At 37.9% G+C, this 136,265-nt stretch overlaps 1 protein-coding gene across 2 annotated transcripts; it reads right to left on the minus strand.

Annotated features, from left to right (window-relative positions):
* Positions 1 to 14,759: 14,759 nt before the first annotated feature.
* ENPP1 (ectonucleotide pyrophosphatase/phosphodiesterase 1) lies at positions 14,760 to 88,925 on the minus strand. 2 transcript variants are annotated; one of them, XM_074368357.1, is made up of 25 exons: positions 88,671 to 88,925; positions 55,143 to 55,215; positions 52,613 to 52,729; positions 51,722 to 51,847; positions 50,830 to 50,890; positions 48,786 to 48,883; positions 46,783 to 46,862; positions 45,768 to 45,887; positions 44,602 to 44,711; positions 43,172 to 43,237; positions 42,690 to 42,762; positions 40,513 to 40,621; positions 39,443 to 39,574; positions 37,574 to 37,605; positions 36,693 to 36,820; positions 35,386 to 35,455; positions 34,595 to 34,682; positions 32,758 to 32,927; positions 31,896 to 31,947; positions 30,430 to 30,584; positions 28,761 to 28,890; positions 27,640 to 27,720; positions 26,645 to 26,777; positions 25,336 to 25,498; positions 14,760 to 15,143 (listed from the first exon to the last, which is right to left on the minus strand). In XM_074368357.1, the coding sequence occupies exons 1-25, from the start codon at positions 88,908 to 88,910 to the stop codon at positions 15,069 to 15,071; spliced, it is 2,682 nt and encodes an 893-aa protein (XP_074224458.1). In that variant the 5' UTR covers positions 88,911 to 88,925; the 3' UTR covers positions 14,760 to 15,068. The 2 variants fall into 2 exon arrangements, with proteins under 2 accessions (XP_074224458.1, XP_074224457.1); XM_074368356.1 differs by having other exon boundaries at positions 14,760 to 22,447.
* Between the last annotated feature and the right edge of the window lie 47,340 nt (positions 88,926 to 136,265).

Here is a 136,265-nt window from a genome sequence, read left to right on the forward strand (position 1 = left end):
ATGGAGTAGATTTTGAGTATAAGTAAATTACGAAATAGTCACAATTTTGATGAAATTTATTGTTATTATTATTTTGGATTAAGTGAAAAGTGAAAAGAATGGGAGCTTAATATCCCTGAGAGAAATACATGCAGTCTAAACACTTTCAAAATAGGCGGGCAAGAATCTGGGTGAGAATGAGCCGGTTTGCACAGTGGTTGGCTGAGGCGCAAAGGCCCTCAGGATAAGCTACTCTGTCACAGCTTTAGAAACAGTTGCTGAAAATTTGAGAGTGAACTAAAAGAGCAGTAACCTTGCTGTCCAAAGGAGGGTACCAGCAAGGAAAAAATTGTAGCTGTAAACAACCATCCCTGGAACCAGCAGGACTCGTGCTCAACAGCGACACCATGTGGCAGTGACTGACAATAGCTGTGCTGGGGGACAGAGCAGTTCTCTGTCTGGGGCTTGGAGAGGACCAACTCCCTTTGTATTAAATAATCCGTAGGAGTTCTCTTAAATAATTTGCTGGAGAGAGTGAGGCCTCAAAAGAGAGACATTGGACTATGTCAATAAATTCAGTTAGATTTAAAGTGCTTATGCAGAAAAAACAAACATGACCATATTTCTACACTAAAAAATGGTGATTTGTTCATGCCTGAACTATATTATTTGTTTCTGCCATGAGGAGTAGGAGGCAGGACTCAGTCTTCTATCTCCAGACTCTATAGCTGGGACCAGTGTTACAGGTCCCAGTCTGTTGTCATGTGTGTCTATGGATGCTAAGGACTGCTTGAATGATGTTAGGTGTTAAGTATTTGCTGGGTGGATTTCTATTTCTGGGCAGCCGGCAACTTGAACATTCTCTCACTGTGTCTAAATCTCGAAATTCTGGATGAAATATAGCCAACATTCTTTAAAATGCATGGTTGAGCTGTCAAGAAAAAAAGGAATTCCATAGGGCCTTCAAATAATATGAAATTAAAAACTAAAGCTATGAGTGCATAGTAACACTGAGGCTATCCTGGGAGAGAAGAGAGTCTGGGGTCTTAGCACCCACATGGACACAGAATATGAAGCTCTGATGTCTGGAGGTGGAGAAGAAAGTAAGACCACTACCACCCTGCCCCTCCTCCAATAAAGCCACTTCAAAAGGTAGACTAGAGAAAAAAAATCAGCCTACTAGCACAGGAGAAACAGTTCTGTCTGCCTAGATAGGGAAAAAAGTCTCCTCTGACAATAATAGTTGTGAACCTTCCTGTGATTGGTTTAAGGTTTGAAATAGCACTACCTATGTTGTCTGGGAAACTCCAAGCTAGGAGATTAATATAAAGGTTAGTCCCAAGATGCTAATATCTTCCCTGTGCCTGACTAAAGCAAATTAGAAACCTTTTTGGAGAGGCATATTCCCAAACTAGGCTGTGGAGAATTCCCATGGATAAAGATGAGTTCACAGTTCAAAATTATAAAACATTAATAAAAATAATCTCTATGAGAAAGAAAAATATCATAAAATGCCATATAATATCAATCATATATGGAATCTAAAAAAAAAAAAAAAAGAAGGCTCTCATGAACTTATCCACAAAACAGAAACAGACTCACAGACATAGAAAACAAACTTACGGTTAGCAGTGGGGAAGAGGGTGGGAAGGGATAAATTGGGAGTTCAAGATTGGCAAATATTAACTAGTATATACAAAATAGATAAACAGCAAGTTTCTTCTGCATAGAACAGGGAACTATATTCAATATCTTGCAGTAACCTATAATGAAAAAGAATATAAAAATGAGTATATGTATGTACATGCATGACTGAAACATTATGATGTACACCAGAAATTGACACATTGTAAATTGATTATACTTCAGTTTAAAAAAAAAAAAGAAAACAAAAAAAGAAAAAAAATTTCACGAGGGAATGTTAGAGCACAGAAACAGGAATTTTAGACCCCTAAGAATGAACAGAATGGAGAACAGAACATCAGTTCTGGGTTCAGGATGAGAAATAGGTCTCTATCTAGTGCACATGGTAAGGGCTGCAAGTGGCTGTCTGTTGAGAGGATTCTGAGGCCACATCCAGGCTCAGTGGAGAACCCTGATTGTCACGTATAGTGTTCTCTTCCTAGCGGAAGAGTTTATCTCTCTGGATTAGGGATACCAGGACCTATCAAGCATTTAGTGACGAAAAAGCCTGTGACTAAAAGAGAAAGAAGTATCGGTGAAATGTTTTAAGTCCTCTGTAATGCCTTCCCACCTTACTGCCTCCTCTACGTTCCCATTGCACTTTGAACATCTGTTTATTACCATTTATCAGGAACGGTGATTAGAAGTCCACAGATCTGCCTCCGGCACTAGGCAGTCAGCTCCTTGGGAGGGAAAACAGCTGACGTTTCATTCCGATGTGCATGTCTAGGGCCTGTCAAAGTACCTAGCACAGATCATGGGTTTTATAAAAGTGCGCTAAATGGAAGGAGCTGTGAGTGATAGGAGTTAAAAGTCAGAAAGTAGAGTCATTTTTAACGTAAGCAATCACCAATTCTTTTTTTTTATCTTTTTTTTTATTGAGTTATAGTTATTTTACAATGTTGTGTCAAATTCCAGTGTAGAGCACAATTTTTCAGTTATACATGAACATACATATATTCATTGTCACATTTTTTTTTCGCTGTGAGCTACCACAAGATCTTGTATTTATTTCACTGTGCTATACAGTATAATCTCGTTTATCTATTCTACGTATGCCTGTCAGTATCTACAAATTTTGAGATCCCATTCTGTCCCTTCCCACCCCCTCCCCGCCCCCTTGGCAACCACAAGTTTGTATTCTATGTCTATGAGTCTGTTTCTGTTTTGTATTTATGTTCCTTTTTTTTTTTTTTTTTTTTTAGATTCCACATATAAGTGATCTCATATGGTATTTTTCTTTCTCGTTCTGGCTTACTTCACTTAGAATGACATTCTCCAGGAACATCCATGTTGCTGCAAATGGCATCATGTTGTCGGTTTTTATGGCTGAGTAGTATTTCATTGTATAAATATACTATATCTTCTTTATCCAGGCATCTGTTGATGGACATTTAGCCTGTTTCCATGTCTTGGCTATTGTAAATAGTGCTGCTATGAGCATTGGGAGCAGGTGTCTTTTTGAAGTAGGGTTCCTTCTGGATATATGCCCAGGAGCAGGTTTCCTGGGTCATACAGTAAGTCTATTCCTAGTCTTTTGAGGAATCTCCATACTGTTTTCCACAGTGGCTGCACCAAACTGCATTCCCACCAGCAGTGTAGGAGGGTTCCGTTTTCTCCACAGCCTGTCCAGCATTTGTCATTTGTGGACTTTGGAATGATGGCCATTCTGACTGGTGTGAGGTAACACCTCATTGTAGTTTTGATTTGCATTTCTCTGATAATTAGTGATACTGAGCATTTTTTCATGTGCCTATTGATCATTTGTATTTCTTCCTTGGAGAATTGCTTGTTTAGGTCTTCTGTCCATTTTTGGATTGGGCTGTTTGTTTCTTTCTTATTAAGTCGTATGAGCTGCTTATATATTCTAGAGATCAAGCCTTTGTCGGTTTCATTGTTTGCAAAAATTTTCTCCCATTCCATGGGTTGTCGTTTTGTTTTACTTATGGTTTCCTTTGCTGTGCAGAAGCAACCACTAATTCTTTATGTTGTCTTCCCAGAAAAAAAAGGAAACCATTCACTTTTTCTGAAGCACCAAAAAAAAAAAAATTCGAATCACCTATTTATTTTTGTTATCTCCCCTCTCCTAACACCTATCACTGTTCTTGGTGTATAGTAGAAGCTCAGTGAATTCTTGATAAGTGACTGTCAGATCTGTCTTTTCAAAACAAAGCTTCTTTAACTCTTGGCTAAGCTATCTTTCCTCCTGGAATCCTAGAATGCATGGCCAGAGTAGGGACATCAACTGGTTCGAAGCATCAAAGGCAGCAACTGGACCTCAAAGGACAGACCCAGTGGGGCACAGGAAGTCCACTAATGAAAGGGTTAGCAGCAGAACTGCCTCATGCACCACCTAAAAGTTACTATTTTTATTCCTCACAAGATATTTTCCACTTCAAAATTGTTGCCTTTTCCCCCTTTCATATATTTCTCACTTCCCAGTTAAGTTTCAAGCTTTCTTTCTTCCAGTTTCAGACCAAAGTTCCCTCCCCAGAGATAACTCTCTAAACATGGTTTTATTAGGAAGGCTTGCAGACCTGGCTGTAGGGTGTTAAAGGTACCTTTGATATGGATGAGGGCACAAACAGCCCTCTCACCTCCAGGGACAGCTGCCAAACAGGCAGCCGCTTTAAATAGACAGAACCCCAGCCCTGCCGGCCTTGCCCCCATCCCTTCATCATAACCCACATCCGAAATCTCTATCCATCATCCCCGCTCCTGTTTGGTCTGGACAAGGGAGTGACTTTGGCAAGGGTCTCAGAATATTCTTCGTGACCTCTGGCATTCCCCTTTGCGGTCCAGTCAACCACAGTGGATTAGTTCAGTTTCCCCTTTTAACGGAATTTTAGGAGTTAGTAGCCAAACTTGCAGACATGCTGTTGAGAGATCAGATTACTTAGTGTGGCAGAATCGAAAGGATAAGGAGAACAAAACTCCACAGAAAAAACGGATTTGAGCAAGACGTTGAGGGGAATGAGAAGAGGGGACACTCCACTGGGACAGGGCAGAGCACAGGCAAAGATGAAGAAGACAGGGTGGGTGGCTATGGGGTATGCCAAGGTCATGGTGGGAGTGAGATGGAACAACTGTTAACAGGATGAACGAGGGTGAGAAATAAACAGTAATGTTAATAATTTGATAGGGGTCAGAAGGTCAACGTAAAAGAACTGCAGTTATTTTGTGGCAAGAACCAAAACCACAACCATTGAGTATGTGCCAAGTTCTGCCACAGCCACTGAGGTTCCCATGATGTTTCAGACATGAGCCTCAAAGTACCGTCTAGGGACCCAGGGTCTCATATCTACTCACTAGACTCTTGAGAAACACACATTATAAAATAAGAGTATTGTACCCCATGGCCCAAACAAAGCCAGAGGCTTGGGGGAAGGGACAGGGGGTGGAGGAGCAATTTCAGTGTCACTGCAGGAGGAGGTGAATTTGGTTTTTTGTTTGTTTTTATCTTTTAATGATGTTTACCCATTTTCCCAGTCCCTAACTCTGGCAACTACCAATCTGTTCTCTGTTTCTATAAGTTCATTTTTTTTTAATTCCACATATTAGTGAGATTTGCCTTTCTTTCTCTATCTGACTTACGTCACTTAACATAATGCCCTCAACCTCCAACAATGTTGTTGCAAATGGGAAGATTTTGTTCTTTTTCTTGGTCAAATGATATTCCATTGTACATTTACACCACAATTTCTTTATCCATTTACCAATTGAAACACTTAACGTTGTTTCTGTGTTTTGCTATTGTAGACGATGCTACGATGAACACGAGAGTATAGATCTCTCTCCTGAATAGTGACTTCATTTCCTTTGGCTCTACACCCAGAAGTGGGATATCTGGGTGTATCTATTTTTTGTTTTTTGAGGAAGCTCCTTACTGTTTTCCATAGTGGCTGCACCTCACCAACACTTGATATCTCTTGCCTTTTTGATGAGAGCTATTCTCATTGTGTTTTGTTTTGCATTTGATGATTAATGATGTTGAGCACATTTTCATGTACATGTCGGTCATGGGAAAATATCTATTCAGGTCATTTACCCATTTTAAAATCAGATTTTTAGGGACAAGGATATATAGCTCAGTGGTAGAGCGTATGCTTAGCCTGCACGAGGTCCTGGATTCAATCCTCAGTACCTCCATTAAAATAAATAAATGAACAAACAGATAAATAAATAAACCTAACTATTTCCCCCCAAAAAAACAAAAAATGTTTTTTTACTATTATTATCATTATTATCTATTATTATTGCTATTAAGTTATATGTGTTCCTTATATATTTTGAATATTCATGCCTGATCAGATATGTGTTTTGCAAATATTTTCTCCCATTGTGTAGGTTGCCTTTTCATTTCGCTGATCATTTATTTTGCTGTACAGAAGCTTTTTAGTTTTGTATAGTCCCACTTGCTTATTTCTCCTTTTGTGGCTTTGTGCTTTAGATGTCATATCCAAGAAAAATCATTGCCACAACCAATGTCAAGAAGCTATTTCCCTATGTTTTCTTCTAGGAGTATTATGATTTCAGGACTTATATTTAAGTCTTTGATCCATATTGAGTTCATTTTTGTGAGTGCTGTAAGAGAGGGGTCCAGTTTCATTCATCTGCTTGTGAATATCCAGTTTTCCCAGCACCATTTATTGAAGGGACTGTCTTCTCTCCATTGAGTATTCTGGCTCCCTTGTCAAATACTACCATGGAAGGAAGAGAATTTAAACTGGGCTTTGGAGAGTGAGATAATCAGAGGTCTGGGAATTGATAGGACTCGTGAGCAAGAGAAGAGATATTGTTAAGGGACAAAGTAGGTGTGTTTGGATCAGTGGAGTATTGGTAAATGTTTAACAACCAGGTGGAAGGTACATTTGTAACAACAGAAAATTTCTACTGTAAATGTTTCTGATAGCCACTTGCAAGCTACAAATGTAAAGTCAACCTGCTTGCAAAATCTCTGACAAATTGTCAATCAGCTTTTATGAGCCTGTAGAGGCTGGACCCAGCTCACAACTGCCTGGTTTGAACATACTGAATTTGAGATGACTGTCAGATATCTAGATGGAGGTTAGTCACCTAGTCTAATTACAGGCCTGTTGTTCCCATGAGAAGATGAGCCAAAGCAGGGTCTTTGAAATCCCAAAGGTCTGCTCTACTGGGGGAGAGTGACTTCATGACCCAGTTCAACAAAACTAGCTCAGCTGCAGATCTGTTTTATGCTGAAACAGTAGGTGCCACTTTAGAGGCATCAGTTTAGAGGCACCAAATGAAACAGTATTTCAAGTGATATTCAAATTAAAAAGGTAACTTTAGATTCACATGATGTCCAATATGCCCTTAGAATGTCCTTTTCCGAACAGTAAACTCTTAGGTCCTTCACACAGATGCTTATTATGGAATTTTCCATGATCCCTTACTGCCACCTGCTGGGTGAAGAGGTGCAGCACTCAAGGAGCAACTAGCTCAAGAGCCAACTCTAAGTAGCCATGATTTCTGGGCTGTTTGTCCTCTGCTTGTCATTGTTGTTGTTAAAGCAAAAGCCAGTTGAAAAAAGATAGTCCAGACAGTCCAGAGAAACATGCCAATGGCATCTGCAGCCATCGCTGGCCATTCTGAGATCCACATGCCTGGTGATGGTCTCTACTGATTAAGCCAGGCTTCAGTGACAAGGGAAGGCACTTCTCCCATATGATGCTCTAGCAAACAGTTCCTCTCAGTGTTTGGGGCCCTCAGGAGTACTCAAACTGACAGGCCATGGTTCCCAAGGAATTCCCATAGCATTTGTGCATTTAGTTCATGGGCATCATATGCCCCTAATATTTCTTAAACTGAAGATACCCTGTGGTGATATTTCACAAGAGCTAATAATATTTTAAAGGTTTTGTGTTGCCCACTGTATCCTTCAATACAATGAGTGTCACCTCAATTTTTTGGCAGAATGATTGTAGCTTCTCAATTCTGCATAAACATAATTGCAAAGCCCAACTGTAGTTGCTGACTTCGTTTCTTTTCTTCCTTTAATTCATAAGGATGAAGACTTCATTATGAGAAGAAAAAAAAAAATAGCCTATCGAAAATACAAAAGGCATTTTAAGGCAATTGATCAGCTAATTAATGTGTTCACTGCTTTTTGTATAATCACTACAAGGTGAAATTTAAAATTACTTATGAATATGCTAATAGGGTTACTATGAAATTCTACCAGGAGTGTGAGTTTTCTTTGTGTTGAAGGGGTTCAGAATGAGTGTCCCAAAAATGTGTCACTTTGACATGTGGATTGTTTTATACTAAAGGCATATTTCATTTCTGCTATTCTGATTTGTCATCTGTATATCTTCTAGTGAAATATCTCTTCATGTCTTTTGCCAATTTTTTTTAATTGGATGGTTTCTTTTGTTTAATTCTTTTATTATTGTGTCTTGAAAATTCTTTTAAAATTCTAGATATGAATTCTTTATCATATCTGTGGCTTGGAAATATTTTTCTCTTGGTCTGTAGATTGTCTTTTCAATCTCTTAACAGGGTCTTGCAAAGAACTTTTGATGCAGATTCAAGAGAAAATTTGCCTCTCCCTTAACCACCTAGAAGAATTTAAATTGGGAGTCTTTCCCAGAATTAGAGTTATTGCCAGAGATAAATTTTATTTCAGTGGCCCATGTGTGTGGCAGGACAAACTGCTAATTACCCAACATCACTTCTTATCATCCCTGAAAGATCCTCCTGTCCTTGGAGGCCTCAGTCCCTATCCCATTCCTTAGCCCAAGGTGTCATGTCCACCTCATTTTACCCTTCTGTCTTTGAACCTCTCACGTATGTGGAGTTCTCATATGTTCAAAATTAAATTTTTTTTTCTCCTGTTACTCTGTTTCATATCAATTGAATAATTAGATGAGTTAAAAGTAACTTTGAAGAGTAAAGTTCTTTCTCCCCAACAATATTATTTATTATTTTTTACTTGTTTTATTAAAAATCTACTGTTTTTGTACCTAAAATGGTATAAAATATGATGGATGCTCATCATAAACATAGCAACTAACATTCAGATTTAATTTTATTGAGAAAAATTAAGTAAAATGGCATTTCTTGCTCCTTAGAATGCTGGATAAATTGTTACATATTTTTCTACCAAAAGAGAATACCAACATTTGTCAAAAAACCCACAGCTAATGTCATTGTTAAGGGTGAAAAATAATGTTTCCCTGCTAGGATTGGGAACAAGGCAAGGATTTCACTCACCGCTGCTGTTCAACATAGGCACTATAAGTTCCAGCCAGTGAAATAAAGCAAGGGGAAAAAAAAAAAAAAAAAGGAAAGAAAAGAAAAAAAAAAAAAAAAAACGGATTGGAAAGGAAGAAATATAACAGTCCTTATTGGCAAATGGTATAATTATCTACATAAAAGAAATCTCAAGGAATCTATTAAAAAAACAAATAAATACATTCTAGACTAGTGAAAGAGTTCAACAAAATTGCATGATACAAAATCAATATACAAAAACTATTTCTATACACTAGCAATGAACATTTGGAGACCAAAATTTAGAATACAATACTATTTACAATTGCTGAAACAAACAACCCCTCAAAAACCACTTTGGGTATAAATTCAGCAAAAACATGATAAAAACTGTAAAATATAAATGAAAGAAATCAAAGATCTAAATGAATGAAGAGACATACTCTGGTCATGGATTGGAATACTCAACACAGGAAAGATGTCAATTCTCTCCAGATTGATATGTAGGTTTATTGCAATTTCTATCAAGTTTCCAGAAGATATTTTGTTGGTAAGGACAAGAATAAGATTATTCTAAAATTTATACAGAAAGACAAAGGCACTAGAATAGCTAACACAAATTTGAAAAAAGAAATCAAGTGGGAGAACTCACTCTGCCTGGTTTCAAGACTTACTATCTGAGCACAGCAAACAGACTATGCTGTGTCGATGGTGAGACAGACACATAGATCAATGGAGAAGAATAGAGACCCCAGAAATAGACCAACTGGTTTTTGACAAAGGTACAAAAGCAGTGCAGTGGAAGGAGGAGAGCCTTTTCAACACACAGTATTGGAGAAACTGAATTCCCACAGGCAAAAATATAAACAAACCCTAACCTAAACTCACACTTGTTACAAAAATTAATTCAGTTTTGGATCATAAATTTATATGCAAAATGTAAAATGATAATGCTCTTAGAAGAAATCACAGGAGGTCTTCAGGATGTAAGTCCTAGTGAAGGCTTCTTAGACCTGACACCAAAAGCATGATACATTAAAAAAAAAGAAAAAAGGATAAATTAGACTTCATCAAAATTAAAGCATTTTAGTAAATGTAAAAATAAATAAATAAATGAAAGCATCAAAGGTTCTTCACAAGACCCTGTTAATAGGTTGAAAAGACAATCTGCAGACCAAAAGCAAATATTTCCAAGCCACAGATCTGATAAAGAATTCATATCTAGAATTTTAAAAGAATTCTCAAAACATAATAGTAAAAAATTAAACAGACCATCTAATTAAAAAATAGACAAAAGGCAGGAAGAGATATTTCACTAGAGGATACACAGATAGCAAGTAACAACATGAAAACATATTTGACATCACTAGCAAACAAGGAAATGCAAATTAAGATCACTATGAGATATTGCACACCTACCCAAACAGCAAAAATGCAACACTGACAGCCTGGATTGTTGGTAAGGAGGAGGAAAAACTGGATCTTTCATACATCGTGGGTGGCAGCATAAAATAGTATAGCCACTCTGGAAAATGGATTGACAGCTTGTCAAAAAAAACTAAACGTACATTTACCATACAATCCAGAAACTGTCTTGGGCATTTACCTCAGAGAAATGAAGACTCATGTCTACACAAACACTCGCACATGATTGTTCATAGCAGTTTTATACGTAATAGCTAAAAACTGGAAATAACCAAAATGTCCTATAGTAGGTGAATGTTTAAACAGACTGTGTGAACCCATAACAAGAATACTACACAGCAATGAAAAAAAAAGACTAGTGATATATGCAACAAATTGGATGAATCTCTAAGACATTGTACTGTGTGGGGGGAAAAAAAAGCCAGTATCAAAAAGTTATATACAATATGATTCCATTTAAATAACAAAATGACAAAATACCTTAGCATATTTCCTCCATTTGATTTACATGACTTACAAATCTACGTCTCTCTGTTAGATGTTACCCTTGGGGGCCAATGTCACCTTTTACAGATTAACAGCTGTCTAGCGTGAGGGATGGTGGAGGTCAAGGAGGTGGGTGTGAGTCTCTGGGAGGAGCGTTAGTTGGTCCGAGGCGTTGGAACACTGCAGCATTCCGACGGCAGTGGTGCTTACCAAACCTAAACATGTGATCAAGTGACACAGAACCGTGCACACGCTTTACACCACTGTCAACTTCCTGTTTCGAAGATGCAATCCCTGGGAAAGCTGGGTGAGGGGCAGTGGGGTTCATGGTACTACCTTTGCAATTTCCTGTGAATTGGTAATTATTTCAAATCAAAAAGATGTTTTTAAAAAAACCAACTAGAGATAAAAGAGGATGCCCTTTGACAATTAATATATTTGTATGACCAGCTTACGTCTTCTAAGTGAACTTTAAGGGTACGAATCCAATTTACTAATTATAATTCTGCTGAACCTCTTTATGGCCTCCTTTATGCCCCAATTCTTATTCTCCATTCCATGGATGATTTCTATCACACGTATAACTCTTTACTGCATTTTATTTAATGATTTGCATGTATATGTCACTCTATTAGATGTCAAACTCAGGTCCACACCAATGTAGTCTTTGAAAACTGTGTTTAGCACAGCTCCTGGCACCTACTAGGGGTTAAATAAGGGTTGGTGGATGAGTGAGCTATATCAAAATGTTCATTTTAAGAAGTGGAAGAATGAGTGAATAATTTCAGATAATAGCTATGGGACTTTAGTGTCTCCGCAGAAACTTATTTTGGTCAATGAAAGCACCTAATCTTACAGGGAACATGCTCATTCCAGCAGTTCTGGTTATTTCCTAAAACTAAACTAAAACGCTCAGCAGGGGGCGAACTGCTCCTTAGTTTACAGAGTTGGTCACGTACCTTGGCTACAGGAGTTCCCTACGTTCCATTTTATCCAGTTCTTAGGTTTACAGTACTAGCACTGTTTCTAAACTTGAATCCAAAAAATAAAAATAGACTCAAGGAAGATATAAAAAAACAATAGAAGGAGATTTTAAAAGAGGGGATAGCAGACCCAAAGAAATAATAATAGAGAAATGATAAATTACAAATAACAAAGGAGAAAATAAATATTGCCCCCAAATGGAATGAGGACCACGTAAGATGCTTGAGATCATCACAGTGATAGAAAACATAAAAGAAAAAGATTAATGCAATAATCAAGCTAATATACAGGGAACTGTATTCAATGAAAAGTAATGTATGTATGTATATGTATGACTGGACTATTATACTGTACACCAGAAATTGACACATTGTAAACTGACTATACTTAAATAAAAAAATTAAATTAAATTAAAAAAATAATCAAGCTAATAAACTAGACAGGATGTTAGTAGTGGGAGATTGCATTGGATGATTATTATTTTCCTCCTTTTATTTTATGATATACTTTTTCAATTTCCAAAATAAAAATAAAATCTGTCAATTAGGAAATTACTGTTATTTTTTAAAAGAGAAGTTATAAGAAGTGGGGAGGTCTGGGCAGATGGTCTGAAAGCAATTTATTGGAGTTCAAAAAGCGGAGAGGTTTGTGAGGAAATATAGTCAGGAAATAAAAACCAGTCATTTGTTTGTCTTGTCCCACAGTGAAAGGAGACTGTGAGAGAGCCAGAGGGGACAGATGCAATAGGGTACAAACCAGGAAAATGGAAGGGTACGTGCAAAGCCAAAGTAGAAAAGTGGAAGCAGTAGAGAGGTAGGAATCACAGATGTTCATGTGATAAAGAAGGACTAATCATTAAGAAAATAAAACCTTGGAGGAAGTGAGGAGTCAGATCTGAAGAAAACAAAGATCACACTTCCTCCGTGAGGGACTAGGAGAAAGTCCCGGTCAGGTGAGAACACAGACGATGGAAGGGAAGATGGTAAAAGATACACGTCTTGTGCAGTATGGCAGAATTCAAGTCAGAATGGGCCTTTTGGAATTATGTTCCCACCGCCATGCAAATAGCCGTGTAATGAGGCGTTTACACGTTATCAATCTGCACCTACTCAACATCCTTAGGTGCTGGGTACTTTCTGCTGATTGGACACTTACTGCCACCTATATAGGTATGGGTAAAGACACTTCAAATACTTTATGAGTTTTAAAAAGTTTTTTTTTTCCTAAACAAGTTTTACTGTTTTTTTTTCCAGATTTATAAATTCACGCATTATTGAGGAATAAGAAAGTGAAGATAGCCCCAAATCCCACCACTCAGACATAATTATTGTTAATATTTTAGGGCATTAACTTCCAGAGGGAAGAATGAGAGGAGATACACTGAAGAGGAGGGAAACAGAAGAAAAGGAAGAGAAAGAGGAAGGGGAAAGAGATGGAAAAGGGATTTTACTTTTCCTTTCACCAAAATGGATAAACTATCATGTGCTGTTTTAGAAGCTGTCATTTTCAATTCCTATGTTGTGAAGTTTTCGACTGTAGTAAATTTTGATGAGCATCACATTTTAAGAGCGTGCTCTATTATACTAATATACTGTACCATTATTGTTTCTCTAGTAAAAGTCAGCCATTTAGATCGAGCATCACTCTGTATCTTCCTACAATTGGACAATGGCTTCCACAGAGTAAATCTGAAGAACTAAAAGTTCTTCAAACTGAAGACTGACATTACAGTTTACGAATAATTTTTAGACTTTAGTCAAGTTGCCATCAGAGATGTCATAGCATCTTGTGCTGTGCCACCATCCTCAAGGTATGACTGGCTGTTAACTTGAAACACTGAAGATCTGCATCTTTTTAATCTTTTCCCGTATGCTAAGCACAAAAACGTGTCATGTGCATATGTTTGATTTAATTAGTAAGCTAAAACATTTTTATGTGTTTTGTTTGCTCTTTGCATTTCTTTCCTATGAATGTCTTAATCCAGATTTTGCCCATTCTTCAAATGAGAGTTAATGTATTTTGGTTTTGTTTTAAGTGTTTTTTATTGGTGATATTTCATGCTATTAATACATTATTAATAAACTTATTTCAAGAGCTGTTTTAGATTATGGGGGGAGGGTAATAGTTCAGTGGTAGAACACATGTTTGCATGCACAAGGTCCTGGGTTCAATTCCCAGTATCTCTATTTAAAAAAAAAAACTGTTTTAGAGCTCAATTACTGATGGAGTAGAACTTGATGAACTTGAAAATTTTCAGTGTGTTTATTAAGAAGGCAAAATTACATACTGCTTGAACATATGAACTTTGCGAAGACCTAGGTTCAAATCCCTGCCAGGGATAACCCACTAGCCATGGTTAGGAGGAGGATTTTCACATTACAGGATTGTTGAGAGCATATTTGTAAATCATTTAGCACAATGTCTGGAACACAATAAGCACCCAGTAATGGGCAGTTATTATAATTATATTTGATGTAGTTTCAGAGATCTTTGTTATCAGAATAGTATTACTGATTCATTGGTTATTTGAAAATTAAGGTTAATCATCTGTCAACCATCCATCAGAGATGAATGGGATGGTTTCACCCACTTCTAGCATTTCTTAGTTCACTACTATCTTAGCCAATTCTAGATTCCATTGCCCTAAATTTCAAAGATAGGAGGAAGGGGTGGGAAAGAGGAAAATCTCTTCTCTTTGGTGAAGTGAAATTGCCTGAAATCTGTTTGTTCCAGATCCTCCAGTGTGGCTGCCACCACCTACTCATTTCCTTCCAGGCTGATTCGCTTTCCCCACAGCACAAGGTGTTACCTGCAGTTGATGGACATGAGGACTAAGAGATGTTCCTGTTACTGACTTATACTCAAGGCCCCCCTCTTGGGGCCCCAGCTTAACCAAAGCCTCGCTGGCTCGGTCTGCATGTTCTTTCCGCTCAGGTTCTTGTTGCCAATAATGAAACTGAGTCTGGTGCAAGCAACACGTGCTTTTATTCAATGGCCGGAGAATGGAGGAGAGCTTGAGCACCAAAAGCACCTCCTCCCCCAGCAGAGGGGACTAAGGGAATTTTAAGGATCAGGAGGCAGACAGGTCATCGGGCTCCAGGAAAGGGGTGGAGATTTCCAGAGGCAGCCGGGGCACATACTTTCCACCATGATCCTTTGCAAATTATGCCAGCAGGATTCAAATCCCCTCTTTGCGTGGAGATCTTAGCATGGTAATGAAGCAAAGGTAACTGTCAGACACCTCCAGGTCTCATCCTGGCAGGCGTGTTCTGTGGTCAGGTCAGAGCCAGTTCAGGGTGCATATATCTCTCCAAGTACAGCTGCAAAGCATCTCTGTCAAACACCAGGTACTTTTGAAACAAGCACAAAAATGAGTCAGGGCAAGTGTCCTTCAGCTCTCAGGGGTTGGCATGGAAACACAGAGATAAATCAAGGCAAGGAAAGAATTGATCTTTAGACTACTTTGTCGGCCATCTTAGATCTAGCCGGTTCAGTCTGGTTTGCCCCAGGCCTGTGTGGCATCCTGCGGATAAAACACAACTAGCCTGTCTGGTTAAAAAAATGGTATGTGCACCTAGTGCCTGGGCTGCCTAGCATGAGTGACAGTCCCATGCATCTCTTCCCTTTGCCAGTGAATGTTTATGACAGCAGCTTGTTACTGGAAAAACACTGTGTGCTTTGTGGAGAGGTTTTCGTTTGACATGTCAAAATGCTTCAAAGTTCCTTCTTTCACCTTCAATTCACCAAGCATCATACTTTCCACAGGATGCAATGAAACAACTGTGAATGTCCTTGAAAGACACTCTTGATCTTTTATTATTTTTTAAAAATTCTGCCTTGTGGACTAGGAAATCTATAAAAGAACTCTTTTTCAAAAACATCCAAATGAAAATTCCATCTGGCACTTAAAAACTAGGGATAAAGAATAATTAATTTCAGTGAGATTGTCCTCCAGGTGCATTTCTGGAACCCGTGATTCCTTAGTTATCTTCACTGAATGTTTTGCTAGGACCATCTCATTGGTTTTTATTCATCTGGGCATTTTTTAAATTGTGCAACTATGTGCCAGGCACTGTGCTAGAAACAGTGGATATAAAGATTATTTCTGTTCTCAAAGACAGGTGACTGCAGACAAGACAAATAAATATATAAAAAGAATCTATCAATTTAAGAAACATGCTAAATGACAAATAAGAGTTACACCACTGGGGGGAAAATCCACAGTACTGAGTTGTACTCCTGGTGAAACAGCACATTCTTAACACAAATCTTATCAAAGTTATAGTTTTCAGGAATAAGCTCAAAGAATACAGTCTTAGCAAATTTAACAGAAGACCACAGGCTGGGAAAAGCATAGTTAGTACAGCTTCTTGTGACTTCTCAATTTCCTTATGAGGTTTGTGGTAATGTGTTCTCTTTAAGAGACGCTCCTGCCAGGTGCCTCCCTGGAAGCCCCAGGTGGAAGCTAACAATCCTTTTATACCTACAACCACACCACCCTGAAATTATTTTATTTCCTTGTATGGTTGCAGACTGCCTTTAGCAAGCCACGAGTTTGGATCTAGCATGAGGAAGAAGAAGGGCTGGGTACAATTTCTTAGCAGGAACACAACATCTAACAACATTGTGTACAGGTTATGGAATAAATTACTTCACATACAAGCAGTTGACTGCAGCTACATAACAATGTCTAGCCCTGAGGGCACGTCCTATCTGTGATCTCCAAGGTCTGGAAGGTATGATCACATGCCCAGTTCCTTAGGGGTACAGAGAAGAGGACTCAAAAGGACATGTGCCTGGGGCTAGACCTTGAAATAAAAGACATTGATAAGCACCTAGGGGTAGGCATCCCATGTGTCCTGTTCCCCAGTTTCGCCCTAATGCCAAGCTCCTTGACACAGATAAGCACAGCTTTGAAATTCATTGTCAGTCTTGATCTAATTGAATCGAATCTAGTTTCAGTGTCTTAAAGTGTGCTATTGAGTTAAATAGTGCTGTTGTCTTAAAAACAGCAAGTATACAAACAAAAGCCTCACAGATTTAGCAGCATGTTTCTGTTTGGACCTTAATAAAAGTAAATAGCTCTTCAAAACAGTGAAATTGTGTCAAGGTATAGAATGGATTACGATAGAGAATTCAAAATTGTAGGTTTTATCTGAGTTTTTTTTTTTTTTAAGTTGCAAAAATATGAGCAATGAGATCCACTTATTGGATGGAAAAAAATTTTGTTCTCATTTATTTAAAATCCTTTCAAGTTTTTACTAATTTATCAATTTTCACGTCTTAGACTCCTGTTTCATTTTCTGTTACACCCAACACAATGCCATCTAAGTATATGTGTAAAAAAAAATTTTATAGTGAAAAATAACCTGGGGCAAAAATATCAAGAGATGTAAAAATCTCTGCAGGGCCAAGTGACATCCTTCAAAGTGCAACAGCCCCCATTCCTGGGGCTCTCAGATGTCTGCCTGTGATTCCTCAACAGATAAAGTACATTCTTTACTGGGCATGTTTGCCCTAACAGACTAATAACCCTAGGTAATGCCTAATCTCACAATAGCTCAGACTGGCTTGTTGCTAACCACCTTATCAGAGCCATAAACATCACCGCCCTTCACGGACCCTAAACCTCTTACCTCACCTACAACCAATCAGAGCCTTGTGCACAAGCCGATCAGGCACCTTGTGACCCGACCTTATAAAACACCCCAACAACCAGCCCTCGGGGCTCACACAGGCACCTCTGTGTCCCGCTGTTGTCTATGGCAGCGAAACCTAATAAACTCCTTTTCTATTCTCAGCCTTCATCTCTGGTAAATTCTTTTTACCAACCTGTGTAACCACCACCTGTGTCCCACAACAATCTCATTTCCTCAGTATTTATTAAATTGTTCTGTATCTCTATTCTGTGAAAGCTGATGTCTTTTCTAATTTTGAGTTTTGAATTTCTGATATATAATGAAATTGGATATGAGTTTTAAAAGTAATGTCTTAGATATTTTTATTAAAATCCTCAAATTGCCCCTTTTATTGAGGATTTGGGGACAAGTAGGAAGTTAAATTTAAAACAACCGCATGGGGTGAGATGAAAGAAAGGCCTTTTTAAAAATATTGTTTCATTTCGCCATCCCTTGGATATAATATCTATTCCAAAGATTCTTTAATTTTTAGTAAACTATAACATTTTATGCATCTATGGTTTCTGATATGGATACAATTTCTATTAAATATTTTTATTTTTTCTTCGCTGTTTATATATCATGGAGAGGATGAATTCAAAAATTTAATGTTGAGAAAAATCTATGGAAGTTACAATAGTTGGAGACTTTCCCTCTGATTTAAGACCATTTAAAGTAGTGGAAGATTTATACATGTCTGTCCCTTGTTTTTTACATGGAAGTACGACCAAATGTAATTAAAATAACAGAAACAAGAATATAGTCAAAAATGCATATATATAGTCAAAAATGCATATATATAGTCCAAGATCAGAAATGGATGTTTACTCTGTGAACCTGAAATGAACTTTGGATCTTTTTTTGCCTTCTGACAACACAGCTGTGGTTAATTGTCTACAACCTTTGCACTCAGTATCAATCCCTGCAGAAACACCGCCACCCGTCCTTGCCCCCCACCTTCCAAACACACACACACACCTACACAGGAAATCAGCGAAGCTTCTATATATACAACTTTTATTTGTGAAACCACATTTTTTAGCTTAGAGACACATACTCTATAGATTTTTCTTCTACCTTACAATACTTAGACTGACCAAAAATCAGGGAAAATGTCCTTGGACTGTAGCCATGATAAAATTTAACTTTTGAAAGCACCCACACACCAAATTCCTGTGATAGGCTTCAGTGTGAAGCGTAACCACATTTGGTTTCAAAGTTCCAACAACAGCATCTATTATAGATAAGCCCGTACCACAGATTTGGGCAGGACAGTCCTGCTAGTGGCAAAAGACAGCCAAGGGGGTTTAGAGCCTCTCCTGGAGGACTCAGTGGTTCAGCTACACCCTCGTCTGTCCCATCTCCTTCAACAGGACCGAACGGGCCAACTGGCCTTGTTGTCGTCTATGTGTCTACTTACCCTGGGACCTTAACGTTTGCCTTCTTACCCATAAGGTTTGTCTTTTTCCTCTGATTCTTGGAAATATTTTTAAGTTCCACCTGATTCTTTGCCCTGCCACGAATAGCCTGGTAGAACATTTTGTCTGGAAGTTACTTACCTCATTGAAGAAGTACTGACTGGAGGCATGGCAGTAAAATTAGGGATAAAGGTTTTGCTGCACATTTGAAAGCAAAGAACGGACTTTATTGAAATAAGATAAAGACATTTCCATATATGATCATGTGAATTTACTATTCAAATTGGGGACGTGGAGACGAGTCATATGTTTTAAGTTGATGAAAGAGTGAAAGAAAGGGTCTCCATCAAGACAAGAGAAGAAAACAAAAGAACACCGTATAAGAAAAACTGAAAGCAGGAACAGAGGTGGACACCTTTTCCTTCAAAGAATCAACACAGAATTTATAGCCTGACATTTCCTTTCTGAACAGAAGATGAACAAAAGTAAGAAAAATGAAACAGTTGCAAATTGTAAGTTGGTCACAGTGACACCTGTAGAAAATATGAGAAGTAGCAGTAAATGAAAAATTGCCCAAAATATATCCATTCAAGGGAGGCCAGAATGCCCCTTCTTTACCTATTCACCTGAACAGCTGCAATTCATCCTTCAAGTCTTAGCTCAGCCGTCACCACTTCTGGGAAGCCACTGCTGATCCTGTCAAGCAGCACTGTGCCTCCTTCATATGCTCCCCAGCACCCTGCCTGTGGCTCCATGATAACATTGACACTTCTGCTGTCTCCTCTCTCTTGCCAGCACTATAAGGACTGCAATTTGTTTTTCTCTGTATTCCTGGTGTTCAGCAAAGGGGAGAGGCATCTATTCATTTAATTAAGATCTGCTAAAATGCTTTACATAAAGGTAATTATGTCTGCATGTATTTTGACAAATATATAAAAATCAACGAGACGCTTCTACAAAGAAGTAGATATTCTGCTAAGTACAGATAAAAAGCTTGGTTCTTATACATAAAACAGAAAGATTTGGAAAGGAGAAGGCAGACAGGCTAGGGACCTTGGGACCCAAGGAACAACACCATAATGAGTTCCCCTGGGTCTTCTTCTTAGCTCATGTATCCCAGACTTGTTTTCAAAAAAAATCTGCAACCTGGAAACGATAATGAGTACACATGAAAAGAAACCGCAAGAAAGACCTGCTCTCTCTCCAGCCAAAGAACCAGAAAAGGAGTAGCTAGCAAGAGAGAAAACAATAACTGCTCCACCTCAGCCAAACCCCACAGAAAAGACCCTGACCCCACCCATGCCGACAAAGGCTGAGGCTCTGCAGACTGTGAAGAGGGGTGCCAAGTCCTCTGCCAGGGCAGTGTCAGAGAAGACTGAGTAGGAAACTGGTAATTTCATCCCCGCCTGGTGATAATACAGCTTTCCCTGCCACCCCTCTCCACAGTGTCAGTGGAGACCATGTGGGAGCAATAAGAAGGTACCCTGCACATTCTAGCCAGGGAGGCATCAACAGAATGCCCAGTAATAAGGGTTCCCTCTCATCCCAAGGATCAATGGAGGCTGAGACATGAACCTAGACTCTAGTACACCTGGCAAGTAATGAGGCAGTGCTCCCAACTCCCCTGCTAGGGTGATGTTAGAGAAAGTCATCTAAAAGAGAAGGTTTAAATAAGATCCATAGTCTCATACCATAATACCTTAAAATATCCAGGTTTCAACTGGAAATCATTCATTACACCAAGAACTGGGAAAATCTTTTTGCATGAAAAAAGACAATAGATGCCAACACAAAGATAACACACGTCTGAATTATTTACAAGGATTTTACAACAGCCATTGTAAAAGTGCTTCGGTAAGCAATTATGAATATATCTGAAACAAATGCAAAAATAAGAGTCTCAGAAAAGAGTTGAAAATTCTCAGCAAAGAAATAAAAAATACAAAGAACCAAATTAAAATTTTAAAAATAAAAAAGTACAATAACTGAAATATAAAAATCAATGGATGGGCTCAACAGCAGAATATATTAAACAGAGGAAAGAATCCATGAACTTGAAGATAGAATGATAGAAATTACCCAATCTGAAGAACAGAAAAAAAAAAAAAAAACCAGACTGGGGGAAAAGGTTTACAGAACCTCAGGGATCTGTGGAACTAAAATAAAAACCAGTGAAACTTTCTAAATTATTAAATAATTTTCAAATGCAAATTGCATTATCTGAAGGTCTTTGTGGTTTCTATGCTCTCTTTGAAGAATAAGTATCATATGAAGGACAAATACAGACCTTTGGTGTACTAATATAACCCACAAATTAGACCCAAGCAGCCTAAAAGTGAATGTTGCTTTTGAAGGTCCACAGGTTGGAACTAAAGGGTATATAGTCTATGAGGCTGAGAAATAAGTTCATGTACCATGACCACCAAGAAGATATGAAGTGATGGTAACATATTCTCTTCAAATCGATGAAACTTCAAAATGAACAGTTCTGAACAGTATAGCTTTGCTACTGGTAGGGTCATTTTTGTGCACAGAGGAAAACATTCCTACTACCTAAATGGAAAACTGCCACCTTGCATGAGTTGACAAACTCTGCAGTTTCACTAAGATAAGACGCATTTTTAATAGTTTAAAATAACCACTTTTGTAGTTATTTTCAATCTATGTTAATTACCAGTGAGCAGGAAGGGAGTATTTTTCTTTTTCAGTACAAGCGTAGAGTAAAAGTCTATAATAGATACACTCAATATAGATATTCCTTGAAAGTTTACCTTGCAAGAGACATTAAATCTGAAGAAACCCAATCACAATTAAAAAATAACACAGGATTACATATTTTGGCTTTTGAGGAGATATACAGAAAAGACAGACATAAGGCCTCAGAAATATTTTTGCTTCCATTAACTTTTCTAATTAAAATACAAATAATTAAAACTCCAAGTTAAAAAGAATGCAGAATCACTTTTTAATATTTGTGAAGAAACTAACAAAACATGGACTATTCCAATCCTATTCATTATTCTAGTGTTTGCCAGCTCCATGGAAGTTTATTAATGATAGTAAGATTCAAATACCTGGTATTCAGACAATGTTCACAGCTACTTCTGCCCTTAAGAGAAGTAGAAAAGCCGTTTTCGGTATGGTTTTTCTTTATTCCCAAATTTGAACAATTCTTACACATTCAAACATGTGCGAGACTCAATAGGAACTCTTTCCTACTGCTATACTGAGGCCACAAGTTTCCCTGAGATGGTCGTGTATCACAGAGGATTCCCAGTTCTAACTCTGGTTGACAGTTTCCAAACAATGCAATAGTGTGAATAGAGCATATATAAAACAGAAGGTTCTTTCAAAAAGATTTTTGGTATGTTTTTGGAATAAAAAATATCAGTCTTCTTGGTTAAAGGTTGGCAAATGTGTTTTCAACTTTAAAATGTCTGAAATTGGCTCTTTTCTTTCTTGATAGAAGCTGAGTCCAGTGATGTGTTCAACATCTGTGATCCGAGCTCTGTGCAACCTCAACAACTCTTCAACCCATAAGAATTCACGTTTCCTGGGCTATGAGGGTGGGAAAGGAAGAAAAGTCACTGAAGAACAGTCAGCCCACTTGCTCTGCAAGCTCTCCATCTCCCCCATTCTAATCAGCCATGACACTTTGGCTCTTAAATGGCAGATGACACAAGGTTTGTTGGGCACGATCCCTCCTCTTGAGTAGCTCAACATCTAATATATACCATGCGTGTTTGTTTAATTAAATGTTTAATCAAACTTGGGAAAAGTATATGTAAAGCAGCTGTTCATGTATTGCATTGGTGCGAGAAACTTCAACAGTATGGGGTTAAAAAATGTTGGAAAACAGAAGCAATATGTCCTGGTACAAAGAATATGGGAATTCGCAGAAAGAAACTTGGACTCAAGTCCTGCTTCTACCATTCTCCTAATGGGTAAACTAAGGCAAATTATTTAACATCTGAATCCTAATTCTCTTATCTGCACCCTCCTTAAGGGGTTGTTTTGAAGGTCAAATATAATGATGTGGGCAAATGCACTATACAAACACTAGTTCTTATCAGAATCGGTTATCTCCGTGCTTGCAATGAAAAAAGGGTTGGGGCTAGTGGTAAAACACTCCTTTCATTTCTGGTGAGGCAGTGAAGTCTTAGCTGGTGTGAGATCAAAGAAGAATTTAAAAGCTTATGCTCTGGCACATGGAAGCAGAGCTGGTAGCTGAGGCAGGTAACAGAAATGGAAATCATACAACCACAAGCTACTGTAAATTTTCCTGAAAATGGCTACTGGAGAAAGTCAGATGAAGAAAGTATCCACTGGTTGGTGTGCTCTGACTATGCTTTAAAGACATCCTTCCAGAAAGGATCATGTACCCTTAAGACACTATTAGATGGAAATGATAAATACAGACTTTTCACGTAAAAGGGAACAGAACAATAATTTCCATTTCCCCATTAGCCTCCCATCGTCTACTTTCCAACACGACTGTTCCACTCAGTCTCCTCCTCTGCAGCCATCCTCACGCTGGGTCTCAGGGGAATAGCCCTGACTGACGAGACTACTTGGCCAGTAGACATTTGTCATCTGTTCCAACATTTACAGGAATAAATAAAAGGTGCACACAAAGCACTTGTTCTCTCAGGCCAACATCCAGCTAATCCTTAGTCCCTACTTCACAGATGAAACAGAAGAAATCGGTAAGTATGTGTGATATCAAATCACTTTCAAACATCATAAACATTCAAATAAGCCTCTTTCTGGTTCAAGTCCAATACTTACTTATACTGCCATTAGAGAGTTTGATAAAATGCTTGTATTTAAGATATCGGTACAGTAGCTTTTGGAACAGTACAGATGGAAAAGGAACTCAGTACCTAACTCACGGCATTTAACATCATTTTGGTCAATGAGATGTCAGCATAAGCCTATTCTGCCTTCTTTTTGGGCGGAGGACCCAGGACAAGTGACACCTAGAGAAGTAGAAGCCATCTTTAGCCCACATGGGCCACATGCTAAGACTAGTGGTGGAGAAGGACAGGAAAGGTCTGGGTCTCTAACGGTGCTGCTGACCCAACAGACCATCCCAAGACTGCCTCTGGACTTTGTTACATGGGGAATCCCTTAGTTGCTCAAGTCACTATAACTGGCTTCTCTGTTGTTTGCTGCAGAACACAACACTAAGTGATACCTTTAATGACAATTTATCTTTCAAGGAAGAGAAAGCAATGAAGAAGGGAATACTGGATATGTGTCCAACACAGTCCATAGTATTGACCAGTTAGCAGAGTTAGATGCTCAGCAGGCATCCAGATACAGTTAAAATCTTGCTATTCTGTTCTTAATTCTAAAGTTAAGGCAAAAATAACCCAATGAGAAATGTGTTCTACAAAGACTAGTCAATTAATTCCAAAAGTTTATCAGAGAAACAATTAAAGAGAGACATATCTTCATTAATTCTAATGACTGGTCCACAGAAAGAGTACCAGCTCAGGGACGGCAACTGGGGCACTGTATTCCACTCCTGGGCCCACAGCAGAGAGCCCTGTCTGCTCTGTTCACTACTGTTTCCCTAGGACCTGGAGTATCTGGTGACAAATTAAAGGAATGAATGGCTAGATCGAAGAAGGGATAAACAGATGAATGAAGGAATGAATTGATGAGGGATCAAAGCACTCTCTCCTGACAAACTCAGACTGGGTCTCAAGGTTCTTTTGACCACAGGACTCCAGATATCCACCACCTATCTTGAGGCTGCTAGGAAAAGCCAAATTGATTTGAAACTTAGGTCTAGGTTTACTTTGTGTAACTTCATGGATACAAAAAAAACAAAAAACCAACCAGGAAATCTGGCAAGTACTCTGAAAGAAAAACCTTTTGGCTCACTATAAGGAAAAATTTAAAACTTGCTAAAATGTTAATGCAGTCACGATGTTCAAAGACTATAAATTTTTAGTCTGAGCAAATAAAATAACACAAAACAATGATCTCCAAACACTGGAATGACAACAGAATAAGGAAAGATAATTAGGGACAAATGTATGATTTTTATAATAAAGTGACATAATATAGAAAATTAATTTGAAATGTTGTCTAACCACACCTTTAAGACTATAACGGTGCTGCCACTTTTGGATTATACATTCAGTTTTGAAAAAAGAATAAATTCACACATCACATAAACCTAGAAATTTAGTGGCTTAGCCAAACAAAGTCACTACATTTTTACATTTTGATCTGATAGTTAGTGTCTTTAACAGACAAGAGTGATGTTCTCCGAAGATAAGTCATCTTAGAGGATCAAATTTAAAACCATCCCATAATGCCACAGAACACGTCTAGTCAGGCTATGTTTTCTCCCGCAGTAACGCCAGATGTAAGATGCATGCAAATATATTTATATATTCAGTGTTTAAGGTAAATTAACAAAGGCTACTTACCGCACAACTCTCACTGTTATCAGTCCTGTGAGGCAAAATGAAAGCCAAGGTATCTAGATTTTCACACTGTGAGGGAGTCTGGGATGTATTTTTACAACTTGTTAGCACAATGAAGAAGTGAGTTGGAATCAGAATTTCCTGATTACGGATGTTTCTGCTGTTTCTGTAAAATATGGCAATATGTTAAGAAAAAAGTAACTATCTTCCTTGTACTGAATATTTCACTCCAACGTATTTTTAATACAATATATCCCAAAATAAAATTCAGTCAAATAATTAAACATATTGTCAGAAGTTAGTCATCATAATACACTGCAACATTTTCTGCCAGGTGGAGAAAGAGTTAAGAATTAGAAGACAGTGAGATAAACACAATCCAAATAATTTTATTCTCTATAGAAATTTATTAAACTCTAGATTTTTTTTTGTAATTCTACCTTAACAAATTGGAATTGAGACACTAAAGAAAAAATACCAATTTTTAATTGTACAGCTAAGGTTCTAAAATGACAGCCTTTTAAACTCTATGTAGTTATAAGCAAAGTGGATAGAGATACAGTAAAAAAAAAAAAGTTGTAATTTCACAAACTGATATGGTCACAAGAGTTTGTGTAAACAGTCATCCCTAAGTCAATCTGAGACAGTAGTTCTCAGAAGGCTGAATCTCAGCAATTGTTTCAGTCTCCTTTTCTTACAGTTTTAACATAGCAAAATTGGTTCCAAAATCTTGAAATTATTGTTTTCACAAAGATCAACCAGTCTCTAAAATGTTCTTCCCCTCTCCTTTATAAAAACAGCCCCACTAATGGTTTCGCAAGAAGGTCACTCTGTTACTCCCCTCCCGGTAAAAGTTATGACGTTCGGCCAAGGTGACACTGGGGGCAGCGCAGCTGTATAACCCTGCTGCTGCTTTGACACAGGACGCCTCTAGCCACCCTACAGCGTTCTTCGTCTGCTAGCTGGCAGTATGCTCATTAAGACAGTACATTAACAATTAGCCATGCAGAGAGATTTCTAAACACTGATGTTATCTTAACATATGGCAGAGTTCAGTATTTAATCTGAGCTCAAGAATTACGCGTCTGAGCTGAGTCAGGGAGAAACACTACTTCTTTCACCTAAACAGTATTTTATTGAACACGGAGGAAAACATCAAAATTAATCTGATATTTCAAGAGGATTCCAGCGTAATCAGAAATGTCATGTACATAAATATGAATAGCATCAGACACAAAAGGTTCTGCTGACTCAGTTGGATGGTAATCTCACTTGACAGCTGTTTTTAAGAGTAAATGAAATATGGTCTTACTGCTTCAGAGTCTCTAAGGAATCATAACGTCCATCATAATCAGAGTCAAACACAGGACCGCTGACAACATTGATGCCATTTCTTTCTTCAGCATACTTTTGCAGTAGGGTGTCATGAAAGTAGTGCCATATAACTGAAACAAGGAGGATGGGGTAGTTTCAAAGGAGAACAGGGTAGCATGCTGTCACGTGCAATAAAATCAACACCATGATTCAAAATTAGCATTTTTAATAATCAGGGATAAAGTCAAGTTTGGCTTTGGTCTTGGTGTGAGGACAAAAATCCATTGTTCAATTGTTCCATTGTTTGCTCTCTGGAAAGACTAACAGGCAAATGCTGGATTCAATTCTGCCTCAAGCATCCCCGCACATGGGCATCACCATATACTTGTGATCATACATCATCATTAAGCATAAAAAAATCATGAACACAAACAAGGCAGGTTATTCAGATTTCATGTTGATATCTGAATATTCTTTCTGGAATATTCAAAAGTATTCTAGACATAAATCAGAGTAAAAAATTCCTTGTATGCTCTATATTTTAAAATTCTATATGACACTTAAAGTATAAATGCATATTTATTCTTGTAAGAGCCAAATGTGGTAATAATTCATAATGACTGTAAAATCTTTTCATTTTAAAATCAAAAACAATTACCAAGAACTTCCAAATAGTTAAATAGGGAAACAGACTGAAATTAATATGTCAGTAGACTGTATTAGCTAGATAACTCAGGAAATATATTACATACTTTTTCCACCAAAAATGTTTCTGAAAATTTAAATACAAAGCATAATAATATAGGAATACATCATAATTCTAATACTTGTAGAATTTAATGTGTACTGTTATTCTCAAAGTTAAATGAATCTGTAAGAATGTACTTAATACTTAGACATTTAATTATGGTATCAGTCTTATTACATATAAATCATACCTATAATTTATAGAAATTCCTTGAAATTATGAAATATAAGATTAAAATGTTTTACCTTGAAAGCTCTGGTACATGGGCACTATATTAGTAGTAAGCAACGCTTCAGAATATACTTGACTTGAACCTTTATTTAATTCTACAAAGAAAATAAAAAGGACAACTATTTCATTCTTCACAAATAGCACTAGAAATTATGCTTTCTCATGGGGGTGGGGAGCATTTAAAAAAATTATTTGAATATTATCTTAAACTCATAAAACTTTCCCAGGTACTGGGGTCAAAGGAAAATGCAATGTGTTTGGTCAAGTCCCTTAAAAAAAAAAAATTGGATCTTTTCTTCTTCAAGATGAATTTACCAAAGAAGCAAAGACTTTAATATGAAGGGCCCCAAATTAAACATATTCAAATTTCATCTCATTTGCCTTATTTCAGCTAACATGTATTGTGTTGACAATCTTCGTTCTTTAAACTCTTTCACAGTGAAAAGGAAAAAGAGAGTCTCTGGCTTCAGAACAACACCTACTAAGCAGAGAAAACATCGCAGGATGCCTGCCTTAAACGCTGTAAAGGCTTCTTTGTACGGACGTTTGGCTTGGACCTGTCTATCTTTATGATGCATTAGCCGAGTTCTGACTTCAGAAGCTTGCTCTGGGGAATGGACTGGATACTGAGAGTATCTGAGCACCTGAAGCCATCAGTTTTAAAGCTGGCTTCACAATGTCTTCTCATTAACATACAAATCTGCCACTTGTGAAAACAGAACGCTCCAAAAAAAGCCATTCCCTAGGGGCCCTGTAAGCACACTCAGGCTCTCCCTAATCCTCTGACAAAATCACATTCTTCTTTTTAAACAACAAAGTGGTATCTCCTTCCCAAAAACCCCGATGCATCTTTCTGACCTGACGGAGTTTTCTCAAATTCTGTGTAAAAGAAACATAGGAAAGTGAAGAATGTTCTCTCTACAGTGCCTGCGCTAAGTAAATCATCCTCCAGACAAAAGTAAAAAGTTCTCCCAAACTCAAGTTTTAGACACTTAAAAATTTTCCCTAGTAGTCTATTTCCCACACACGGTCTTCACCAATAAATCAACAAGATGTAGAGTGCCCCACAGGAAAGAAAAGGAAACCGAAGAAAGAAAGATTAGGGAAGGGGAAGGTCAGGGAGGAAGAGACTTACGTGGTGGGGAGAGGAACCCATAACTCAGTTTAGCGTTATTTTTATAAAATGAACATTTATGGACAGGACTAACAGGAATTCGGAGATCCTGGTAAAGACAGTTGGAAAAGTCTTCTGCAGAGAAGCTGTCCTGAAGAATAAAATGAACAGAACGATCAGGGATCAGGCACACAGAAGAAAAGGAGAGAGCTTTACAAATAGTTAAAGGTGAATCACATCGTAAAATCTTGGAGTTCTGTTCATGCCCCTCACCGTTTTCCACTTTTCTATTAGCGTATCCAACTAACCAACATGAAAAAACTCTTTATAATATTAAGGATATTAATCACTTATCATATTATCTGCAAATACTCTCCTACTATGTTGTGCTAATTTTGTTTATTATGTTTTGATTCTACTCAGTTTCAAACTTTTATGCAGTGAACATAGCTGATTTTTAGAGCTCAGGCTCTTTCATACTCAACAGAGCCAAAGGATGGGGGTGTGGAGAAAAGCCACTGAACTGCAATTTGATACAAAAACCTCAGGAGGAGTGATGACTGAATTTTTGCAGCTTTCATTATAAAAGAAAACTGAAAATTCAAACAGAGTCCAAGAACAACATAGGTAGGGTGTTGAACAATAATAAATAGGATGGGGACATACAAAACTGCTATATATTGCAAAGTCAAGTAAAAAGTGTTCCAAGGGTTTAAAGATGGTCTTCAAAAATATAAAATCAAGTTTAAGGTAGAAATTTTACGTAAATATGTGAATGTGTATGTGTACTATTTATATATGTGTATATGTGTGTGTGTGTATTTAAACACAAAAATTACATATATATGCAAATTTCCCTATCTTTTTACTTCACAATCTCAATGAGAATTAACAATAGCTCCATTTTAAAATCCAACTGCTGCACTCAACTAAACTCTCTCAAATGCCTTTTCCATCCCTTAAGGGCATCCCATAGCTTGCCAGACACTTTCAGTTTATGAAAATCTGGTCCGTCTAGTTTAAAACTTCTTTTCCAGGTAAGATCTAAATCTCATCTCCTCTCTCCATTCTCTTCCTCAAGGCCTCATTCCTTCATCATTTCTCTTTCTACCACCACACCCAGAGGGCGTGGGGGATGGAGAATGTGGTCTGATTCTAGGATATTTTCCCCAACTCCTTTCAAGGCCAAACCCCTCTGGTGTGGGTGGTGGACAGGATGCCTGGCCTCTCCCTGGTTTGGTCGGGGGAGGGAGGGTCTTCCTTCTGTAGACGGTACATCAGTGAGGTTACTGAGCTGTAACAGCCCTCTCCATCATTGGGACCCCCGAAGATATGAGTAGCTGAGAGAAATTCTTGTACTTACACAGCTGTGTATTTAGAGAGAAATAATTGTGACTGATTGCAAATCTGATTTCATGAAATGCGAAACTAGAACCATCAACTATTAATATTGAAAAAAAAAAAGCAAGGGAGAACTCTTCACTGCACTCTCTCATCTCACAGACAGAGTTTGCTCTGAGTCACAGAGCTAGCTAGCGGCAGAGCTAGAACCCAAACTGATTTTTCTGACTCCCAGTTAAGTGATATGATTAGAGAGCCAAGAATGACAGTGAGAAACGATGCTTTCAATGTTTTGCTTAGTGATAATATAACATAACCACATGTAGCTAAAGAGCTGGCAAATACTTGCATTTCTGTTGACAGTGTAGGATGTCCAAAGGGGCATCAGGATGTCATGGCTGTAACCACTCACAAACTGGTGCTGGTAAAGCAGACAGACAGTGCTGTTCTTCTGAAGAATTCTGGGTCTTCCATAGGGTAAAGTGCCACGCTTAACGATCTTCTCTTGGGTCGCAGGGGGAAGACGAAACCACCATTCAAACATACTTAGTGTGTATTACGGGATAACGTACAAAGATACACTCATCTAATTCTTTCCTCTACTTAACTCTATTGAAAAATTATTTGGAATTGCAAAAACAAAACAAAACAAAATAAAACAAAACCCCAAAAGCCTAATTATAGAAAGCAAAACTATAAGCAATTCTTCAAAAACCAAAGGGATTCATTGCAGTTTTTGCTTATGAAGTGCCTGAAAGATCAAAGTAATATCACAAGGAATTGCTAGAAATTTCAGCAATTAGGACTAAAATTATATTCCTAAAATTCTTTAACATTATTTTAATTACTTATTCTCCAGGACATAGTGAAAGAAGAAAATTTTCTGGATGATGTGTGTACTTGGAAAGCAGAAGTTCAGAACTGAGATTATGAGACTAAACTGAATAAAACAACAATATTATCTATGCCATTTATTGCCCCTTTTCCAAGAGTCAGATGCTCTACAGAGTTCTTTGTACACACTGTCAACTTAATTCTTATAAAGCCCTATGAATTAAGGTTATATACCCATTTTACAGATGAGAAAACAGAAACTTACATGGATTTTCTGTGGACATACAGTTCCTAAGCTCATATCCAAACCCAGATCTACTCAATTCCAGAAGTGTCATCCTCCACTATAAAACTTTGCCACCTTGAGGCTATCAAAGATTCTCTAATCTGAACATTTATGGAGATTTTTATAAAGAGAAGTTCAAGTCAGGATTGTGCAGAATTCACTCTTCTATTTCAGCAAGAAAAAAACTGTTAACCAAGTAAATTTAAGGATCAGAGACAGCATCAAAGTGATGCTAAATATCTAAATTTCATCAGTTGTCTGCATAATCTTGATTTCCATTCAGAACTTACGAAGAAACAACTTCAGATAAATAAATCAGTTTACACTCTTATAATTCACTAAGAACCAGGTGAGACAAAAGGTTAATGGGTATTTTAAATGGAAATCTGAGGATCTATTATAATATAAACCTATAAACATGTTCAAAATCTCAAAACACCTCCACTAAGTTCCTAAAGAATGATTCAGCTTCCACTAATTTTATTACATGCTGCTTGCCACTGTAAATATCCCTTCTTCCCTTATGACTAACAGTTTAGACTGTCAAGCAAAGAAATCTCTGTTTCATTAAGTGGTCCTCCACTACCTCACTTTATCAGTTATCCTCAAACAATAACCCCAAACCAATTCTTTGCTTCACATTATTGAGAAAAAGCCTGCTTTCACATCCCAAGCTTGAAGAAAACCTGCCTTACCTTCTGCCATGCTCAGATTCAATTGTGTCTGAAAATCCACAATTGGCAAAATCTAAAAAGTTAATAATATTATTTTTAAGGATCAAGAAATGTGCTTTAATTTTGTAATAAACAACTTTTACAGCTTAATTATTCCATCATAGAACAAAGATAAAATTAAAACCACCTTGTAATTTTTTTTGTCGAAGAGAAGAACAGGAATAACAGTTGCAAAAAGACAAAATTTTTAGCATAGCAGAACACAAGTTATCAAAAAATAAGAATATAATTGCTGCTTTATAATTCTTATCTCTACTTTTAGTCTTTTTACAAGCCTAAAACAAAATGGAAAGCATGAAATGAACTATTCAAATTTCTATTTTTATGGACACTATCAATTTTGTTCCTAACTTGTCATAATTTTTCTCTTCTTACAACAACTCTATATTAAGACAGGAATGAAAAAGGAAAAGTGCCATGAATCTGTTTCGTACCTAAAAATGATAATTTTCCATCTAAATTTAAAATAGATTGGGATGCATTTTAAAGAAGGAATATTGTGACTGGCTAATAAAAGACCTCACTGCTAGGATAACAGGACAGATTCTGGAATTCAGTATGTGCCATGACTCAGATAGACTTCTCCCAGCCTGCAGCCAAATCAAGTCTCAACACAAGGGGATAAAAACAGAGGCGAAAATGCAAAAACTAGGAGGGAAAAAAAACAATAAAAAGGTCTGCATGTGTCATTAGAATTAAAAATAAATACGTTTATTCCCACTCATAAATTTCAATTTGATCATTACGTATTTCTATAGCATATGCTACGCAGAGGGTGCTATAAAATCATACACTCTGGGCTAAACTTCTTGGGAATACTAACCGAGGGGGCACACGAGCAGTCAAGGTTCTCTCTGGGGGTTCTTGTGAAGGGGCACTGGACCAGGGAGCGGACTTCTTTGGGATGTCTTGGTGTGTAAACGGGATTCTTTAGAAGGTGGTTAAGACTTCCATGAGTTCCATTATTAGGAGCTGGTGTCAAATTCAGTAAATCTGCATGATTCCAAGAATGGTAAATAAAGATTTACTTAGAAATTTCAAAACCAAATAAATAGTAGACTTGCAGTATGAATTTTATTTTTTAAAACCAAATCTCTATGAGAGTCCTTAACTCTTCACCTAAAATAAAACTATAAAACACTCTTGGGTTTTAGAGTATTTATGTCTTGCTACTTTTAATGGAAATACTGATATGTATGCTCTACTTCTTTATAAAAACTTCTAAACTTTAATGTATATAATAACTATAGTTACCACCTGTTGAATGCTTATTACATGCCAATTATTGTGCTAATACAGTGTTCCTACTTAATCCTCAAAACAATTTACTAAGTTACTGTCAAGATTTGGTAGATGAGCACAGGCATAGCTCATTTCATTGTACTTCGTTTTATTGCACTTCAGAGATACTACATTTTCTTTTTACAAATTGAAGGTTTGTGGCAACCCAGCATTGTCAGATAATGGTTAACATGTTTCAGCAATATAGTATTTTTTAATTAAGGTATGTACATTTTTTTTTTAGACATAATGCTATTGTACACTTAACAGACTACAGTATAGTGTAAACATAACTTTTATGTACTGGGAAACCAAAAATTTCATGTGACTTGCTTTATTACAGTATTTGCTTTATTGCAGTGGTCTGGAATGAAACCCACAATTTCTCCAAGGTCTGCCTGTAATCAAGGTGCTTAGCTCAAGGTCTCAAGCTACTAATGTAGTAGACCTAGGATTCAAATCAGCTTTGTCCAAGTCTAAGATTCATGCTCTTAATAATAATGACAGCAAACACTTACATAGTAAAGCATTTATTATATGCCAGGCACTGTTTAAGTGCTTTAGGATATATTAACTCATTAAGTATACAGGCTCCCACTAAAATAATTATACTTAGGATATATTTAGAGTTGTTTTTCTTTAACATTTTTTTATTGAGTTATAGTCATTTTACAATCTTGTGTCAAATTCCAGTGTAGAGCACAATTTTTCAATTATACATGAACATACATATATTCATTGTCACATTTTTTTTCGCTGTGAGCTATCACAAGATCTTGTATATATTTCCCTGTGCTATGCAGTATAATCTTGTTTATCTATTCTGCATATGCCTGTCAATATCTACAAATTTATTTGCAAATACCCAGTATTGTTATCAGAAAAACGAAGTAATATTTAAAACGCAATACCCAATCAAGTACTAAGAAGGTACAAAGTAAATTAACAATATATCTAATGTGTGTGCCTCTATTTCTACAACCTTGACACTGCTATCCACCCAACTATTATTGCTACTGGAGGTTCCGCCTGTTTTGTCTACATTTCACAGCCCCCAGACTCTTTTCTCTGGCTTCCACCCTGATCAGGTTCAACTGCCATCTACCCAGTGCCTGGCAAAATACTAGGAACTTGGAGTGTACAGATCTCCCCACTCTGAGGGTTGTACTGACCGAGGGGAAGGAAGACTTACGTAATCAGATGGTACATTCCGCACATTTTCTCAATGACTCTCGGTCAGGAAGAAGAAAGGCAGAAATGTGAGGGTCTGTCTTGCCTTACCATCATTTCCCCAGAGATGCCCACCATGCGACCTACTTTTGATAATCCTATTCCAGTTCTGTTTTCGAAAGGGAGGAAAGCCGCCTGTTCACACTTACCACACATTAAGTTGTAGACTTCAATATTTTCAAAGGAGTCAACTTCAGTGCCGTGCTTGAATCCAGGTCCGTAGCCAATAAAGAGGGCCTAGGTTGGCCAGAAAAGTATCAGTATCTATTCATTTCAGTTAGGTATGTAGTTAGAGAAAAAAGGTATTTTATATCATCCCCTCAAACATATGTGAACTGGTTATGTTAAGATAACAGGAAAAACACTGTGCCCAATGGACTTCGTAGGACATTGTTTTAACCCTTGTTGTACATTTAGTCTAAGAACAACAACGATATTTTTCTTAACTTTACTGTAATTTCTGCCTTGACAGTGTGAAAAGAATGATGATGAAATCTTTTTTCAATCATGAAATGGGATATAAACCTCACTCTGCCTACCACACACAGTCCCCCATAGGGATCACCTTAGATAATTGCTGTGAGTCTATTTTGAAAATTTTAAAATGTTCATAAATGTAAGGCATTATCTTCACTTAAAATATAAGTATGATATCTTTTCACCTATTAAATTAGTGGCTTTCATTTACTATGGAACAATAATCTTAACGAAGCACAAATACATGCAAAATAATAATTAGAAATTTAATATGAGGTGTAAGCCACATATTCATGAAACATAAATTAAATTTTTAAGAAAATTCTATTAATGTCATGTCCAAAGTAAAACAGCTATATGAAAGTACACACTTCAGTAATTCTCATTCAAGACTTGTAATGACAGTCCATGTTTTTTCTTCAGATATAAACTATAATTTTAAAATTATAACAGGTTTACTCACTTGCATATTCAAAAATGCATTGTCAGAGCCATGAAATCCACCTCCACAGTATTTCCTTTCTGAAGGATTCCTAATTGCCACATAATATAAATTAATAAAGTCCATTCATAAAGCAAAATTAACAATCATGACAATATTTCCATTAATAAAGAATAAGTAACCATTATTTAATATTCTTTACTATTTTAAATATTCTTTTATATTCTTTGATAAAGGATAAGTAACTACTAAGCAAGCAATAAGAAAAAAAAAGTAAGTAAAGCCACTGGTTTTGAAAAGAATTAAGGGGCCAGCCACCTTTATCTTTCATTTTGTAGACAAATAACTTATAAGCAATATGATACAAAGCAGAAAACCACCAGCATGGTTTTGAACACTGATCATACTATTTAGTCAGCAATTACGTTGGCGATTTAATTATCTTCTCGTGGTTTCAATTTTGTCATGCTAGGTTTGTAAAATTTAAAAGGTTCAGCCTAAAGAAATGCTTGGAGTGTAACAGATGTTTGCTAAGTATGAGTTCTCCATTGAGGGTAAGGACCTCCTCTTCTTTCAGTCTTCTAAACACTGAAAGCACAGCTCTCTAATAAAGGAGAGACAGGGCAATTCTGTTGACTGAGTTCCAGTTCACTGCTTAGGTTTTGCTTGACAGTGGTATTTATCATCCCTGGTTTCCTGGCAACCATCAAAAGAGTTAATGACCAAGTTTTGAGATATTAACAATATGAACCATCCAAGTAATTTGCTGAACACACCAATAAACTGAGGTGTATTGATGGATTAGTGTAATAAAAATGAAAAACAACTCTGTCTAATGAAGACAGTAATTGCTCATTATTATAAAGAGCTTTTGCCAATTATTTGCTAGACTCTGAAGGTATTATCAGGCATAACTGTAACATGCAGAAGAGATACTCTGGCAAGCAATTATACAAATCAGAGCATAAGAAGTAATCAATACGGAGGTGAGGGGACAGAACAGTGGTAATTAGCTGAGGGTGACCTCCCTCCTCAGGGGACTTCCAGCAATGCCTGCATTCACTTTTGGTTGTCACAAGTATAGAAAGGGTACTTTTTCACCTAGTGAGTAGAGACCAGGGATGCTTTCAAATATAGCACAACACACAGGCCAGTTCCCCACAACAAAGAATTACCTGATCCAAAAAGTCAGCAGGCCAAGGTTGAGAGACCCTGGGATAAAAAGGATATTTGTCGCTTTCATATAACATCATTGGAAAGGGCCCAAAGGTGACCTTGAATTATTAACAGATCAAGCTGAGTTCAGAAGGGAGGCTGTCAGAACTTACAGTGCAAGTTGCCACTGAGGGTCCAAGTAGAATATCAAGGGCTCAATCCTGTCACTTTTCGCAAAGTGTAAACGCTTGGGTAAGAAATGTTTCAGGTAAGGTTTGAAATGCTGGTTTGGTTCCTGGCACTGAAATTGGAGAAGGCAAAGGAAAACCATTATTTCCATATTTTTGGAATGGTAAACGTCTCTTGAAATTGCTCTCTAGCTCCATATGAATTTCTTCTCACAAGCATTTAACCAGTAGGCCCAAAAGTCACAGATGCAAAAATAAGAGCTCTTACTACTAATATAATGAACAAGCTGAATGTTCCCAGCTATTAAATACTGCTATTTTTATAGGAAATCATAATTCCTGCATAAAAGTCCCGGGTGCTCAGACTGAGTCACCAGTCACCAGTTTACATTTCAGCTACAACTGATGATCCTATTTTTAGTATTATAACAATCATTAAGAATTTTCTATCAACTGGAAAAAAAAACAAAACAACGTAGTATAGATAGAACTCAGTACGAGGACAAAAAGTTATTTAAAAAAATAGGCATTAAAAAGACTGGTAGGAACTGTAACATAATGCTAACAGTATTTATGTTAGTGCAGCTTTAAGGTTTCTCCCTCCTATTGTTTTCAATTATTGCTTGTACTATCACGCACATTTAACAATGTCAATAAATAAATTCTTAAAATTTTTAAAGCCTACATTATTGGAACATGTCCTTAAAGATCTTTAAAGACTGCAGAGCATTTAAATGTTGGCCCAGATACTTGAAAATTAGATTAGATTAGAATCCTATAATCCTGAAGCAAATACTAAGCCTTTTTTCCAAATATATATTATACAAAACTAATAATAACTAGATAATAGGAAAAAAGATACTCACAGAAAGATTTCTGACAATGCCTTCATAATTAACTAAAGGGGGCAAAGATAAGAATTAATAGTGGATGGTATGCTACAATTAGAAAGAAAAATAATACAAAAGTAGAGAATGTCAGGCTCAAACCCTATATTTAAATACTAAAGCAAGTTTTAAGCAGATCATTTAAATTATTATACACTGACCACTGACAAGAATCAGATGGATCTTTAGGAACCATCCCACCCTCTCTACCACTGTGTCTATGAAACGATGTCATATTGAAAAGGCAAGTAACAGAACATCCATCTATCCGTCCATCTGTCATCCATATGTCTGCCCATTCATCCATCTGACAGTTTATCCAACTGCCTGTCCATCTGCCTATCCATCCGTCTGTCTACCTGTCCATGCATCCAAATACCCATCCATTCCTCTATCTAGATCCTGTATAATTTCACTTTTGTTCCACACATGCATAGCAAATATCTGGGAAGACACATCTCAAATCTAACAGGGTTCATCTCGAGAGAGAGAAACTGAGCTGTGAATTAGGGATATTTAGGGTGGATAGCTGTTACTTTTTACTTTATATATTTTAACATTCAAGGATAATTCCCAAATTTCCAGATAAGAGGGACACAGGGGAATCTGGAAGTGAGGGCAGGTAGAACAGTTCTGAAACTGAAGTCCACAGCACACCTGCTTAGTGCACTTTGCGCTACCAGTCGGTATCTGTCGAGCTCTCCGAGATTATTTCAGCTGCACTTCACACAGGGTGAGACAGTTATCCAGATAAAAGATGTACTGTATGTATCTTTTATGCATGAATGTTGATAAAGAGATATGCAGTTTTTGCTTTAATTTGGGAAATTTAGGGGCCTAATGGAGATGAGGATGTGGCTTACACTTGGACATCCGTGGAGTGTGCCACTGCCTCTGTAGTTTTATGACAGGTTTTGTAACAATCACGTATTACTCTAATAAATGTTTAAAAATACTGATTAAAACTCGTCACTGTACAAGTTAGAGTCCGTGCTCTGGGGTTCTATGCTAGTGTATTTGCATAACCATTTTCCTGTAGGGAAATCTATTTCTCCTCATACATATTCAACAAGATCTATGAACACGCATAGCAGGGCAGTACTCAAAACTAATCCAGTGCTAACTGTCAGAAAAGCTCTTTTCTCTTTTCACCTCAAAGTTAACTGTAGTGAAAAAATAAACAAAACTGCCTTTAGCATTCGAGAGTAACCAAGGATGGTAATCAAAAAGAGGCGTGTAACAGAGTTGGTGCAATCAGTTCTGAAACAGCCTTGACTTTCAAAAGGATGAATATTTAAAATTTCTTGGCAGTTTGGGCACGGCATGTAGTCAAGGGAGAATGTGAAATTTCTTCTTCTCTGTCCACAAAACACATTCTCGTTGTTTTTTGGAATAGCTTAAGGAAGTCATTTCTGAGAACAGAAATCAGTTGCTTATAGAATTAATCATCTCTGCCAGCATTCCTCCTCATAATAGAATATTACTCTATAACATCTGTAAGTTGCTTTAATGAAATGTTATTAAAGTTGAATAAATGCAGCTGAACTTTTAAGTTTTTTTCTAGTACAAGTAATATTGAACCCAATATAAGCAAAACCCACATTATAACATAAAATAGTATTAAGCTCATCAAATAATATTCTTAGCCATGAATAACAAATAGATAAGTGGTTAGACTTGTGCCTTCACCTCCAGTCCCATAAAATCCCTTTGGGTACACAGGATCAGCCCTGGAGATTTAATCATGAAAAGAAAATTAACTATCACCTTTAATTTAGAGAAAGAATGATTCAAAGGAATGTATTGTGAATATAATCATATTCAAAATTAGCACAGAGATATACTTACATGAGTAATATTTATCTGGAACATCGGAGGGTCTCAGTCGAGCTGCAGGTCCATATACAACTTTAACATTTTTAATATCCCCCAAATATTTATTCAGATATACATATTTCTTACAACTGCCTTGTTCCATGCCTAGGAGAAAAAAATCCCAAAACATGTTGCAATTTTAATAAAAAAAAAAAATTTAACATTCAATAAGCATGTGGTCAGCACTCATGATAGTTGAACATCTAATAGAAGACACAGAATTTTACCTACATCTACCACTTCACTTAAAAAAAGTCTTTCCCCTTTCCTTCATCCAAAATTCAGTTTAGTATTTCTTCTTATTTCTGTATCACAATATCTTTATGTGAATGAGGAGGAATATCACAGTTTTAGATTGAACATGAAAGCTCAGTTATCTTCTCAGAATCAACTAGCATATTAATTGGGAGCATAAAACTCTCAGTCTCGTTCCTGAACTGGAGCTTCCTTAGGATATAGCTTCTTACGACTGTTTCCGGAAACCGTTTTCAGTATTTCTGAAGCAAACAATAATAACAAGAAAAAACAAACAAAAAGAACCTGTTTCTTATTTTCTTGTGTACACATTGCTTCTATAGCCCCAAGGCTGTACACCAACGTATGTTCTACAGGTCATAGTAAGAGTTAAAATATTGCCAAAATTAATATATGCTGCCTTTAAAAGTCAGGTTTACCATGCTAAAGGAAATAGAAGTATGTAATAATCTGTTCAAAATTATGTTTAAAAATTTTAGACTAGACTTACCAAAATTCAATATTGAAAAAAAAGTTGTAAGTATCCCCCACGTAAGGAATAAAGCATGTAACCTCCCCCAAATCAGGAGATGAGTGCATTGTGGTTGACAGGTTCTTAGGTTTCTGTGAATTCTACATTTCACTTGTAGTTTATATTTCATATAGTATTTTCCTGAAGACTATCCACAAGAAACCATATTTAAAAAAAAAGAATTAACTGTAAAATCCAGAGGAAATAATAAAACAATAATCGATCAAGTAAACTTTAGGGGGCACCATTAAGGATAACTGATGCCAATTTAGATTACCATGATCTGAAATAAGGATGAGGTTCAGGCATCGATGCAAGTTCAGCTCCTTCAGACCATCCATCAGCATGCCAACCATGTCGTCAACTCTCTGCAGAGCTCTGATGACCTAAGAAAGGGAAACCATCTCATGTCATGGAGTTAAAAGTATTCATGAACTGCTTTTTATAGGACACAGAATGGCACATAGTTTTTGGCTAATTGCCTTTGGCATTTCTCTCTTCATTTTTCTTGGCAAAACCACCTGAGGGAAATTCTTGTGCAGCTTCGCCTGTGTTTTCTGTACTGTATCACATCAGTCTAATCTTTATTTATAGTCCGGGTATTTCCCTGTACTATGAAACAAGCTGTTTAGACATGTTCTTTCATTCACTCAAAAAGATATTTGAGCAACATAGATTGGAATCCTTAAGTGTTAAGATAAAGTGAGTTTTAATGAGCCAATAATATTAGAGTTTAACAGAGTTTATAAATTGACGAGTATGACTTGAAAAGCAATGGGCTCAACCTTGAATGAAGACAAATCAGAAAAGCCAGGTACTCTGGAAAATGTTTAGTGAATTAGAAAAAGTAGCACTGGTTTTAAAACTTATAGGATCTGATAATCAATTATAAAAAGATTAATTGCAAAGACTTACTTGTAGCCAAACTGACCTAGACATGGGTCTCAAGTGTCAGTGACGCTAGTGAAAGAATAAAAATTATACTAGCATCTGGCCAATTGTTCAAACCAAGAAAAGAGCTACAAAAAATTTTTCCCTTTGTCTATGACATGGCCACATTGTTAGCCACACATCTCCCACCTCCAAGAAGGAGCATTTCTGCTTAGTTGAAGGACATAATAAAAGCAAGGGCACATGGGGTTGTTAACTACATTAAAGCCACTGCAGATAGATTTTGATGGAAAGAGAACAAGGGTTAACACAGATTAAATGACGGTCAACTTCCCTTTCTCTTCATTCTCCTTTATCCAATGAAATGGCACCAAAGAGAAACCTACTCTTTAAGAGGGGAAAATCATGGGTAGACCTAAGGTAAGGAAAATAGGGGAAGATTGTTTAAGCAGCTGTTTTACATTCAGGAGAGAAAAATGAAGATGGTTTTTCTCTCCTCCTTATTTAGAGTAAGTAGCACCCTCAAAAACAGGGCTCACAACAGACATGTCAGGCCAGGCTTTAGTCTGAACTCTGTACTGGAGAGTCATTGAGCCTCACAGACTATCCAGCCTGGGCTATCTGGGCACAAGAACTGATGAAAATTTGGGGGTGGCTCCACTGAGGAAGAGTGTGTTTTCCTAGCCTTTCATCTCTTGGAACAGCATGGAGCAAAAGGGAACTTTCATCATGACCAGCAATATTCACAGATTCATACTTACTGTTTCCTTTTATATTTTAGGTCACAGAAAAAATATAAATCATCTCTAAGGCAGCTTAGAGGCACGAAGAAAGAAGCTCAACTCATTTTCTGTTTTAATGCCTTTTGTGCTCTAAGATATAAAAATGATACAGCCATACAAAACCTAAAAGTAGTATCTGATGCTTTAAAACACTCCCAATTACAAACATCGCCAGAAGCAGGCTAAGTTCTTGAAAGAATGTCAGGTCAAACAAGAGGTTACATTGAGTGTTAGTTCATGAACTGTTTCTGTATTTCTAGTTTCCTAGTAGCCACTCAATGGAACAACAATTATTTGAACTTCTCTAACTTTTGATAAGGACTCCCATCCTTTAATGTCCAAGCTCTGTTGTAAGCACGGTCTCAGACAACCAGAAATAGATCCTCCTGAGGAGAATTCATAAGAGGCTTCTTCTGCTATTTGACTTATTATCCTACATCACCATAGAAGATTGAAACCTTACTCATTTACAAATTTTCAAAGAGCACTTGGTTTTTATGCCAGTGTAGGGGGATATGGAGTGGACAAAGGCTTTGGAAATTGAAAACAGAATTTAATTTATCATTGATTCAATTTAGCACTATTGACAGCATAAACAAAAAAATGCTCCCAACTCTTTTTGATTAAAATGCATCCTTTGGTTCAGTAAAAATGTGCTTAATACTCACTCTTTCCAGAAATCGTGGATTCTTATAGAATGATCTAGAAACCTACTTCAAAGCAAGATTCAGTTAGATGCTACCAGGTTTAATGAAGTAATCACTGATAAAAATACACTTACTTCACTGCTGACGGGTCCATATGAATGACCTGAAGAATCTGGTTCTTCTAAATACAGAGTGTAAAAGTGTGGTCTAAATCAAACAGTATCAAAATGTAATATTTTACGAACACATTGTAAAACAGAATAGAAAGAATAATCAACAACTGATAGCCAACAGCAGTTATACAACACTGGGGTGACATTTCTAAACTGGCTGAAAGGGGGAGGGTATAGCTCAGCAGTAGAGTACGTGCTTAGCATATACAAGGTCCTGGGTTCAATCCTCCATTTACAAACATTTAAAATAAATAAATAAAACGGCTGAGAAATAATTTACATGTTTAGAATTCTTCAAAATGCGGTATAATGGCTCACTAACCAGTTCATCTGGATATAAAACATCATAGCCAATAGCACAGTTTTCTTGTCATCTATTTAAAATATTGTCAGTTTTATAAAACAAAGGAGTATCTTATAATGAAAATTAATCATCTACATACCTTTCATCTTGAGGAAGCTGCAGCCACTTGAGAACAGCCAAAATTCTTTCTTCAAATGGTACTGAACTAAATTTAAAGATAAACAAAGTGAAACAAGTCTGCGACAACTGTTTGGGTTTAAAATATAAATGTTGTTCTGTCTTACCAAAAATTGTATTCAGAGAAACTAAAACAATTCAAGGCATCAAACGTGTTTGAAGCAATAGAAGAGTTTCATTTGAAAACGTAAATTTTCCCAACAGAGAAACGAACGTTAAATATTACACGTATGAAAGTTGTAATCGGGATTAAAACTTTGCTTCCTATACCCTACTTAAGGACCTTACTCCTGTATCTGAGAATAGCAGTTGCTACCGCATGGATAACCCATGTGCCGATACACTCTTCAAAGGGGACCTCATGAAGAACTCACTCATTGATGACTCAGTAAAACTGGGAAGTGGACATCTGATGGGCAGACAGCTCCCCAGGCAACATTTCCTGGGCAGAATCAATAATGCCTTCCTCTGGGTGTAGGATTTTGCCTACACAGCTCCATCAGAGGGCTTGCCCAACGCCCCGTACACTTAGTTGTGTTCTCTACCAACTCTGAGGCGTCAGAGACCATACATCACTACTCTTTAAGCCCCCAGCCCTCAGACAGTGCCTGGCACACAGACTTTCAATCACCATCCATGGAATGAATTTAACAGCAAATAACAAGGTGCTCATGTGAACCATAAAGAGTGAACAATAGCCTAAGGTCACCAAAGAGAATCATTATGTATTTCCTGTTTGGAATTTATGAACTTTTCCTTTCGTCCCTCAAATACGTTGTTGCAATCATTTTACGACATACATTTCCTAAGTGTAAGATAAAATTATTTTGGTAGTCTCCCTAAAATTGTCCACAGGGAGTCTTCTAGAAAAAAAGTTTTGTTTTTTTTTTCCCTCAATGCCTCATGGATTTTGAATATCACAGGGAGGTTACTCTAATCAGCTTCTCACATTAGATGGAATGTTTATAAAGGTAATTTGGAAATGCAAATCCAGAGATGTCATTAAGATCTTCTTTTAAATGATATTTCCAGACATCAGAGTCATTCCTACCTGTGCCCCATTAATACTTTCATCTCTGTCTCCTAGTTCTCTTTCTTTCTAGAGTAAAAATGTTCACTGGGACTTCATTTCTTATTTCTGCCCAAAGATCCGAACGCAAACTCCAACACGTTACCACTACTTTCTAGAAAAACCTCCAAAAAAAACCACTTGTCTAGTTTTACTGCCTATTTACCATCCATCTAAAACTCTTTAAGATAGACTTCTTATTCTGACAAGTCTCATTTTTCAGACAACATATGACTCAAATGCTAGAACTCAGGCTGTAATTAAGAAAATGATAATAAGCTGTTCTATATTATAGGTCCTAGAAAAAGCACATCCATACACACCCATTATATATTTTATACATGTCTGGGAAAATTCCATTAATTTTCACATCTGATCCCGGCCAAAAAAACGTGCCTGTCTTCAGGCCTTGATATTTAGCTGTGAGCCAGATCTAGGGGAGACAGTAAAGCAGAGTTAGTACCTCATGCAAACATTCATCACTCAGGAAACTATTTGTTTATGCAACACCAAGGCATTCTTCTCAAGTACTAGAATGTTTTGGACGTTAATCAGCTCCAGCAGTTAGACTACAAAATAACCGTGTAATATGACTTTGAACAGCAGCAAAAAGAAATTAAATAATCAGAAATTAAGTTAAAAAGAAGGAACAGAAGTCAGCTGGTAACTCCGGCAACTTTTACAGCCATACTTCTACTTAATAGGTTCCCCTGAAAAGAAGAAAAATACATGAAAGAAAAAAAAAGAAGAAAAATTTATAAATACACACGTCTTTAACTTACTGACATTTCTGCTTCTGTAACTAACATTTATTAAGCACTTATTGCCAATTAAAATTCTAAATAGTAGTCCTATAAGCATCCTAGATTATTAATTTAAATAATCCTCACAATAACTTTATGAGGTAGTTAACAGTATTATCTACAGTATAGACATGAGAAAATTGAGGCACAGAAAGAATAATTTGTCCAAAGTTACACAGCTTTGAATGTTAAGAGCTAAAATTTGAATTTATAACTTGCAAATTAAACATCATGCTCTTTTGCTTCTAAGTGGAATAAGACTATTCAAATAGACCTTATAGAATTATCACAGCATTTTTTTTTAAATAAAAAGGAGAACACTTTTAAGTCACAAACAGAGAGAATCTTCTAAATTAGCAAATGCAAATGACGTCTAAGTTTACTCCTGCAGAGACAATTAGCTTGGTAGAGATCAAAATATTATTCACAGACTACTGCTCTTTGCTACTAGGGCAGAAAGGCAGAATCAAGCAGGGAAGAAAAATGGCTCAGCATAACCCAAAGCCAGCTCTGAAATAAACCACACAAAGATACAAGCTATTTATCTCCATTTGTAAAAGTGTGGCCACAAACATAGTAAATGAGATAGGTTATTAAAAACTCCAGGGAATCTGGTATTCTACTCTGGCTGAAACAGATGAGAATAACAAAAGAAATTATTTTAGTAGCTAAAACAAACAACTCACTGGTTCTCCTTTGTACCACTCAGGATTAAATTTCTCTGTACTTTTAAGTGCAAAGTAAGCGTTCATTTTGGGATCATAAATTTTGTTGTCAATTATGCCGTGGGATTCTGGATAAAGTCCCTAAAAAATATAAAATACAAGTTTTAGACGACTTACGAGTTTTTAATGTTAGTCACAGAAAACCATCAAAGAGAAACAGACAACTAAAACTACAAGGAACTTAACACAGCGTAAGGAGGGAAGAACAAAACAGTGGGTATTGCCAAACACAACCAACCACTCAAGATTTTATGTATGATTTGTGTTTTATTTATAGTATAGGAGAAAGTAAACTAGGAATGCTGTGGATGAAGCTCTTTATAAAGAAGCAGCCTCTCCAATTTTGAAAACAAGTACTGTGTTATCCTTTTCTATTGCTCAGTGAAGCATTTCTGAACAAACTCATCTTTGGCTAGGTCTGAGAATAGCTTATATCAATACAAGATAAAGTATTAATTCTCTGGCTTCAACTCTAAGACTTAATGAATTCTTTTTTTTTTTTTTCTTTCCAGATTCAAATTAAACATGGAAACTGAAACAAAAATAGGGCTGTCATCCTATCTGGAGTCAGGCAAAGTAGTTTGCTTAAACCCATATGTGAAAATGATTGGGAAGATGGTTGAGAACATGCAAGTGTAGACACAGTTTGGGGCTCAAATAAAGTAGGCTACAAAACTAGTAAGAAAAAAAAAACAAGACTCAAGAATTAGAGAACCCTAAAACTCAAAGGAAACCAAGAAATCAGTTTTGGGGGTCTTTAGTCACCTCTTTTCACAGATGGGAACCTGAAGCCCAGAAAGTAAAGTAACTTTCCCAAGGCCACAGCTGGTTAGTGGAAGAGGCAGGACCAGAACCTAGATTTTCTTGCTTAACTACACAATGAAAAAGAAGTTGTTTTTTTCTGATCTAAAATCTAATTGAAAAATGTTACATTTATACTTCTTTGAACATATAAAAGCTGAAATGCAGAGCTTACTGTGACAATGCTGTAGTGATTGGGGAAAGTCTTTGTCGGATATACTGGTCTCATGTTTTTAGTATACGTTCCACAGGTTTCTACAAGGGAAAAAAAATTAAAGATTGTTATTAAATACAACTGACAGTCTGTTTCCCTCATTTCGCTTTGGTACCACAGATATCTAAATAGTATTAAAAAATGAACGCAGAAGGGATATAAAAATTCAGGATGAATTACAAGCAACATTGTGGATGCAAATTCAATGTTAAGATAAGGGTTTTTCTCTTAGAAAAACATTAAACAAAATAATTAAGCCAATGAAATAATTATCCCAATGAAGTAATTATCCCAATGAAATAATTATCCCATATCTATCAATAACATTAAGTTCCAGATGGACTAGTAATAATAATGCCTGCTAAATCTTTGGCTGCTACAACTTTGTGGTGACATACCTAAATTACAAGAGGTAGTTATGAAAAACAAAAAACGAAAACTGCACTAGTACCTAAATCTGCAAAATTAAAACAAGAATGAAGCAGTAGCCGGGGTAACAGTATCCCACCTCAAAAATCCAAACCAGCTAACTCTGGACAAGTTCAATGTTGCTCTAAAGATAAAAGGCATCTTGTGGTTTCAAGGACAAGAAAGGACAGAAGCCAGACTTCCTGATTTAGCCCTACTGTCACATTCCTCTTCTGGTTCTAGCATTGAGGAGGGAACACATAACTAATGATTCTAGCATTTCAATACCTCATTGCCTGAAAATGTTCCTCAGGTTGGCATGTGTATATTCAAACAGTTCAGAATCAAAAGCTACATTCTCCCGTTACCCAGAGCAAGGACTCAGGCTAGCTGTGTACTTATTTCCTTTCATCTTCATGTTTAGGCACTTACTGCTCCTTAACAGTGAGGAGTCACTGAACTCGGGATGTCATATTTGGTGCCATCGAAACAAATTTCCTCCTGATGATATAACAAAGGGCCAGATTCAAACTTCAAAGCCCATGAGCTTGGCTGGAAGAACAGAGCCTTCCTTGCCCATGCAAGCCCTTTGCTAAAGACTTTTTATGTCAAATGATTATGTATAAAAACTATTTTCTTCCAAGTAGAAATTCAGAACTAAAAATTTAAAAAGCTCTCCAAGAATTATTTTAGCTTGTCACAAGAGAAGTACAATAAATGTACATACGTTTTTACTGAGAATGATTTTGACATTTAAACCAATCCCATATACTCAAGTCCAGCAAATAGTGTTTCAGAATCCCAGAAGATCACCAAAATGGTGTATGTACTTAATTTTATTTCAGTCCAATATTATACTGTAGCTACTTAAATACTGATCCCTGATAATGAGCAATGGTCTTCAGTTTTTATACCCATATTTGATTTTCTTCCTTTTTCAGTAACAATGGTGACACAAGTTGATACCCATATTACTGGTGATTAATGTGATTTAAAACTTCGGCATTAATACTATAAAAAGACCATTCTACTCTTGTATCAGTAACTGATAGAATCATCATTCAATTAAGGCTTTAATTGAGATACAGAAATTGGAAGGATGCTACACAATACTATAGGATAACTAGCAAGTAAATATTCTATGCCTACACCATTAGAATCATATCAGAAATACGTTCGATCTCTGAAATTCTATTTTAAGATGTAACATGTATTAGACAAATAAATATATAAATGATTTGTCCACAAAAGGCATCCAAAATCCTAAGGGGAAAAAAAGGTATATCTTATATATCTTATCCTTATATCTGTATCTATCACCAAGGGATAAAAATCATAAGATAACTGCTTTTATCTTAGAATTATTTAAAAAGCAGCTTCAGAATTGTTACAGTATTAAATACTAGTTTCTTATCATTAGGTTTAACTACTTTTCAATAGAGAAGCTCAGTAAAACAGTTAGATTCTGCCAGTATTTTTCCAAAAAAAAAAAGGCTGCCTCCTTAGTCCTTCCCTAAAATTGTGGCACTCCAATAGTAAACTCTGAAGTTACTCACTTAGTTTGCTAATAACAGGAAGAAGTCCACCCCAAGTGTGTAAATACTCTGCCCTGAAACCATCCAAAGAAAATAAGAGGGTAGGAGGTGTTTCAAACCTGGGTAATGAGAAAAAAAGAAAGAAAGAAAAATAAATGTTTAAAGAAAGAGAAAGAAGACACACATCCAGTGAGGATTTTCTCTTTCCTTGGCACAGGTACCAGTGAAGATTTTCCACTGAGGTCTGTATGTAATCTAAAGTAAACTAACAAGCTGAGCAAGCATCCTCATGAAGGATATTTTACAAGCATTGATATTCACATACATGCTTTTATATACCATCTTATGTATCATCAAATAGTATTGATTACGCACTCATACCATTTTGAGCCACTACGCAGACCATCATTCATGATTTCTGCTATTCCAAAAGCTAGACCAAATGCTACCAAGACATAATAATATTCCCAATTTGCAGGAGAATAAATGTTAACAAACAGTATTTTCTAAATTATGTTCTTATTTCTACTAACTTTTTTTTCCAGAAAAACCCTTTTCTGATGTTGTCTCTACTTGCATCCAAAAGAGAGTACTTCTTATCACATAAATGATATTCAATACTTAGCTTTGAAGTTTACCATATTTAAAAGATATCAATATGTCATAGAGAAGATGGAGAGAGATTTACTGCACTTAAATATACAGACAATAGAGAAATGATCCAAAGCTAGGGATGAGCAACTAATGAACGTACAGACACACAGAGTTACATGTGTGGTATGGAAATCTAAAGACAGAGGCAAAAAAACATGTACAGTGATACACTCAGCAAAAGAGAATCACTGTGGACAACCATTCCACAGCTACACCAAAACAAGCATGGTTCAGAAATTCTGCAGCTGCATATCCAGTAGATGGTAGGAAAGTTGTATATCACTGGGTGACCATGAAAAAAACTGAACGTTCACTCTGTAATTTAAAATTTGAGAGCAAAGACTCACTTTGTCTTGCCTTTTTCAACTCTGCCTCCTCCCCAGCTTACTCTTACAGCCAAATACAAATGGAAAAAGGAGAAAATTTGTGCATAATTTCCAGGAACTAATATTTGTATCACAGCTCTCTTGGGAAACTGCAGAATCAGCTGCAGATAGTCTCAATGGTCCATACTTGTGTAAAATTATTTCTATTCAATCAACAGAGAACATAAAAATAGTTTACTGGGCCTCCAGGTAAATGTACTGCTATGAGAATTTCTAGTATAATAGAACATGCTCTAAATTATGATCTTCTTGTAAAGAAAGAAGGGTTTATAGTTTCCACTAAAAGAGTCAATGTTACAATTGAAAAATAATGATCAAGTTTTAGAAAAAAAGAAAGATTTAAAATTCATTAACTCTAAAATTTATAATATACCTTGGACTTAACAGACGGCTTAGGGTACATGAGATGTTCCCTTTGAAAAAAAAGCTCTTCTGTTGGAATTTTTTGCCTTGGGTTTAGTTTTTGCTGTTGCTATGACTGTTGTTTTAAACAAACAAAAAAGTACTCTCCCATCCGAAAGGGGAAAAAAACACACTTTATAAAACAAAAATCTTATTTAAACAAAGGACAAAAAGAACAAGTATAAATTATGGAAATTATGTAAAATTCTCTTACAGATATGTTGCTTATCCCCCAATTTATAAATGAACCAAAATACAAAAAAAATTTTTAAAAAGAAGCTGTAAAGTAGTTTTTGTAAGTTCAACTTGATAAATTCCAAATGAAAGTAAAGAAGAAAAGAACACAGATACTTTCCTTTCCTAAGAAGAAAAACACAGATACTTCTACCCAACACTCATGAATAGGAAAGACTAAACATTCATGACATCCCTTTTCCCAGGAGCTCCCAGAGTGGGTGTGATGCCATAATCATCTCTGTACTACCAGCGCCAAAAGAAGGCCTTACTAAAAATAATATTGACTGAACCAATGAATAATTACTAGTTTTATCGTTTCAACTAGAAAGAGAAAAAAATGGTACTTTTGAAAAAGAAAAAATTAGTAACCGAGAATATAATCTTACCCTGCTGGACACTGTGGCTCATTAATGTTCTCACATGTTTCTTCTACCCAACTTTTCTCACCTAAAATATTTTCAAGAAATAAAGTGAGTTGAACACAATAAAAACAATGATTGTGACCCTTGTGAGACACATTAGGACAGATTCCAAGAATAAAATATGTTAACAAATACATAGATAATATGGGGCATGATTCTAGGCAAATCTAACAAATAAAGGGAGTTATTCTGCTTCAAAATAAGAGTTAATATCAGGAAGGAAAAAAAATGAATGCATCATTGTAAGACTAAAACATACTACTGTATTTGTGAGAACTTCAATGCATCTTTTCCATTTTCAAACTTTTAATATTTTCAGCCAAGATTTACAACCCTTTTTCTAGCCACCCAACAAAATCTTGTGGTATTAAATCCTTGATGTCTTATTTCCTCCATACAGAGACTGGTTCTGTCAGCCAAAGAATTTCAAGGAACCCTGTTAATACCTGGACAGGACATCCTAATAACATCAGTTTACATATAATCTTTTGCATTAACTTCACAATCACCCTCTCAGTGCATGGAAGACACGCATTAAAAATGCAACTAAATATCAAACAACATGAGGGGAGAGCTCTAGCAGGAGAGTGGGTGACTACAGATAAAAGGAGATTGGCCATGCGTAGATAATAATCATTATGCTGGGTGACATGCACTCGCTTCATTAAAACTCTCTCCTCAGGTATATGTGTTTGAAATTTTCTTTAATAAAATGTTCTAAAAATATATTTTCAGTCAATATTGTTGATCAATAACCATGACTTCTAACATAAAAAATAAACCCATGCTACGCCCATCTAAGCCCTAGGAAGACATCAGCCCGCTGGAGAAGCGGGCGAGCGCAGGCGATCCTGACCTCGGCACACAGGGCTGTAGTTGATGCAGCAGTCACCCTTGTCCCTGCAGTCATCCGAGCAGGAGCAGAGGCTTCGGGACAACCTTTTCTCACCACACCTGAATTTGCTGCAAGTCCATATATGTTCTAGAAACAGATATCAACATGACACATTGTAGGACCCAAATTCAACGTGTCCAAAGTGAACACAGAATTGTCTCCTGGAGCCTGATCTACAAGAGACAATGGACTGCTCCCTACCTCTCGGTTACCTGTAGCATCCCCACCACCGTGCTCAGTCTGAACTAACAGCGTGAAAACAGGCAGGCAAGGCAGCAATTCACTAAAACCCCAGAATCCCATTATTTAACAATGTAAACAAATAGTAGTAGTAGCAGTAGTAGTGTTAGTATTAGTATTATTATTATACAATTGGCATGTAGATCTTGGCTTCTTCCAACAGCCATTGTCACAGTTCTTAAAACTTAATCTAAATCTGGCTCACTTCCATTCAAATAATATTTCATGTCATATGTAGAGAGGACCAAATCAAACTGAGACACTTTCCATAGTTTGATAGTTTTATTTTAAAATTGAAGTGGACATCTAAGAACTCTTGCTTTAATACACCCATAATGGAAATAGTCATGTATTTCAAGCAGCCTTTAGAACTTAGTTTAAATGCTATGTAGGCTTTCAGCATATATTAAAGACAGGCACAGTTTTCCAGTTCATAAAATTTTTAACAAAAGCTAAATACGGGAATGTTTTTCTCTAAGGGAATATAAAGGCCAATTTTTTTTTTAAATCTCTAATGAGTTAGGTAAATCACATACCTTAGAGATGCAGAACTTCCCTTCAGTCTTTTACTAAGACCCACGACCCCATCTTTTTTTCCCTGGACACTTTTACCTGGTTCTATACATGTCTCCTGGTAATCTAGACAGCAGTTTCCAAGGTCAACGCAAGCAACATCACAGCGACAGTTCCCAAACGTTCTCTCAAAACAGCGACCTTTGCAACTTTTAACTGAAAATATTGAATGAGTTAGATGTTTCTAATCATTATATAATTACAAAGCAAACAACAACCAATATACTTAAGTTAGGTATAAAGTAGGTTCAAATACTGTTTTAGAAAACACAAATGGGCTGGTCAATAATGTTAATCAAGCCTTTTCACAAACACACATACCAAGTGACTCAAACATGAGGCAATAACCTTTTGTGTAGAGTTTGCAATTTTATCTCTTGCCACAGGAAAAAAGATAACTTTTTTCTTTTATATATTATAAACCCTCCCGTGGCTAATAAAAGTCAGACACTTATGGGATAGTAAAGAAATGAAAAATGAGAAGAGCTTGTTCTGAATATCTTATGCCATGAAAATGTTGGCTTAAACAACCAAGGAGTTCTCTAAAATTTCACAATGTGACAAAAGATTTTAAAAAAGTTATTATCTGTGAATATTTCAGAAAAAGAGAGAATAGCTGACTTACCTCACTCTCAGTCTTGTGTAAAGAAGTAGTAATGTGTTTGTGCGGAACACATTCTGCAGGACTGCCTCTCCCACCATCACCTAAAACACCCACTGCACCTTCAGACCCAGCTTAACACCCTCTTAGAAGCTTTCCCAAACTCCCCAGGCTAGGTCCTTTTTCCATTTTTTAAGCTTTATAAAACCTGTCCTTCCTCTTAGTCTCTTAATTCCATTTGTAACTAGATTATTTGGTTAACATCCCACTCTCACACTAGACCACAAATTTCTTAAGAACAAAGACCACATCTGGATGTTGCCCAGCACACTGTATCCCTGGTACCCAGCAAGATCCTTGACTATGGTTGGTACCACTAAGTTTTTGTTAAATGGATAAACGTCAGCTATGGAAGGAAAATACTTTTCATTAAAAACAATTTTATACTGTAACTTCTTACTAGTTATCTGGAATAAGCTAGATTTTTATTAGATTACTAAAAAAAAAAAAATTGGGATGGCAAGGAAAAAAAATCCCTTATAAAATAATGAAAGTTCAACAGAAAAAAGGAATAATCCTGATTCTTGATTTTAATGGTCTCCTGACCCAAGATCACACTGTTACAGAATTTAACTCCCATTTGACACTGGGAAACTAGGCAATTTTAAGGACATGAAATAATAATAATTTCTAGGGTCAAAAATACTAACTTTCCTGACACAAGGGGAAAAAAATGCTATTATAATAATAGCTATTACTTAGAGCTCGTTAATATGCTCCCAATAATTTTAAAAGTACTATGCATTCTACGTTGAGTTCACATTAAAATTGCTGTTTTCAATCATTCAGTTTTATTTTCATGTATCAAACTAAACTCAAGGTGAACGACTCTGTGGCCACAGGCTACACAGGTGAACACTGAAGTCTGCAGCTTCTTAGTTTTATTAAATTTTGACATACATTTGCTTAATAGTTGGTGACTAAATACATAAAATTATTACATTCCATTCATTTCAACAGTAAATGACAGCTTAACAATCACTAAAACTTTATAAATGACTAATATTACAATTACAGAATAGCTGAAAGGAAGCATTTGTTCAATTTTCAAAACTGAATTCCCCAGGAAGACCATCAATGATTTTAAAGGGGAAAGAGTAAAAACCACCTCAGAGCCAAAATAATGACAGCTACAATGTACTGTGATCAGTTTTATCATTTATAGCAGTCTTGTCAATGCTGGCTAGAGTTCTGCACCCAAGATAAAGAAAAATACATGTCTAGAATCTTAAACATATCACTACTGCTTTGAAATCTTTGCAATTTTAAAAGGCTTACAAGCACGTAAGGATAAGTTTCTGATAAGCCCCAGTAACCTCCAGGGCTGCTTCAGTAACTCCTTAAGGAGAAAAAATGTCTTGGGGGTCCCTGGAGGAAGTCGGGGAGAGGGGCTCTGGGAGCATGGCACCAGAAGCTGTCAGCCAGGTATGCTTTTTGTGTCTTTGTTCTTAATTAATTTTTTCATTGTGTTGAGGTTTTTTCTGCTTGTTTTTTGTTTGTTTGTTTGATTTTGGTCATAGGGTGTCTCTTCGTTGTTTTGGGATAAAGTTTTGCAAATAAATAAAATATTATATGGCTAAAATAACAAAAGAGCTTCAAGTTAGGGAGGGTATAGCTCAGTGGTAGATACATGATTATTAGCATGTACAAGGGCCTGGGTTCAATCTCCAGTACCTCCATTAAAAATTAACAAACAAACAAATCTAATTACCTCCCCTACCAAAAAATAAAACAAAACAAAAAAATAAAAGTTTCGAGAAGAAGGCTCAAACCAGCATCAAATTTGTAATATCTGCAGACTATCTGTGGAATTAGGACATAACACTTATTTCAATCGCATTCTGGAGAAGGCTGTATATTACCCCACCATAAACACAACAACACACATACACTTACTGTACTAATTACCTTCTTTGGCACAGCTGGGTTTCAACCCAAATATACAACCAAGGATTGTTGTTAACACACAGACTGACAATACCTGTGGGGAGAAAAAAGAAAATGATATAGCTTCAAAAAACCTCTTATTTCTTCTAATACTTCTCAACATTTTGGTATAGCTGTGTTTCCTGATCTGGGTGCTGGTCAGACGATGTGTGCACTAGGTAAAAATTAAAACTGCTTCATGTACTTTTCTGTGTGCATGTTATACTTCAGCCAAAAGTTTACTTAAATATTATCTAATGAGGCTTCCGGGAGAAGATGGCGGAGTAGAAGGACGCTCGCAGGTCACCCTCTCCCACAAATACACCAAGACCCACATCTACAGACCCACTCAGCCAACCAGAGCACCTGTGGAACTCCGACAGAACATCGCCCTCTTCAAAAGATAAAGACGCCAAAAATCTGGTAGGAGAAAAGGAAAAAAGAAACAAAAGGCAAAGCAGCGCGGGACGGGTCCCGCGGGGAGGGAGCGGCAAAGGAGGACTGGCGCTCGCTCGCTGGGTCTCCCCTCTCCAACGGAGAGGCCAGCGGGACGGAGGGGGAGCCTCCGAGGCTCGGATCTGTACAGAGCAGCCCTTGACTGACAGAACTAAGTTAAACGGGCACAGAGCGTCCCCCCGACACCCAGCCTGAGACGCGGGCCGGCAGCCACGGGCAGGGCCAGGCTGCACAAGCCGGGCAGAGGACGGAAGTGGCTGCACAGGAGGCAGCCCTGGGGGACTACAAGGGGCTGCGCGCCGTGGCTGTGGGTGCACAGGGCAGAACAACCTGGGCCCTCCATAAAACAGCACGGTTGATGTGCTCTCGGGGGAAGGGTGCACACCCCCATCTCTGAAAACCCGCGGAAAGTTTTCGGGGGAAGAGAGGCAGGGCTCAGGCACAGCCGCCATATCCTCCGCGCTGAGCACTCAGGCGGGGGCGGGGGCGAAACCTGCATCCGCACTGAAGGGCTTAGCAGCCTCAAAGGCCAGACTGAGACTGGCCTGCAGCCCGGGGCAGATAGGAGCCTTCCATCCTGGTCCCTCAGAGAACTTGCTCCACAAAGACAAACAAGGAGCTGGGTTTTGGCTCGGAGCAGGGACAGGGCTGTCCCTCGGTCTTCCCCGAGCCCACCCGGGGCGCGCCGACCAGGACGGCGCGCCGACCAGGGCGGAGCGCGCAGCCGCACAGAGCAGCGGAGCTACCGGCGGCGGCGGTGCAGGTAGAGCGAGAGCGGCCCCCCGCCTTTCCGGCAGGAACACAGCCCCTGACCGAGGTGCTGGGAGGGGGCACGACCCGCCCTCCTACCCGGCCAGTCTGCAACATCTGACTGCGGCATCCGGAGGGGCAGCGACCCGCCCGCCCACAGCAGAGAGCTGCACCTGACCCAGTGTTAGAAGGAGGCGCGATCTGCTTGCCGACAGGTGCTGGGAGCAGCACAGAAGAGGGCGCCAACGGAGGGCCTCTGAAAACAGCAAGCTGAGCTTCCAAAACAGGACGAAGACAGAAAGACTTCACATTAAAAGCACACAGACTCCAGGAGAACACCGAAACCCCCCCCCCTTTTTTTTAAAATCTGTTTTTACCTGTTCTATTTTCTATTACTCTCTTAATCTTTACTTCTTAATTCATTTCTATTTCTCTTGGGTTTTGATGTCCTGCTATTGATTAGACACAGGTTTCAAATACATCATCTCCCCCCCTTTTTTTGTAAAGGTTTTAAAAGGACGTCTCAACCTGATTAATACTCTGCTTCAACTCACTCTTCTATTATTCATTATACACTGTTTTCAAACCCTCTTTCTCCCTTCTTTTAAAATTCTTTCTCTCTCTCTCTTTTTTTTTCTTTTTTTCCTAAGTTCTATTCCTAAATAGGCATCAGATAGATAAAATCCTTAAGGACCAAAATAAACAACTGATACTCCATAAACCACAGTGCCAAAGAGGTATGAGCAAGATGAAGAAGCAGAAAAACCTTTCCCAATTAAAAGAACAAGAGAAATCCCCCGAAAGAAAGATCAACGAAATAGACATCGATAGCCTACTAGATCAAGATTTCAAAAAAGGAGTGATCGAATTGCTGAAGGAATTAAAAGAGATAGTGTTTAGAGATATAAAATATGTCAAAAATGAAATTGAAGCTATAAAGAAGAGCCAAGTAGAATGGGTAAACTCATTGACAGAGATGAGGAATGATCTAATAGCTGTGCAAAGCCAACTAGATAATGCAGAGGAACGAATTAGTGATCTAGAAGACAGGGCAATAGAAAGCACCCATTCAGAAGAACTACAAGAGAAGCAAATAAAAAATAATGAAAATAGCATAAGGGAACTATGGGATAATATAAAGCGTCCCAATCTTCGCATAATAGGGGTCTCAGAAGGAGAAGAAAGATCAAAGGGGATTGAAAAGGTTTTTGAAGAAATCATGACTGAAAACTTCCCAAACTTAAAGAAGGAATCAGATATCCAAGTACAGGAAGCTCAGAGGGTCCCAAACAGGAAGAACCCAAAGAGACCCACACCAAGACATATCATAATCAAGATGGCCAGAGTCAAGGATAAAGAAATGATTCTAAAGGCAGCAAGAGAAAAGCAAAGAGTAAGTTACAAGGGAACCCCCATAAGGCTCTCAGCTGATTTCTCTACACAAACACTACAGGCCAGAAGGGAGTGGCAAGATATATTCAAAGCCCTGAATGAAAAAAAGATGCAGCCTAGGATCCTTTATCCAGCAAGGCTATCCTTGAGGATAGAAGGAGAAATAAAGAGTTTCACAGACAAAAAAAAGCTGCAGGAGTTTAGCAACACTAAACCCATGCTAAAAGAAATATTGAAAGGGCTATTCTAAATAGAAAAGCAGCGGGATGCTACAGAAATGAGAAACACACAACTGGAAAGGTGATAACTCATGAATTACAAATAAAGTAAACATGAAATTATAAAAGAAGACATACAAATCACTGAGAGTGGGAGAGGGAGGCAGGGAAATATAGAATATTTTTTTCTTTCTTTTTTAAATTTTTTTAACAGTAGGATGGGTTTGAGATCATGTTACTATCAGTTTAATAAAAACAGTTACAGTAATGGGTTGATAGATTTACAAAAAAGGGTAACCACAAGCCAAAAATTTACAAAGGAGTCACAATAATTAAATAAAATCCATGATAATACAAAGGAAAATTACCAAACCACAAAAGGAAGAAGAAAGGAACAAAGAGGATATACCAATTCAACTGCAAAGATAAGTTAAAAATGGCAATAAACACACATCTATCATTGATTACTGTAAATGTTAATGGACTAAATGCTCCAGTCAAAAGACACAGAGTGGCAGACTGGATAATAAAGCAAGAACCTTCAATATGCTGCATACAAGAGACCCACTTTAGGGAGAAGGACACATATAGATTGAGAGTGAAAGGATGGAAAAGGATATTCCATGCAAATGGAAAAGCCAAAAAAGCAGGTGTTGCAGTACTGATTTCAGACAAAATAGACTTTAAAATAAAGGCCATAAAGAAAGATAAAGAAGGACATTTTATAATGATTAAAGGAGTGATACAAGATGAGGATATTACACTCGTTAATATATATGCACCCAATATAGGAGCACCTAAGTACATACAAGAATTACTAACAGAGATAAAGGGGGATATTGATGGGAATACAATCATAGTTGGAGATTTTAACACTGCATTAACATCACTAGACAGATCTTCCAGACAGAAAATAAACAAGGCGACAGAGAAATTTAATACTACAACAGAAAAACTAGATTTGGTGGATATTTTCAGAGCATTACACCCCCCAAAAATAGGATATACATTCTTTTCAAGTGCACATGGAACATTTTCCAGGATCGATCATGTACTTGGGCACAAAAGAAACCTCAACAATTTTAAGAAGATAGAAATTATCTCAAGCATCTTTACTGACCACAATGCCATGAAACTGGAAATCAACAACAGAGAAACAAAGGAGAGAAAAAGGAAAGCATGGAGATTAAACAATATGTTATTGAAAAAACAATGGATCAATGAGGAAATCAAAGCTGAAATTAAAAAATACCTTGAGACAAATGATAATGAAAGCACAACCACTCAAAACCTATGGGACACAGCAAAGGCAGTGCTAAGAGGGAAGTTTATAGCAATACAGGCCTTCCTCAAAAAAGAAGAACAATCTCAAATAAACAATTTAACCCACCACCTGAATGAATTAGAAAAAGAAGAACAAAAAGCCCCAAAAAGCAGCAGAAGGAAGGAAATAATAAAGATCAGAGAGGAATTAAATACAATAGAGATTAACAAGACCATAGAAAAAATCAACCAAACCAAAAGCTGGTTTTTTGAAAAAGTAAATAAAATCGACAAACCTCTGGCCAAACTCACAAAGAAGAAAAAAGAGCACAAATTAGCAAAATAAGAAAGGAAAATGGAGAAATTACAACAAACAAAATAGAAATACAGAATATCATACGAGAATATTATGAAAAACTATATGGAACCAAACTGGATAACCTAGAGGAGATGGACAAGTTTCTGGAAACATACTGTCCACCAAAACTGAATCAAGAAGAATCTGAACACTTGAAAAATCCGATCACTAGAAAGGAAATAGAAATAGCAATTAAAAACCTCCCTACAAATAAAAGTCCAGGACCGGACGGCTTCACCGGGGAATTCTACCAAACATACAAAGAAGAACTCATACCAGTCCTTCTCAAACTCTTCCAGACAATTGAAAAGGAGGGAATACTCCCAAACTCATTCTGTGAAGCCACCATCACCCTGATACCAAAACCAGGCAAAGACACTACAAAAAAAGAGAATTATAGGCCAATATCACTGATGAACATAGACGCCAAAATCCTCACCAAAATTTTAGCAAATAGAATCCAACAACACATAAAAAAGATTATACATCATGACCAAGTGGGGTTCATCCCAGGGACACAAGGCTGGTTCAACATACGCAAATCAATCAGTGTAATACATCACATCAAGAAGAGAAAGGACAAAAACCACATGATCATCTCAATCGATGCAGAAAAAGCATTTGATAAAATTCAACACCCATTTATGATAAAAACTCTCGCCAAAGTGGGTATAAAGGGAACATATCTCAACATAATAAAAGCTATATATGACAAACCTACAGCCAGCATAGTACTCAATGGGGAAAAACTCAAAAGCTTCCCACTAAAATCTGGGACAAGACAAGGATGCCCACTATCACCACTCCTATTCAACGTAGTCCTGGAAGTCCTAGCCACAGCAGTCAGGCAAGAGAAAGAAATAAAAGGGATCCAAATTGGAAAAGAAGAGGTAAAAGTGTCATTATATGCTGATGACATGTTACTATATATAGAAAACCCTAAAAGGCCCACACAAAAGCTACTAGAGCTGATTGAAGAATTCAGCAAGGTAGCAGGTTACAAAATTAACGTTCAAAAATCAGTTGCATTTCTTTACACTAACGATAAATCAACAGAAGAAGAAAGTAAAGAAACAATCCCCTTTAAAATAGCACCCAAAGTAATAAAATATCTGGGAATAAATCTAACCAAGGAGGTGAAAGAATTATACACAGAAAACTATAAACCATTGATGAAGGAAATTAAAGAAGACTTTAAAAAATGGAAAGATATTCCATGCTCTTGGATTGGAAGAATCAATATTGTTAAAATGGTCACACTGCCCAAGGCAATCTACAGATTTAATGCAATCCCTATCCAATTACCCAGGACATATTTCACAGAACTAGAACAAATCATAATAAAATTCATATGAAACCATCAAAGACCTAGAATTGCCAAAGCATTACTGAAGAGAAAGAAAGAGGCTGGAGGAATAACTCTCCCAGACTTCAGGCAATACTATAGAGCTACAGTCATCAAGACAGCATGGTATTGGTACCAAAACAGACATATAGACCAATGGAACAGAATAGAGAGCCCAGAAATGAACCCACAAACTTTTGGTCAACTCATCTTTGACAAAGGAGGCAAGAATATACATTGGAATAAAGACAGTCTCTTCAGCAAATGGTGTTGGGAAAACTGGACAGCAGCATGTAAAACAATGAAGCTAGAACACTCCCTTACACCATATACAAAAATCAACTCAAAATGGATTAAAGACTTAAACATAAGACAAGATACAATAAACCTCCTAGAGGAAAACATAGGCAAAACATTATCTGACATACATTTAAAAAATTTTCTCCTAGAAGAAATAAAAGCAAGAATAAACAAATGGGACCTAATGAAACTTACAAGCTTCTGCACAGCAAAGGAAACCAGAAATAAAACAAGAAGAAAACCTATGGAATGGGAGAAAATTTTTGCAAGTGAAACCGACAAAGGCTTGATCTCCAGAATATATAAGCAGCTCATACGACTTAATAAGAAAAAAATAAACAACCCAATCCAAAAATGGTCAGAAGACCTAAACAAGCAATTCTCCAAGGAAGACATACAAATGATCAAAAAACACATGAAAAAATGCTCAATATCACTAATTATCAGAGAAATGCAAATCAAAACTACAATGAGGTATCACCTCACACCAGTCAGAATGGCCGTCATTCAAAAATCCACAAATGACAAATGCTGGAGAGGCTGTGGAGAAAGGGGAACCCTCCTACCCTCCTACACTGCTGGTGGGAATGCAGTTTGGTGCAGCCACTATGGAAAACAGTGTGGAGATTCCTCAAAAGACTAGGAACAGACTTACCATATGACCCAGGAATCCCACTCCTGGGCTTGTATCCAGAAGGAAATCTACTTCAGGATGACACCTGCACCCCAATGTTCATAGCAGCACTATTTACAATAGCCAAAACATGGAAACAGCCTAAATGTCCATCAACAGGTGACTGGTTAAAGAAGAGGTGGTATATTTATACAATGGAATACTACTCAGCCATAAAAACCGACAACATAATGCCATTTGCAGCAACATGGATGCTCCTGGAGAATGTCATTCTAAGTGAAGTAAGCCAGAAAGAGAAAGAAAAATACCATATGAGATCGCTCATATGTGGAATCTAAAAAACAAAAACAAAAACAAACAAACAAACAAAAACAAAGCATAAAAAGGACAGAAATAGACTCACAGACAGAGAATACAGACTTGTGGTTACCAGGGGGGTGGAGGGTGGGAAGGGATAGACTGGGATTTCAAAATTGTAGAATAGACTACACTGTATAGCACAGGGAAATATACACAAAATGTTATGATAACTCACAGAGAAAAAAATGTGACAATGAGTGTGTATATGTCCATGAATAACTAAAAAATTGTGCTGAACACTGGAATTTGACACAACATTGTAAAATGATTATAAATCAATAAAAAATGTTAAAAAAAAAACGTAGACTGAAAAGCACTGCATACGTTAATGGGTGGATTTTCTGGTATGTAAATTTTACATACATAAATAAAGTTTTTCTTTTTCATTGTGAAAAAAAAAATTATCTAATGAATCTATACCATCCAAGATTAATGTTGTCAGAAATTTTCAAGTTGATGTAAGTGAATCCAGTCTAAAAACCTATAATAATTAAGGGATAGAAGAGGAAAATCTAATTAGAGATTCAATTTTCTATTTGTTAATCCACAAAAGTCAAGATAAGAATATCAGATGCTGCTTTGAACAGTTGAATTACACAAACTTAACACTATCCTCATATGCACTGTGACAGCTTTTGAGAATGTGTAATGGACAGGGTCAAGTGACTACATCCTGGACCCAAATGCTACCACAAACTGGTTGTGTAAAGATTTGGGGCAAATCACTTAAACATTCCAGACATCACTTTTATTCACTTACAAAATTAAAAGGCTGGACTACATGGATCTCTAAGAATCTTTCCAGCTCTAACATTTTGCCACTTTCTTATGGCCTTTGACATTTAAAAATAAGTGGTGACACCGTATAACTTCTACGAACAATGACAGAAGTTTTATTTGTGAGTTAGAAGAAAAAGGAGCAGAATAACCTGTAAAATGTCCTCAATATTTTCCAGTGGAATGGAGCTCCCTTGGCAGCTCTGGAACGTTACATTTCAAGGAAATATGCACTGAGCACCAACTCTGTGTGAAGACTATGTTATGCATGGAAGGAAAGAATAAGAGGTACCTCGGGGAGCTTCTGTTTGTGTGGGAAATGGCCAAAACAACAGCATAAATGGCTTGTATTTGGCAGGCTCTAGGAACTGACTGCAGAGTCCTGTACTTGTTTCAAGGGGAGTGGTTGGGGTGGCTGGGAAGAGGGAGATCAGAAAACATTTCAAAGAGAAAAGTCTTGGGGCTGGGCTCTGAAAGGGGGAAATGATGGTGTGATGCTGCCAGGCAGAGCTGAGAGAAGGGAAGGAGGACAGAGCAGAGCCAAATTCCAGGGACAAGCTTGTAGGAAGGATGGCAGATGAACAAAAGGCAACCCATTTTGGTGGGAACCAAGCATATGAAAAGAGGAATGGATGCCATATAGAGGTGGAGAGGTATTTCCCAAAAGCCAAGATGAAGAGATAAGAGAGACAGGGGCAATGGGACAGGGTGGCTGGTGGCTGGAGGCCTTTACGTTCTATGAACTCTTCCTCCCAAATAAAACATCTTAAGCATTGACCATATGCGAGTCCCTAGACAAGGGACTGGATATTCAGTAATAAAGGAGGCGTGACCTCGGTCCTCAGGATGCCTGCTGTCAAGGCAGAGTAGAACTGCAGAGTTAAAGAGGAAGTGGATGGTTGGTAAACTGAGGAAGCAGGTCTAACTCATTTCAAAAGAGAAAGAGGGTAAAGGAAAGATGAGCGAGAGTACAGTGGGTCTAAAATGCAACAGGGTCTAGGTAAGGCTCTTCTCTAGCAGATCAAAAACCTAAATGTACGTATGTCCAGTGAACTAAAGAGCCATCAGAAGGAGAACTTAAAGAAGTAAACAAAGGCAAGGAGAACTTAAAGAAGTAAACAAAGGCAAACAGAATAAGGTATCAGAAGAGAGTACTAGTGGATTTCTCCTAAGCCTTCGATGGTGGTGTAAACAGACCAAAATTATGGAAGGCTAATTTTAAAGTATCTATCAACAATATCAAAAACTCTCTTACTATAAATATATAGGGAAATGAAAAACATAGTAAAACTACTCTGTATTTAGTATCCTGTAATTTAAACTATGGAGAATCAAAGTTTTATTTCTTTGAAATAAACCTATCAAGAATAGTTTGAACAGTGCTTTATTTACGTCTCATGATGTAACTTACAACACAGAGTGAGAATCTTTTAAATGCCTTGGCAAATGGTCACATTCCTTTCTAAGCTTAGATCCATTTCCAGGGTTTTAACTTTTGCACTTTCAGTGTCATGAACTATCTCCAAGAATTCTTTTAATATGAACTTTGTGTCACTGTCACTTCCTCTGGGACATCTTCATCCTTTTCATCACAGCCATGCGTCCCATGTCAATAAATTCGCTGTCACTAAGTTCCCTTGTCTGTGTATCTATAGAGTCTGCTGAACAGTGGCAGTGTTAGCATTCCCACGTCAGCTATTTCTTCCATAACTCCATTTACATTTGATGTGAATTTCACATCCAGCATTATTATTTTTTAACTTGACTTTCATTTTTATAGGCCAATTCTCTCTTTCAATTATTTAAAAAATAAAATCTGCGAGGTAACCATAGAAAGTTGGAAGCAGCTGATGATGGGTCTCTTCAATCTTATTGGGCAGATAAGAAGCATCTGCTGGGAGTGAGGAGGTCGAGGTGGGACTCTGAAGTAATGGGGTCTCAGGACACCCCACATGAAGGATGGCAGCAAATCAGTGGGGGCAATGGAGACTGAGCCAAGGGAAGAGTGACAAGACCCTCAAGCTCCGGGAGCCCAGCTTCACTGAGATCATGGATGTAACGGACCCAGTGGCCTGGAATTCCAAGAGTGGGAGTGGGGCAATGGGATAAAAAGATAACACGGCGTGGGGAGATGGGGAGGTAGTGAAAACAGAAAAGGAGACAAGAGAGGTGTGGCTGCAATGGCTGAACAGGGTTAGCACCATGTGCACATGGGTATCTGAATGGAGAACTGGGAGAAGAGACGACCTGAGTGAGTGAAGGAATGAGAATGAGGGAAGGAGTGAGGAAGGAAGAACAGAAGTTATGAGCCCTGAAGGGAATTTCAGAATCTGAGTTCTCAGAAGTGGGGCAGTTTGGAAAGAAGGTGAAACAAGAAGCAGAAACCTGAAATTGGCATAAGGTGCTTGCTGGAAGTAAGAGGGCATGAAAGTTCACAGTTAACCTCTTACCAGTAAATGAAAATCACAGTAAAAAATATTATTTACATGCTGAAATTTATTGACTTACAATACATATTCCCTCGCTGCTTTAAAAAAGCCAGTCATGAAGAAGTATTACCAATAACTTTACTCTTCTAACTAAATATGAAATAGGACTTAATGGTTCTGTTACAAATAAGACTCATCTTGAGGAAAACCGTGAAAAGACCTGGTGGGAAGCAAGCATTTAAATCATAAGCATGAGTTTAAAACCCACATGGTATATGCAGGTCTTCACTTTTTTGTTAAGCTGCAGAAGAGGCATGCTGACTTTTTTAAATTACCTCTTCATTACTAAAAGATGTTATTTAAATTTCTCTTTAATAAGACAATGCATACAGCATGAAACTGAAACTAAAGTATGACCATAGAAACAATCATTTTAACATCAACAGTCATATCTGTAAAAGATGAAATTTAGATTACCTACTATTTTGTTATGCAACACCCTCTCAGAATAGTTTTTATTAGGAAATTTCTCTCCAACAATTTTCAGAGAGGTGAAATCTAATTCAATTTGAATTTTCTTCTCAAAGTGGTTTAATCCAACAACATCAAAATCCACCATCCTTTTTTACCTCTAAAACAATTTAGGTAGTTTTCATGTTTTGATATTTTCTTAGAAACTATAGATAAAACATTTTATCTTAGAAAACATAAAGCTTGGAAACATACAAGTAAAAGTTGTGTTGTTGGAATGGTTTGCCTCTATGTAAGAAGAATATTTATTTGGAGTTTCCTGCTTGTTTAGTTAGAGTTCCTGAATCATTTCTTGGATTTTTAGTGAACCAAAAGAAACAGGTATAAAGAAATCACTTAATTTTTTTCTCACCAATTCCCTCAAATACAGCGCATCACCACAATGTGTATTATTCTTTCTTCATCAAGTATTCATTCAAATGTGTGTTTACTTTGTGAAATCACCTTGCTAAAGGCCACAGATGCAAATGAAAGCAGTTCCTACCCTGACAGAGAAATAAAGCACGTGGACACTAAAATGAGTAATGACAATGGAACTGGACAAGAGTTCCAGTAGAAATATGTACAAAAATGTTAACATGCTAATAGCACAGCGGAGAGAAGGAAAGGAGAGAATGGCTACAAAAGGCTTGACAGAGAGCTGGAGAAAAAAGGAATTCCCCGTCAATCCATAAACAAATGTTTGAGTGCCTGCAATATGCACTGTGGACAAGACGAAAAATAAAACTGAAAAAGATTTTGTGGTGAAACCCCTAATCTGGGTTTATAATCTACTCAAGGCAACAACTCTATAATCTGTTGACGATAAAGATATGATATAGTGAGAAGCAAACTAAGAATTAAGCTACACAGTGGCAATGTGTCATCCAGGCCATGCAGCCCAGGCACCAGGTGTATCAACTGTTTTTTAACCATACAGGCTAGTTGTGTTTTAGCCACAGGATGCCACAAAGGCCTGGGGCAAACCAGACTGAACCGGCTAGATCCAAGATGGCCAACAAAGTAGGCTAAAGGTCCTCATTTTCTTTGCCTTGATTTATCTCTGTGTTTCCATACCAACTCCTGAGAGCTGAAGGACACTTGCCCTGACTCATCTCTGTGTTTGCTTCAAAAGTACCTGGTGTTTGGCAGAGATGCTTTCCAGCTGTACTTGAAGAGACATTTGCTTTGAGAGGTATACAGCAGTCAGCTGCCCTGAACCAGCTCTGACCTGACACAGAAACGCACCAGCCCAGACGAGACCTGGAGGTATCTGAGAGTTACCCTTGCTTCATTACCATGCTTAGATCGCCGCCCAAAGTGGGGATTTGTATTCTGCTGGCATAATTTGTGCTGTGTGCAAAGGAGTGTGGAAAACTGTGTGTGCCTGCCCTGCCTCTGGAAATCACCACCCCTTTTCTGGAGCATGATGACCTGTCTGCCTCCTAACCTTTAAAATTCCCTTAGTCCTCTCTGCTGGGGGAGGCGGTGCTTTCGGAGCATAAGCTCCCCCTTTCTGTCCTCTGGCCATTGAGTAAAAGCATGTGTTGCTTGCACCAAACTCAGTTTCCTTATCAGCAGCAAGAGCCTAAGTGGGAAAGAACTCGCTGACTGAGCCAGGGGGCCTGGTGTCTGATTTGGCAACAAATACACAGCACTTTGTGCAAAGCCAGGGAAATACAGAAAATAACACATCTGGGAAAGAGCGGATAACAATGATGACAGTAAGAGCCATCCTTTCTACAGCACATTAATAGCCAGCCCTTCTGTAGTACTTACTATGTGCTGGGCATTTTTCCAAGAATTTTATTTCAAATCATTTAATCCTCACAATAACACTGTAAGATAGATTATCATATTTACCCAGTTTAAGGAAACTGAGCTGCAGAGAAGTTAGCAACTTGTCAAGGATCACAGAGCTGGTAAGTAGCAGGGGCGAGATCTGAACGTACAGTCGGGTTATAAAGGCAGTGGGCAGTAGAGGGGTCTGGGAGTGGCTGAAAGGTGGCTGCGGCCTCAGGGGCGGTCAGTGAGCAGCTGCTGAGGCCTTTAAACATGGAAGTGACATTACTGGATTTATAAATTCTATAAAGATCCTTTGGCGGCACTGTGGAAAACTGTGGTACAAGTTACTCACTTGCCCGTCTTCTCTCAGGAGATGCTCTGTCCTCCTCCAGGTCCCCTCACCCTCAATGATGGCAGCCCTGACTCTGCCCCAGGACACTTGTTTATTGTCTGTCTCTGACTGGACTGTGTGCTCCCGGGAGGCACGGATTTATTTACTCATTCCTCCATTTCCCGGGTCTAGCACAGTGCCAAGCACACAGCAGACATTCAACGAAAAACTGTTGACATGAAAATCAGTAAACTGACTTCATTAAACATAATTTGGAGGAAAACTATAAACCTCCCCCTTTTTTCATCTGAGTCAACAAAGTCAGTTTGTTAAGTGCCTTTGTGTCCGCTTTATACAAAGGTGCCTAAAATGAATATGTGAATTTTTTTTTTTTTTTTTTTTTTTAAGGAAATGGTGCTGCTGGATTTGGTATTCAAATGTGACAGATGAAACCAAAGACGTCCATCTTATGTGAAGATGACTTAGCTGACCACACTATCAGTTCTCTGACCTTTGGCCAAAGCTGCAAGCTTTCTGGAAATGAGTCTGTGAGAATTCAGACCTATGCACAGCCGGAGTCTTCAGGGGATTTTCTTTCCTAAAGAATGAAGGTTAGATCCTAGGGCAATAAGTCCAGGGCCAAGAAACTACCCCCAGAGACTCAAAGGGATGTCATGCAGGAAGATAACTCCATGTTCCTGAAGAACTTTGAAGCATTACAAAGTTCAGAGTAGAAGTGAGAGCATTGCTTGAGTGGATCAAGAAGCTCTTTCAAGACAAGGTTCTAACTTTTGCTTAGCCTCTTAGACACGTAGTATCTTTAGTTACATTTGACTTAACTGAAGATTCTCCCAAATGGCAGTGAACGTTTATGTGAAGCAATTTCTATAACTGGTCAAATGAAAATGGGGGAAGGGGAAACTACGCAGTGGTCAAGCCATCGCTGAGGGGCAAACCTCACACTCGACCTCTCAGGGAAACTGAAGACACTGACATCTGCCTGGTAGAAAGGGTTTCCGGTTCAAAGGGGCTCCGTTCATTCAATTTTTTCAGTACTCAACAAATATTTCCTGAGAGCCTACTGCACGTCCAGATGGGTCTCGTGCTGGGTATACACCAGGGAACAAAATGATTTTAGTGCTTTTGTGGCACTTACATTCTTGTGACTTCTAGACAAACATCAGCTGTGTGACTTAGGAATGTTTCATACCCTGGCTAGATACTGTTTTTTTTTTATCTATAACGTGAAAATACCCACCTCACAAAATTGGCACAAGCCTTGGGCATAATGTACAGGAAGTGCCCAGATTGGTGACCGGGGCACTGAGGTGTTCCTTAAACGACAGTTCCTACTAGGAACATGCAGCTCACTTAGAGGGCTGAGCCACTACAGAGTCTTCCACAGGGACAAGGTAACCCTAATCAATGTTCCATCAAACCCCGGGGCATTCTTCCTTATTTGCTGTTAAAAGAAACACCATGAACTATTCTATTAACATTATCTTCTCTCTCGCTTTTTCTTTTTTTTTTTTTTTTTTGGTTATAATTCTACAGTCATCTGTTTTCAACAGTAGTTGAAGACCATGCAGTGGTAAAGAAATATGTCAAAATGATGTAATAGAGAGAGAAGAAAAGCAAATTATTACTTAGCAGGGAATGGTGGTACTGGTAATTTTAATTATAACTACACAGCAGCTCTCCAACCCATGACACTGAAAAAGGGATCCAGGTAAGCACCAATTTGTGTATTAGAGATTATTACAGATTCATGTCTGCACACTTAACAAAAAATAGCTGAAACAAACACCTTAAATTATCCATATTCTTTAGCTCAAAATTTACACTTCCTACACTTTATCCTAAGGCAAAAAAAATTAGGTACAAATATTTAGGTACAAATATATACATGCAGTACTGCTTATAGCAAAAAAAAAAAAAAAGACATATATACAATGTCGAACAATAGAAAAATAGCTAAAGAAAATATGGAATATGGATATAATACAATTGAGTATTATACAGCTATTAACAGTGATAATTTAGAAGAATATATAAGGATGTTGGGAAAGACACGCTGTTGAGTATGAATTGAAAATTATACAACAGAATGGGAAATATGATCCTAGTTTTATGTTATCTATAATACAGATTTTATAAATTTATCTCTGGGTGATGGGCTTTCAGTGATTCTTGTCATCTTCTTGGTACTTTATTTTCGAACATTTCCACAATGAACCCAAATACTTTTAGAATCAGTATACTGGAGAACTAAGGGGGCTAGCATGGGTATTAGGGGCACAGAGTGAAGTTTACCTCATGGGCACATCAGGGATCTTCAGCATAACAAGAAGCTCCTCCCTGTCCACTTATTCTAAGTTAACTGTAATCAACAAATTCTGCCTCCATTCAACCTACCTAATCCCTCATTCTTAAACACCAATGAGGCACCATGATTCACCAGTCATTTGAGGTAAACCTACAATATGAGATCAACAGAAAGAAAAGGTCTAAGATGAACACAAACGGGAAAAAAGGGAGGCGAAGAGAAAAACGCATTTAAAGCAAACCCATCTAAACAGTATCCTCAATGGAATTCGAGAAGACACACACAAATCTTGAAATCAAAAGGTCCTAACATCATGTATCCAGAATAATAAATCAAAGGCTCGTACTTATTCACATCACTGTGATACAAATACCCGAACACTAATGATAGATGGTATTAAAAAAAAAAAAAGGATATGCCAACTTCATAAAATAAGCAGTAAAGCTGTGTAAGATCAGAGTTAGTATTTCCTTGAAGGTTTAGCAGAACTAACAGGGGAAGTTCTCTGGGCCTAGAAAGATCCATGCAAGACGTTAATTGTTTTCTGGGTTAATTTCTTCATGGTTTATAGAATTACTTAGATTTTCTCTGCTCAGTGGATACCAGTGTTTTCTATAAACAAGCAAGGGAAGATATTGCCTTTAGAAGGAGAGATGTTATGACAGGAGACCACAAAAGCAAGCTTCAAAGACATATCACATAAATTTTGGTTGACTTTCCAAGAATCCACCATGAACACATTTTTTTTTACAATAACAATAGAATTGGTGGTTGTATACATCATTTCCCACAGTATTTGCTTCTAATTTATGTCAGAAATAGTACCATGAATCTGGTACATTTATTAAAATACTAACTACTTCTCATATGTAGTAAATGGGAGAAGTCAGTAGCAGGCTGAGCTTAACAGATTTTATCAAAGTGAATTCTAGTCATGAGTAAAAAGAAATATATTCACATTGAAAAACTACACACTTTCCTTTGGGATTCTTTTTTTCTCATATCTTTTCAAAAAAGAACAGAAGAGAAATAAAATCAGAAGGCAGCAGAGCAGTTTTGTAAGGCACAAAATATTATTAAATTAATATTTAAATATTTAATGCAATGTTTAAATTATTATTATTTTAAATACTGGCTCTCTTAAATGTTCCTATAAATCACTCAGGGACTCTGAGCTTTTAATCCTTTCCTAAATGAGAAAGAAAGATAATCGCAGTCAAATTTTTTTTTTTTTAACATTCAGTTATGACACTATGTACATGAAAGAGAAGATAATGCCCCAATCTAATATAAATCTGCTAGGAGTCACTAGTAATAGAAAGTGCAGTTCAGAACAATTATTTTGAATAGACACGGTACGTACTTGGTTGAACTAGTCTCTCAGGCAGATAGAACTATGAGATTCTTGTCTAAACTGTAATAGTCCAGGAAAGGTTTTCGGCACCTTTGATATTTAAGCAAAAAGTCATTTCATCATTTCCCTAATTTTCAATGAATTATCCTCGTAAAATAGCATTTGAAGAAAAGTCTCAAAGGAAGCTCAAATCAGTAGCCCATGAGAGTGGTGATGATAACTGAAAAATAATTTTTCAGGAGAACAGGTTAAAACGAAATGTCAAATTAAAAAGCTAGCTTAAGAAAACAGGAACAACGTTAGAACTTTACCATAAACTATAAGGAAATTATTAAAATTCTATCCATTTTTGATTAAAAACATAATTATGGAAAGTTATGGCCCTAACCTCAAAGGAACCAATAATTCTTGTGCCTTTTTATCCTAAATTAGAATGTGTATTACCTTTGGAACTTTGTGATGTCAGGAAAGCCACGTCATCCATGGTCCCTTCACTGGGCTGGACTGGATATTTTCTACAGTCCCTAATAATCTAAAATACCTATGAATCTACTTTTCCCTAATATTTGATCCTACTTTTATTTGATTCACCACAACCTTACATCCTGTACCCTCCTCTCTTAAGGAATATGACCCCAAATACATACACGTATTAAGATTTCTTGGTTGAACAGGGGCCATTAGGCCAGTCATGAGAAGAATCTGAAATACCAGCCCTGAAGCCTTACTTCCCCAGGCAAAGCAGAAAGGGGGTCAGGAACTCAACTGAGCCGTATCCTTCATGTTAGAAGTTTTTCCTGGGACCCTGTGATGCCTCCAGAGAACTGATTTATCTAGGGCAGTAATTCTCCTTTCCTATCATGTTCATTTACTTGCTCCCAGTTTTATTAAGAAATAATTGACATTCATCACTATATAAGTTTCAGGCATACAGCAGTATGGTTTGATTTACATATATTGTGAAAAGATTACCACAGTGGGTTCAGCTAACATCTGTCACCTCATATGGATACAATAAAAAGAAATACATGATCATTTATTTTTGGTTCAAGAGCACGGAGGATTTTCCAGGAAAAAAAAATATCCAGTACTCATAACTTCTGCCTCAGTGAGCAAATCACTTCCTCCAGATCTCACTGATTGCTTTCACAGACCATTTCTCTCTGAAGTTAAAGGTCAAAGGGTAAATAAAATGTCCATTTGGTAGTCTAAAGTCATGGTATGAGCAGAGATTCTGCTTTGATGGCTGCCTTCGCTCCATGGCTCGTACACTCCCACTGAATCTTGAGAAGCAAGCACATAATCAACAAGATCAGGAACAGAAAACACCTCAACACAAAGCAGGATCCTCCTTAAACAGCTGAGGGGTAACTCCTCAGAACAGCCTCCCACCACTAGTTAAATTTACAAATGGACAATGCCCTTAAGGGATCACAGAATTATTAAGTATCAACACTGTTCCTGGTCTGATGGCTTATTTAACTGTCTTCTGTCTTCAACAGGACTGTTAGTATTGAAAAATACATTTTTGTGACCTGTTTTTAGCTAACCTTCTGAATTACTTTAGCTTCTTAAGAAAAGCAATCTACTGAGAAAAGAAATCTTGAGGAAAGTGTTTACGTAAATTAGATTTCAACCTCTTGCCTTAGAACAAAATAAAATAACAGCTGGAGTAAATATTTAAAGGTTTAACATGAAATCACTAGAAGAAAATATGAGCAAATATTTTTTATAATTTGAGGGTGATGAACAACTTTATAAGCATGGTGCAAAATCCAAAAATTATAATGGAAAAGTTGATGCAACGGATTCCATAAAAATTAGGAATTTCTGTAAAGCCAAAAGAAAAAGAAAATCTACCACAAGCAAAAGTAAGGTGGAAGAAACTAGGATAAAACTTTTCCAACTTTATGACAAAATGTTAATGTTTATGATAGATAAGAAGTGTATAAAAATAAAGTAGAAAAAGATAACTCAGTTTTCAAATACCAAAAGTAATAAACCAGCTATTTAAATAAATAAAACAGCTAATAAAAATATCAGACATTCACTTTCACTAAAAATCAAAGAACTACAAATCAAAGAATCCCTTTTTTAAACCCCAATGAAATTGATAAATGTTGAAAAAGACTGATAATAGCAAGTACTGACAAGGACATAAGGAGACACAGGAACTTTCACACTGTCTTCATAGAAGCATAAGCTGCTTTCTGAAAGGTCATTTAGATGAATCTATCTAAATTTAAAATGTTCATATCCTCCACTCCTGCAATTCCAAATCTATTAACTTACCTGATAGAAATATTCACATAAGCAGATAAGGATATACAGAGATACTTATTTATTGTAGCATTATTTGTAATAGCAAAAAAGTGCAAATAACCTACATTTCTGCTAATAAACAACTGAGTTAATATGTTATGGTAAATCCAAACAATATAAAGTACTATCCAATTACTTTAAAATTATATAAATCCATCACTGGAATATTCACTCTTAAAGCCTTAAGGCCCCACGTAAGCAATCCACCGTGAGGCTATTACGCTGGGAGTAAGCCTAAACTATCCCACGCATAGGGACCACGTGGGGAGGTGTTGAAACTCCAAGAAGCGGGAAAGAGATGCCCAGCCAGCATTTAGATGCTCCATTCCCTGCTGTTGCAACTCCAGCCACAATCCGACCACAACTGCGTAAAACTGAGAGGTTTTTGAGTCTACAGAGCTGATGACAACATGCTAAATGGAGATAAATGTATCAAGTTGGTAGTAACCAATACGGCTCCCTGAACACATAAGATAACATGCTTGCTCTTCCTTTGCTCCCAGATTTTATGCCTAAACCATTTCCAAGGTAAAATGATCAATGAAGGAATCTAAGAGCTGGCTCTGCTGAAAGTGCACGACTGGCCAGCTTCACTCAGAGGTAACGACCTGGTCCTGGTTCACTTCACACGGGAAGGGAAATGTCTGAAAACTGCTCCACAGAGTGATATGAGGATGTGAGTGGTGTGATGTGTACTTTTCTTCCTTTTGTAAATGCACAGAGAGTTTAGACACATACTTCTAATTTTCAAGTGGAGAAGTGGATTTTCGATTATACTCACTATTTTTACAGTATCAAGAATATCAAGTAATAAGTCATGTACAATACAATGTACAGTATCATGACTGTAATTAATAATACTGTATTATATACTTGAAAGTTGCTGAGAGTAGGTCTTAAAAGTTTTCATCACAAGAAAAAAAGAACTGTAACTACGTGTGATAATGTTTCAGACTTTCAGACTCGTCTTGTAGCACCAGAAAGTAAAGGAGCACTAAACACACACATACACACACACACACACACACACACACAATGGTGGGTGTATATCAAAGGGACACAGGAGCCAACTCCCAATGGCCAAATCTGGAATAATCTGAGCAAACATATAAACAACATATTATTAGGTTATAATCTAAAGTGCAAAATAAATATAACGAGTTCATATAGATATAAAGAAATAAATGAATAGATAAATAAGTGGAGAAGAACAGACAACTCTCCAGTACAGAAGAATTCCAAATAATTTACATAGATTCTCTACCCTAGAGGTGAACCATAACTGTCTACTTTTTAAGTGTGGCCTGGGCATAGTGACTTTCTTCCAACGAGTACAGAACAGAAAGGCACAAAAGAGAGTTTCTTTGCAGTGGAGAAACCTAACAAACACAACCTCAGCCAGGTAATTAAATCTCACATCACCAAAGATGAAGTCACAGTAATAGCACAGACATAATGTGTTGAACTCTGCCTGTGGTCTGCCTCCCAGAAGTGCATCATCCCAGTCTCGTCACGAGAAAAACATCAGACATTCCGCAAAACACAGGACTAGTCCTCTTCAAAACTGTCAAGGTCATCAAAAAGAAGGGAAGTCTGAGAATGTCTGAGAAACTTAGCCAAGAGCAACCTAACAAGATGTGACAATGAAACTGGACATGGTATTCCTGGACGGGATACTGGTACAACAAACAAAAAGGACATCACGAAAAAAGTAAGGAAACACGAATAAAATTCAGACGTTAGTTAATAAGGCTACATCAACATTGGTTCGTTAGTTGTGACAAGCGTACTGTATTGATGTAAGATGTTAATGATAGGGAAACTGGGTGTGTGGTACATGGAAACTTTCTGTGCTAGCTTTGCCGATTTTCAGTAAATCTAAAATTATTCCATAAATAAAGTTTATTTTTAAAAAGAAAAGAAAAAAGAAATAGGCATGAATCCACATTATTCTACCACAAAATTTCCACTATTTAAAAATGTTGGTCTCTTTTCTCAATCTTTTCAAATTGCATGTATACACACAAATGAATCTATGTACATAATTGAGAAATTATTCTACAAACAATTTTGTTTCTTCTTTTTTTGCATGCAGTACTATTTTATAAGCATTTTTTAAATTTTATCAGTAAATCTTTTATATATATATAAATAAATATATATATATATAAAAATAAATTTTTTTTAATGTAGGTAGAGCCCTACGTTGGGACATGGAAATATCTAAGCAATATATGGTATTAAGTGAAAAAAGTTGAACTTTCACTTCACACATTTCAGCAATATATGATTTTAAGAAATAAACAATGTGCGGACATTGCTTTCACATCTGCTCCCTGTCTGTGGTGGACCCTGTGGTTAGCTGCCTGGATTCCCCTTCAGGAAGGAAGGAATTACTCCCTTGGTTGCTGGGGGTGCCACCTGGCAGGGACTCCCTCAGCCGAAGAGAGTACATGCCCAAGGCCACCACACCCTCTTCCCAGGAAAGCTCCCTCTCAGCTATTCTAAAGGGGTATTTCACTCAGAAATGCCCGTAGGGTGGGCTGAGGTCCCCACTGAGACTGCATCACAGCTCACCGCCTCCTCTCCACAGTCCTTTTCCTTCCCTGGCCTTCCACAGCAGCTGACCTCAAGAGCCCCCCCGATAAAACCCCTGCATGCCAGTCTCCATCTCAGATTCTATTTCCCGAGAAACCCAAACCCTGACACTGCCTTCCTCCTGCGCTTCCATTTGAGAGAAATTACCTGTGACAACATCGCCCAGGCTCCCTGGCTCCAGGCAGCAGACCAGGATAAGCCAGTGGGAAACACTGACAGAGACTGAAGAAGGGATAAGTCAGAATGTATCTCCCCTGTTCTCCAGGGCACTGACAGGACCGCTGGCAGTGGCTGGACCTCTCCAGGGTCCTAGCTCCTCCAGGGAAGCCATGGCTGCCTGCTCCGGGTTTCATCAGCCTTACCCTTCGCCTTTCCTGCCTTCAAGGCGGTAGAAGCTTCCTTCTGTTACCCTGCCCTGGGTTGCCTCACTGCCACACCATCCCATTTGGCTTTCAGCTCTTCCAGCACCTTTGTAACTTGTTTTTTTATATGAAATTCTCTTGATTAAATAACCAGGTATGGACTCCGTTGTTCTGATTGGACCCTCGCCAGTACAGCAAATGATCAGACATCAGATACACGCACACAGATACACACATATACCAAGGCATAAACTAAACTAAATCTAATATAAGCAAAGAACTTTTCATTTTGAGAGTTCACTTGTTTTTAATTCTCTATCTTCTAGATGCAAGAAATATTTTCATTAGATCTTGCTTCAGTTGGGTTCCAAGGGGGGGAAAAAAGCATTGCTAAAATAATCCTGAAAACTGTTTCTTTTGAAGCTACAATCTAGAGACACGACTCATTAAATAAAACTAGTATTAAGTGATTTTAGGAAAAAATGTTTCAAGTTTAGTTAAGCTCATGAGACAGAAACGAGAGTAAAAGTTTATTAATGGCACAGAACAGCCCTTCCCACCCTCAGGCAGAGAACAGAACAGATGGACTGAGGTAAAGCACGATGGGTTTTATCCAAATGACACGTTTTTCTTGCCTAGGCAGGTATCTTGCAGGTGTCTGTGCAGGTGGTAGGTCAGGGATGAAGGAGCACGAAAGGAGAAAGAACATCGTGTTCAGTTAAGTTTATGCGATTTATTTCTGGGCTTTTTTTTTTTCCCTGAAATAATTCTTAAAACATAATGACTACAGTACCTTGCATTTATTTTTGAAAAATGGGCTCAGTGGAAATAAACAAAAAGATAACTTCCAGAGGACTTTTGATAATTCTTCCTGAGGACAGGGAGTGGGATTAACAAGGAGATAACAATAACCCTTTACCTTCTGTAAAGACCCAGTGGTTAAGTACTCAATCACAATTACACTCATTCACAATTACAAACACTGAACTTAAAATCTGGTAATGGATACATGGGTTTGTAATTTAGGAGGGACCTTTATTTTATTTTATTTTATTTTATTTTATTTTATTTTATTTTATTTATTTATTTTTTAGGAGGGACCATAATTTTAGAAATGCATCACCATTTAAAGTATATATTTAGGCTTAAGTCAATTTAATGCATTAAGTCAATGACATGCATTCATTTGGGTAAGGAATCTTAAAATTTTATTTGTGAGAACATTCATAACTTAACCTTCTTAAGCAATTCCTTTGTTCCAATAAATGTTTCTTCAACAAGGAAAATTTGTTCCATGTACATTTTCATTATTTCTTGCCAGAAGAACTATAAAAGTAAAAAAGCCCTATGCTATCACACTCTTTAATCTCTGTGCAATACAAGTTTTTAAGACAATAAAATGTACCCTCTGTCTGTGCTGTCCTATAGGGTCCCAGTGCCAGCACACCACTGTTGAGCACTTGAAAAGTGGCTAGTGTGATGAGGAACTGAATTCCCTTTTATTCTATTTAACTTTAATTAATGTAAATTTTAATTTGTATAGCTGCATGTGGACACAGACTCCCTCAAGGTGTGGATCCCAGACCATACCCCCTCAGCAGCCAATAGGCTGGCTCCCTCCTACCTCACACAACTGTGCCAATCAAAGGAAATGAAGGGCTTAACATAAGGTCTGGCAAAGAGTAAACTTAATAAGGGCACGTAGGAATTCAGCAAACACACAGCGCTTACTGAGTGATGGGCCTGCTCTGGGTGCCTGACAAACACTGACTGATAAACGGCTACACTTACACGTCACAGGCCTTCAGGATTGCTATGAATGGACGGAGCTGTTCGTGCTAAGCCCTTGTGTGGTAACACTTTTACTCAAGTAATGAGAAATAAGGCTAAAAAAGACTGCGTTTGGGAATACACATTTTCCCACATGTGTCGTGGTAGCCTCTGGGAAATTCTGAGCAGAACCATAATGCAAGGAAGTCATTATTTTAGGAAAACTAATAACTAAAAACTAATAACTGAACCATAAGAAGAGGCAAGGGCAATGGAGATGGAGAAGGACAAGTAAAACAAAAAAAAGTGTCCTAAAAATTATTTAAATTCTTGGGGAATGATTATATCTGAAGTACTAATAAAGATGCTTTCAAAAACTATCCCATGAACTAAGGTTGATAAAAATTAGTCTCAAAATCCTATTAATGAAAGGTTTACTTAAAAATTTTCTAGCAATGGTAAAATCTCATAATGGAATATAAGTGAAAAACGGAAATGGGACAGTATACACAGCATGATCCTATTTTTGTTAAAAAGAAAAAGAAGTGATACATACACATAGAAAAGTTCTGAGGGAAGAAAAACCAAAATATTAATAGCAGATAATAAGTACCCAATCTTTATTTTCTCCTTTATACTTTTTTTTTTTGCATTTTCTGAACACTTTCTGTAATATGCAGTATCTTTATAACAAGGGGGAAAATCGTATAAGCTCTCTGTACAAAGATTTTAGACCTAGAAGAAAGCCACCTTATCCAAGCCCCTCAGTCAGAGGAAGCAAAACAACTGTCCAACGGTCACACAGCAAATCATTCTTGTGACTTCACATTCAGGACTCTTTGTATGACCCCTCTCTCAAGACCTTTGCCTGAATCATCCCAGAAAAATTAGTGTTCTCTTTTTCTTTGAAAGTTTCCAAGAAATGGCAAAGGCATATGTCAGCATTCTTCACATTGACTTCCTTTGAGCTGATCAGTTAGGTATTTAAACAGTGTGCAAGCAGTTATTTCTCTGGTTAATTCAAAAAGAGATAAGATCAACAGTCTACTCACAGTGCTCCTAAGCTACACCCTTCCCACCTGAATATACTTCATTCACCTATTTCCCCTGGTCTCCGGAAGATTCTAATCTAAATGGTGTGGGTGGTACTTCACAGGAAGACAGTGTGTTTGGATGATGAAGTAGTATGGAATAAACTCCATGCCAAGGACATCTAACCTGACTCAATACCACCTGAAAAAGCGCTGGTCTAAGTTTCCTCCATTTTGGTTTTGTGTCAAGTACATTGTTGATTGCTGAGAAGGTACTGAAGTGGAAACTTTGAATTGAAGAGTGCTATTGATAGTGTGATGTAAAGTGAAATCTACCTGATATTCTGATGGATGGGTGAACTGGAAAGAACACTGGAATGTTATCAGATCACAACAAAGGCAGAAGATTGGCAGAGCTAAGAGCAATAAAGAATAATTAAAGGACAAGCCAGGGCGGAGTAAGGAAAGACAATTAAAGAAACAAATAAGAGTACAGGTAGGCTCCTGGGAGAAGGAAACTGCACACACGAAGGGAGGTAAAAGGCTGTGCATACAGCGTCCTGTACACACGACAAGGGCAATGGGGCTACTTCAATCAATGTGCCTCAAGTTCAAGGAAGGAAAAGGGACAAAGGCAACCAGCAGGAGCACCATGTCCACCCAACGCCAACACAGTTGAAGTCATTAAGGAACATTCAGTAATTTTTTATTTTATCATAGCATCATATATGAAGACAATGGCAAGACAGGGTTGAATGCTACCCCCAGCTAAAGAAATCTTCTAGACCACCTCATAGCCCTATGGATTGCTGTTCCTCAAGCTTTAATGTGCAGATAGATCCCTGGGGATTTTGAAAATGCAGATTCTGGTACGGCAGGTCTAGAGGGGAGCCCAGGATTCTGCATTTTATATAGGTTCCAAGGAGATGACACTGATATGCTAGTCTGCAGACCACACTTTGAAGAGCAAAGATGTAACATATCTTCTAAGGAAAAATTTTTAAAATTCAATAACACTGAAGCTTATCGGTAATGATAAGAAAAATAAACACTTATTCAGGGCAAACTATGTGCCACTTTGTATACGTTATTTAATTTAATTCTAACAACACCTAACATGGTTTTATCCATTCTATGTTATGGTTGTGGAAGCTAATATTCAGGAAACTTAAGTTATTTGCCTACATTCAAACAACTCATAACAGTACCAGAATTTAAACCCAATTCTGTCTGACTTCATTTGTCAATAAGCTATAGCAATGAGATTAAGAGGATTATAAGTTTTGTGATCTTAGAAAGTCCCCCAAATTTCTCTGAGCATGATTTTTTCATCTCTAACATGGGGATAAATGGCAGAGCTGTGGTCTGGACCCAACCAGGTGGTAGCTGTAAAAGTATTTTTAAATCAATAAAGGACCTTACCTAAACAAAGACACAATTGTTGTAACTGATTCTTTTTATATGTCTTAATTTCCTTTCCCTCTCTCCCTAGTTCTTAAAACAGTATTGAATGTACACCTTTCCTTAAAGCAGATATTCTCACAACTTTTGGTCTCAGAATACTTTTAAAAATTACTGAGGACCTAAGAAGCCTTTTCAGATAATTGTGCACATTCTTCTTTAAAACTACACCAAAATTCTATAAGCTGTTCATTTCTTAAAGGCAAAATGTAACAGAAAACTTGAAACAATATTAATGAAGTTTTCATACTGTTAACGTTAACACTCATTAGTCTATCTTGCACTTTGATTGGAACTTAAACCCATGCATAATTTTTGTTAAGTCATCCATTGGTCCTTTGGAAAATACTGGTTCACTGAACTACGTATTTCTTCTAAATGTTGACACATGTCTATACCATATGAAAAAAAAATCACACTCCTACTATCTCCATCAATTTCATCAGGAAAGTCTTTAAAGATTGGGAGGATGTCGAGCTTACAATGGCATATATAAATACTCCAAAATTTAAATTTTTACCTAGAAGATCAGATTTTATCACAGGCAGCAGTTACCTTACTTTGTTTTCCTTGAAGTGACAAGCTAGCACTATTCATTATTGAGAAAGCATGTGCCAAATACCCAAGTCTGAATAATCAGTTTGTCAGTTGTCCTTTCAAATAAAACTGGTGTTCCATGCAAAAAAAATGCAGCTAGTTCTGCTCACAACTCAAACAACAGCTCAACAGCTTTTCCTCCAGAAAATAACAGGACTTCAGTATGCAGCAGATGTACTAAAGGCAGACTTCCAATTTTGTAGCACAGAATATTAAACAGGCAGGTAATTTAGGTTGCAAGTTAATAAAAATCTGCTTCATTGAGGACATTTTTACTGTTTCATTAAGTGAAACTGGCTTTTGTTTTGTTTTGTTTTAATTGCAAATTCATGACTACTTGTATAATTGGAGCCACTGCCCTGATTCCTGCTGAGGGGCAGGCAGTTTGACCCACCAAAGCTCTAATATCGTCAGTGTAAATGGCAGCACAGTGAAAAGGGAAAATAATGTCTATTATTGCTCAAATGGTTTGGACTGCATGGCCCCCCTGAAAGGGAGCCAGAGACCACACTTCAAGAACTGCTGCTTGAAATATTTTGGTTGAACCTTTGTTCTACCTGTGCTGCCTTTTGCTTATAAACATATTTATCCAAGATCACATTAAGGTACTCTGGAGTAATATGCAACTCTTATTTGGAAAAAAACCTCATAATGACAAATACATTTTATTGCATAACAGCAGCATAAAAAAAAAAATACTTGAGTTTCTTTTCAGTTCTCTCTCTCCATGAGACCAAAAACTCCAGATGCTTGCTAATCCCAAAAAGCTCATCAAGGAAAGAAATCAGGTCTAGGAACAAACTACTTTCTCAGGAATCTTTCCTGAAAACCAAGACAGAATGACCTTTAAGGGTCTCAAACCACATCAATGATAAGATGTTTGCCACCTAAACCTGTGTGAAGTGCTAAGCTATGGTAAGAAAATGATCGCCCCACAAACGAGATATGCTTGTGAAATCTCATTCCCTCCAAAATGGCTATCATAAATCTATTTTCCTATTCTAACATATTTTAAAATGTATTAAGAAGGAAATTCAAATTAAGAAGAAAGTCACTTTCCTAAAATTCTGTTTATGCTGGAAGCTCACAATGACATGATTATTGACTTCACACCGACAAAAGGAAAACAAATAGGAGCCGTTAGTCCAGAATAAAAATCTGTAGTTAAAAGTCCTTTCAGTTATCATAGTCCTCTACTTAACAAATCATGAGCCTTTTGCCTGTAAACTTAACCCATTATTTTTAGAAGTGGAGTAAACGAACCAACTACATCTGAAGAACTTGAGGTATTTGTTTAAAACATGCAGATTCTCTGGGTCCATTCCTATCTTAATCTGCTCAAGCTGCTAAAACAAAATGCCATAGACTGGGTGGCTTAACTAACAGAAATTTACTTCACACGGTTCTAGTGGCTCAGAAGTCCAAGATCCAGGGGCTGACCAATTTGCTTCCCGGTGAGGGCTCCTTCCTGGCTTGCAGATCGCTGCCTTCTCACTATGTCTTCATATGGTCTTTCCTCCAGGGGTGCACCAAGAGAGAAGCATACACAGATCTCTTCTCTCTCTTCCCCTTTTCATAAGGCCACTCATCCCACCGTGAGAGTTACATCCTCATGACCTAATCTAAATCTAATTACCTCTGAAAGGCCCCACTTCCAGATATCATCACACTGGTGGGTTAGGGTTCCAACAATTTCCAGCTGGTTCCTATGCACCCTAAAGTTTTAGAAAACTGACTGCACCCCTGCCAGCCTCAGTTTCCTTATCTGTAAATTAGGATTGATTGTCACCATACTTTCCTATTTCAGAGTTGCTGATATGTCAAGGATCAATTAAAACTATACGAGAAAATGCCTCTGAAAGTGCAAAGGGCCATGTGAATAATAATCATTTAAACTTTCACAACCTACATTTCCACTAAACATTATTCTAAAAACTAAAAGTGGGAAGATAAATGAAAAATATTATAGATGTTATCTTAATTTTATAATCAAAACCTCAGATAACCAAAATACTCAGCAAACAGAGTGTTCTAGTTAATATTTAGCTGAACATTCTGGTTGCTCTTTTGAAAAGGCCATTTAAATATATTATTACACTTTCTTTCCCTGGTAAATGCATAACTTAGCTTTTATTTGATGCCAAAGGGTTTTCATGCTGGGTCAGCATTCTGAATATCAGTTCCTGTCACACAGGACTGAAGCTTGGAAGAGTATTCTATGTTCTGCGTTGGGCTCATTTGCTAAAAGGCTTCTTGTTTATTTTTTGTTGTTTGGGGGATATTTCATGGTTGATGGAGGTATGTTTATTTTAACCAGAGGCAGATCTCTAATTATACGTTATATTCCAAAAGCTTATTTGTTCCTAAGTTGTTTGAAACTTGAAATGCCTTTCCCCTACCAAAAAAAAAAAAAAAAAGTTATGAATTATGATTAAGTTCTCTGGCTTGTCTAAAAAGTCCATAATAGTGATTAAGTATATTTGCTATGTCTTAAAAGTCACAGAGATATTTTACAGTGGAATTTAACTCAAAAACAAAACTGAATTTAAAACTATTTTCATTTGCCTTTAGTACTGATAGCTGAGAAAAAAGAGTGAGATGGAGGAAGATGAGAAGCTGATAGATAAAAATTTCTGTAAATATTCTAGAAAGGTGTATGGTCCCCAGTTCTTTATTATACAAAATGCATACGGGCTCTCAACACGACCCTGGGGATTCTCTTCAGAGTCATGATCAGGATATGATGGGGCAGGAGATGACAAAACTGAGTGTCCAGAGGTAACTGAAAAGTGGAAAAGAACGGAAAAAAGGAAAAGCGTTAAAGGGTGCCTGTGCATTCCTCAGAGACGGCGTGAAGCAGAAATAAGTGGTGAGAGAAAGAAAGGCCAGTATATGTCTCAAAGCACAAGAAAGGAAGTCATAGAAAGCAATGCTAAAGAAAACAGCTGAGCCACAAAGACTGGATCTGGGTGTGACAGCAAAGTCACCAAAACAGAAGAGGCCTTGGTATCAGCGAGGGAAACTTAACTTGTACCTGCAAAATGGCCACACTTGGGTTTATTCCTTCTGAGGGCATGTCCAATAGCTAGATACTGATTCTGAATCCAAGTTATCCCAGAGGCCCTGTTGGCCTCTTAGGTACACTGACCTTAGTTGGGAACTTTTGTTTTTCATTCATTCACTGCCTCTTCCATCTCTGTATGTGTGAATCAAATGATGCCCCAGTTTGACCTTATCCCTGAATTTATACCCTAATGTCATCTCTGTTAGTGGATTTATATTTGGATTCCTGACTTTCAACTGGCCATAGGGATATGTGGCTGTGTATTCAGTCTTCCTATTTTGCCCTTTTCCAAGTCAAAATGTTACTTGGTCTAAGTCAAAGCACACTGCATTCATTCAACCAAAAAAGCTGACACTGAGTGTGAGAGCCAATAGTAAACAAAGCAGTCTTGCTGGGTTCCTAGAAACCTTAGATACATTTTATTAGAACATGTGAAACAAACACCATACGGGCAAACAGGAGGTGTCTTTGGCCTCTAAGATGTTCTGGTCATTCTGAAATAAAATGCTCAACTCTGGCTGGACAGATATGAAAACCAAAGAGTAAGGTCAATTTCAAGGTGGATTAAGAGCAGAGAACAATCTTGAATATTCACCATTCTGTATTCCAGAGATAAGATGATGTTGCAAGAAGAAAGAGAGAGAAGCTAACAGGACTAATAACCTTCACACCCGAGTTTCTGATACACAAGGGCAACTTCTGCCATTTACAAAGAACTCTTTCATCAAAAGGTGAACTTTGTCTCTCTCCACTCACCACCACCCACACACAAGGCGCCTTATGAACACACACACAGGGATGTCTTCATAAGTACAGCAGGAGGTCACAAGCACAAAATGATGCTGGGGAAGAGCCAACTGGAGAGTGGAGAAATGTACCACAACGTGGTTGAAAATTACCTGCCAGGGAACAGGAAAGTCATTTCCAATAAACGTCCAAGACCAACCTCAGTGGAAGTTGACATTCCAGTTCAAAACTTAATTTGGAACCAAGGAAAGGCATCTAGAATTTAACATATCTCCTGAAGCATGTATTTATTTGCCCTCTTGGAATTTTCCATAGTCTAGCTCAGTGCCTGGATATGAGTACTTTCGGAGGCCAGGGCCAAAGCCTCCAGAGCAGAGCCTGCTGGTCTTCCCAGGATTCGAATGGGGAGAAGCAGCAAGGGGAGGGCAGGATGGTCTCTTCTGCATCCACTCTCACATACCTTGAGCATTTAAGTTTATATGTAATATTTTCAGAAAAATGCAACAGTCATGTTGCTACTGCTTATCTCTGCAAGGCAATTCTTGAGTCTATCCTGCAAAATAAAAACTGTGCAGCTGAGCACACAAACTGAACACATCAGTAGTTGGATTCTTCTAATCTCAACCCCAGATGCAATTAGTCATCCCATTTCTTCAGCTTTATGAAAAATGTGCTGATCTTTAACCTGAAAAAGGGAACCCTATAGTTGCAGCTTCTTTCTAGAAGACATGCCCCAAGCTCTTTGAGACAACCATCAGATTCCTTTTGGAGACTTTTTCTTTTAGAAGTGCATCATTTGGGAAAGTCCAGAGGGAAGAAAGGTATTGAAGTAGTGAAAGAAGAATGAGTAAGAGGTTTCGCTTTCAGCTGAAATCATTAACTAAGAGTTTCAAAAATACAAAGGTGAGTTTTGGTGTATATTAATGGCCCACTGTATTTCATCAAAAGACATGAAGAATTCCTTCCAATTCAACATGTGTGACAGCAGAAGACTCCACCCAATGGTATGAAAAATATTCATGACTGTCCTACTTGAAGAAGTACTAAAGATACGCCATGTCAAATGCCCAGAGCTGCAACACCAGAGAGCAACAGAATGCTGTTTGACCAGCTGACTACAGGTGTCAGACTGAAGTGTACGTACCAAAGGTGGATCTTTGCTGATACCTATTGTGGACCTGTAAGTGAATGAGTAGGAAAGATTTTAAAACTGAATTCAGCAATCGGTACTTCAGCAAACTTTCAAGACTACAAGCATGTAGAAATGATTTCACATTGGGGTTGCGTACAGAATCAATGTATAATTATCGAATGCCTCTAGAATATCTCATAGTGTGCTCAACACCCGAAAGTACTGATACTAAGAAAGTTAAGCGATTGTGTTGTAAAAGCTAAGGTCTCCCATTGACTAAAACAAAAAGGTGACTTGAAAGACTACAACTTCTCATCAATATCAGATGTTCTTGACTCAAAAAGTAATCTCTGATGCAAAAATATACTTGAGATACAAACATTATGCAGTTTGGGACACTTGCTCTTTGAACCTTAGGCTTATTGTTTAAGTACTAATTATATGACACCATCTCTTTAGTCTAGGAATGTTGGTTCCTCCAAGTACTGTACCATCTCCATGATACCAAAATATAGTGAAAATGGAAATGCTTACAAAAGAAAAGATTTCAAAAATCAGAAAATATATCCTCCACATCTTATTGTTCAATCATATGTAAGTGACCATATATTTTAAGGTCCAGTAGTGGGGAGGGTATAGCTCAGTGATAGAGTCCATGCCTACCATGCATGAGGTCTTGGGTTCAATGTCCAGTACCTCCATTAAAATAAATAAATAAACCTAATTACCTCCCCCCATAAAAAAAAATGTGGAGTACACTAAACATAAAAATGTCACTTCCATTTAATACAATAAAATGATTATATCTCCGTGTAGTTTTCAAATTTACTTCCCCACACACACTGTTCCACTCGACCCTCACAATAATCCTATGTGATGCCCGTGGGGTGATGCTGTCCTCATTTTAACATAGAAGAAACTGAGGTTTGAGGAGACTTATGGGAGGCCCCAGCAATTAATAACGGCCACGAAAGCAAGAATCCAAGGCTTCTGATTCTCCGTCCAGCACTTCCTGCCATACATGTAGAACGAAAACCCACCCCACATCTCAGGTGGATCCTGCAACTGTCATAACAAAACAGCAGAGGAAGAGTGGGTACTTTTGTTGGCAACAAAAACTGTGTAACCTACAGTTCAAAGAGTGGGCAAAGAATCATAAACGTTTCTTCGCATTCACATAACATGAATATTGATGCAATTTCTTAATAGCTGCAAGGAAATTCCTAAGCAGAGCCAAAATATAAAGTATTTTTAAAGTTCCCCATACGACTTAAAGAGCTCTGTTAAATCTTTCCAAGTGGTATCAGTTAATGCAAGGAAAGTCCACAATACTGCACCCAGAAGAGGTAAAAGGTTAAATTAAAATTTTTTAAAAAAGCAAACAGAGGTAAAAACTTAAATTCAGAGGTAAAAGATTAAATTAAAATTTAAAAGAAAAACAAACCCAAAAAACCCCATAAACAACCACTACCTTGTCCGTCCTTCTTAAGACCAACAACTTTAGGGTGGGCCATTTCCCACCCCCACCCCCCAACTAAAAACCTCGTACTCTCTCGAGGGAAGAAGTGGTACTCCTAAAGATTACAATTTTTAACAGCCTGGTTTCGTAACAGGCCCTCCTGAGCATCAGTAATACAAATGAGAGTGAATTAGTCCCTCAAGGGAAAGAGAAGGATCAGTGGTGATGAGCAGGAATAAAGCCCGCAGAGGAGAGCGAGAAGGCGAAGAGGAGCAGCGCCTCCCTCCCGGCACCGGGTGCTGAGCGCGCGCTCGGAGCGCAGGGGCCGGTGCCGCCCTCCCCGCCCTTCCCGCCCTCCCGCGCGCCGGCCGGGACCTACCAGCGAGAGCACTTTATAGGTGTTGGGGTCCTTGGCAGTGCGGGCGCGCGCCGCCTTCTCCAGCGGCTCCTCCCCCAGGTCCATGGGGGCCAGCAAGGACGCGGCCGCCTGCGGCTCCCCGGGCCCCTCGGCGGCGTGGCCGCGGCCCGGGTCGCGGCCGTTCCCCGCCGGGCTCTCCCGGGGGCCGCGCCCGCCTTCGCCGCCGCGGCTCCCGCCCCCCGCGCAGCCGTCGCGCTCCATTGTGGCCCCGGGCGCTCGGGCCCCGCCGCCCCGCAGCGCCTTTAATAGGCTCCGCGCCGGCCCCGCCCCGCCCACCGCCGCGCCCGCCCCTCGCCGCCAGACCTCGGGCTCGGCGCCCGCCGCCCAGCGCTCCCAGTGAAGGGAAAGCAACTCAACGCCCCGGATTATTTGGCTTCCTGTCTGATTTCGGGCACTCTGCGTGTCGGTTATTTTGGGTCCTTTACGTGGGCGGGTCTTGAACTTCCCCCACAAGCCTTCCCCTCCCCGCGCCCCGGGCACCATCCGAACACTTGCAGGAATCGCCCTGCGTGGCCTCGCGGCGCGGGCTGGACTGGAATTGCAGAGTGTGGTCTGCACGGGGCATGAGATCATGGGGCCTCAAAATAGAGCGGGAGGAGAGAGAGGATGGATGCAGCCACCCGGCCCGTGCAGCTTTTCAAAGGCGGGAGAGTGGAGTCGAGACAGACCTGTGTTTCTGGATGGATAGACTATGGTGTCAAACGTGGGGAACGGCGAACTTCTTTTTCTCCTTTGTAGAAACAAATAAGGATTCCCTCAAAGCCACGCTGCTGAGAGAGAGAGCACTATCCATCCTTAAAATACTTGATCTTACAAATACACACGCATATAAGAGCTTTTAGTTTTCTGTGGTTTCTGTGTTTGGGGGCTTGCTCTTGCTTCAATATATTTATTTGTTAGTTTTTTAGACATTCTATATTGCAAGGTTCAAAGTAGCCTGAGGTTGCTGATGATACTTGGTTAGCACTATGAAAAATTGTAACACAATTTGGAATACTTTGTTTTTGAACTAGGACACGAACAGTAGGCTATAATTCCTGATGGGTTTTGATTCACCTTTGATTCTACAACTTTTACATTTCCTTGCTCATCAGTTAGAAAAACCACAAGTGTACAGTGAAGTGAGTCTTGCTTGTCAAGGGGAAAACAGACTTTCAACTGCTTTGCCATACTTGGAACTGACTTTAGTGACCAAGGAAAGTTACATAAAGCAATATCAATATACACCAATATTTTTAAAAATGAGAACAGAAGCTTAACATATAAAGTGTGCATTGTCCCCTTCAAATTAGTTAACTTGGGAGGCTTTCCATTTATGTTGATTGATTGGTTCATTCATCCATTCAATAATGAATCCTACAATTCAATCTCTTGGCCTCCAACAATGCATACCATATCAAAGATGAACAAAAATATATCTTTCCTGAGTGGCTCTCAGTCTGATCAAACTGAGTGAGGGCAGCAAGCAGAAAATTAAAACCCAAGTCATACATGCATAATAGAGTCACACATAGGATGTTATGAGAGCATAGTGGAAAGGGTAACTGATGTCTGGAGGAAGTAAAGGCCATACTTCAGAGCATTACTGAGCTCCTCTTTTTTTTCCCTTAATTACCTTTGAGTCAGCTTACAAACCACCCAAGAGAAACAGGTTCTCACTATTTCATAGTCACATATTTTTTACCCCAAACTTGGCTCTAAATTTTCCTTTAACTGTTTCCAAAAATCAGATTTAAGGACTAAGATTTGCTCCATAGAGATTGGTCAAATGAATGTCAAACCTTCTAAAAGCAACTCAACAGAGATATTCCAAAGTGACTTTGAACCTGAGAAAACACATGGAATAAGTGTATTATCTATATGCCAAGTCAAGAAAACATTTTAAAGACTCTATCTATTGGAAAAGCCAATGTATATAGTCTGCAGGTTCACAACCTCAAACATCCAGGGACCAGCAGGAACCATAAAAGAGTAAGGCAGCCCCCTGTAGGTGAGCATGTGCCCTGTGAAAGGCTACAGCATTTACTCAGCGGAAGTGTGTGCCCACTGTGGCCAGATAGATTTTTAAGAGAAACAGGAAATTTAGATGTTTGTGTAAATTCTCCAGATTGCAAAATTTTGTCTACAAAATCCAGGAAAACAATTTCTTTAAACATTTTAAAGGCCAAACAAAATGCAGCACATCTGCAGGGTGGACCTGGCACACAGGCTACCAGGATGTGGCCTCTGCCTTATGCTGAGGCTTGCCCTCGGCCTGTTGAGGCTTTTATGGGTGACTATAAAAATCCAATTGGAACTCTAAAATCGGAAGAATAAAAATGGATCGAGTAGGCCACTCATACTGTTTAGCCATAGACTTAGCTACAGACAGATCTTGCTGCTATCTTGTTTATATTTGAAATGGTCTGAGGGACAGCTTCACACTCCAAAGTACAGTAAGGTCAAGAAACATAAAGGGCACTCTCATGTGGTAGAGCGCATGCTCAGCACACAAGAAGTCCTGGGTTCCATCCCCTGTACCTGCTCCAAGCAGAAATCAGTGAATAAACCTAATTACCTCCCCCTCATAAAATGAACAATAGTAGCGAAACGTGTGCTTTCAAAACAAACAAACAAACAAACAAAACTTCTCCTGTTAGTGTGAAAGTGAACAATGAATGTGTCGTCCTTCATCCTAAACCATTCTGCCTTTTGTGACTGAGGTCTCTAATCTAGTAGAGCAGTAAAGGTGAGAGTGTAACATTTTACAAGCTTCCTTACGTTGTACTGCACAGAAATACGTAGACATACAAACACTTCTCCCTTGGTGCCTGAAACCTTAGATGTGGATAAGGCCAAAACACCAGACATAACCGACTTTTGATCTGTGTTTGAACGATGACTTCTCAAAATTGAGAAACAACTCTTCTTATCTTTAAAAAAAATGAAATATGCACTAAAGTAATTATTTTAGCAGCTGCTCCAGAGCTTCTGTAGTTGAAATTTCTCCAATTCTCCAGTGAAACACGGAAGACATCTTGCCTGGTCTAAATTTTTTTTTTTTTTAAAAAAAAACCACAAGTTTCTCTCATCTTTATGAGATCTAGAAAAAAATTTTTTTCCAGAATGTTAATTTATTTTTAAGATTTTGTATGACATCCTGATGTCTCTTTCTTTTTTGTGAGCACAAAAATATGCCCCCTGGAAGAAGGTTGGATAACTATGTGACCTTGTACAAAGTACAAGAACTCTCTGAGAGTTGGTTTCTTCATTTATAAAATGATGTTAGAAATAATACCGTAAAATTACCCTACTACCTCTAAATGTCAACAAAATGTTTTACATTCCCCCAAATTTATGTAAAAATTTAAATCTGTCCTTTCTATATTTATATCATCCAATCCATGCCCCTAAGAAAGAGAATTAAATGATATAGTGTTTACATAAACTATGCATGATTTATATATGATTTCTGGGAAAGTTTGAGAGCTCCCGTTGGACATGCATCTACAAAGGGAGATCCCATGTAGTCAGGAAGGGATACTGGTCCCTCTGGGACGGAGGAAAGATGCCTCATTATCAGTCAGGTAACAAGATGAGTGAAGTGAATGAACGCCGAAGTGTAAGATGTAATTGGGAGTAATGGAAACTTTGAAAAATGGAAAATACAGACTCCATCTAAAGGGAGCTGCTGTCCAAACTTCTCTTTTTAAAAACATTTTATTGAAATATAGTCAATTCACATGTTGTGTTAATTTCTGGTGTACAACATAGTGATTCAGTTATATATATAATATTTCTTTTATATTCTTTTTAATTTTAGGTTATTACAAGATATTGAATATAGTCCCCTGTGCTTTACAGCAGGACCTTGTTGTTTATCTATTTTATATATAGTAGGTAGTATCTGCAAACCCCAGACTCCCAGTTTATCCTTCCCCCTCCTTTTTCCCCACCACCCTGTAACCATGAGTTTGTTTTCTGTGTCTGAGTCTGTTTGTGTTTCATAAATAAATTCATTTGTATCATTTTTTTAGATTCCACATATAATTCATATCATATGGTATTTTTCTTTCTTTCTCTGGCTTATTTCACTTAGTATGACAATCTCCAGGTCCAGTCTTCACTTTTTGGTTGTCCACTGTCTCTGCCACCCACCCCCCCACAATTGTCTCTTATACCTCATTTCGAGCAACATCTAGGGTTGCCAAATTGTCTGAATTTATGCCTGCCATTTTGCTACATGTTTTCTATATGCTACATGTCTTTTTTTTTTTTTGTCCTGTTCCTCCCTCACTTCTTTAAAATTGTGTTTTAAAATGTTTTTTATTATCCCATGTTAATTCCTCTGTTGAATTTTAGCTTTCCTAAAAAGTTATTTTCTTGGTAGTTGCTCTAGAAGTTGTAATGTGCATCTTTAATTTACCATCTACTTCAGATTAATACTGACAATTCTGATGAAATATACCATTTTTCTTGTAATTTACCTTCATTTTCTCTTTCTTCTTTTCTGCCATTATTGTCATATATATTAATCTATATGTTATAAAGTCAACAATGCAGTGTCACAGTCATGGTTTTAAGCCTTAGGTTTTTTTAAAGAAATTTAAAAAGCAGAGTATACACACACACATACACTGATTTTTTTTTTCCTGAATACAAGTCAAATTTTCTTGTTTCCTTTCAAGTACTGTAATTTTTTGGTTGAAAATTGGACTTGGGTAATATGTTGTAGCAACTCTGGATTCTGATTATCTTTCTGAGAATTTTTTTCTTTCAGTAGTCACCTGGACTTAAAATTACAGATTTTTCCTGCTCTTTTCTACAAAGTTTGCCACTTTACCAATGCACCACCACCTCACCAAATCAAGTCCACCCTCTGATGGCTAAAGGCTGCAAATTTTCACTGTTCTTATCCAGATCTAGTAGTTTTTCAAGAATAAATGCTTCTCCACTATTCACAGTAGCCAAGACTTGGAAGTAACCTAAATGTCCATTGACAGATGATTGGATAAAGAAGATGGCTGGTATATACACAGTGGAACAATACTCAGCCATAAAAAAGAATGAAATAATGCCATTTGCAGCAATATGCATGGACCTAGAGACTATCATACTAAGTGAAATAAATCAGACAAAGGCAAATATCATATGATATCACTCATATGTGGAATCTAAAAAATAATTCAAATGAACTTATTTACAAAACAGAAACAGACTCACAGACAGAAAGTACTAACAATTTTTTTTTTGTAATTGAAAACTGATAACAATTCCTTTATCTTTGTATATTTGGCATAATAAAGCCAAGGCTGCCTACCTTATCATCCTTTCCCAGCCCTGGGGCAGGTGGATAATTCTAGTTTCAATCAAATCAGTCACACAAGAAAAAAAATTTTTTTAACTCATCATTCTTTTCAAAATTATTATCCACTTATCCCCTACAAGTGTGTAATCACATATAATACATATATCTGAACAATCCAGAAACTTCCAAAATTCATCAATATGGGGCATCCCATTTTTTTCTGTTGACATGTTCCTCAGAGTGAGTTAGGTGTGATCATGGGATACAGAGGGCCAAGCCTGAGACAAGCACACGGCCTTCCTCCTCACCCATCTGAGAGAACATTTGCTGCAGAGGTGCCACTGTTGTAGGGTAGCCTAAGATCTCGGGAGGCAGGGAGGAATGTTGTAGCTGTGGGCCCCAAACAGTAAGAATGTCCTCTTTCTCGTTGTGCTGGTGACATCATCCAGAACATTGGATGCTGAGGTCTAGCTCAGCGTAGGATGGATTTGTTAATTCTTATAATACGGACATTAGGGGATAAGAAGCTTTGTATCTCTTTATACCCTAAGCCACCTGAAACCAAAATAATGGAAAAGCAGTGCAAAAAAAAGGATTATATGCCACATTATATTCCAAAATAAACTTCTAAAAGATAAAAATGTAAACTCTTACTCCAAAAAAACTCACAAATGCATATGAAAAAAATATATAGGTGATTATCAAAAATTTCCTCATAGCTCCTGGCTTTTCAAACAAATATTTTTTGAAAGAATGAATGAATAAAAGAGATAAAATATGACCTTTCTTCATATGCAAGGAACTTTATAATCTTTTAAAGTTAATGATATTTTGAAATGTTTAAACTTTTTAAAAAAATGACAAATAATCCAACTCTTTTTATAAAAGTAAAGGAGCAATTTAGCAGAAATAGAAAAGCATATGGCCAAGAAAACATTCAAAGCAATGCCCTCACTAATAATAGGCGAATTGCCAATCAAAGGAATATTATATGTAATGTAATAAAATTAGACAAAATGTATTACGATTTTTTTTATCATATTAATAAGAGGTAACTAAGGACTGCTATCTTTTATAAAAGAGAAACAAAGTGGAGAATAGAAAATAATGAAATTGAAAACAGAAAGAAATAGGGAAATTCAATGACACCAGAAGATATTTCTTTGAAAAGCTTAATAAAATTGATAAGCTGCTAGTTAGACTCATCAGGAAAAAGACAGCAGTCACAAATTATTATGAAATTATGAAATGTATATGCCAATATTATGAAACAGGTGGCACAAAAACTACAGATTCTACAAACATTAAGACGATAAAGGAATATTGTAAATAATTTTATGTGAAATTCTAAAAAGGTAAAACAACAGTGACAGAAAGCAGGTCTGTGTTTTGCCAGGATCAGGGTGGGAGAGAGATACTATGAGTGGGTACAGGGGGGCTTGTTGCATGGATAGAAATGCTCGATATCATGACAGTGGGGGTTGCACGACTGTATATATCTGTCAAAACTCATTGAATAGTAGACATAAAATCAAAGAACTTTACTATATATAAAATGTACCTCAATAAAGCTGATTTTTTTAAAAATTAAAAATGAAATAATGTGAACAGGCACTTCTGGGAAAAGATGATGGATCAAACATACACGTTTACTTTCACTTTCTCCTAAGACAACACTAAAAAGAATGTTTTTTCTTAAAAAAAAAAAGCATAAATCCACAAGGACAAAGAATTGGCAAAAGATGACTAGAATAACACCGTATAGATGGAAAAACAGATAGACGCCTGGTAAATGCTTTAGCAGATCGAAGAAAGCTTAATCTTAAACCAGAAGTGAAGAAAACCAAGATGCAACCAGATTTACATGTAATATGGGCTGCACTATGTACTCCTGTTGGAGGGTGTGATGATAGGATTAGAAAACGGGAGAACTGGTCCAAAGTCTATTGGAGACACATTCAGAGGGCCAGATCTTTTCCCCAGTTCCATGCAGCTGGTGACTAGCTCTTTCCACTTTGTCAGCAGAAAACCAGAGGTTTATTCTGTGGAAAAAATAAAACAGCCTTTGGACTCTAGGACTCCAGGATTGAAAGGCAAGAAATTATCATATTAACATATTTGGTTAATTACTGTATAATTACCAGAAAATATGTTCAGTGTGAAAGAGAGGTTGCATACTGAAGGCTGATCCACCAGCTCTCTGGAACACACAGTTATTGATTACCTACTGTATACCAAGGACTGTACTAGAAACAGAGGATAAAAAAGAAAAATAAGAATGATGCATCCTCACCAGAAGCTCCTAGCCCAGGGTGGAAGCCAGGAATATGAACGGTTAATTGTGATACAGTATGTTGAGAGCCACGAAGGGGAGTCCACAGGAGAGTATTAAGCCCTAATTGGAGGGCCGCAGTCCTCCTGACCATCATTGCTTATACCTCCTGTGGTCCATGTTAGAAAACCTATTCTCCCGGGCACCACTGGGAAGGGCATCCCTGCATATCCTGGGACATGGCCCTGCTCCTGTGATCACAACTGATTTGATCAGATGCCTCACAGATGCCCATCCATTGACTCTGCCGTGATTGGGGTTTTCTCGGGCTTGAGCGCTGAGGTTTGCTCTCGCTTGAGAATTTTGCAATCAGGTACAGTTGAAAAGTTATGATGTGGAAAGAGTGACTGAGGGAGACCACATTGGACTCCGTGAAAGCTGAGTCCACAGAGGACTCCGGTAGAGACAGAAAGGGGAGCATGAAGCAGGCGCTTGGAGAGAAGCAGGATCAGGAGAAAACGTGAGGTGAACTCCAGATTTTCAGCGCCCCCACCTGGGATCTGTGTGGCTCAGCTCTACCTTGCTTACTGTCTTTGGATTTTACCTGTTGTTGTATCCTCAAAAGAATGCCCCTCCTTTTTGCCATGATCTGATTTTGGTGGGTTTCTTTCCTTTCATACAAAAGGACTAGAACAGGGGTCATGGAAGACTCCTTGTTATTAGTCTGCTACTTCCAAGGACCAGTAAGAGTTAGACAGGCAAAGAATGAGAAAGATGGTATTTCAGGATGAAGGAGCAGCCCACAGGAAGACTGACAGGCACAAGAAAGTGTACTTCCAATGCAAACACTTGAGTAGAGCTGGAGCACATCACAGTGAGAGAGAGAGAACAGGAATGGGCAACTGGTACCTAGGCACTGAATGAATAAGGTGATAGTACCTAGGCACTGAATGAATAAGGTGATGGTACCTAGGCACTGAATGAATAAGGTGATGGGTAAACTAAAAGCTCACCCATGTCTTGAAAAATTTGTTTCTGAAGTTCAAAAACAGATGAACAAGTTTACTGGAAAGTTTGGAAAGTTTGGCAAGCTAATTAAAATACAGAATGAGTTCTGATATTCTGGTTCCAGGAGGAGAATTTACAAAAGTATTGCTATGTATAATTATTCTATTTAGAAAATTATTTCAGTAGGGAAAAATGCTTTCAAAATATCTTCATTGTCTATGAGCTAGAAGTAAATTCATTTTAAGAAATTAAATGTAATAATGGAATGGTAATTAATCACAGGTCTTGAAGTTCCCATGTGGATCTGTCATCAAGTAATTCTGAGTCCGTGCTATCAATAAATTGATAATCAAAACTTTGTTATAATAGAAAAATTAATTATCCAGAAAACCCCATATTATTGAGATTATCATACTTTATTCTAAAGAAAAAAGAAAGCCTTGAATTTGCAAATTTTATTAAAGTGTTGAAATTAAAAGGAAGAAAATTGGACTTTCCCCAAAATGTATGAATAATTAAGTTTGTTTACTTTTGGTCATATATTTCCTGATTGTGGAAATCCTGATAAGGATTGATAAAATTTATCCTAAAAGTTGTACCATTTTAATAAAATGAAATTAAGGTGAATAAACATTTTAATATGTACAATTACTAAATTGAAAAATTATTTCATATATTTTTCATTAAAAGGTTCTGATTTATTCTTCATTAATATATATTCACACATATACACACATGTATCTTTCTATCTCTACATATTTGTCTATTGCACAACTATAGAAAAGAACTCAACTATAAAAAACATGTATGAAGGAGCACATAACTCTCAGTCTCTGAAACCACAAGCAGGTTTTCAAGAAACTGAAATACTCAGCAAATTGATTTGATCTGGAATGAAGACTAACAATAATAATATTAACTGTCATTTTATTGAATGCCACCATATACTGGTCATGGTTCTGGGGATCTTAGTCATTCATTCATTTTTTCACCTCTTTATTCAATCATTTATTTATTCACTAAATATTTTTTGAATCCCTACTATGAGTCAAGCGTTAGTCTTGGCTCAAGATACATAGGTAAGAGGATATGTTTCCTTAAGGAGTTTAAGAGCCTAATGAAGGGAGCTAGATATTAATCAAATGAGTGCCAAGAATTATAATAAAAAATAGCAATAAATACTATGGTGAAAAAATGTAAGACGGCAGAATATATAACTGGAATTTCTGAACCAATCTGTGGTAGGAGTAGGATGTAGTCAGCAAAAGATTCCCTGAAGAAGGGATGCTTGAACTGAGATTTGAAAGGTAAAGAGGAAGTGGAAATAAGACAGAAGACCCAGATGATTTTGAAACATGGCTTTTGTTGGTTGTGTAAGATCTGTGTATCGGAAAAAGTGAGATAGCTTGACCATGAGTCATGAACTGGAAACTATTCACACATCAGTTCTTTTTAGAAATTGAAAAAAAATTATTGAAGTATAGTCAATTTATAATGTGTTAATTTCTGGTGTATAGCATAGTGATTCATATATATATATATTCATTTTCCTATTCTTTTTCATTCTAGGCCATTACAAGGTATTGAATATAGTGCCTTGTGCTATACAGTAGGACCTTGTTGTTTATCTGTTTTGTAAATAGTAGTGTGTATCTACAAATTAATCCACTAATTTTATGGGTTCCGTTTCATACATGAGAACAACTCAAAAGCCTCTCAACATTGCCAGAAATAGTTTTGGGATCCACAGAACAGAGGAACACTGAAATTGGCAAGTTAAAAAAAATCTTGAGAGGGATGATAATAATATACATTTGAAAATGTGATTCAGATATATACACTTTAAACATAGGAAACAGTAAATGAGGTAAAATATATACTTGAAAATAGATTCAAATATATATTTTGAAAATATGGGGCATCCCAGCAAATAAATTAAACATCTGAAAGGAAATCCAAAAAGAAAACAAGTCACAGAATGATGTTGAGGAAGGAAATCAGGAAAGACAAAATTCTTTTTAAGTTCTGAGACCCTGTGACAAGTGACCTATAATAGGTTATAAGGAAATTGAATGTCTTGTGCTTCTTCTCTTCAATCATATAAAGTTAAACTTGCAAAGATATTTCATAGGATTGAGTGCTTGGCAAACTGAAAAAAATGCAACATAAAGATGGGTTATTTTTACAGTCTCTTCAGAATAGAGATATTTGAACCTCATGAGTCACAAATTGTAAAATGTATCAAAATTTTATTTCACTAAATTATTATGTGTCTTTCAAAGCAGAAGCAACGTGGACTCTGTGGGTCACGATGTTAGGCCTTTTGTCTCTGTCCACAAGGAAGCAATTGGCTTCCCAGCCTGGAGCTGAGGCTGCCACGTGAGCAAAATGGGCAGCCCTCCTGTCCGGCCGTGGCTGTACTGCAAACACGAGGGAAGCAATCCCAGGCAGAGATGAAAAGGGCTTTAAGGACTCACTCAAGCATGCTCTCCTGCTCGCAGGCTGTAAGCCATGACTGGGACTGGCTGCAAACAGCTGCTGGTGACAGACCCGTCTGGCGAGCAGCTGAGAGATGGAGTTGCTTTTTCTTTTCGAGCAAAGGCTTAAAGCCAATGATATCTCTGATAGGCATTGATACAAACAACTCTAGGTGCCTTGTGGAGCTTTTGTTGCAATGTGACTCTATTATAAGGAGAAAATAAATGATGACAACTAGTAATGTAATCCCAGTTACCACTTTGGGAGCATTTACAAGATGCTAGGCACTGAGCTGTGTAACTGACAGAGTCTGTGCTCCCTTCTCTTCATTGTTTACAGAACAGTGACAGCTAGAACGCTGTGCCCCCACCTCCCTGTGCACCAGGTAGTTCTCATCCATCATCTCTGTTTACTCTGCTTAGTGAGGACACTAAAATGTTTTCAATAGTTTCACAATATTCCACTGTACCAAGGAAACACATATTTAAACCAATTCCTGTGGATGGAGTGGGATATTAGGCTGTTTCTAATCTTGCTACTACAAACAGTGTTACCATGAATACCTTCGCATGTACTGTGTTTCCCACCTGTGTGACCACATGTGCAGTGTGCATATAAACACATGGAAATGCTGGATCGTCACTTCTTTTAGTTTCTAAAGATCCTGGCAAATGGCCCTTTACATGGAGTGAATGAATTTACTCTCCCCCAAGCAATGCAGAAACATTCCTGTCCCCACCCCAAACTCTCCATTTTGCAATAATAATAGCAATTCTTTATTGATGCCTGCTCTAATTCTGGACACTATTTTGTTTAATTTTTATTTTTTAAATTTTTTGGGGTGGAGGAAGATAATTAAGCTTACTTATTTACTATTTTATTTATTTTTTTAACAGAGATGCTGGGAATTGAACTCAGGACCTTGTGCATGCTACACAGGCACTCTACCACTGAGCTACAGCCTCCCCCCAGACACTGTTTCAAATGGCTTACATACATTAAGTCACTCAATCCTCACAAAATCCTAAGAGATAAGTACTATTGTTATCATCACCATTTCACAGGTGAGGAAATTTGCATTTCTCAGATAATGAGATTTATTGACCTTCTTTTTATAAGAATTTTCAGGGTTTTTTTTTTTTTTCTTCTGTGAGTTGGCCACTTCTTTCTTTCTTTGGGCCCCTCCTCTACTGGGTTGTTAGTCTTTTTTCTTACTGACCCATCATACAGTCAAGATCTTTTGACTTTACTTAAGACTCTTACGATTTTTTCTCCAGGCACATATTTTTATACAGTCAGATTTATTTACCTTTCTTTTTATAAATTCAGGATTTTATATCACACTTAGAAAAATCTTCCTTCTAAGTTTTTTTTAACTTCTCCAATGTTACCCTAGTAACATTGTTAAGTTTTTGCATTTCACTCTTTGACCCAATTTTCAGCCTGTGAGATATGTATATTATATTATATATGTATATTATATATATATAATATATATTTTATATATATATATATATATATATATATATGGTTTGTTTTTTTTTTTTTTGGTCTCTGCCTCCAGTTTCTGGGCACAGGGCTTCATGTAGGCATGATCAATTATTAACTTCATTTTCAGCCCCTCTCCCCTCTCTGGAGAAGTGGGGAGGGCGGGGCTGAAAATTCCAAGCTTCTAATTTTGGTTTGGTTCTCCTGGGACCAGCCCACACCCAGCCGCCTACACAGAGTCAGCCCATTAGAACAAGGGATGCTCCTAGTGTTCTTATCACTTAGGAATTTACTGGGATTTTTGGAGCCCTATGTCTGGTCCCCACAGTACAAGGTTTGGGGAGCTTCCAAGCTAGTGAACACACCCTTGTACCAGAGGGTGGTGATATACCCCAACTCCACAGGGCAGAAGCTCCTGCACTCAGGATCCTCTCAGACCTCGTCCTATGTAGCCATTTATCTGGCTGTTCATCTGTATCCTTTATCATATCCTTTAGTAAACTGGGAAACCTCAGTAGGTGTTTTCCTGAGTTTTGTGAGCCGCTGTAGCCAATGAATCTTATCCGAGACGGGGTCTGGGGAATCTTCAATTTGTAACCAAGTCAGACAGAGGTTGTGGGTAACTCGGGAACCTACTACCTGCAACTGGCCTCTAAAGCAGGGTGGGATGAATCTTTAGCCCTTAACCTGGGAGATCTCACACTATCTCCAAATAGATAGTGTCTGACATGAGTTAAGTTGTAGGACACCCAGCTGGTGTCACCGAATTGCCTGGTGTGGAGAAAACCCACACACATGTGATGTCAGAAGTGCTGTGAGTACAACAGTGGTGGGAGAGCACAGGAGAAAAACTGGGAGGAGGAGTGTGGTTTTTCCTACTTAAACACGCAGAGAGAAGACGATGTGAAGACACAGAGGGAAGACCACCTTGTAAAGATGGAGATTGGGGTCAGGTAATGCAAGCCAAGGAACACCAGCGATTGCCACGTGCCACCAGAAACTAGGAAAAGGCAAGGAGGCATCGTCCTCCAGAGCCTTCAGAGAGAACATGGCCCTCCTGATACTTTGAGACTTTAGAACTGAGAGAATAAATTCCTATTGTTTTCAGCCACCCAGTTTATGGTACTTTGTTACAGAAGCCTTAGGAAACAAATACAGGAAGTTAGACCCTGTATGTAGGTTTCTGAGCATTAAAACTCACATAATCAGAGAGTGGACGCCACCATTCATTCATGGCCTTCAACTTTAGCTGGATCCTTAGCATCGTTCAATGAACTTGAAGACATCTCTGTGCTAATCTTTATCAACTCCCTTCGAACCAACTAAAGCGGTCCCCACTTCTCACTCCCACACGTAAACGGTGGCTGTAACTGGGATTCTGACCTGTTTACATTTGCCGCAGTCCACTCTCATCTGCCAGGATCTGTCTGGTTTAGGAAGGGGCCATGCATGTAATTGGTCAGTAAACTGCATGTGGACATGGAAAAGACCACCACCCGGGAATCCTTTAGGTCTTTAAGGGTTGCACAAATTTCTGCCATTTCCCTTGGGAAGTGAAATTGTTTCAGGATCACTATTTTGGCAGGGGGAAGCAGTTTTAGAGGATTGTACTTGGCCTTCCCACGATGTGATAGCTCTTACCCACCAGCCAAGGAACAAAATGAGCTTTCTGACAACTACAAAGTACATCCATTCCAATTATACAATCAAGGACTGAGGAACCGGACACTCTGTCAGTCCATGGGCCCCACATGAGCTGCACGTGAGGCAGGACTCCATTTATTGCTTGGCCAACATGTGCCCTTACTCTGCTAGAGAGGCCGGGAGGAGGCTTCAGCTCCTGGACTCAGTCAGATCTTAGATTCAACAGTTCTCAAAATGTCCATGTGCATCCCTTTTCCCAGAGTGTAGTTACCTAGTAAATGGTTGTAGATCCCTTCGGAAAAGAACTGGAAGGAACCACTAAGGCATCTGCCTGCAGTGGTGCTGCCCCATTCATGGGGTACCCCCAACGTGGTACGAGTCCGAAAGCAGGCTCAGCTGGGGAAACTAGGCTAGGGAAACTTGTGACATTTCAGTGGGCTGTTTGCCCTCACCCTCCCAATTATCTATCCTTGATTTACTTTGTGGTTTACAGTGAACAATACCCTTGTTGTCTGCCCAGCTATCTTGTCCCAGGAACGTCATGCTCCATTAACGATCTCCATAGCCCTGGGCAATTCAGGCTCCTCTACTTGCTGCTCATGACGATAATCACACCCACTTTGCTTCTGAAGGTTAAATGCCATTGCCTGGCTTCCATTATCACCGTGGCTTTCAGGGGGCCCTGTTCTGTAAAGCTGTTCCTCTCCTCAGCCCTGGCATCCAGAAAAGAACGTCACTGGTGACCCCTCACCAGTGCATCTTTGATGGGTTTAGTAAATTGCATTCTTCTGGTGGACAGCAGTGGACTTTCTGGCCTTATCTGGAGTATTCACTCTAGCATGCCCACTTCTGTGAGCCTGTTGACCCCTTGCTCAACCACTTACCAGGGAGTTCTGGAATTTCTACTTAAATCAGTGTGAGCCACTATTCCTCAAAGTTTCCAAAGCCAATCTAGCAATGTATTAGCATCATCTTCAATGGCCCCTACCAGGGTTAAGTCCTGTGTCAAGAGAGGGGGTTCCTTTATCAACAAACTTATCTTATTATATTAAATATTATATTTTATATGTTATATTCCACCCCACTTGATTTGTCACACTCCCAAAATTTCTCTTTAGAGAGACTACTTGTATATGTTGGCTAGATTCCACATCTCATCTGGTGTGAAGTCCCTTTCTTTCCCAGCAGGTCAAGTACCTGCCCAGCTGACTATCAAATTTCCCCAAGTTGTGACTTGATTTTAGTTATGGATCTGGTGAGCAGGTGGCAGGGGAAGTTACATCCTAAGGTGGGCTTGTGTTTTCTCACAAGACTTCAGTGTCATCTTCAAGGTGGGAGTACTACCTTTAAAAATGAAGAGTGAGCTCATTCTGTCAGTTCAGAGTCCTGTTTACCAGCAGAGAACAGGTAGCTTTTGAAAGGTGGTAAGATAAATTCTTCTGAGAGAGCAGGCATGGACCCAAAGCAGAATATAGACACATCAGATTAAAAATTGCTGCTTAACTTTCCTGTTCATCTCCAGGAAGAGGGGGAAGCTACATTTATTACATCTTTGAAGCAACAGAAGAGAAAGTTATTGCTGACTCAGGATGCTTGTATCATTGCTTCAGTATCTCACATACTTTTTTTGCTGTTTTCATGGTATCATTTCTATAACGTGCTAAATGCATCCTAAGGACTCAACAGTGTGCAACCCAGGGTAGTCACAAGATCTGTCAAAAATGATTGTTTCTCAGACCCCAATGTGTTTGGAAAATCTGATTCCTAAATATATTTACTCAGACAATTTTCATCCGTTGCAGATATTTTATTAGAAGATTTTTGTGTAAAGAGTAGGTGCAGAGAAAGGGAGGTAGTGGCAGGCAGGGAAGTGCATGACGAGATTGTGCCCAATATCCATGAATCCCAACTGAACTGCACTAAAATATCCTTGTTTTGAAGGGTCTGAAGCTGTTTGTCAGTGTCATTCGTGGTGAGAAAAGCTTTGGAATCAGAATGCCTTTGCTGAAGTCCTTGTTTCTCTAGTCAATGGTTGGATGACCCTAGGCAAGTCATTTCACTCCTTTCTGCTCTGGTTTCCAGTTTAAAAATAAGCATAATAATATCACCTGTTCTGCTAATCTCAAAAAGGGCTGCTTGAAATACTAATTAAGATTCTGGACATAAAAGCACTTTGTACATTTTAAGGAACCACGAGGGTTGGTGATGCTGTTCCTACTGCTAATTACTCTGGAGTAGTTGTAAACTAAAGGCAAACTATTTCTAAACCATGAATTTGCCTCTTTGGGGTGGCGTTTTGTTTCGTCTAAAATTCCTAGGATTTAATTTTTTTAGTTTCGAACTAAGTAAGTGTTGGCAAACATAACTTGTAAACATTATATGTTTTAAATTAATGTTCATTTTGAATTTCATACCATGACTTTTGAAAAACAATTTTTTCACTCTGCAAAAATGTCTACAGGTTATAACCACAGAGAAGGCAAATTAGTTTTTCTTAGTTGCTCCAAAGGACATTCTATCCTGAGGTGATAAATGAATAAATTTGTAGACATGTTTGAGGGTCCAAAGTAAATTTCTAAATATACAGAAATATGCAAGAAAATGACCTTTTATGTCAAAGTAAAATTTGAGCTTAAAAATAAAAGTCAGTGTGCTTTTTTTCTTTTTTAATAAGATCTGTGGTGAGAACAACAGACCTGCCTTTCCCCTCCCCTCCCCTGGCTGTAATGACTTTCATTTCCAAAGAAATAACATAAGATTTGTTTGCTGCTTAATATTACTTTTTTTTTTACCCCATCCTGGCCTATTCTTATGCCCTTGAGTCTGTGATTCCAAGGTGACAGCAGTTTTCAGGTAATCAGCAGCATTCAAATACCCTTTCATGAGGAGGATTCTGGGTACTCCTTGATCCTTTCCCCCTACTTTCAGTATCTCCTGTTGCTTGCTTGCCAAGGATGTGTTATTATTATATGAAATAAGTATCTAATTATATGTAATTAGACATAATAAAGATTTTTATTATTATTATTATTATTAGCATGAGTAACTGAAGATTTTGCTGATTTTAAATTATTCGTTGGCTAATAGTAGAAAGAGGTCTCTGAAAGATATCATCCTGTTAGAGATAAAGCACTTTTAAATGATTCTTCTGCGTGTATAACCAGCTTACAATGGGAAAGAATTTAGCACATAAAAAATAATCATCTGGCTTGCATAGCATTCTATGTTTCTAAAATTTCCACCAGTATTAGAACCAATCTGTGAATAAGTTTTAAATTTGGGAACCATCCACTTTATTCCATCAACAGCAGGCAAACTAGAATGGACGAAGGAAAATATGCTTATCAAATTGAATTATTCCAGTTGACTGTTCCCCTTAACCAAATCACTAGGATAACTGCCAAATCTATTCCCTTGGGCAGCATTCCACACACTCCTAAAGGAACCAAAATACCAGTTTTTATAAAAATGAGCCCCCTATAGAGTAGGAGACTGGGCAATTCCAGTGATTCCCTACCTGCCAGTCCCCACTCCCAAGTCCCAGGAATAACCAGGATCCCTGGTGAGATCACACATAATTTAATCAAAGATCTTCTGTGGAGTATACTAGACTTTCAGGGAGGTAGGTGTGTTTTGGAAAAAAAATCAATACTATAATATAATTTTATATTTGGAAAACCAAATAAAAATGCTTATTTTGAAATTTCAAATCATTTATTGTTAATGTGGTTTTCCAAAGGGGGCACAAATTTTGAAACGTTGGAATGCTGTTCACACTTTTTCCTCCTTTCTGCTCTCTATGAGACTCTGCCTGACTTTTGTGCCAGAGCCAAGATCTGCGCTAAAAGTAAGTGTCAGCGAAACCACCAGTTTCCCAGGGTGTGAGAGAGAGAAATCCAGGCTCCATTGGCTCCCCAGCCCAGAACACAAACACCTGGTGTCTCTTGCACCCTTTTCTTCCTCAGTCAGCCTTCCTGTAGGAGCTGTAAGCCCAATGCCAAGGATCAAGCGTGAGACTTGAGTTATGTGCCTGAAGACAGAGTTGATGGAGCTCTGGATGAGAGCTCGAATTCAAGGAGAGTCGCCGTGCCAGGCAGAGCAGTTTTCTCCCCACCAATATCCTGGGAGAGAAGTAGGATGGAAGAGGAGGAGGGGAAATCTGGCCCCCTTTCGTCAGTATGGGCTTACTTAAGCCTTTTGCTAAGTAACCATAGGAAAATACATTGAAACCAGACTTCATTACTACAACTGGAAAATATTTTTCATGATTGATTTCTTCTTCATCTCCAACTCCTAGAATATTGCTCTGCTGGTCAGAATGCACTAAGTGTGCTCAGAAACCCATGAACAAAGCTGCAATCACACATGCTGGAATCAGGAAAGGTTCACACTTGCACGTTGTGATGGTGCCCATTTCTTACAGAGAAATAAGGATGGAAGTCAGTTCACCATACAGAGTGACCAGTGGGAATTGACCAAAAAATGATGACTTGGCTAGCTTCACTGAATATTTACATTTCTTCTTGATCAATGCTGATTCCAGAAGAGTGAAGTCTAAAGATTTTACAGCCTCTACATCAAAAATGGAGCAGCCATTGTACAAAGATCAGTGTTTCAAGGGCCTCGACGATCCCCAGCCTTAGAAAGCACAGATCTGAAGGTGTTGAGCGAGGCTGACTGCGTCTTGTCTGTGTGCTGCTCACTGACTTGGACTCTGATTTCAGAAACCAAAGCCTCCAGGTTTCAGGCAGTATCCTACCACCAACTAGCAAGTGCCAAAATTACACAATGACTGCGTTAGGAAGGCCCTTGATTAGCTTAATGCTTTGTTTACCTATATTAACATTTTATTTACTTTTATTTACCAAAATGCAAATATTTTTGACAGGGATAATAGAGTATATTTTATCTAGCATTTATATCCTTAATGGAGAAAGGTTTATGACATCTCAACAGCTGGTTCTGATGGGGAAGAAGAGAGAGAGGATGAGGGCACAGGGCATCTGAAATGACCGTGAACTGTGACAAAAGTGACCACACAGAGGCTCTGAAATCAGTTTGCTTATTTATGTTCCAGCCTTGCTTTATTGAACCTTACCCCTGGCAGCATCCCCCTTCAGGATAGCATAGGCTATTTGCATAAAAGAAAAAGAAGAAACTAGTGAAGAAACAAACTAGGATCCCGCATCCAATGAGGCAAGTGGAACCAAACGGAACACCCCTTGGTCAACAGGGGTGAAAAAATCCACAGTTAAGTGGCCAGGCCCACCTGGAGAAGAGGTTACAGAAGGCATGTGTGGAAAAGGTCTAAGAACACACACAGACTTGGCATGAAATAATGATCATGTTCCCAAAGTATTCAGGTTGCCCTGGTTTCTGCCACATCTCAGTGTCCTCTCTCTCTCGTACCCTCTTAAGTCTGTCACATCCAAACTCTAACAGCCTCTAATGTCCTCCACTCCCATGACACTTGGGTTCCTGGGTTGTCCTCCTCAGGGTTCTGTTTTCAGGAAATGCAGCTCTTACTTATAGCAGTGACATGGTGGCCCAAGATTCCCCACCAGAGGTCCAATCTGCTTTCAATGTAGAGCTAGCAGGTCAGAAATGGGTTTAATCTCTCCAGGCCCAGCAGATCATCTCAGTCCCTCAGTCTTCCCATCTCATGGTCAACCTGCCCACCTGACTACCTTTGAAACCATTTGAAATCTCTGCCACCACCAACGCTACCACCATCAAGACACTTATGCCCATTTTTAATAGGCATCCATCCGTGTATCAGACAGAGAGAAACGGAACTTGCTACATGGCTGGCACTGGGAATGGAGCGGTGACTAAAAGAGACACAAATCCCTCCCTTCCTGGCACTTAGACTTTAGTGGGGAGATGCAGATAGCAGGGAAAATAAATAAGACATACAGTAGATCAGCCAGTGGTAAGTTCTATGGAGATAAATAGGCAGGAAGGAGAGGTGGCTGCAATTTTAATCATGGTGGCCAGAGAAGGCCTCACTGAGGAGGTGACAACTAGGTAATGACCTGAAAGAGGTGAGGGAGGGAACCTGGGAAGAGTGTTGAAAAAAGCAGGACCCAGTGAGTGCACAGCTCTGAGGCCAGAGCCTGCCTGGCCTGTCCGAGGAATGTCCCCGAGGAGGCCAATGTGGCCGGAGCAGAGTTAGTGAGGGAAGATCAGGGCAGATGGGCTGGAAGAGGTAGAGAGGATGGGCCTGAGAATCCCCTAATCCCACAAATGCAGAGTATGTGGGACGTTCCTCTCAAAAGCTTCCGCTGGGATGTCATATCCTTTCTGAGAGCCATCAGAGGATTCCCCGAATCCCTCTAGATGGGTATTATGCCCTCTGGAACCTCTGCCATTTACGGCAAGATTCTTACGTATTTCTCTGCTCCTTCAGTGGCAGTTACATTGATGGGTTTCATCAGGAACTGTGTTGGCTCTCAGTTTCGACAGAGATAGAAATTTGTGGAGATTTGTTTGCTGTTGGATTTTCAATTAACTCACGATCAGAGGAAGTATACAGCAGGATTCACAATCAGAGATACAGGTGTTTTTCAGCCACATCACTAAGAATGTTGAGATAAGATAATAACCTTCAGAATATGGGAGAGGCAGTGATGCATTCTAAAGGGGACACGGCTGGCCTGCCTCTGTTTCAAGGTGTCCCCAGTGCTTACATCAGCTCAGTCTTCTTCCTTCCTTTGAATAAATGCCTGCTTCTCAGCAAACTAGTAATACTTTGATAGTTAAGGTTTGTAGTCATTTGAACTATTTTGAACTATTTTATATTTCATAGTGTCCAGGTGTCATTATAATTTTTTAAGGAAGAGATGCCTTTTAAGAAAAGTTCCAGATTGAATCCGAGGCTAGGAAGCATGTAGCAGTCAATGGAGATTAACTGACTTTGGATTCTAATGCCATCCTACTCTTTTATAATCACAGTTGTGTTTCATACAATGTCTCGGTATTAAAAGCAATTATTTAGAACATTTATTCTGTACCTGATGCTATCATAAGCACATATTAATTCTTCACACGTCTTAACCAATAAAAAAATCACTGATGTATTCTAGTGTTATATCATTTTATAGATGCAAAAAATGATGCCTAGAGAGTTTCAGAAATTTTCATGGCATTGCTATGTGTAGCTGCCAGAGGCACACATTTTCACTTACTCTGCAGAGCAAGGCCTGGAGAACTGGCAAAATGTATTCAAATCTTAAGAAGCAATACGCAGACTGATATCACTAGATCTGTTTGTGATATTTAACCTAATTTATTCCCTGATGGATTTCTCTGATGGATGAGGGATACAATCCCTTAAGAAGCTGGGTGTAGGTGAGGAAAGCTGTAAGAAATCCTGGCCCTGGCCTTTCAGGTTTTACAGGCCCACCAGTTGGCCTGAAAACCTTGTAAAAATAGATACAGATGCATGATCTCACTTCTTCCATATCCAAGTCCAGTTTCAACCAAGGAGGGCAGAATTGTGTGCTCCAGGAAAAAATCACGGAAATAAGCTAAATGAACAGAGGCACTCCCAGCTACACCACTGGTCCTGCTGGAGTTTGTGCAGCCCTGCTCCTCTGTGATTCAGCTGTCTCTTCCTTATCTCGGGATGAGAAACCCAGAAAGGTCTCCAAGAAGTGAAATAAGTAGGATGTACTCGAAGGGTGTTGGCCATTCCTTTCCTCAGCCTCAGCAGACAGAGAAGTGGCTCTCAGACTCCAGAAAGCTCCCCAGTGGGGATACTGGTGGCTCCAAGGACACTGTGCTTACTTTCCTCATGGCTGGGTTACTCAGGAACACACAGAGTGCCAAGTATCTCAGAATCCAAACTCCCCATGGTATTTGCATCAAGAGCCTCCGTCCACTTCCCCCCACCATTTCCCGGTTCTTTTATTTCATTGTCATCTACTTAAACCTATAGCATTTACATAAAGTGAGTCTCTTTGATAGGAGCTTGTAACATTCTAGAAACGGTTTGATTTACTCATTTGCAATTTTTATAAACCTTTTTAATGCTCTTCCTGGGGATATATTGTCATTTCAGGCCTATTTATACATATACATACATCTTCTTAATTGATATGTTTATATATGCATACATTTAATATACATATATTATTTTATAAGCTATATTAGTAGTCACACATCCTGATGCCTCAAACGTTTTGAAATTTCATATTTAAGACAAATATAATTGCTGGTAAAATTGTTTTTTTTTTTAATCCTGAGTTAAAGTTGGTAGATACTTCTGGTAAAACAGCATGGTAATAATATTTGAAAAATTCAAAAACGATTTTTTTTCTTATCTCCAAATATTTGAAGATCAACATCCCTCTTCTAAATTAAAAAGAAAATCATTCTTTTAAGAAATATCAATTCATTGAACAAACACTTAACTGGGTGGTTGACATGAGCCTGGAAACCTGTCACCTGCCAGGCACTACTGCTAAGCAACGGAAATAGAGTAATGAAATGAGCACCAACAAAGGAGATCCCTGCCCCTGTGGATTTTAGAGTCTAATGAAGGTGCTAATCAATTAATCACACCAACAATATAATTATGACCAAATCAGGACTATGAGGGAAAGATATCCAGGGCTTACCAACAATTCAAATCATTTGTCTAGAAAATAACTTCTATCAATAAAGTGAGTTAGGATGCATAGAAATTGATTGAGAAGTGCCCAGCTGGTTATTCAATTACTGCATTTAGATGTCTAATCGGTGTCTACATGTGTGTTCACGCACGACTGAAGCATTGCGCTGCACACCAGAAATTGACACATCGGAAACTGACTATACTTCAATAAAAATATATGTATACAGACATTTAAACCTCGAGGTGTCAAAACCAAGTTCCTCATCTTCTCCCTAGCCTTTTCTGTTTCAGCTGATATCAACTTTATCCTTTCAGTTGTTTAGGACAAAAGCCTTGGTGTCATCTTGACTTCTCTCTACTTCAATCTTTTTATCTAATCCTTCAGCAAATCTGCGGCTCTACCCTTAAAACACATGCAGAGTCTGTCCACTTCTCACTCCCTCCACTGATCCCACTGACGTCTGGATTATTAGAATCCAAGTAAGATTAAATCTTGCCTGGGTTTTGCAGTACCTCCTAAATGGTCTGCCCTCACTTCTGCATTTTCCCTGTTGACAATCTGTTCTCAGTGTGGCTGATGTAGTGACCCTGCTCAAAGTTAAGGCAGAATGTATCACACTTCGGCTCAAAGCATTCCAGTGCCTCCTACCCACCCGTTAAATTCCCAGCCCTACGTCAGAACTCATCTCCCCTCTGACCTAACCTTCTGCTCTTCTGCCTCTGACTCCATCTGCTGCACCATCTTGGCCTCCTTGCTGGTTCTTGGACTGGCTGGGCACATGCCCTCTCCAGAGCCTTTGCTCCAGCTGTTCCCCCTGTCTGGAAATCCTCTCCTCACAAATCTGCATGGCTCCCTCCTTCCTCACCTTCAAATCTTTGCTCAAATGACCTCTTTCCAATGAGGTTCACCCTTGACTTAACATGGCAACCTGGCCCCTACCGCCCAGCATGCTTGATACCTCTGATTCTGCTCCCTTTTTTCTTTTTGCCTGAGTACTTCGCACCTGTTAACATGTGTGTAATTTTATTTAAAAGTATGTTGTTTCTTTTGCCTATCTTTCCCACTGGAATCCAAAACTCATAGGACAAGAAGCTTTGTCTTTATTCACTGATGTATCCTAAGCACTCTTAACAGTGCCTGGCATATAGTATGCACTTGATAAATATTTTTCAATAGGTAAATGGAAGTCAATAGGCAGGATCATGTTGTGGAAGAGCACCAGCCTTGAGGAAGCAAACCTGAGTTCTAGCCCTGACTGCACTTTCTAGCTGAGTGAGTTAGTACATACTCTGAAGTTTCAGTCCCTGCCAGTATAAAAATGTAAACAAGAGGGTCATTATAAGAATCACACATGAAGCACCCAATGTGATATAGGTTTTATAGGTGTAGTAATTACTGATTACAATATTTTTATATGAAATAGTTAACAAAAGATTTAATGTTGTATTTTTTCAAACAATGTTCTATGAATCATAACTATAACTCAAATACTTAAAAATTCTCGCTTATTTTGACACTGTAGGTACTACTCAAAATGTTCATTAATAGCATAAGTTCTCCCTGGTTTCTCGTAAGAATTTCAGCAGTTCAGTTAGTTAGTGGAAGGCGTAGGGGAACAAAATGTCTCTTTGGCATGTGGGATATTTCTAGCCAAAATCAAGGCCCAAAAGTCCCAGGAAGAGACTTTGATCTTCCTCCCAAAGAATGTAGATGGAGGACCTGTCCCAGGAAGGGAGCTGTCACCACACATATCCACAGTGTGAACCAGCTGTGTAGAGAGGGAGGAACAGAACAAAGTCTATTAAAATATCCTTCAGTGTCTCATTGTCTCTGAGTGGCCCAGCAAATATCTGTTTACCAAACATTTGCTTTTCCATCTCCCTGCGAATTTCCTTCCTCCTTGAGGCTCCAAACTATTATGCCCTTTTGTCCTTAGCTGAAGGTACTTAAGGTGTGGGCTATGCCATTTTTGTGAGTTAGTCTTTCTGGGTCTTTCCCCTGTACATATGATATTAAACTTTTGCTTGATTTCCTCCTGTTAATCAGTCTTGTATCAATTTAATTCTTAGACCAGCCAGAAGAACTCAGAAGGGTAGGTGAAAATTTCTTCCTCCCTGACAAAGGTAACAACAGCTGAAAGACACATGGGGTTTCTTAAGCCACAAACACCTAAGGACAACAAAACAATCTTATTAATAGTATTCAGAGTTAGAAGACAGGAGAAAAGAGGTCCATTTCTCGTGGCAAAGAGTGAAGTGTTATCAGATTACAGAGAGAAAGCAGGAATAAAAATGTGTTCGATTTTGCTTTTTGGCTTTCTTTCAGGAAGAATGGACTTCAGACCCAAAGTGGTAGAGCAAACATCAGTGAGAGGACATAGATGTAGGAGATGTGTGAGGCTGTGCAAGAGAAAGGGACACTATTCTGGGCCAATTCATCCCCAGACTTTACAGTGGTGGGCACCCAGAGAAACTGCTTTTTAAGATTTCTCTGGGCCGTCGGGGAGGGTATAGCTCAGTGTTAGAAAGCACTGGGCAGACTTTTATGGGATACTAGCAACACAGTTATCTTTGCAACAGACTGAAAAATGAGTTCCCAACCAATGAATGATGAAATAGATTTGATGTAAATCAGTTGCACATTGAGTGAACCAGGACAGTGGCTTTGGTCTGCTGTGTGAGAGAAACCGTGTTCAGAGAGGACAGAAAGGCCACTCCCTTCTGCGGTCACCTCACCTGAAGTATTCATTCAGTTCCAGGCACCATAATTGAAATGAAAATGAGTATTGCTGATCTGCGGACAATACAAAGACGTTGAGGGGGTACAGAGACTCATACGAGGAGCAACTGAAAAGAAAAAAACCCAAGTGTTTGCCTTGAGGAAAAAGAAAATTCAGGGGACACAGAACAGCTGCCTCTATTAGAGAAAGGGTGCTGCCTGTTGGGGTGGAATTTGAGGAGAAGGTAGTGTTTGTGACCTATCTCTGAGTCAGGCATTCCTCTGGTGCAATATCTCTTTGAATCCTCACGCTTACCATGAAAGTGCCTGATTGCTGACGAAGGCAAGAGCATAACATCTCTCCCCAAGTGCGTCAGGATCACCGAAAGCCATCAGTTCTGTACATCCAATCTCTTCTTCCGAGACGCTGAATTACTGTCTTATATTAACACATTCTCATTGTTTGTAAAAGTTCTGAGCATTTAAAGTCAGTGAAGATTCCAAAGAGAGAGAGAGAGAGAGAAAAGTATTTTAGACCAAGGGGCAAATGTTGCACTGAGAAGTGCAGGTAAAGAAACCACTCCAGCCATCAAAAGTAACTTTGTCATCTGAAAGGACACGGATGGTATGTGTTGCCTGAAATGTCACTTGTTGGAGCCTAATCTCACAGAAAACTATCCTGGCACATAGCACGAGCCTGTGCACACAGAGCTGTTGGCAGGTTTCCTAAATGGGGCCTTCGGACTTTAAAATATGGGGTCTGTTTTGAAAATGAGAAAAACTGGTATGCCTGGATGGGAAGTCGGTTGCATTTCTCTGGTTTGATAAACATTTCTGAATCAGGCTTCTATTCCTTTAAGAGCTATGCTTACCTTCAAATTTCTTTTGGTTTATTGACGCCCTCCTTAACAGCAATGTTCACGAAGAAAGGAATCCTTTCAGGGAAACCTCAGAAAGAATATGAAAAGGTTCTTTGAAAGCTATCACATTTTGAAACTGACTTTCAATGAGCTGCTGCCAGCTGCAGTGATCAGTTTAAGTAGATTCAATGGCTTTTCTTTATTTTTAGTATTTAATACTTCACTTTTTCCTACAAATTCTTAAATAACCTAAATATTCTGAGCTTTCTGGTATTCCCTTTACAAGGAAACTGAGCATGAGAAGGAGCATTCTTTTCCCCTGGTAACATTCCCAGCAGATTTCTGCACATCTGAAGTTTTGTGGTTAAAGGGCATAGATTTATAGGTATAAATTTTAAGAACTATTTGAGAAAACAGACATCCAAAACATTAACTCCATGAAACAGTAGTGCTGTTTGCAATAATATGGTTTGGGGTTTTGGAATAGAAAGAAGTGCTTTTACTGAGGAAGTAACTGCCTGGATGACTCCACTGGAGGGGGCGGCAGGGGCGGTCACAGTCCCCAGTGGGATGGATTCTGGTCGTAAATTCAGTCCAGTCTGTCCTTCTACCACCTCTCAAGCCAGAATCAGGCCAGTCCTTAACTCCCCTGCAGCTGTTCTTTGCTAATGTTGACTTTTATTAAATACTTACTATATTCCAGGCTTTTAAGGACACAATTGAATGTAATCCTCACAGTAATCTCTTGAAATGGGTACTGATTTTATTGTCAGAGCTGCTCCAGGTCTTTGCTCACAACCTGCCAAACCCCCACCTTTAGCAGGAGTTAGCAGAAATCTTTAAGTTAAAGGGTCCAGAGATAAGAAAGGAAGCTACAAACAAAAAAGTCAGATAGAATCAATGGGACCAAGACGGCCACAAATCTGATCTCCAACAGACCCTGAGTCTCATTATATGCTGATATGACTACAGTAGCATATTAAATGCCACACCTTCCGCTGGCCGTGACCAGACATTAAGGACTAAAAAAGAATAAAAAGGAGATGGCACCCTGCTCCCTCCTTCAGAAAAAGCCCTGCCTTTTCCCCAGTAGACTAAAGCCCCATCTCCTCCTCCCTTTGTCTTTAATCTTTAAAATTAAATCCCTCTCACAAATGGGCCAGGAGTTGATCTGTGAATTTAGTTCCCACTTTTCCATTCTTTGGCTGCTGAATAAAGTTTGCACTGTGTCAAAGGTCCCAAAGGAAAAAGAATCCTCCCCTACTGAGGCACAGAGCCTTGGCTAGGCTGGTGTCCAAGCAGGGTCCATATGATTTAATTTGGTAACATTTTAATTCCCATTTCACAAAGACAGAGACTGAGGCTTAGAAACTCTGCTTAAACAGTATCGGCTGGTGAGTGGTTACTCAGGCTCAGAGCCCTAGTCCTTCACCGTAACCCCAAAATGCCTCTCTCTGCCTCGTTCCTTCCACTTAGGATGGGTCCATGGGATGCCTAAGTTGAATCAGAAGTGTTCTCTTGAAAAGGAAAATCCCAGCTAGGAAATGAGTTAGTGGGAAGTGGAATCTCTGATCACTAGAAAAAGAGACCCCTGGCAGGAGTACCAGAGACCATCACGTGTGAGATCAGTTATTCTGGCTGGTTCTCCCCCAGCCACAGCTTGGAAGGAGAGCTCAAGGCTGGCTGCCTCTGCCCTGAGAAAAGAATCGAGTCTTTTTCTGTTTGTTTTCATTTTTATTTTTTCAGGTTTCTGGGCTTTGGGAATTAGCCAGAAAGCCTGTGAGCAGCCTTAGGAGACCTGCTGGCAGCACCCCTAGGAGTTGTTAGCCAAAAGCTTCCAAATCCTCTCCTCATCACTGAGGCTGGTCCATTGGGAGGAGCTCAGAGATACTCTTTCAACCAAGATAATTAGTTTTGCAAAAGGGAGCCATTGTGGTTTGGAGAGCTCACCATTGATTACTAGGTCGAGATAAAGATTGTTCTCTCCTTTTTTTCCCTCCTGAGAGCTTAGATAATAAAATACTTTTGACCTTGTGCAGCAGAGATCCTCTTTCCCACTGAGAATAATGTGGGGAGGAAGGGGAGGGAGGCGGGAAGAAGTCCAAGTCCATTGTACCACTTCTCAGCACTCGCGTTTACACCATCAGCCTTCACTTAACCCACAGGCATGTGGCCCATACCAGTAGCATCAGGGAAAAAACACAGAATTCCTAAAGTCAGTGATAGGCCTGAAGGGGTTCAGAATATACTGCTTTGACATATTGATTATTTTGAGCAGAAGTCACCTGAAAAACAGCAGGTGTTAGAAGGGCTTTCCGACCATCACCTTTCTACCTAAAAGCAGATCAAAAAATTTCCCTTCAGCAAGTTGCCTTCCCCATACTACGAAGAGAAGAACATTCTTATCACTGGAGACTGTTGTATAAACGAACTTACTAAACTAACCCTTATCTTGCATCAGTTCCCTCATCGATTTGTTATCACTGTCTCACAATTGACTGCCCCCAGCTCAAAACCCTTTGTCTTATCTCACCCCCAGAAGTTATCCGTCTTTGTTTAAAAAAGCATACAAGCTTTGGGTCCCAATGGCTTCTTCTGTTTCTGAGTTTCCTTTTGAAGACACTTGAACATATAAGATAATAAATAAAATTTGTGTGATTTTCTCCTGTGACTCTGTCTTCTGTCTGTTTAAGTCCACAGACCCCAGGAGGGTAAGAAGAAAGTTTTTCCTCCCTTTAGCCCTTCTTGTAATGAAATGCATAGAAACTTTTTTCCCCAAATAATTTGATGACTCAAGCTAACCAGAGTGATAAAATGCCTCTTTAAAATATTTCTCTCCTTTTCTGCACTCATGCAGTCTATTCATGATCATTGAAGAAAATTTAGAAAATGTAGATAAACAAAAAGAAAATAGGTAAATTAAAACCGCTCAAAATACCATTACCCAGAGGGAATTACCATTAATAATTTTGTGCCAATTCTTCCAAGCTTTTCCTATTCAAATATAAACATATAAAAGTTAACTCTTTAAAAAAAATTCAAATTCTACACACGGTTTCGTAACTTGCTTTTTTCTTAGCAGTTTTTCTTAGCATCTTATATGAAATATATAAAAATGAAAATTTCTCTTATTTTATTACCCTCTATGTAGATTGCCATAGATGAGCCTACTGTCATTTATTAATTTGTTCAATGTGGTCAAACATTTAGGTAGTTCCTCATTTCTCACGATTATTTTAAGCAACAACAGAACAGGCTCATTCTCAAATTTTTGAGCACTTGCCAAATATTACTTCAAAATAAATCACCAAAGCTCAGACAAGTCCATTTACTAAGGTTTCTGAGACATTGTTTTCTAGAAAGGTGCCATCCAGCAACAGTTCACAAGCGATGTGTGAAAAGTGCCATACAGTTTTCTTAAAGAGCAGAGCAAACCAATGGTCCCAAAATAGTCATAGAAAAGGAATGAAAGGGTCCCACTGCCTTGCCAAGAGCACCTCCCCTGGGCTTCCTACAGTCACGAAGATAATATAAACAGTTGTCACTCTGTTACCCCCATCCCAAACCTGTAAGATGAGATAGCGGCAGAGTTAGATCATTATCCAGAACAATGGAGAGTCCTGGGGGCCTGCTGGGAAGAGAGTGCTTCTGTATGCAGTGATGTTAAGAAAAAGAGCAAAAGCCAGCATTCAGTGAGACGCCCTTTGGCAGCAGTTGATAAAAGTTGACGCTTCCGAGGTGCAGAACTTATTTATTAATCAAACACTTACACAGCATGTATTATGTGCCAGCCACCTGAAGCACTTTATAAGTCTCTAATCATTTAAATCTCATAAAAACCCTATAATAAAGCCGATAACACTGTCAGCCTCGTTTTTTTACATGGAGGTGAAGTAACTTGCTGGGAGACAGTCTGCATGTCTAAGCACAAAGTAAGGTTGCCTATCATAGCATGTCCCTGATGGTGCTAAGAGCATCCCCAGCTGCTCCCACATATACAGGGTGGTAAATACTCAATTTCCCCGTCACACAAGAAGCACCGTTTAACTGGCATTGCCACAGTAAAGACAACAAAGACTGAACTTTGTGCACAAAAAGCCTCTTAATACCTAAAATAACTAAAATAATTTTAGATAACATGTTCCCCATACCTGATTTAGCCCTGGTTTCCTTTGCCATTTGTTAATTTTAACTGTTTATTTTTCTGGGCAGATTCAACTTTTTCTTCAGTAAATCATAACTGGACTACTATTTAAGGCCTTACACTTTCCAAAGCCCTGTGACCTAGTTCATCTCATTTAACCCCGAGAACAACCACTTTGGAAGGTACTGGAGCTTAAGAGGCTAAGTGACTTGTCTGTGGTCACTCAGGTGGATTCATAACTGAGGCAGGACATGAAACATGTCTCGTAACTACTTCCCCACTCCCTCCTATCTTCTTTCCTCCACAGGTTCGCAACAGACACTGAAACTAAGGAAAAATGTGAGGGAGTGAGCTGATGTGGAAGCCATAGGTAGTTATGAAGATAGATAAATATCTAGACACACACACAGACACACACCATGATATTTCTTGTGTTTTGAATTCAACCATCTGGTGAACTCACTTTCCAGAGCTCAAAACTACCTGGTCTATCTATCTATCTGCTCACCACTGTCGACTTTCTTTTCCAAGCCACACAAAACTATTCTTTTTTTAAAGTTTTTTAAATTTTTTAAAAATTGAAGTATAGTTGTTTTACAATGTTGTGCTAGTTTCTGGTGTACAGCGTAGTGATTCAGTTATATATATTTTCATATTCTTTTCATTATAGGTTATTCCCTGTGCTATACAGGAAGATCTTGTTGTTCATCTATTTTGTATATAGTAGCATGTATCCGCTAATCCCAAACTCCTAATTTATCCTTCCCCCCACCTTCTTCCTCCTTGGTAACCATTAGTTTGTCTTCTGTGTCCCCACAGAACTATTCTTAAATTTCACCACATTTCAAGTCTTCTGGCTTCTTTTGTGTCTGAAGCTGACAGACAAAATTAAGGCCACCTTTCATTTATTTACTCATATGTTCACCTCTGTGAATGAACCTGCCCCGGGGTGTTCTACACAACTACCAAATCACCCTCAGTTTCAATACAAACACACACCCACACACACATCTCACACAAACACCCCTACACTCTTAGCTAAATGTCACTTCTTCAGAGATACTTTCTCTGGGCATTCTATCCATAGTAGCCTGTCTGCATCTCATTCTTTTTTCTTTTCTTGATAGCACTCTCACAATCTGAAAGTATCTTGTTTATTTGCTTATTCGTTTATTATCTATTCATTCGAATCTAAGTTCCATGAGATCAAAGAGTTTGCTTGTTCATCACTGTATTCCCAAGGTTTGATACAGTTCCTGACACATAGCTGGTGTTCAGAGCAAATGAATAAATGGGCGAGTGAATGAATAAATGAATGAGTAGTTAAGCCCTCTTGTCATGAGTTTCTTTTGACTCTTTGCTTATGTCCTGTTCTTCATGCCCTGTCTTAGTCAGTTTGGGCTGCCATACAAAATACCTTAAACGGGGAGGTTTAAACAATAGAAATTCATTTTCCCACAGTTCTGGAGGCTAGAAGTCCAAGATCAAGGTGCCAGCATGGTCAGTTTTTGGTGAGAGCTCTCTTCTCTCTTCTTGGCTTATAGATGGTTACCTTCCCACTGAATCCTCACATGGGAGGAGAGACAGTGAGCAAGCTCTCTAATGTCTCTTCTTAAAGGCCACTTCCCATCATGAGTGCTTCACCTTTTAACCTCATCTAAACCTAGTATCCTCCGTAGCCTGCACCTCTAAATCCCATCACATTAGGGATGAGGGCTTCACATATGCATTTTAGGGAGACCTAGTTCAGTCCATATCATGCCCCAAGTATAATGCCCTCTTTTCCATTCTGTGTGCTCAGGAATCACCATTTCCATAAACAGATTTCAGGTAAAATAAATCACTTCTTCCTTTGAATCTCACCAGCGTCCTATGCACCTGCAGTATTCTACTGTAGCTAGTTTCTTACATGCTTGGCTCCCTTTCTGAGACTTGTAAGCTGGCACAATGTCTGGTACACATAAAGGGTTAAATAAATATTCATGGATTGAGTAAATAATTGGATGAGTAAGTGTTAGCATCTAAGAAGGCAACATAAAGTGACTAGGACTCGGGGTGGCCAATGTCCATACCATAATGTTCATAAGAGCTATTCACAGGAGATACATTCTGGAACTCTCTCCATAGACTATTTATAGGTTGTTGTCATGGTATTAGTTAATTCAGTTACATGATTTCCAAGTTGACCCGTGTTGGCTTGCTAGGACTGCTGTGACAATGCACCGCAGACTCTGGCTTAAACAACAGGAATTTCCTTTCCTGCCTTCCTGGAGACCAGAAGTCCTAAATAGGGTATCAGCAGGGTTGGTTCTTTCTTGAGGGCCATGTGGGAAGGAGCTATTCCAGACCTCTCTCCTTACTTGCAGATGGCCATCTTCTTTCTGTATCTCTAACCCATCTTCCCTTTGTAAGTGCCTGTGTCCAAATTTTCTCTGCATATATGGACCCCAGTCATATTGGAATAGCGCCCACCTCATCTTGACTTAATTACACCTTCAAAGACCCTATTTCAAAATAAAATTACATTCTGAAATATTGGGGATTAGGATTTCAACATGTAGATTTGGGGGAAACGCAATTCAGCCTATAATACAATCTGTCATGTAAATGAGAAAGTTGTCACGCAAGAGCAGAGAGAGAAATGACAGTCAACTGCCTGAAACCGAGGTTGAGAACAGGGCAGATGTAAGGGGCAGAGAGGTGGGGGAAGAACTCAATGAAGAACATACACAAAATATCAAAAAAAAGGATACCGACCAAAGGGCAGACTGCACCACTGTTCATGAAAATGAATGGAGTCTTTAGGGAAATATTTGGTTATGTTTAGAATAGCTTATTTAAAGGGGCAGGAAAGGCCCCTTCAATACATTTTGTAGCGTAGTCCTTCAAGTATGGTTGCAGGGTTTTAAATATTGTTTCTTAACGGTAAATCTCCAGGCACATGGAAAATTTAGCTAAAGACTCAAAAATGATACAAATGAACTTATTTACAAAACAGAAACAGACTCACAGATATTGCAAACAAACTTTTGCAAAAGAGAAAAGAGGGGAAGGATAAATTAGGAATTTGGGATTAACAGAGACACACTACTATATATAAAACAGATAAACAACAAGGACCTACTGTATAGCACAGAGAACTATATTCAATACCTTATAATAAACCATATGGAAAAAAATACTGAATCACTTTGCTGTACACCTGAAACTAACACATTGTAAATAATCTATACTTCAATTAAAAATTAAAAATAATTTAAAAAAAGATTCAGCCCCACAGTGGTCCCATTTTTTCCTGATAACTTTCATCTCAAGATGAATGACCATAGAATAGAAGTAAAAAAATAAAAGATCAAGAAGTTCCCCCAAATGGGTGAAAATACAAGGAATATACATTCAGGTGGGAAACATCTTTGTGCAAAATAAGACACACTCTATTCTTCAATTCTTATTCTTGCTCTTAATTTCTCCCCTTTGCCACCCACCTTCTTGGAGATCTGCTTAAATATCCTGGAAGAGTGAATCACCGTATGTAAGGAAACCCAGGAGTATTGGTTTCTTGGAAGTCTGGTAGGTGACTCATAGTTCAAAGATTTTGCCTTTAACAATTTCATTTGGAAAAAAGTTTTCACGTTTCCCAAATAGGCAGTGTGTCTGTTAAGAAATTTAAACATGATAAAATAGTGCACAGCTTGTTAACGCTAGACAGTGTTACATAGTATACTTTTTATAGCATACGATATTTATTTTCATTTCATCATGTTGTCTCTATATTTGTAAACCATAACTATCACTTTAATTGTATTAATTAAAGTAATACTGTTTCAGTGAATATTCCCCAAATTTACATAAAGTTCAAACACAACCACCTTGAGTATTTGGGATGGCTAAGCTCTTCCTTTGGAAATCGTAACACTTTCAAATGAATCAAGTATGAAGATATTATATTCCAATTTTAATTAACAAAGAGAACTCTTTGTATGTTGGATATCCCTAAATTCTTTCCTCCTTAGATTAGGAGATTTGGCCTTGACTCAAAGTACTTTGTATTCCTGAAATCTCCTTGTGGAATTCCTCAACTCAGGCCAGTTTCTGGACAGCTAGACTTATGGTGGGCACTGCAACAAAAAAGCGCAAACAAACATGATAACAAAGCTTCCCTGTTTAATGGGCCATAGGCCATAAGTAATCAGACTGCTCTTTGAAAAACTTTCAAAGGGGTTAATTTCTACCCCTTGGAAGAACTAAGTGTTTACACTCATAAAATAGCATTTATTTCATAGTATAAAAAGAGGTGTGATAAAATATTGTATGTAGAGCACTTAGCTCAGGACTTGGATATAGGAGACAAATAATAGTCAATACATAGAATACGGCCATACAAGCAGCACTAGAAGGACATGCATCCAGGTAGGTAGTAACAGCGATTTGCTCTGCCTGGTAGTGTTTTGAGTGTTTTGAGTGTTATTTCTCTTGCCTATCCCTATTTCTTTGTTTACAGTGAACATTTATAGCTTTATAACGAGTAAAATTAACAAGTGATTTTTAGTTTTTAAGATATTACTTTAAATTCAGTGCAAGGGTTTATTAATTCATCTCTTTTTATGCCTGAAATTTCCCTGTTACCTGGGTAGTCCAAAACGTTCATTTGAAAAATGGGTACTGTTTCGCCGTTAGGTGTTTAACATGTGTTTGAATTTTTGTTAGTGACATACAGATGTAACCACGAAGCATATTTGAAAGAAAATACTTTCTCACCTAAGAAAGTAGTGTTTTGCTTCAAAATTCTAAATTTGGAGGAAAAGTATTAATAGCAGATAATCTGATTAACAGAATAACATTTTCTATTAAGAGATGGATCACTGCTTGCAAGTCTAAGTAACTCAGGTGTGCCTGAAATTCCGTGGTGGCTTCTGTTCTCACCCTGCACCTACTTTGAAGCCAAACTCAATTTTTTTGCCACATTCCCAAAACAAATCCAACACTAAAACGTGTTCATAAGTAATGCCAACTTTACCGAAGATTTCTAGGGGAAATGAAGAGAAGAAATTACATCACATATCACCCAGAAAAACTTAGTAAAAGTTAGTCTTCACTGTTTGCCTCCACACTCTTCTCTCTTGTCTGTCAATCAAAAAATCCTCCCTATTGTCCTAACATTCAAATCTAGACTTTGCTTTGTTGCCAGCAATACCCCACCTAAACAACTGCCCTCATCACTGCAGTAAAAAACAGATCAGTAACTATTTAGCAGTAGTTAAGTCTGGCCCGTTTCATATTCCATCTCAGGCAGTTTCTCAAAATATTTGCCCAGTAAAACAGGTATGTTGTGTGTGGTGGTGCTGATGCTAGTGAAATTTTGTAGTAAGAGAATATTATTTTCACCAGGAGGATAAATACACAAAATCATCGTATGCCCATGAATACACGAATCAGTGTGAAAGTGACAAGGACTCTTTCTATTCTGCTCTCAGCCCATCCTTGTCTCGAGCTTCGGCTTCAGATGAGAAAGAACTGGCCATCCCTAAAGTTTCCTCTGTGTAAGAGTTTTCAATGTACCTGCTCAAAAAGCCCATTGCACTAGCTTCTGAGAACACATGGAGCCTCCTAGTACAAAGCATTTCTTAAGAAAACTTTTTTTAGAAACCTAAAAAAATTTTTTTTCCTGTACTTTAGTATAACACACTTGACTGATCAAGATGAATTTTAATTGGAGATACATAGCAAACTTTGGCTTTCCTTTACTAGTCATGTGTCCTATTAGTCTATAAACTATAACATGAGAGTAGGAAGACTTACCTTGATAGCTGTCATGACTCCAAATCCAAGCTTTTTTCCAACTATTTACGCCATCACTCAGCAACCATTTAGTAATTGCCCAGTTACTGTTTCCAAGTATGTGGGCTCTGGCTTGTAAGTCAGAGTGGGGAAAGAGGAAAACCCAGCCTACAAAGTTTCCATCAAATAAGTCTAAACTCCAGACATGTCTTGAGTCACTCGGACTCTACTTGGTTATTGAAAGTCTATGGAAACTCTTTCTACTCATTGGCGCTACTAAAAGCTCCAGACCACTGGTTTCCAGTCGAATGGTGCAGTGTGCTGTTTTTCCCTAATTGCTTTTTAAAACGTGGGTGTAATTCTTCCACTTTCATCCTTACTGTTTCGGGGGTTTCAAAATTTGTGCTTGTGTATTATTTAGGTTCTTCTTATTTTAAAATAAAGACAATTACAATTTTGTATTTTAATAGCTGACTTCTTCCTTTGCCATTGCTTCTCAAAACCTACGTTACCCACTCTGTCTGAGGTGGCCACATTCCACGGTTGTCCCAGACATACCTAATGATTACAGCTTTCCCGCAGCAGATCTGTGAAGGAGGAGAGAGTGTTAGCCCTGGACAGCCCCAGGCTCCCCTTTGCTTGTCTACCACTATCATCATCAGCATCTTATCCTCAAAGTTTTACCCAAATCCCAGGCATATAGCATTTCTTGAGATCTCAGAAAAAATAAAGAAAGAATTGAATGAGTTGATCTCTTAGAAATATATACAATTCAAAAAAGGCACAAAGATTTCAGGTGAATTTAGCAAATCTCTGATGGGAATAGTCAAGACTCCAGAAGGAAATGTTGCAGGGAAGAGCCCTTAAAACCAGCTGTTCTTTGCCATGCTGGCCACCCCATACGCTTCAGAGGGGGACATCACGCTGGACTGGGGACATCACGCTGGACCAGGGACATCGTTATAAATTCTCTGAGCCTCACTTGTGGAATCTGTAACTACAGAAAGTTGTGTAGAAACATGAGATTGTATAAATACTTAATGTTTTATGAGTGCATGTGAAAACTGGTGAAATCTGAATAAGGTCAATGGGCTAGTTAACAGTATCATACAATGACATTTCCCAGTTTTGACATTTTACTATAGTCATGCAAGACGTTACCACTGGGGGAAGGTGGGTAAAGCGTACCCTGGACTTATACTATATTTCTGCAAACCTGTGAGATTATAATTATTTCAAAAACTTTTTTTTTTTTGTGAGAGAAAAGATTTTAAAATCTTCCTAGAAAGATACAGTATATTAAAGAAATTTTAAATTTTTACTTGCCTCATTTCCAGTATCTTTTATGTCCCCACGTGCTTTGTGCATCATTTTAAAGTAACTAATAACTAATCCCCATACAATTCCTTAAGCAGGAAGCATCTTTAGTTCTCAAAAAAAATTTTTTTGAAAATCACGTGTTCTTTACCATGATTTTTCTCTTTTGCCTATCTTGAGCACAAGCTGTCATCCTGATTTGTCCAAATGTGAATAAAGGTGAAATGGGGAAATTAATCTTTTGTATTCTTTTTACAAATGCCAAAAGAACGATTTGTGTCCTGATATTCACAAAGAGGACTTTGCATAAAAACAAGTAGACTTTTACCGCAGATTATTATTTGGGGAAGTGATTACCTAAATTCCTTGATTTCCCTGTCAACAGGGGCTGACTTGACTGCCAAACAGAGGGTTTTCATTGGGAAAGGCCCAGAAGAGAAACGGCTGCTCCCTTTCAGCCTCAGTGGACTGCAGAAAGCAGGAGAAAGAAGAAAGAGTAGCAGAAGCAATCAGCTGTGCATGTCAGTTTTTATATCTCCGGGAGCCCAGAACATGTTAGGTTCACGAGGAAATAACTTATGGGGGTACAGAGAAGATGACCTTGCATTTTGAACTTGGGGAGGAAGCTATCCTGAAGCAATGTAGGGTGCAGTCATAGAGCAGAGTGGAGGCAGATGGAGGCCCTGAAGTTAGCTTTCCTCAGCCAGATGACTCCCTGCGGCATGGATCCTGAGCTCAGGGCCAGCAGTGTGGGAGAAGAAATCCCACAGTAGGGGATGGGATTGTATTTCACAACCAGCCAGATAGAGGGAAGATGTGGTGAGAGACCCAGAGGCTGAGGTGCCTAAGCCGAATGGATGGACTTTGAGTTCACTGCTGGTAGATTTCAACTTTGGAGATTAACAGGGCGATGCCATGACAAGGCAGAAAGGAGTTTACCTCTGAGTCCAGAAGTTGCCAGCCAGCACACATGCATGTTATTTTTTCCTGTTATCAGTATTTAGTCATTTTGTTTTTTTAGCCCAAAATGAAACACTTCACATTATTTTCATGTTACCAAAATGGGATGTAAGTTAAGCCATATGAAATTGCCAATGTTTAGCAGTTTTTAAGTTACAAGAATGGTGATTTCATACGGTTTATCCTCAGACTATATCATGAATAGGTGGAAAAATTCAGGATTACACTTGAGGTCATTGCTAGCAGACTTGATATTGCTAACCAGAACTTGATAGACCCCATTTATTATTGTCTCTGCTTACAAGAAGATTTTATTCTGGGACAGAAGAACTCAGAGTACCTATTAAACACAACCAAAAGAAAAAAAATGTTATCACTTTTTTGAGTTGGTTGAAACCTAAAAAAAAAAACCAAAAAAAAACTCCTTTATCTAGCTTTTTACTCTTAACATGCACCCCAGGAAATGGTTCTGAGAGGTCTGAGGGGACAAGGAGTGTTTCTTAGTAGCCATGCTGGCTTCCTACTGTTCCTCGAACACACCAGTCACGTACCCTCCTAGCTTCCCCCATGTACTTGCCCAGCTAACACCTTATCTCACCCGTCTTTGTCAGATCTCACCTTCTCAAGAATGTCTGACCACCCTATTTATTATTTTTAGCAAACTGTCCCCCACATCTCCACAACCTATTGCCCTGATCATTTTTACCACAATTTACTTGTTTTTTCCATAGCATTTACCCTTCTAGCACTGATTTTTCTTATTTGTTGTATATATTATTCATTGTTTGTCTTCCTTGCTAAAATACAAGCTTCTCAAGAACTGGGGCCTTTGTCGAACTTGTTCACTGAATATCCGAAGTCCCTAGGACAGTGCCTGGAATATAGTAGGAGTTCAATAAACATTAGTTATATAAATAGATTTAATGAGATGATCTTAAATAGGCAAGGCATGTAACTGAATGACTAGGAAAAGGTAGTTGGTTCCAGATTCAAAGGGACAGCAAGAGAGAAAGATATTTAGTATCTTAAAGTAATCAATTAAATATTTGATTCTAAATTTCTGTTCTTAATTTGTGGCAAACTATGCTTAAATTCCTTAAGAGGCAGAAGATGGAATCTGAAGTGATAGTTGATAAAATCTCTGCAAAATCATACCACTTTCTGAGATGAGATCCAGACAGATCAGGAAGAAATAATGAGTCTGCCCAGTCAGCTGATTTGAGCCACTGTTTTCCGTTTTTTAAATATTCCAGAGTAACAAGATTAACCATGTCATGGTTCCTTTTTTCCCCTTAAATTGCTAATGTCACCATAACTTACAAAACATTCTTGGATCTAACCAATGAATAAGGACTGTAATAGAGGCAGGCCAAATTTAAAGATCAGGGCAACCACAAACCATGATGGAGGATGTTACTAATGTGACTAACTCATCCTGGCAGGAAATATAGGAGTCAAACCTCCAAATCACAGGGCAAAGATCAATCTGACACAATCCACAAATTTGAGTCACTGAAACTGTGCCTAAGCCCAAATGAAGCAGAAGCAATTGCCCAATTAGTTCAAAAAGAGTGCTTTCTACATGATGGAGAGAGGACAATGCTACCACATTGAAGCCTCGGTTGTACATATTCTAGATCTGGTAACTTATTGAATCCCCACACAACTCTATGAGGTAGATACTAGGTGGTTCCCCCTTTACAGATGAGAAAACTCAGTTGTAGAGTTTAAGAATCCTGCTCCAGGTCACACAGCTAGGAAGCCAGGATTTAAACCCTGGCGTCTGTAAATTAGGAACTCATGGTCATATTAATTCGCCACCATCTCATAACACAAATTAGGAAAGATGATTCCCTGAGACACTTATAAACAAATTTTATAAATATCACATTAAATAGAGACGGCACTATGCAAATCATTAGGCAAAACTTCTTTTTTTTTAATGTTTTATTTATTTATTTATTATTGCATTATTTACTTTATTTGGGGGGGGAGGTAATTAGATTTATTTATTTTTAGAAGAGGTACTGGGGACTGAACCCAGGACCTCCTGCATGCTAAACATGTGCTCTACCACTTGAGCTATACCCTTCCCCCAGGCAAAACTTCTTAATTTCAAGAAATGTGAAAAGTTATTTAAGGTCTTTGTTTATCCCTAAGAGATACAGAACATTATTCTTTAGTGGAGGGAGTCATAAGAGATGGACTAGTTAGCCTCTCTAGATTCCTTCTATACCTATGAATCATTTACACATTAAGAAACATAGTATCTTAGAATAACAGAACCAGCCTAGGTCTAAGTCCAGTGTCATAATTTACTAGTTGTTATTCAGCTACATTTATCCTGTGGATTTCAGACAAGTCAGAATTGCATGAATTCTCTCTCATTGGAAGGCTGAGGTTTGTTCCTGTCTGGAAGTTTGTTCAAGTGTTAGTCCACTGATTGAGGGAGTAATTGTGGTCTGCCAAGGGTGCTGTGTAAAAAGGAAGTCATTTCTTCCAACAGCCTTGTTTGTGTTTTTGAAAACTGTTTAAATTTATGTTCTGTCTCCATTCCCAGGCCCAGCCCTCTCAAAGTAAACAGATGACAAGTAACGGTGGTGGGGTAGTGGTGATGCAGGGGTGGGCATGGAGGTGGAGGAAGGAAAGAGATTTCCCTAGGGCAAGAAGAATTTCAAAGAACCCAAATGTAACTTGGAAATAAACTCAAGTGCCAAACCCAGATGGATTTATAGCTTCAAGATCAGTCAAATCTATAAGCATAAATAGACTCCTAGAAATTTCATTTACTTAAAATGATGAAACACAGATGAGCATTCCTTTATTAGATTCCAGCTAAATTAGTGGCTAAAGATGAATTCTTGGCACAATAGTAGTTGCCCTCTTTATGACATTTATCTCCCTCCACCCATCTGCTTCTACATTCCCAGAAGACTCTTTTTTTTTCTGATACTTTCTGAAATAACAGACCCTGAGCTCCCTTAATTCCAACTATGGCACTAAAAACCTTGGAAAGAAAGATAGAAAGAAAGAAAGAAAGAAAGAAAGAAGAAAAGCATTGAGAAAATAAATTTACAGAATCTTAAATAAACCTGAAAAAAAAATCCAACATTTAGAATTTCCCTTCTTTCCAAGTCTGTTCCCAAGACCTTAGCTGACCCCACTTGGGTTAGAATGTTCTCTTTCCAAAAACAAGAATTAATTGCAATCCTTGATTCAGTAACACTGGAACTCACAAAAATGTTCCTCTTATATGCCTGTCTACCAATTATGTATAACTAAAAATAGCAGTAATATGTGTTTCCTCTATTTAAAAGCAAGAAATTCTATTATATTAATCATCATTTATATAAAAATCACTTGTCAAAGATTTAGTGGATCACATATTTCAATGTCAGCAGAATAAAAAGGAAAGATAATTATATTACCTGAGATGATATAGTTCTATTGTCTAAAAGTTAAAAAATAACTCAAGAAGACTTAGGGTGATGATGGATCTTGGATACTAATATGGATTCCTACTACACCCACATAAGTCTCCATTAATTCTCAGCTACACACCTTGGGTACCAATGTGTAAAAAATCAAGGCATTTATTGAAATGTCAAGTAGCCATTACCTTACTTTCTTCAATAAGTTAAACTTTCTGATAGAAAGGTTTTTTTAAATCCTTAAAAAGCAAGTAACTTTCTGAAAAATTTTACATTTCTCTGAGAAAAAAATTTGACTTTGAACCAAAGTAATATAGATTGATGTTTCCCCAAATCCCATATTCAGATTTTACATTCAAAGGAAAGCTACACCCAGGGGAAGTGATTAATAGAGTTTAACTGCTATAATCATTGGTTGATGTGATTATGTGTGATTTTAATATATGTATAGTATACTTTATATATAATATATTTTAATATGTAAATGTAGTTTATATATAAAACGTTTATGTATATAGTTTAATTTAGATAGTGGTACAAGTATGCATTTCTTTTATGATTCAGAATAAATAAATTATTTCCATTTTTTAGTGATGGAAAACTGTATCTCAGTAAATTTAGATTTTGAATACAACAATTTAGGAATTAAAATTATGTCAAAAATACTTTTATCTTTAAAAAATAAAACTGCCATATATATGTTTGCTTAGTTCTAGGAATTTTCCCAGAAGGTATACTTCCAATAAAACAGCATATGCATAAGGTTATTCATTGCTATATATTTGTAACTACAAAATATTGAAAACAAGATCCTTACATAGGAGATTGACTTAACAAATATGGTAGCCCACAGATTTGATAATCTAGATCAAATGGACCAGTTACTTGAAAGACACAATCTGTCAAAACTCACACAAAAAGAAATACACAATCTGAACAGGCTTATATCTATTAAAGAAATTGAATCAATAATTAGTGACTTTCCGAAACAGAAAGTACTAAACCTAAACAGCTTTACTGACAAATTCTTCTTAAGGAAGAAATTATATCAATTATCTACCATCTTTTTAAGAAGATAGAAGCAGAGGGCATACTTCCTAATTTGTTCTACGAGGCCAACAATACCCTAATACCAAAACCAGACAAAGACACTGTAAGAAAAGAAAACTACAGACCAAAATCTCTCATGAACATAGGTTAAAAAATTCTCACCAAAATATTAGCTCCCACAAAAACCAGTACATGGATGTTCATAGCAGCTTTACTCATAATTGCCAAAACTTGGAAGCAACCAAGAGGTCCTTCAGTAGATGATGAGTAAATACATGGGAACATCCAGACAATGGACTATTACTCCATGCTAAAAAGAAATGAGCTATAAGCCTTGAAAAGACATGGAGGAACTTTAAATGTATATTACTAAGTGAAAGAAGCCAAATAAGAAGGCTACTTATTCTCTAATTTCAACTATGTGTCATACTGGAAAGGACAAAACTATGGAGTCAATAAAACAGTTATTGTGAGTGGTGGGAGGGGTGGGAGAAAGAGAAATAAATAGGCAGAACACAGAGGATTTTTAGGACAGTAAAATGTTCTGTGTTGTATTATAATGATGAATATATATCATTATATATTAGCCCAAAACCATTGAATGTACAAAACTAAGACTGAATCCTTAGGTAAACTATGGACTTTGGATGATTATGACATGTCAGTGTAGATTCATCCTTGGGAAAAAAATGACCATTCTGGTGAGTGATGTTGATAATGTGAGAGGCTATGCATGTGCAGTTATAGGGAATACATAGGAAATATCTCTACTTTTCTATCAATTTTATTGTAACCCTAAAACTGCTCTTTAAAAAAAGTATTAAATAAAAACAGCTACAGTACATCCACAAAATGGAGTACTATGCAGCAGTAAATAGGATGAGGAAGAGCTATATAAATTGATATGAGCTGATTTCCAAGTTTAAAAGAAAAAAGGTATCTCCTTTGTGTAAGAAAGGAGAATTCAAAAAATAAATTTATCTGCTTATTTTTGCAAAAATAAATAGAGGAATAATAAACTAGAAACTAATGGCATTAGTTATCTACACAGAGTGGATGGGAAAAGACTGGAAGGACAAAAGGAGGACACTCTGAGTGTCCTTTTGTCCACCTAATTTTAACTTGGAACCATGTCAACATTTTACATACTCAAAAAAATAAAATTGATTCAACAAGCATGGGAAAATTTCTAAACCGAATATAAATAAAAACAAATGAATACTACTATATTTCAAAGATTAACATAACTACACTGAAGGAGGAAGATTACACCAAGTAATTGTGGAACACAGAATTCTGATTATAATTTCTTAGTCTAGAGATGCAAAGAAGTGAAAAAAGTTTCTTGAATTCTACTTAGTAGATCTGTTTCTCTCAATGGCATTGGTTAGCAATTCCTGCATTTCTTATACTGCAGGATTGAGCAAGTGAGTATGCTGATGATGTTGGGAACCAAGTGTCTCATTAGTGGAGACAGAAGACACCATTATGAAATGGGAAAGGGTTAGAAAGAACCATGTAGTACTGAGTGGTAACTGAACTCATTGCTTTTTTTACATGTAATTATAGAAAGACATAGACGAAGAGATGTAGGTATAGACCATACTTTTGTTGACTGGAGGGGCCTAGATGCAATGGACACTCCAGAAGTAACTGGGCCACCAGCACCCACGAAATAGAACCAGGGCTTCTTGGAGAAATGGCTGATCCCAGAGTTAGCACAGGTAAAGCACAGATAAGCCTAAAACTTTTCTTTTGTATCAAAAGTAAGGAAGTGCTCAAAAAATAATGAGGATATGTCAACAGGACACTAGAGTCCACTTAAAGAAGCTCCCATAAGCCAAATTTGGAGCAATTTGAGTACCAAAATAAATAATGATTATTTTAATCAATTGGAATAAAAAAGAATCCATGAGTATATACAGATAAGAAATAAATAATAAACAGGCAAACAAAAATTAAGAAGGGCTTGCTTTTTCTTACAGTAGAATGCTAATAAACATAGAAGGAATCTCATGGCAGTTTTAAAAATCACCCTTTGGCAACTGTCATAGTAAAATTTGATCGGGGAAGAATTATTAATGGACACTAGAGATGGTAGATGAAAAGTTAATGAGGAACAAGATGTTTATACGGTCTCAAGTATCCTCCCACAAATAACTTCTAAATTATAAAGAGAAAATACTTTCTTTATAGAAGAGAAGCCTGATAAACACCAATTTAACCAACTGACCAAATTTGGCATCAAGAATAATTGCACAATTGAACATCTTGTGCTTCCAGAAATGAAGCACTGAGGACACAATATCGCTGATGTGGTGCTCCTGCCAAAAATGCAAAACATGGATCCAGTCATAAGGAAATGTTAGACAAACCCCGACTGAGGGACAGTCTACAATACAAATGATCTGGGCTCTTCAAAACGTCATTTGGGAAAGGTTGAGGAACTAACGTGCCAAAAAGGAAAGAAAACTTAATGAAATGACTGATTCTGTTTTGGGTCCTAGAAAATAAAGTATTATAAAGGATATCATTAAAAATGAGAAAAATTGAATTAGGTCTAGAAGTCAAATAATGGTATTGTATCAACATTAAACTTCCTCATGGTCGTTGTGTGTGTTAATGTCCTTGATCTTAGGAAATACGAGCTGAAGTGTTGGGTAGTAAATGGGCATGGTGACCACATTGTATTCTCAGAAACTCAGGAAAAAAAAATAAATAAAAGAGATACATAAATATACCTAGCAGAATATTAGCAGTTGGTGAAGATGGGTGAAGGTTATATAAGAATTCTTTATACTAGTCTTGCAGTCTTTTTCTATTTCTGAAATTCTTTCTACATCAATACTTTTAATTCAACTTTATTTATATTTTTGGATTTTTTTTCATTTTTCAGTTTTATTAGGTAGAATTGTTACAGTTTGATGGCACATATACAATATATTGCATCTAAATACATATACACAATATACTGCATTTTTTTAAATTTACATATGTGTACTATCCATTGTTTCTAAGAACGTTTAGAGCCTCAGCTTTTTAAACTTACATAGTTATCAAAGGAATAAAGCCAACCACAAAATAAAAATTAATTCAAAAACATACATACACCTCACTATTAACAGCAACATTATTTATAATTGCCAAGCTATGGAAGCATCCTAAGTGCACATCAATAGACGAATGGATAAAGAAGATGCAGCATATAAATGTGATGGCTACATACTGAAAGTTACAATGTAGCAATTGCAAATCCCCTTAATTACATGACCTGCCTGTTAAATCAATGGTTTCCTTCCTTCAGGATGATCTTACACATACATATTTTTAATGGGATAATGATTATAACAAAACAAGTTACTATATTACACAATCTCTATGCAAAATATGTCATTTTAATTTTTCTCTGGCTGAAATTTTTATTTCGATGTTGAGTACCCATTTGACATAATATGGAAAACAATTAAGTCGCTTTCAGAGAAACTCAGAAGCAATGAAGGCATCCAGAGTTAAACTCAGTTCAGAGTTGTAATCATCCCTCACTTATCTCTCTATAGTGGGGTTCTAACTAGTTTTCCAGCCATGGTGGGGCAAGGGAACACTGATTGAAGGAATTCTGTCTGTATACAGGACAGTAACATTTTTTGCCATATAGAGGGAAATAGTTTCCAATTTTTGTTTTATTTTTCAGCCTGTCTGTATTGTACATTTTATTTTTATTTTTATTAGATTGATTGATTGATTGATTTTAATGGAGGTACTGGGGACTGAACTCAGGACCTTATGTATGCTAAGCACTCCCTCTACACCTGCGCTATACCCTCCCTGCTGTAGTGTACATTTTAAAACTAATCCTATAAGTAGAGAAAATATCTTTAAAAAAAGAAAAAAGAAAATCTAATGGCATTAAGGAAATCAATTAGTTACAATTAATAACCATAATTCAATTGAAGTCCTAGCAGAAATAGTTTGCTTTTTGAAACTCGGGTCACAAGATTTTTCATCATCAGCAAAGCCCCTGTCCCCTGGATGAACTGGTCTGTATATCAGAAATGAATCTGGAACTTTGCCAGTCTGCAAATCCAACAATCTGACCAATGGTAATGCTCTTCAAATAAATACTGGGATCTCTTTGCTTAATAACCATACTTTGAAAAATTAAGGAGATGCATATATAGGTTTTTTTTAATTTAGGCAATACCAAAAGTCACAAAATAAAAACTATCTCCCTCACTCTCTGCCCCTCTCTCTCTTACACTATTAATTCCTGCCTCTCCCCACCCTGGCTTTATTATATAAATCAAGGGTGACAAACTAGAGCCCATGGGTCAACTCTAGCCCTCCATCCCTTTTTGTAAATAAAGTTTTATTGGAACTCAGTTACTCCAGTTCCTTTTATGTATTATCTATGACTACTTCCTTGATGTAATCGCAAAGTTGAGTAGTTGCAACAGAGACTGACTGGCCTTAAAATTTTTTTGTTATTTAGCCCATTATAGAGGA

This window comes from Camelus bactrianus, chromosome 8, assembly GCF_048773025.1.
Source record: "Camelus bactrianus isolate YW-2024 breed Bactrian camel chromosome 8, ASM4877302v1, whole genome shotgun sequence".
NCBI lineage: Eukaryota > Metazoa > Chordata > Mammalia > Artiodactyla > Camelidae > Camelus > Camelus bactrianus.

Coding starts and splice junctions, on each gene's coding strand:
- ENPP1 (XM_074368356.1), bottom strand. CDS start 88,910: ATGGAGCGCGACGGCTGCGCGGGGGGCGGGAGCCGCGGCGGCGAAGGC. Junction 42,763..43,171: donor CAGCTTCCTCAAGATGAAAG/GTATGTAGATGA, acceptor TGTTTGATTTAG/ACCACACTTTTACACTCTGT. Junction 30,585..31,895: donor GAATCTGAGCATGGCAGAAG/GTAAGGCAGGTT, acceptor CTGCGACCCAAG/AGAAGATCGTTAAGCGTGGC.